The sequence below is a fragment of the Clinocottus analis genome, unplaced genomic scaffold, assembly GCF_023055335.1.
Source record: "Clinocottus analis isolate CAN_PGR_092001 unplaced genomic scaffold, fCliAna1.0.p SCAF_4, whole genome shotgun sequence".
Lineage (NCBI taxonomy): Eukaryota > Metazoa > Chordata > Actinopteri > Perciformes > Cottidae > Clinocottus > Clinocottus analis.
Window position 1 is genome coordinate 21,501,364 of NW_027176153.1, and position 110,089 is coordinate 21,611,452.

The 110,089-nt window shown below is 41.4% G+C and overlaps 12 protein-coding genes across 26 annotated transcripts; 6 read left to right on the top strand and 6 right to left on the bottom strand.

Annotated features, from left to right (window-relative positions):
• Positions 1–1,073: 1,073 nt before the first annotated feature.
• On the top strand, positions 1,074–9,232 carry LOC137800554 (oxysterol-binding protein-related protein 2-like). 4 transcript variants are annotated; one of them, XM_068597792.1, is made up of 14 exons: positions 1,074–1,168; positions 1,453–1,601; positions 1,701–1,809; positions 2,133–2,208; positions 2,640–2,774; positions 2,996–3,093; positions 3,186–3,368; positions 3,835–3,942; positions 4,027–4,116; positions 4,210–4,336; positions 4,809–4,928; positions 5,856–5,979; positions 6,101–6,191; positions 7,015–9,232. In XM_068597792.1, exons 2-14 carry the CDS (start codon positions 1,565–1,567, stop codon positions 7,115–7,117), a joined length of 1,401 nt encoding a protein of 466 aa, XP_068453893.1. In that variant the 5' UTR covers positions 1,074–1,168; positions 1,453–1,564; the 3' UTR covers positions 7,118–9,232. The 4 variants fall into 4 exon arrangements, with proteins under 4 accessions (XP_068453893.1, XP_068453894.1, XP_068453896.1 ...); XM_068597793.1 differs by lacking the exon at positions 1,074–1,168 and adding an exon at positions 1,206–1,361; XM_068597794.1 differs by lacking the exons at positions 1,074–1,168; positions 1,453–1,601; positions 1,701–1,809 and adding an exon at positions 2,433–2,532.
• Positions 9,233–10,045: 813 nt separating this feature from the next.
• LOC137800518 (proteasomal ubiquitin receptor ADRM1-like) lies at positions 10,046–16,078 on the top strand. Its single transcript, XM_068597753.1, has 10 exons — positions 10,046–10,119; positions 10,734–10,961; positions 11,046–11,162; positions 11,817–11,940; positions 12,078–12,164; positions 12,260–12,365; positions 12,559–12,803; positions 14,415–14,572; positions 14,841–14,943; positions 15,732–16,078. The coding sequence occupies exons 2-10, from the start codon at positions 10,752–10,754 to the stop codon at positions 15,833–15,835; spliced, it is 1,254 nt and encodes a 417-aa protein (XP_068453854.1). The 5' UTR covers positions 10,046–10,119; positions 10,734–10,751; the 3' UTR covers positions 15,836–16,078.
• Positions 16,079–16,247: 169 nt separating this feature from the next.
• On the bottom strand, positions 16,248–23,388 carry cables2a (Cdk5 and Abl enzyme substrate 2a). Its single transcript, XM_068596752.1, has 9 exons — positions 22,830–23,388; positions 22,267–22,359; positions 20,838–20,915; positions 20,582–20,681; positions 20,311–20,479; positions 20,109–20,206; positions 18,827–18,933; positions 18,514–18,718; positions 16,248–17,681 (listed from the first exon to the last, which is right to left on the bottom strand). Exons 1-9 carry the CDS (start codon positions 23,384–23,386, stop codon positions 17,535–17,537), a joined length of 1,554 nt encoding a protein of 517 aa, XP_068452853.1. The 5' UTR covers positions 23,387–23,388; the 3' UTR covers positions 16,248–17,534.
• A 556-nt stretch (positions 23,389–23,944) lies between these two features.
• xkr7a (XK related 7a) lies at positions 23,945–30,341 on the bottom strand. The gene is made up of 3 exons (XM_068598602.1): positions 29,756–30,341; positions 27,245–27,444; positions 23,945–27,021 (listed from the first exon to the last, which is right to left on the bottom strand). Exons 1-3 carry the CDS (start codon positions 30,310–30,312, stop codon positions 26,066–26,068), a joined length of 1,713 nt encoding a protein of 570 aa, XP_068454703.1. The 5' UTR covers positions 30,313–30,341; the 3' UTR covers positions 23,945–26,065.
• A 1,440-nt stretch (positions 30,342–31,781) lies between these two features.
• rap1aa (RAP1A, member of RAS oncogene family a) lies at positions 31,782–41,961 on the bottom strand. Its single transcript, XM_068597142.1, has 9 exons — positions 41,919–41,961; positions 40,377–40,535; positions 38,311–38,398; positions 37,805–37,873; positions 37,645–37,701; positions 37,414–37,554; positions 36,002–36,145; positions 34,724–34,842; positions 31,782–32,528 (listed from the first exon to the last, which is right to left on the bottom strand). Exons 3-8 carry the CDS (start codon positions 38,365–38,367, stop codon positions 34,756–34,758), a joined length of 555 nt encoding a protein of 184 aa, XP_068453243.1. The 5' UTR covers positions 38,368–38,398; positions 40,377–40,535; positions 41,919–41,961; the 3' UTR covers positions 31,782–32,528; positions 34,724–34,755.
• A 3,728-nt stretch (positions 41,962–45,689) lies between these two features.
• kdm5bb (lysine demethylase 5Bb) lies at positions 45,690–64,461 on the bottom strand. Of its 3 annotated transcripts, XM_068597953.1 has the most exons (29): positions 61,919–62,337; positions 60,383–60,460; positions 59,855–59,977; positions 59,595–59,765; positions 59,244–59,300; positions 58,558–58,698; positions 58,309–58,402; positions 56,832–56,950; positions 56,451–56,609; positions 56,145–56,264; positions 55,894–56,052; positions 55,246–55,427; positions 54,942–55,104; positions 54,706–54,825; positions 53,828–54,022; positions 53,452–53,633; positions 53,121–53,245; positions 52,827–52,977; positions 52,570–52,684; positions 51,796–52,151; positions 50,915–51,053; positions 50,623–50,802; positions 49,827–49,988; positions 49,257–49,742; positions 49,080–49,164; positions 48,345–48,553; positions 48,006–48,260; positions 47,552–47,574; positions 46,574–46,660 (listed from the first exon to the last, which is right to left on the bottom strand). In XM_068597953.1, exons 1-29 carry the CDS (start codon positions 62,069–62,071, stop codon positions 46,657–46,659), a joined length of 4,506 nt encoding a protein of 1,501 aa, XP_068454054.1. In that variant the 5' UTR covers positions 62,072–62,337; the 3' UTR covers positions 46,574–46,656. The 3 variants fall into 3 exon arrangements, with proteins under 3 accessions (XP_068454053.1, XP_068454052.1, XP_068454054.1); XM_068597952.1 differs by lacking the exons at positions 47,552–47,574; positions 61,919–62,337 and adding an exon at positions 64,309–64,461 and having other exon boundaries at positions 45,690–46,660; XM_068597951.1 differs by lacking the exon at positions 47,552–47,574 and having other exon boundaries at positions 45,690–46,660; positions 61,919–62,336.
• A 1,191-nt stretch (positions 64,462–65,652) lies between these two features.
• On the bottom strand, positions 65,653–72,183 carry klhl12 (kelch-like family member 12). 7 transcript variants are annotated; one of them, XR_011079649.1, is made up of 15 exons: positions 71,861–72,181; positions 71,663–71,773; positions 70,902–71,128; positions 70,501–70,654; positions 69,897–70,114; positions 68,976–69,125; positions 68,746–68,860; positions 68,526–68,632; positions 68,234–68,429; positions 67,966–68,124; positions 67,592–67,690; positions 67,315–67,501; positions 66,497–66,733; positions 66,307–66,404; positions 65,682–65,712 (listed from the first exon to the last, which is right to left on the bottom strand). XR_011079649.1 is itself a non-coding variant. In XM_068597954.1 (13 exons), exons 2-13 carry the CDS (start codon positions 71,718–71,720, stop codon positions 66,607–66,609), a joined length of 1,797 nt encoding a protein of 598 aa, XP_068454055.1. In that variant the 5' UTR covers positions 71,721–71,773; positions 71,861–72,181; the 3' UTR covers positions 65,739–66,606. The 7 variants fall into 7 exon arrangements, 3 of the variants coding, with proteins under 3 accessions (XP_068454055.1, XP_068454056.1, XP_068454057.1); XR_011079645.1 differs by having other exon boundaries at positions 65,653–65,712; positions 66,077–66,733; XR_011079647.1 differs by lacking the exon at positions 65,682–65,712 and having other exon boundaries at positions 65,739–66,404.
• A 49-nt stretch (positions 72,184–72,232) lies between these two features.
• ptpn1 (protein tyrosine phosphatase non-receptor type 1) lies at positions 72,233–80,758 on the top strand. Its single transcript, XM_068597957.1, has 9 exons — positions 72,233–72,754; positions 73,734–73,824; positions 74,936–75,036; positions 76,280–76,378; positions 76,502–76,639; positions 76,772–76,981; positions 77,121–77,282; positions 77,397–77,557; positions 78,654–80,758. Exons 1-9 carry the CDS (start codon positions 72,698–72,700, stop codon positions 78,988–78,990), a joined length of 1,356 nt encoding a protein of 451 aa, XP_068454058.1. The 5' UTR covers positions 72,233–72,697; the 3' UTR covers positions 78,991–80,758.
• A 9,498-nt stretch (positions 80,759–90,256) lies between these two features.
• cebpb (CCAAT enhancer binding protein beta) lies at positions 90,257–91,697 on the bottom strand. The gene has a single exon (XM_068597834.1). The coding sequence runs from the start codon at positions 91,611–91,613 to the stop codon at positions 90,693–90,695; it is 921 nt and encodes a 306-aa protein (XP_068453935.1). The 5' UTR covers positions 91,614–91,697; the 3' UTR covers positions 90,257–90,692.
• A 2,163-nt stretch (positions 91,698–93,860) lies between these two features.
• Positions 93,861–97,610, top strand: peds1 (plasmanylethanolamine desaturase 1). Its single transcript, XM_068597384.1, has 6 exons — positions 93,861–94,090; positions 95,104–95,223; positions 95,399–95,490; positions 95,579–95,723; positions 95,882–96,094; positions 96,218–97,610. Exons 1-6 carry the CDS (start codon positions 93,955–93,957, stop codon positions 96,337–96,339), a joined length of 828 nt encoding a protein of 275 aa, XP_068453485.1. The 5' UTR covers positions 93,861–93,954; the 3' UTR covers positions 96,340–97,610.
• Positions 97,611–100,508: 2,898 nt separating this feature from the next.
• LOC137800264 (ubiquitin-conjugating enzyme E2 variant 2-like) lies at positions 100,509–103,779 on the top strand. 2 transcript variants are annotated; one of them, XM_068597385.1, is made up of 4 exons: positions 100,509–100,577; positions 101,587–101,735; positions 102,240–102,365; positions 103,097–103,779. In XM_068597385.1, exons 1-4 carry the CDS (start codon positions 100,550–100,552, stop codon positions 103,241–103,243), a joined length of 450 nt encoding a protein of 149 aa, XP_068453486.1. In that variant the 5' UTR covers positions 100,509–100,549; the 3' UTR covers positions 103,244–103,779. The 2 variants fall into 2 exon arrangements, with proteins under 2 accessions (XP_068453486.1, XP_068453487.1); XM_068597386.1 differs by having other exon boundaries at positions 100,533–100,571.
• Positions 103,780–105,947: 2,168 nt separating this feature from the next.
• slc52a3-1 (solute carrier family 52 member 3-1) lies at positions 105,948–109,839 on the top strand. 3 transcript variants are annotated; one of them, XM_068597903.1, is made up of 4 exons: positions 105,948–106,280; positions 107,289–108,322; positions 109,042–109,165; positions 109,416–109,839. In XM_068597903.1, exons 2-4 carry the CDS (start codon positions 107,316–107,318, stop codon positions 109,626–109,628), a joined length of 1,344 nt encoding a protein of 447 aa, XP_068454004.1. In that variant the 5' UTR covers positions 105,948–106,280; positions 107,289–107,315; the 3' UTR covers positions 109,629–109,839. The 3 variants fall into 3 exon arrangements, with proteins under 3 accessions (XP_068454004.1, XP_068454003.1, XP_068454002.1); XM_068597902.1 differs by having other exon boundaries at positions 106,255–106,397; positions 107,230–108,322; XM_068597901.1 differs by lacking the exon at positions 105,948–106,280 and having other exon boundaries at positions 106,986–108,322.
• Positions 109,840–110,089: the final 250 nt, after the last annotated feature.

Genomic DNA, 110,089 nt, shown 5'->3' on the forward strand with positions numbered 1-110,089 from the left:
AATGAAAATATTTAAAAACTCTTTATGAGATTATGTATTTAATCAGATGATTATAAACATATAAATTTCTAATAAATCATACCTAAACGTATTAATTGACCATAACTGCCGAAAAAATGTATTTTGATCCATCTATCATGTAGTTTGAGCTTTTATTTCGAAAATGTCCATGTCCGTCCTATCAAGGCTCTTACTGACTTGACGCCTTTTGTTGATGTCGCTGCCGATAGTTTTTATTGTTTTATATTTTCATATATATATAATTTAAATATACCAAATGTTTCAGATGTTTACCTAAAACTTATTACGTCTGTATTAATTGAAATACTAATTGAAATATAATATAATTAATTGAAATATAAACTGAAAATATCTAAAGCCTGCTGCTGCGCCCATTTTTCTTTTTATAAAGTAATACATTTCGAAATCTCTAAGTTATTATTTTTCCGATAGCAGTAGAAAGCTGCCACCTTGTGGATGAGTTGAGCTGCGTTACAGGCAGCGTCCTGTGTTTTTGTAGCTTTGTCCCAGTTACCTTACCATCAAACATGTATAAGCTTCATTAGTTTAAAAAACACAACCATAATCAAATGTTCATTCAAAGACTTTGGATTTAGTCTACTGATACAAAGTGAAGTATTTTAATGTAACATTGATTTATTCATTCATGATCTGTGTTTGCCCATACAAGCATGAAACGTCTATAAAACCATAAGAATGTATATATTTTTTCAATCCAATATTAAATGGCATGTCTTATCTGTTTTGTTATGTTTGTTGTTTTTATCATTATATAGCGTTATGTTTTAATTGTTTGGTTGTATTTGCCTCATTGCAGTCCTGATATGTTGTGTTCTTGGTTCAATGATGCTAAGCACTTTGAAGCATCGTTTTTGCATTTCAGGGACACACAAAAAGTGCTGCATGAATAAAAACTATAGCTATAACTAGTTAATTTGACCATTGATTTGAGGAGTCGTGTCTGAAGTTTTGTGAACAGTTAAAAACGGCAGAACGTCTATTTCTAGAACGCACACTGCCGCGCTGTGATTGGCTGACGGATCCGTCAGTCACGGTGTCCTTGCCGCCCACTTCTGTCCCGTTTGAGAAGCAGTACACTCTTCGTGTTTTGATGTCACTTGAACATTAATTTGACCTGAAATCACAGGTATATTTAATTGAATTGTGTTTGAATCTTCGTGTCGGTGCCTGCGTTGATAACGTTAACTAATCTCTGCCCCCCAACTTCCGGTTAACGGCGAAGCTTAGCAGCAGGGATGCTAACAGCAAGTTAGCTAGTCCGAGCTAGCTAACAAACAACTAGCTGAAGCTCTTTGGGGGGCAGAGCTGCTGACAGCGAGGTAGAACGCTGTTGTTTGTTAGCCATATCAGGGGTGTTACTGGATAACCTCTGGCTGTCCTGCTTGGTGTAACTAGTCTGTGCTGTTGCAGGTAGTTGTCTTTTGGCTGTCTGTGATGCTTGGAGCGAGGGCGGGCTGCAGGGACAGGCCAATGGTGGAAACATGACTGTTGAGTAACACACGGTTACTTTCTCCGCTCAGTTATGAACAGTGAAGAAGAGTTTTACGACGCTGAGACTGGTGAGACACGCTGGCCAATGTATTATATCGTTAACGTACTTGCTTCTTGTGCTAAGTTGTCTTTAATTTCTTCCCTCGCCCTACTGTTGTCCCTATCAGGGCTGGAGTCTGATGATTCCTGTGAGGTCAGTTATAAAGATGCTCTGGTGTTTGACAGTAAGCGGGTGACTGACGGCAGCAACCAGGAGAATGGAGTGTGGGAGCGCAGGTGAGGAATCATGCAGATGTGTGGTGTGTCTTTCTGTATGCATGTGACCACATTAGTCTTTTAAAAAAGAAATGATGCATGCACTCGCATGTAGATGCAGACAAGGCCAGTGCAACCACAGTTTTATCCTGTTGGCCACTGTGTGGACCTCCTTCTGCAGAACATTTGGTGAAGCTAGTTAATATTTTTTTTTTTTACCGTGAAGATTTTTTGTATTTGAATGCTTGTAAAACAATATTATGCCAGCTATTTTCCAATTCACTGTCAAAAGTTTTGTCTGAGTTCACATTTTTTAAATCTTATTTGGTCCGAATGTGTACCAGGAAAACTCTGCCTGCTGAAATGATCTCCAGACACAATTTCAGTGTGTGGAGTATACTGAAGAAATGCATTGGCATGGTGAGTCCCATCTGCTTCCAATTTAATTTGACTTTCTGAAATCACATTTTGCCATTAAGCTGTTCATCTGGGTCTAGTGCGACATATTTTTGTTAATTTATAACTGAATACTTGCATGCTTCAGTTTTCATTGCACCGCTACAAGACTAATCTTGTCTGAACTCTTTGTGCTTCTTTCTGCCCAGCTGACTATATATTTGGCGTTGAACTATTTTTTTTGCAAGTTCTCCATAGCTTAAACATCAGAAAACCAGGGATAAATAACGCATGTCCAACAGTATTTGTTGCATGAAAGTGGCTTATGTTGCAGAAATAATATGATGCGTAAGTTGTTTAAGTAAGCAATTTTGTACGGCAGTGTCGATCCTATCTGGTAGTTCACATGCGTATTCATGTGCCCTGTTCCTTGATCTTTTCATGTGCTCTTATAGGAGCTGTCCAAAATAGCGATGCCGGTTGTGTTTAACGAGCCGCTGAGCTTCCTTCAGAGAATCTCTGAGTACATGGAGCACACTCACCTCATCCACAAAGCCTGCAGTTTGTCTGCCTCAATAGACCGAATGCAGGTACAAATTTAGATTTTTTTTTTCTTTGAAAACCTAAAGATATTCAGCTTTTTAATCACATAGGGCAAAGGAAATCGTGAAATTATCACATTTGAAAACCTAAAACAAGGAGATTTGTGGTGTTTTGTTTAAAAACGACTTGAAGGGTTCATTTTCTATCGGGCAACAAACCGATTATTCCTTGCCGCTCTTCTCTGATTTGCTTCATGTCTCTGTAACAGGTTGTTGCTGCGTTTGCTGTTTCAGCTGTAGCATCTCAATGGGAAAGGACTGGAAAGCCATTTAATCCTTTACTGGGAGAGACATATGAACTCACAAGGTATTGGAGAAGACACTATTGTCTTGATGATAAGACGGACACCACAAATGTTTCTTATGAATTGATGCAAGTTTCAAAATGTGTTTTTAAAGAGAGGACGAGGGCTACAGATTGATCTCAGAGCAGGTGAGCCACCACCCCCCTGTCAGTGCCTTCCATGCCCAGTCTCTGAAACAAGACTTTGAATTTCACGGCTCCATTTACCCAAAACTCAAATTCTGGGGTAAAAGTGTGGAGGCTGAGCCTAAAGGCGTCATGACGCTGGAGCTATCGAAGTGAGTATTTGTGCTTTTCTTTTATTTGTTAGGAGTAGCTTCACTGTGGTGGTGCTTTTTAGCGCCTGATTGTTTTGATTATTTGTTGTCTTATGCTCACTCTTAAATTTAAATACAAACTGTGGATACTTTTTTTTTTTATCAATGTGACCGTGTCTCCAACTAATCTTTAAAGCATTAATTGAACATTGTAGGAAGCACGTTTATTTGTATTCACCTGAGCGTTCGATGAGAAGATTGATACTACTTTCGTATCATTTGGTTACATTTCGCTACAGCCAGTGGTGGGTTAGCTTAGCATAAATACTGGAAATGGATGGCCTGGCCCTGTCCAACGGTAATAAATTATCTTTTTAACAGACAGGCACAAGAGTGGTGTCATTCTTTTCATCTAATTATTGACAAAGAAAAAGGAATGTGTGTTTTTCCCAAAATATCAAATTATTCCTTTCTGAATTTCTCACAGACATAAAGAAGTGTACACATGGACAAACCCAATGTGTTGTGTGCATAACATCATACTGGGAAAACTCTGGATTGAGCAATATGGAACAGTGGAGATAGTCAACCACAGGTACAGTGACAATTGTTAACTGCAATCTTTAAACTAGTTGTCTGATTGGTTATTGATTTACACATGTACTTTTAAATTCATCAGCACTGGAGATAAGTGTGTGTTGAATTTCAAACCGTGTGGAATGTTTGGAAAAGAGCTGCACAAAGTCGAGGGTCATATTGTAGACAAAAGGTAAGGGCACGGTCACAACAACACTGTTAATATCCATTTGTTGTGATTTAATTTGAACTAAACTGAATTAGATTTCCTTTGCTGTTGAACTAGTAAGAAGAAGCACAGAGTGATCTATGGGAAGTGGACAGAGTGCATGTACAGCATTGACCCCAAGGTTTACGAAGCATTCAAGAAGTCAGACAAGAAGACAGGGGGAGACTCAAAAAAGCCGAAACCGGTGAGTAAGCACAGTCAATCCTGTTTTGACTGATATCTGATCTTCAGCCGAGACAAAATGCTGCTTCTTGAGTCTGTTCTCGCGTTTGTCATTGACGTGTTTTATCTGTCTCACAAAGTGAAGTAATCTGTGACTCATCACTCTAAATTCTTTTCTCAAATGGTATCTTTTCCTTTCACAATAACATGCAGTGGCTTTAGTAGAAGGTAAGGTAAAAGTGTATTTGATATCTGTAATGTGCTACTGCTGTTGTCTAGTTTGAGTTATGTTCAAAGTATAGTGTATAAATAGATCATTGCCAGCACTAATCCATAATGTCTTGCAATGACATGCATTGTTGCTTGAGAGATGTGTTGAATTTGTGGCAACTGTAGTTCTGTGAATCAGCTGTTTGCACATGAGCTGTACGTACCGTCAGCTTCAGCTAGTCCACCACCGATAATAATATTTATCTCTGTGTATGTGTGTGTAGGGACATAGTTGTGAAGCTGAGGAGGAAGATGAGATCCCAGAAGTTCAAGAGACTGTGACTGTGATACCAGGAAGTGCCTTACTGTGGAGGATAACCCCACGGCCTGCTGATTCAGCACAGGTCAGCATCACACACACAGATTACATGATAAACCGTTAAAGCGGTCCTGTAGGCTTTGCCTTTAAACAAATTTAACCAAAGCCTGGTATGTTTATCATTGACGCCGGACCAACATGTGCAGTTCCTTCCCCTCATAAAACATTTAACACCAGCAGGGTAGCGTGAAACCGGCCGCATTGTCACACAAGCAGGAACAAAACAAACAACTGGGGCCCATTTATAGAAACACTTCTCGGGTAGCGTCACCTGCGTTACTCAGGTTACCTTAAAGTGTGGGGGAGTGGATGTTCTTGTGACAATAGATGCCTTTATATTGGAGTGAATGGCTAGGTTTATTTTTAATATATAATGTCTGTAGGCTGATTAATCCGGTTTATATAATAAAACACATATTTCAACTTTCTTGATGTATCTAGCCGTGCAGGTGTTTTGGTCTTATCTTCCCAGATTTTAAGTTATAATTCTCTGAAATATCTGACTCCAGTTAATTTTATGAGAGGTAAAGGAAATGGGTAAGTACACACTTGAGTAGTAAGAGTCTTCACTGAAAAGAACCTTTCTTCTGACAAAGTGGCTGAACAGAAGTAAACGCATTTACATTTTGGAAAGACTTAAAAAAAAATGTAGATCTTAATGTGGACACTACAAACAAAATTCCCCTCCATTCTGTTGGGGTGGAGGCAAATATCTCAAAACTGGGCAGATGCATGTACAACTATTTGCACGGATACCACTAGAGATAAATGAGAATTGTTATTTGTAAATCATTTGAGTGGACCAAGCCCACTGGCGGGGATTTATAAAAGCCCCTTCATAGATCAAGATTTTGTAGCAAAATATATTCAGATTCTATGAATTAGCTGATTTAACAGCCTGCAAAATCACCTAATGAACAAAGATTGTTGTTCTCTGCGTTTCCTTGTGTAGATGTATAACTTCACCAGCTTTGCCATGACACTAAACGAACTGGAGCCCGGCATGGAGAGACTACTGGCGCCGACCGACTGCCGGCTAAGGCCCGACATCAGAGCCATGGAGAATGGAGACATGGGTAACGCAAACCTGACATGAACACACTGAGAGAAGCTGACTCCATCATTCCACACACACACCCAACCAAACCCAAATGATGATGCAATTGCTTTTTCATTCATATTTCTGTGTTTTTATAGAATCATCAAGTACAGAGAAAGAACGGTTAGAAGAGAAACAAAGAGCCTCACGCAGGGAACGCTCCATGGATGAGGAGGAGTGGTCAACCAGGTGTGTGTGAGTGTGTGTGTATGAGCTTGTCACACAGTTAAAGGTGTATTTTTGAAGGTCTTGCAGATATAGCCCATCTCAGACAGGCACACTGTGACATAAATGTGATGGCATTGAAAACTATGCAGAATAACGCCTGATTCATTACATTATAGCCACAAATGTAACATTTCCATCACTACTCTGAATTGGATGCTATCATTTCAAATAAAAAAGGCACCACACTGTTTATTCCACAGAGAAAAATTTAATCCAATGAGTTTAGTAAACCACAAAAGACTGATTCAGCCAATTCAGGAGATTCTGCTCCCTTAAAACGCCTGCTTAGGGACTTACTCCTAATTGAGGTTAGTCGAACATAATAGTGAACATCATAATTCACTCACTGACTGATGCTAAATGAAAAAACGGATGAGAAAATGTATTAGAGAGAAGAACGTCCTTTGTGTTAACAATAGTTGAGGAAGGCTTCAACGGCAAAATCAATTTCTGTTAATGTCTAGTCACCGTTGACTGAATGACAGGAAAAGCACTTAACTACACAAATAAAGACCGAAATGCTCCATATTTCATGATTTCAATGGGCTCTTAATTACTGGATTCCTGCCGCGTTGAATAATTAGAGAGACTACGCTTCTCACTTCATCACAGTCTAACTAGAATAGAAACACTGGAGGCTGTGTCTCTTGATAGTGTAGAAGCTGTTTCTCACACCTCTCCAGCTGAAGAAGCTCCTCGAGGACTGCACATCCCTCATGCAATGTAATATTTCCTTTTAATGCTGTAATTTAAATTAGATTCTGCATGTTTTATGTGTCTGCAGGTGGTTTCAGCTGGGAACAAACCCTCACACTGGAGATGAGGATTGGCTGTACACGGGTGGATATTTTGACAGGAATTACACAGACTGTCCCAGCATTTATTGACCCAGGAGGAGGTGTTCAGTATGAAGATCTCCTCACCGCTCCGATAGGATTCACTTTATTTCTCTACGTCAATCGTTTGTGTCTTTGTGACGTCCAGACACTCACAGGTACTGTGTCTTTGTGCGAGTCCATGAAAAGCTGATATCAAAATGTCAGATTAGTACCGACTGGGGACTTTGTCCACAGGAGAAATGTCATATTAAGAATTTTAGGGTTTTTAGAGTTTACTTACAGTCAATGTTGACAGTCAGTAACATGTGTGTTACTGACTTGTCTGGGTTTTTAAACAAGTCACCCACGTGTGTCACGCGCGCACGTTTGTATGTTGCGTGTGTGTGTGTGTGCGCGTGGTGGTGAACATGCTGCTGCTGCTGCAGGACGCAAAACTCTGACTTCTAGAGAATATATTCTCAGTTTAGTTCAGGTACTCTACCGTAATCTTAGATGTAGACATACCACACACCTGTCCTGTTGTATTCAAATATCAGGGGTTATTTAAAAAAATATATATAACCCATTTAAATATTTGATGGGCATTTTAGTTACCTTTAAACATCCATAAAATGAAATGTCATAAGTGTGACACATTTTCTGTGAATAGAGACTTACAGTAGAGATGAAAGCTGCTTATAACCACGTTTACAGTCACAGTAAACATTGTTGGTACATTATATTGTTGTCCACTGTAACATAGAGGATGTGTATGATAATTGGTGCGTGCATGTTCACCAAGATGATTATTTACACAATGTTAAAAGCCATAAAAACGTTTTTCTGCACTAAGTCTAATACTGTAAATGGATTCACGTAAAACGTTAAAGCAAAAGGATACAGAGGATTTCAAAGTCTGACACTATAAGAAAGATGTTAATGGGATATTCTGAACCATACAGTCAAAACTATTTTAATCAAAAGTTCATGTTTATGTATTTTTAAACGCTTATTAATATTATTTGTCTTACTTAAGACAAACTAACTAAACAAGGAGTATAATGTTGCCCTGGAGTCAGTTAGGTAGTTAGCTGTTTTTTGTTGTTTTATAAAAGTATGTTTGTTTATTTTGGTAAGTTTTACACTATTAAAAGTTTGCCAAATTAGCTATTAGCAATTCCTGTTCCCATAAAATGTACAAACGACTATCACTGGATGACTTTGATACTGAAGAAAAGTTTTTTTTTAAAAACAAGATGATTCTCAGGCAAGTCCTGAAGTTATAAAGATAGTCTTTGATTTTGATTACTTCTAAGAGGATTTTTAAACGTTTTATTTATTTGCGAGATGATTTTCCTGGGAAGTGCAAAGTCAAGCCGAATCTAAAAACGCGTTATATATTTTGTGAGTTGCGGCTGATGTCTCTCCCTCTGCGCTGCCCCGTCAAAGCACAGCTCGAAAACCTCTCGTATACAGAGAACGCTGTCATACGCACTGGTTATTGATTATTATGACCTATTTGTCTTCACACATGGACAAGTAACTGACTTTTTTTAGAGTTTCCATTTTGATGCCCTGAGTCATATTTCCCCCTCAGTGAAAGCTGTGTTTTTAAAGAGAGAGAAAAAAAAAACAGGACCGTGTCGCCATCCTAAATCTATGCAAAAGTGATCCATCCAGTCTGCTCTCCTATAATGTGAAAAATTAAACACTTACTCCTCTTTAGCTTGTAGCCAATGTGTGTTTCAGACGCTTCAGAGGCAGCAGTCGATGAATGTTGTGCGCTGATGATATAATGCTTCCATACATACAGCAGTTGTTAGACGGTATATAGATGTTCCTTTGTGTTTCAAGGCACTAACATTGCATAAACTGCACATTCAAACGCTCACAGTCCAATGCACATGTTGTACAGTGAAAATATATTCTACATCATGTCTTCCCCCAAGCTTCTCAACTTCTCTTTGAATTCAAAGCACTTTGTGACGCCTTCAGACACTCTTAAGGTGCCGGTTCGCTCCAATGGTTCTTCTGATCTCACTCTTTTTGCCTTTTTGTGTCATCTAGCATCTATTTGAAAATGTTTACATTGTATGTTCATTCCCTCCCATACTGTTATCCACATACAACCATATGCAAACATGGCATATTTGAGAAATAAATGATGAACTATTGAAACTACCAGCCCTGCTGTTGTTTGAACACTCACTACCTGCTGCTACATATGTTAACCCTTGACTTACTTTGATTACATTCTCATCTTAGTCTTGTTCCTTTCTATTTTATAATGATGCCATTATTAATGATGGCAATCCTAAGATTTATTACGCATGTACTCATGTACCTAACCTAAGTATGTAAACAAAATAGGAATACCACCAGTTAGAAGTACTGTGACAAGCAAAGTCCTGCATTCAAAATTTTACTCTAGTATAAATACAAAGGTATTAGCAACACAATATATTTACAATATCCAAAGTAAAAGTACTCATTATGCGAATTAGCCATTTCAAAATGATATTATTGGATTATGAATGTTGTTTAATGTTCATCTCACTTTACTGGTAACGGTGGAGATCATTTTAATTGCTTTACTCTGTAATATATAAATACTCGAGTACCCCAAAACTATTGTGCAATCCTGAGTGCACTACTTGAATAAATGTACGTAGTTACTTTCCATGACTGGTTATTAATATCATCAACAGCCTTTCAAACCCATTCAAAAGGATTATTCATCTAGAAAAATTTCAAAAGGGATTTCTCAACTGATTCATAACATATTTGATTTATTAACCATGATTGAAGCCATTAGCTACAATTTAAATATCCATTAAAGGATGTCTAATTCGAAAGTAGTTTTGTCTCTGATCCATGTGTGTATAAAAAAAGGTCCAGTACTCGAAACAGTCTGTGTCCTCTCTACCGAACATGCTCATGGCGATTTAAAGCAACCTCCTCGCTACGCGGTTCGACCAATCACAGTAAAGCCCCGGTGCCAGCCAGCCAATAGCAACCATCTTCAGTGTGTTAGCCTGATCTCCGGCTGAACAACATTTCAGTTAGTAAATGTAAGTATAAACATCTACCTTTCTCGTATGTATTTGTAAATTAGTAACATATAAACCAGATGTGTTTTAATCCTCGTGTGCGAAGTGTTTGACTGAAGCTCCGTCGTGATCTCCGCGAGCTGCAAACAGGCGGCTTGCTAACGTTACAGGATGCAGAGTCATCTGTGGCTGCTGCAGTAACGTTAGCTGGTTTATAATGGGAGCACTGGGGTTAGCTTTGTCCTATGTTTCGTATTAAATTGGCTTCTTACGTATAATATTTGTCGAATTTAGTAATTGTGTATGACAGCCGAGAAGAGCCGTATTATCCCTTTTTAAAGAAAATAACAAAATATTTTTGTTTTATTAAATGGGTTAGAATTATTTTTAGAATGGATGTGCAATCAGGAACTAGCATTTAAAATATACTTTTAAATAAAATAGACAATCTTGTTAATATCTGGGACTACACAGCTCTTTGATTATTGAAAATAAATCATTATTTTATTGTAAATATTTCTCTTTATATTTGTTTCTTGACTTTACAATTTGTATTTAGTATTCCTTGTATATAAAAACCTTAATAACTATATAACCTATATAACTGGCCTTTCTCCTCTCTGTCCTCCCTGCAGCAGTCTGTCCTCTTCATCATGGCGTCTGGAGCTTTGTTCCCCAGCATGGTGTCCGGGTCCCGCGGCTCCTCCAGCAAGTACCTGGTGGAGTTTCGGGCCGGTAAAATGACCATGAAAGGAAGCACGGTGACCCCCGACAAGCGCAAAGGTCAGGTCTACATCCAGCAGACCGACGACTCGCTCATCCACTTCTGCTGGAAGGACCGGACGACCGGGAACGTGGATGATGTACGCGACGCTGTCTGCATGAAACAAAGGCTCCACCTGTGTTTTACTATTCATCAATAACCCTTTTTTCATGTTCTGATTCAGGACCTGATCATCTTCCCCGACGACTGCGAGTTCAAACGGGTGAGCCAGTGCACCACCGGACGAGTCTATGTGCTGAAGTTCAAAGCTGGCTCCAAAAGACTCTTCTTCTGGATTCAGGTATGAAGCACAACATCCTGTTACACTTTGTTAAAAGGACACAACTACAAAGGTAAATGTAGAAGAGACACACTTTTATTATGCAGGCAATGGCACTGTTACAATTACAATCCAAGCATATGGGGGTTAAATGCAGAGGTCAAGTTTCATGAATTGTAATAAGTTGGTATCTCAGACCCGCAGGCTTTATATAAAGGATAAGTCTGTCAATTTTCTATGTTTTTCGTCAACAAATCCCATGAAAAGTCTATTTTTTTTTTTCTTTTCTCTGTGCTGTTTTCCAAAACCTATTAAAAAAACACATCAATGAGCAACACTGTTGTCCTAAATTATATGTCCCACGTCCACCATCCTGCTGTCTTAAATTCTCACTACGGGGGCCAAATGTGTATTAATCCGCAGCTGAAAATAGACCCTAACAACAGCCCTACTTACACCTGTTTGTATAACCTTTTCAAACGTAATACAATGCACATAATGAAGGGAGCGGTTACAGGGCTTCAGTCGTTGGTAAGAAATTGGTTGACTAACAAAAATATAGTATATTGCCATGTGTCAATACTTAAAGTAGTAGCATTTCAGAATGAATTAAGTGTTTAAAAAACATCCTTAGTGAGTCAGTACGTCTGAGCAGTTTAGTTGTTCTCATCTCAGGAGCCAAAGACCGACAAGGACGAGGAGCACTGCCGTAAAGTGAACGAGTATCTCAACAACCCTCCGATGCCCGGCGCGCTCGGTAGCGGCGGCAGCGGAGGACACGATCTGTCCGCTCTGGGAGGTAACGAATGCTCACATTGTAGTTTTCCTGTCATGTGAGAGAAGCTAAAAAATATTGCCCGTTATAAAACACCTAAAAAAAGTTAATTTCATTGCTGGCGCTGGATGTCAACTGTTATTTTTTCCCCCCATGTAAAGGGGAGGGTGGCCTGCAGAGCCTTCTGGGTAACATGAGCCACAACCAGCTCATGCAGCTCATCGGACCCACTGGACTTGGGGGGATCGGTACGTACCTCCATGCTAATGAGACAAAAGAAGGGGGACCACCTTGGTAAATGCAGTGTCGTGCGTTGACGTGTCTGCTTCCCTCTGAACGCCAGGTGGTCTCGGGGCGCTGGCTGGTCCCGGGTTGGCTAACCTCCTGGGCGGCAGCAGCAGCAGTAGCAGCAGCAGCAGTGTTCCCGCAGCCAGTAACTCCTCCACAAGGTGTCTTATACTCTTTAATATTATTATTTCATCTGCTGATTTAATTTTAAATGAATTGATGAATTAAAGTCCAAGGTTGACAGCTTCAGATTCCTCGTTTTGTCGGACCAACATTCAGTTTTCTATCATATGAGACTAAATGTCCCAGATTGATAAGTGTTAGTATCTCGTGTTGACTCGTGATCTCTCTCAGTCCGTCCACAGCCGTCACCCCCACCTCCACCTCTGCCACCAGTCGGCTCGGCTCCACCCAGGTGCCGACCACCCCCATCACCCCCTCTGCCACCTCGGCGGCCTCCCCCACAGCCACCACCCCCTCCACCCCGGCTGTTTCCTCCGCGGCGGCGGCGGGGGCGGCGAGCCCGGCACAGCCCATCCAGCTGAGAGACCTGCAGAGCATCCTGGCCACCATGAATGTGCCCGCCAGCGGACAAGGAGGTGAGCGACCAGCCGAGTGAGAACTACACACTCCTCGGGACGGGAACTACACCCACGCTAAAATAACCACCAGAGGAAAACGCACATAATTAGGCCTAAGACGTGTGGTCTCGCAAGTAATCAAGCAGCAAAGAAATAGCACTGTGGATGCAATCGTCTCTGTAATACTGGGTCATTTTAACATGAAAACTATCATTTGCAAACTGCAGTCTATTGCTGGTTTGATTTAATTTGACTTTCGCTACTCTATATTAGGCTCAACTATCCTGTTTCATGGATACTTTTGATTCACCTCGCCTACAGAGCCACATTAAAAACTGGAAACTACTGAAGGAGCAGAAACGGATGAACCCGCAGTATCCGTCCTGCTCGGCACCAAACGGCAGACAGAAATAGTTCAGACTCGTCGGTGAACACAGTGGAGCATTTTAGCAGTTTAAGGCGACCAAAAACAGAGATAAAGGAGATTGATTATTGGACATCCAGTCCCCTTTTATAGGTTTTGGGAATTATAATTGTCCCTTGTCACTATTTTTTAGAGATTTGTGCTACAAACACATTATAATCTGAGAGAATATGTGTTTACGGAGATTAAACTATATATATATATATATATATATATATATATATATATATATATATATATATATATATATATATATATAGGAGTTAAAATTAGCACCACTTTGAATATCTACAGCTGTAAAATGCAACATACACATTAAAGCAGCAGAAACATCTTGTATAATAGTAAACGGGAGACCGTCTTGTGATGGGATCGGACCAGCTGTGAATCCGAATTGGGGCAGGGGTTTTAAGTGTGGTGGGTGAATGGCCTCCATACTTCTTACCCCCCTACCGATGGCCCTCCTGCTTGGACCACACTCCTCTTCAAGCACGTTCTTTATCTTGATCTCAACAACACGCCTGTAAAGATCTGTGACTGACAGACATAAAAACACCTGGCAAAATACTCAAATCTGCTCCTGTGGTACTTCCCACTACTATGTGTAGCACATTTAGCCATGACGTCACCTCGTGGTGACTCACACACACACACTGACAGACGGTGAAAACATTACCAGCCAAACATTGTCACGGCCGGTAAATTGCAGCGAGGGAATATTTTACTGCACAAAAGTACATTTTTCGAACAATACTACGACTTTTACTTGAGAGCGGTTTTGAATGCAGGACTTGTAGCGGAGTATTTTTCCAAAGTGAGGTATTGCTACTGGGATATTGTTACTTTTACTCAAGTAAATGATCTGAATACTTCATTCTCCACCGTTTATACATTTTCTGACGTCCTAAAGCAAGTTCATTTATTAAATTCCCATGACTTGAGAGGTGGGATTTCCTACTGCAATTGAATATATAACTGGAAGTAACGGATGTCAGACAGGTCGACATTCAGGTGTTTGAATATTTGAACTCTCGCTATCTAAAGGCTATAATCCAGACAGATAGACGAGGATTTGGACAAGAGTATGACCCACAGACTGGCACACATAAATAAGCTAACCAAACTGAAGAAGTAGTGTTTGTCGCTGAGGCCCATCTGGATACTTAGAGAGTAACCAGTCAGTCGGTGGTGTGTGTCACCCGCAGTGGACCTTGCCAGCGTCCTGACTCCTGAGATCATGGCGCCCATCCTTGTGAACCCGGAGGTGCAGCAGAGGTTGACTCCTTATCTGCCCTCTGGAGAGTCCCTGCCTCAGAGCACGGAGGAGCTCCACAACACGCTCAGCTCGCCTCAGTTTCAGCAGGTAACGTGTTCGCTGCTGGACGCCCCTCTGTGGGTTTCTATCGGCTTGGAACTCATTATAACTGAACTTTATTTCTGGGAATGATTTATATTCAAAATCAATACAACATTTTTTATATTGCCCAGAGATTTTGTATTGTATCTCCAGTATATTCTGGTCACCGTGAGGCTCTCTACATATAAATATATCGCTCTCTCTCTTGTTGGTATTTAGTATCTTGTCCTTTTTATATCTTTTCCTTATCTGGGTGTTTATCGTCTCCCTGCAGGCTATGAGCATGTTCAGCAGCGCCCTGGCATCCGGGCAGTTAGGGCCTCTGATGAACCAGTTTGGTTTGCCTGCTGAGGCTGTGGATGCAGCCAACAAAGGAGGTCAGTGTTTTGCCCACACAAAGCAGAGAAAAACTGTAGCCGTTAGTTTCACCGCCAAAAAACACGTCTTCATGTTCACGCCGGAGATTGAAAGACAACGGAGGAAACTGGAATGTTGACAGTGATATTTCTATCTTATTAAATAGTGCTGGAATGTAGCAAAGCACATTTACTCTATTCAGTATTCAGATCCTTTACTTAAGTAGAAGTACTCGTGCGACACTCTGAAAATACTCCACTCCGAGTAAAAGTCATGTATTCAAACTTCAGTAAACGTTCGCCTCGCATCAAAAGTGACAATTAATCCCGGTCAGTGATTTACTTTTATACTGTTATTAACTCGCAAAACAAAAATCATCTTGTGTGTAGTCAGTCCATCATTAGTCCAAATTGAGCTACCTAATACTTCTACTTCACCAAAAAACTTCACTAAATGCTTGTGTTGACTTTAGTTACCGTAAAATTTTACATACCTATGAGGAATTATAGATTAAATGGTATAAAGTGAATAAAATGAGCTCCTCCTTGACTTCAAATGCTTTCATACTAACGCACCAACAATAATTATTGTAATGCCATAATGTAAATTAGTTGTGGTACTTTTCAAACATATTTTATACAGTACTCTACTGTGACCTTTCCATAACATTATGACACTATTCTTTGACACACCATGCAATTACCTTTCATGATTTTATCATACTAATTATATAGCGTGACTTTTTTTCAATGATAGAGTTTTTAAACCAAAATTTCACATGCTATAATAAAACTTTCCATCGTTGTAGATGTCGAGGCTTTTGCCAAAGCCATGGAGACGGAGACGAAGTCGGACCAGGACGGAGACTCCAAAGACAAGAAAGACGACGACGAAGACATGAGTCTGGACTAAGAATTGTCAAAGATAATTATTTAAGGTATTTATTTAGCTGCTTCACTCGTTTTGTAACTTTTAAACATTAAGGATAAAGATTGTGGCTTATATATAGTAGAGAACGTCACTAAGACCCCCTCCCTTGCTGGTAATGCCGTGTTCATCCTCCAACACTGTGTTGTGTTATTAAAACTGATGAAGCCGAGTGATCATGTAACCACCTGCATGTCAGCGACTAGTCTGAGCAGTAAAACTATGAGAAACATGCCGGCTGTCTTGTGTTTATTCTCATAATTCACCTCACCTAGAGAAGATGCACTGCTTCATATGATTGAGAGAGAAAAAAATAATCACAAAACATGAATTTTCAGTTTCTGAAAATATATTTGAAAAACATCAATTTTACAGTATGAAAACAATAAATACACATTTGACATCAACCATACAAATACAACATTTTCTGCAGTTACATATATCTATTTGGACGTTTATCATGATACATTTTTCAGCACTAACATTTTTCCCAGACCAGAACAAGCACAACACTTAAAGATCTCTACAGCAGCGATACTCCGAAATGTCACTCGCGATGAGAAGGTTAACCATTTCACTGCCGCTGTAGTTTTAGGCACTTTTTCGTTTCCGTACATGAACACCTAAATCTGAAGAACGACTACACATTAAGTTGGCAACTGCAGTCGTGTTAATGAAGTGTGGTACGTGTAGTTATGTGGAAGCAATACAATCAGTTACCTTCATTAACTTACAATGGGAGCACAGGTGATGTCAGTGATCACAGCAACAGTAATACATATTAAACATCTCTTTGGATTAGATTTGAGCCATTCAAAGACATGAGAACATAAACTTGAGAACTGAAAGATGATAAATTCCAGTGCAGTGTTTTTTTTAATATATATATACACATATCTCTAATATATATAGAGATTTATATATATAGCTATACAGAAAAACATCCCTGGTTAACATTAAAACATCACATTTACTATAAATAATGTATCCAAATTCCTGTTTTATTACAGTAGAACAGTGGTTATACTGTATGTCGGCACACAGGTGGCCACACAAGTGTGAACTCATTTCTATTCAAAAGATAAATATATGAATGTGGCTGGATTATTATTGGACATAAATATTGAACGAACTTAAACGGAAGGTTACGTCCTTCTCGGATCTTTCCAAACAATCAACAGTGTCAGTCTCATGGCTGGAAATCACTTCAATGTCACAGTGGGTTTAAAAAAGGCATTTACAAAATCAACAGTATGGTTCCTCTGTAATTCATAAGCACTATACAGGACCGCCTGCTAGTCATGAGTAATGTGCAGGAGACGCGTCTTCCACCAACATCACAGCGTGTTTGCTTTAAATAGTTTTGAGAACACTCGGACGTACCAAAATAAAAGCACAATTAACGTGCTCATCGAAAAACATCTCTAACATAGAGTTCATCACCGCGACGTCACACACACGAAAAAGACATTCAGGGAGACACACATGCCGTGAAGTCTGAAATATGAGCGTAAACTCGTTATCCTTCATAAACAATGAGCGACCGACAAAATAAATAGTTTCAGAAGTATTTGTTTCAAACACCGCAGCTTATAAACTGGTCGATTACTCCACGACACACACACACACACACAAGCACACACACACACTCACTCACTGGATGGTGCGACAGCAGCGGTGACGCCTAGCCTTGCTGCTGCTGCACCAGCTTGCGGTAGTGCGGCATGACCTTACTCTCGGGTAGGTAAAGGCCCATCTCCAAGGCAACCAGCACCGGGAACTCCAACGGAATCAACTCCCGTCTGTTGATGCGGAAACGCTCCTCCAGCTTCTGCTCGTCCACACGGAGGAACCAGAGGAAGTTAAAGCACAACGCGGTGAGAGTGTGAACACGTGGAAATGTGTGTGGACGGTCGTAAACACTGAAATATATGAAGTATGTTTGATGCTCATGCAGGTTCATTTTGTCAATAAAGAGATGACTTTTTATTACATGACAATATGACTGAATGAATTTTATGACATACTATTAGAAGTGTGGGTGAGGTATATTAAAAAAATGTATATATATATTTATTTTTTTTAATTTATTTTGTATATATCTGTCATTCCTGTTCTTATACTTTATTTTGTGTGTTTAGTTTATTCCATCTGGTGTCTGTAAAGTGTCAGGTGCTACTTTGATAACAAATTTCACCGTGGGGATTAATAAAGTATATATCTGTTTTTGTAAAGGATAAATTGCGATAACCTTCTGACACTGTTAATTTTTTACATACAATGCTATGAACTGCTTATTACGTTTTTTCAACATGCTATACTAATGCTTTTTGTCGTTTTTTTCAACCCGAATCCTTTTTATCCCATATAAAACTGACTTTACATGCTTAGTCATTAGCTTTTTTTGTATTCAAAAAACTTCCACATTACTTTTTTTTTTCTTTTACACAGTACTTCATGCTTTATTACTTTATAACTTTTTGGCGAGAATTTATACAGCAGCCAATTTAAATTGATATAAGAGAAAATGAAAACATTATTCCACATGGAGTCAAGTTCTGTACGTGGGTTACTGGTTTTTCCACTTGGTTTACTCTAATCAGCAAAAGGACGGTGACAGTAAACAGGTCAACATGTCCGTGTTCTATGGAAACTTTACTCACGTCAATGAGATGTTTGACTTCCGGCTTCCGCAGGTCGCTGCTGATCTTCGCAGCGAGCAGGACGCACGTCGCTGCCACCAGCTTCCGGTTCTGCTTGTTGAGGCAGCCCTGCAGCACCAGCTTCTCAAAGTAAACAAAGGCCATCGCTATCGTCACCGGCTGGAGACCGCAGTCGTCGCTCATGGCCCGCATCTCCCGCTTCAGGCTGGTTGAACACGAGGGAGAAGTCACTAACTAGATTAGTTTTCTGTGTTTGAACCAGATAAATATTGAAAATGATATTTCATTTCAAAGCTCCAAGGGGAATCTGTACCTTCTTATCTTGCTCAGGGTGAGCTTGATGTGAGGAAACTTCTCTCTGAACGTCTCATTCATGTCCTTCTTCAGGTCAGATGGTTTGACATACTCAACAATAGTCGTCTGAAGAGATGAAACAAACAAACCAGCATTTCAGTACAGAAGTGACTCCAGTCAGCATGAAGTACAGATGCTATCAAGTTTTCCTTTTTCTGTTTCCCTGGAGGTAAGGACTGTTTCACACACACTCATGCTTGAGGCTACAGTCTTGTGATAGTCCGCTCTGCAGCAGTAACATCATGTGAACATGACATAATGTTTTACTCTCACAGAGCTAGAAGTTAGTTTACCAAGATCCGCTTCATTTTACAGATTATATCTAACCCTGTACCTGATTTCTATATCAAATCAATACGTCTGGCTTTCTTTATCGAGATCGTCATGTGCACTATATTTTATTTTGTGTTTCATTGCTGTGTGTCTGTCCACGGATAATCTTACATACTGCAGCACCAAACTGCTTAATATTTTGGGTGCTCTTTTATGGCTGAATGCTCTCATGGTTGCAATGACTCACAATTTCTCAAAAAATATTTTTTGAATAATTTGATACTGACTCACTACTCTAAACCGATCATAGGGGCAGCCAGTAAGACATTTGGGGAAACAGCTTGCTCAGTGTTGTTGCTCTGGACGGTGCGTTTGCCAATCAGCGTTTGCCAATCAGCCAAGCGGCAACCTCCAAGATTCCACTATGAAATTTTCACATGCGCAATCCAAATAGTTAACATGTGTGAATGTCTCCTAACAGCCCATGATCAAACTAAAATGACAGCATGTATTTCTCCTACAACAGGCAGGAGAAATACATTTGAATCCTATCTTTTGCCTTTTTTTGAGGAAACTGAATTCAGTCCTTGTTAAATCTGTAGAACTGCAGATACTGTGTCGTTTCAGTTGTAGCCAAATTTTGGATGGAATTATTTTTAATATAAAGACGAATTGCGAGAGGTGATATATCCTCCCTGCTGTGTCCTGTTACTTCCTCTTTCTGCAATCTTTGTCATGCACATACTTGAAAAAGAAAAAGAAAAGTAGAAAATAAACCTATTAACCCATACCTACCAGGAGAATGTTTTTTACTATGTTCTTTTACCCCAAAACGAAAAACTAGAATTATCGTTCACATTATCTTTTGAAAAAATGACTCGACTGAGAGACCGCTAACTGGAGAAATCTGACCTTGTCCTAAATTTGTGACGTGATGTAAATGTACTGAATGAAAAGAACAAACTCACCACGTATGATGCAAATATCAGAACCCTCTTGTGTCTCCCACAAGGCCACTGAGGGTCACTGAGGAGGTTAGGATTGTACTCCACCACCTCCTCTGTAGCTGAAAAACACAAGAAAGACATTGTGCAAAAAAAAACATCTGATTATCAGTTCAACAGTGCAGAAGCAGGCGTGTGTGCCTGTTGGTCCTAATTTGAGACATACATGAGTCTTGTGTTGTGTTGTTGTTCAGACGAGCCGGGGTGAAGTTCCTCTGTTGGTTGCAACGGAAGCGGGACTGGGGGGTCTGAGCTGGGCAGTTCTCTGGAGCGCTGCCGCTCTTCTGTCTCACTAAGGCATTGGTTGGGTAAAGGAACTGAGCATATGACACCGTCTGAGAAGCACAAAGGAAACAGTCAGGAACCTTCTAATCACGCAGGTGTACGAGTAATGAGAGTATTTCAAGTCCTCCTCGTAGCACTGGGAAGACATTTACCTTGCCGTAGTCTCCCAGCTCCACACCTTCAAGGGAAGGAAGCAGGTCAGCAGCCACCACAGAAGACAACCTCTGTCTCTGCGCCTCCAGCTTAGGATCACTGTTGAAAAAGAGTCACATTTGTGTCATTCTCACCCCACGACAAAGTCACACTGCCCCTTCCTGACAATGATGATGACAAATCACACAGGAGGATGATGAAAACATAAAAGCGATGGGTGAGTGCCCTCTGCTTGGGATGATGCTTTCTTTGTACCTGAGGTGAGCACTCTCTCCATATGGCAGCACTGAGAAAGCAGCGTATAGCGACCGCTTGGCACAAATCAGCACGATCCTGCAGGACACAGCAAGTTAAGGCAGACAAAACAGATGGTGTGTCAGTCTACAAGCAACAGCTAGTCACTGCTACTCAACAGCTACTGTCCTCACGAGATTCATCGTCAATTGAGCTACAGTGGCTACGAAATCAGTCACACTTCTGTGTTGCTCTGAATTACTACCAATGCTGAACAGCTACAAAGAACTACATAAAGCTCAAAGTGGAGAAAGAAAACCGAGCTGTAGTCAGTGATTTTGGCTTTAATGCTTGAATCATTATTAAATTATCAAACTACTCAACGATTAATTCTGTCAATCGACTTATTTTGCGTTTTAAAAAATACGTCTAAGTTTCTAAAATTTGCAGGCTATATTTGTTTTGGGAGAGGTAATATGATGCTGATTTCTGTCACTCAAAGGTTATGTAAACACTTGGGGCATAAACTGGGGCTCCACGCTGGACTGACGAACATCAACAAACAGTTTATGTTCACTAGAACTCTTATGTTCTGATAAATATGTAGACAAACCACAAGTTGTCTACTTACAACCACTGACTGAACACAACTTCAGCTTCAGCTTCTCACTAACCACCAATCAGTAACAGTCAGCAGACCCTGGGTCTCAGAGAGAGCTAATAAATCAGCAACACATCAATCTACTTGTGTTAATAGGCTTAGTTCCACAACCTAGATAGCTTTGCTTCAGACTAGTAAGTAACATGCACTGACTGCCTCAAACAGAATCTGAGACCTGTGGGGTTATTTTGCTGCATCATTGTTTTGCACACATCAGCAGAAAACACATGACACGTATTCATGTACGTGGGCATGAAATGTTAGTTAAGTGGAGGAGAAATGTAAAACAATGTTTAAAAAAAACACATAGTATGGCAAGCGGGTAATAAAATGATATGTTGTTTTCAGTGTGTAAGAAAATATTCCAGAAAATAAATCCAAAACAAATACGTCACTCTCCAGTAGTATCAGGCTTTGGAGTTACCTTCGTGTTGCTGTGATATTATTGGGTGTTACAAATCTACACGGCACCTCTTTTGGTTTTGGCAAAGCTTCAAATGGTGATTAAATTTACTGTAGCGGTCGCCACGCAGCAACTACACTGCTGTTAGTCCTCTGCAGGACAAACTAACTCTTTGTGCCAGAGTTAAGGAGCTTATTACAATACTAGCTGGAGTATAACACTACTTGTGAGCTGAATGTATATCCCAGAGTACAAAATAAAGCAGCCTTTGTTTTGTTTTTAACATTATGCTCACAGGCAACTTGCTGTAGCAACAATCCTCATGGGTTCCTCTATTATTTACATATGTATACAAATGTGTTTGTTAATATAAATTGGAGACTCACCTACATCCCCTGGTATCATACTGTCTCATACTTTTGATGAAGTGGACTTTCTTTGGCACCTTGGGTCCAGGAGAACCAGAGACATTCCTCAACCTGAGTACCATTAGAGATCCACAAAAAACACGTATTTAATGCAACAACAAAACATAAGGACCTTCACCAGATATGACTCAATCTGTAATGTAAACATCTTTAGCATCATAGATTCTGAGTTAAAGCAAAAGTATGTTCTCTAAACAACCTTCATCATAAAGCTGACAATTGGCAGAGGAGTTATGTCCCATTTTAAAGCAGGCAAGTGACAATCACTTATATCTAAGACATCATGTAACATTGGAGAATACAGTGAAACCTTATAATGTTCCATCTATACATAATATGTAAAGATCTTTAATAGGTGAAAGCAGAGAATACTGGAACTTCACTAAGGCTACATAAGTAGAAGAGAATGAAAGTGACTTCCTGTCTTTATAACGCTATCTGCTGGTTTCATTTTATGCGGAAGTGAGACACTTGGCCGGTTTAAAGGCCCATGTTGAGACACCGACCACTGATACACTCACCTCTGCCTTGAATCCAGAGCGTTACCGGCCGGAAGCGGGCTGATAGCGGCGGGCGTTGACCTGACACGGGAGCAGGGCTGGTGTCCGCCGGTAACAGGAGACAGAGGTGTGTCTGGGGTAAGCGTCTCGGCCGCACTGCCACCCTCCAAAAATACCTCGTTGGCGCCTACAGCGGGCGCCCCGAAAGGTCCCGGGGACATTACCGCAGAAGGTCTGGTTGGACTGACCACCACCCCGGGAAAACTGGAGGACGAGCCACTTCCGGCAGCGGCGGGTTCTGTCACCTGGGCGGTCGGTTCCTGGCTAACCGCCGGCAAGGGCTCGAGCTTTGCGCCGCTGTCTCTGGTCCCGAGTCGCTGCTCCTCGGCGGTTCTTTGGTCGCCGTTTCCATGTCTCAGCAGACACTGAGGCCGTCCGTCGAGTGAGATATTAGTGAGAAACAACAACGCCGCTTGTCTCCTTCTAGAATCTTTCGCTTTCCTCCGGTGCTCTCGGTGTGTTTTCACTGGTTTACTGTTGTTGCCGGTGGACTGCAGACCGCAGACAGCGGTCGCCATTCTAGTTTGAAATGTGGCCGTTGAACGCAAAGGCAACTGGAGACCGGTAGCACAGCATTAGCCACGCCCCTCTTGGCGCCGATTGGCGCCCATTGAAATTATGTATCTTGCTCGCCGTTGATTGGGTGTAGTAAAGTAGTGGGCGTTGCTCTGGAAACAAAGGAAGTATTTTTTTTTTTTTCTCCAAAATTTGATTGCTGATAAATTTATATCTATATGAAATGATTGAATTACTTGATCTTGGTTGTACAGTTATATACGCTTATGGAAAAAGCAGTTGTTGCAGTAATAGATACCATAATAAGTTATGTTTCCCACCAAAACTATGTTGTGCATTATGGCCATTGTGTAGAATTTACAGTAATTAGAATCAACAGTCAAATTAATAAATGAAATGCCAAATGTTTAGTGATTTATCCAAGCTAGCAGTATGCTCCATGGATGGCAACATGTATGACTTAACTATATATTTGTCTGTCTATACATTGTGTTTTAAAGTGTCTGGTTTCTTTGTAAAACATATTTTTTTAAATAAGCACCAACAGCAAAAATCAGGTAAACACATTGCTCTTTATTTAAGCAACAACAACATAATGAAATTGTCTTCACCTTCTCATTAATCTTTTTTTTTTTCTTCTTGTTTTGAACAGCAACCGTCTGGTATGACCAGTTTAAGGCTTTTTGATTCTAGCTTCGTGTTTGTGTTTTGAGGTACAGCCCCGCCCAAACTCCTGCCTTAACAAGCTCATTTTATGGTACACTGTGTGGTAGTAAGGTGATGGACTCAAACAGTTAGCACCATAATTGAAGCCTCTCTGGCTTTGCTTCTTTCTTCTTTTTTTTTTTTAATCATTTTTTTACTGCAGCAGGGTTGGTAAAGATGCTCAGTGGGCTATTACTTATTTATTTTAGTGTCATCTGGGAAAACTGAGCTGACCGGACAGTGTTTACAACAAAACTGTCTTATCTCAATGACACATTTCAATTTAACTTAAATGTACATGGCAGGACTCCCCTCCCCCACATACACCCATACACATGCTGGTATATGAGCTCACACACACGCAAACACACACAAACACACACAGTTCAGAAATGTCCTTCTTGTGACTACTCTATACAAAAACAACCCTGATAAAATAAAGTACGGTATCGCTTTATTTTACAGGACCACTAATTCTTAATAATTTCATAGGAAGGTTCCTGGAAAACTGATATTTAGCATTCCTATTAAATGCAAAGCTAGTGTGACCTTGACTCTACAGCAGGTCAGATGTGTCATTTGTCGAGTATTGTGAGTATTCAATTAATTATATATGAAGAATTAAGTTTCCAATAATTAGTGGATGATGAATAAATTATGATGGGCTTTAAATAGAGCAGTTCTTTCATGGAAATTCATCTGGAAATGAACTGCTTAAATTCTGTCGCTATTCATTATAAAATTCATATCCGAGTAAAAATGTATTTCTTGGAAGGTTTTCAGAAAATTAAAAGGAAATTACAGATCCCGTAAAATGAAAATGTTACCACAAGTATCACATGCCTGTACCATCAATAATATCAAAGCTATTCCGAGTCTGGATTCTGCAGTTAATTTTTTCTCTCTACATTATTCAGACAACAAAGTATGGATACAGTATTATTACAGACAGTGCTGTCCCTCTGTAACTTCCTCTTCATTATACAGTTTAATTTACATGGAAATTAATGTCTCGTTTCCTTTGCTGCGTAAGACGGATGCAGTATGAAAATACAATTGTTGAGAGTCCTATCGGAATACATCCTGTAAATGTAACTCATAATGTAGCTATTGTTCATTACACATTCTGAATGAAGGTGCATCTTATTGGAATAATAGTGATGGCGTGTCCCAAAAACCACAGATTGCTTGTAAACACACAAATCTCTTTTTTTGTTCTAGCTTTTACCTAAAAGACAAAAACAAATGTTGTACCACAGGAATGTTGTAAAACCCACTAACAGCCTACAAATGCTTGAAGCCTTGTCACAAATAATCACATTTTCAACTGTTTTTACATTCAGCATTTTCAGAGAATCCTTCAACATGAGTGAGTAGTTATGGAAAGAATATGCTCATGATCCATCAGTGCCTGGGATATATTTATTGTAGATTGTGTTTAAAATTACAGTGTCGAGTTCACCGTCTTTTAAATGCCTCTCACCCTTCTACGTCTTCATGGATGTTTAATTTCTAGCTGCCATAAATAATCATGCATGTTGAAGGCTCGTCTCTGTGTTGACCGCCTTGAGAGGATGCGCTGTAGCACTTTCACCGAGGAGGACGTTGGGCCTCTGATTGACAACCAGCTCCACTTCTCTGCCTCCCTGTGCTTCTCTCCTAACTTAACTGGACAGCAGGTTTGCTGCTAACATCAACATCATCCTGTACCACACCCCTGACCTGAGAAATGATACAGAAACCGAAATATGCACCATCGTTACACAACATCACAGCATTTTGCCTTTCGTAAAAAATAAAAGACACCACACCTCTCTCACACCCCCGTTTGGTCTCCGCTGACTGGCAGTACGGAGAGAGCAATCAAGTTGGCGCGGAGCTGAAACAGACTGCTCAGTGAGAGTCATCCACCTGCCATTTCATCTAAGGCAGGGTGTCCACGCGGCTCGAGCTGAGTTACGGCCCCTCTCTGCGCATCACACGGTGGTCTCGTACTCCATCACTTCTTTGGGTGTGCCCAGACAGCGGTACTGAATCCTTGGCGTGACTGGGGCGGCGCTTTCCAGCACCAGGATGGTTTTACGCAGCCGGCGGTCGATGAAGTGAGCGTCCCAGGCGGGGTACTTCTTCCTGGGCAGGTCTATGCGGATGACGGGCCCCTCTGTCCTGGGTGTCAGGTTGGTCACCGGGGCCTGAGCTCCCCGAAGCGGTCGTACCTGAAACACGTCGCCGTCTACCCCGGACCCTTGCTCTCTTTCTAACCCTTTAGTTCTCTGAAGGGTCCTGGGGGGGCTGCTCACCACGTCGGGCGGGAGGCTGGTAGCTGGGGAGGCCAGCGTCTCCAGAGGCTCCTCCTTCTCCACAATGTAACCCCACCCGGAGACCGGGCCGTCAGGGTGCAGCAGACAGTAATACACGAACATGAAGAAGGTGCCCAGAGCGTAGCTGCTGGCCACCACGCACACCATGATGACGGCGTAGAAGTCCGGCGTACGAGGGTCGCGGTACAAATACCAGGCAGTGGTGAGCGCCACGTTCTCAGCGAACACAGTCAGGCTGTAGATGAGCATCCTGCAGCGGGTGCGTCCCTCCCGAACGCTGAACCAGCAGAAAACGTACACGATGCCCACCATCATGTTGTAGATAATCTCCTCCCATTTGGACATGCAGAAGTCCGTCTCGCCTTGAATGATCCAAAACGTCATGATGCACCAATGGGCCATGATGAAGATGCCAAAGTAAAGCTGGAACACGGAGGCGAACAGGGCGAAGGCCAGCGTGCGGGCGCCGATGGCAAACAGGTGCCACAGGATCTGAACTATGACGGCCTTGTAGGTCATGGATAGCTTATCGTCCCGGGAGTCCCTCAGGGCTTTCTGATAGGATGCGACCATCCAAGCGAGGGATACCAGTGAGGCAGAAGCTGAAAGCCCTGGAGAAACAGAGGGAAAAGAGACAGATGAGCAAGAGAAGTTAAACTGGATGAAAACAGCCAGAGGGGTAACTGTCGTAGCGTTTAGCACAGCAGGAATACACACGTCTCTGCTCTGTGGGCGCCCCGATTGAGGCGCATCACAAGTGACTCATCGGACATAGCGTGAGCCGTGAGACGTGTGATTGACTGATGCGGCGATTGGCCATTTCGGGACACTCACCCTGCAGGGGCAGCACCTGGTTGGCCTGGATCATGATGCTGAGCTGCAGCACCAGCTGAGGGGCGCTCTTCAGGAAGGACTCCAGCAGACGCAGCATGCTGATGTCGGCGCTCTCAAACATCATGCGCCAGTAGTAGTGTCGGCGCTCAGGGTCTCGGTGCCAGCGGCTCTGCACACCCAAATACAGGACGTGGACATACCTGTGTATCAGAGGCACACACACACACACAATTCAGACATGTCGGCGTATTAAGGCTGAATTTTAGGTCTGAAAACTGTGCTTCAAAAACTTTTGGACTTCAGACTCTCAGAAGTCATAACTCATTATTCAAAACTCTGGGAGCTGTCAGTAGTTTTTGCCAAAAAAGCTGGCTGCTCCTCTGCGATTCCGACGAGACTGAACCAAACAGCTCTGTGATTTTAATTTTAGTACAGACGTCGGAGGGGGTGAATGCTTGTCTGCAATCTCTCTTCAAATAAAATCAGTCAGAGCGCTGCCAAACATGAGGAAATCCAAATAAATGCACTCAATCTCGTCTTCAGATTCAAGGTTATAGGGAAAAAGAGAGCTCGCTATGAAGCCCCTTGTTGACCTCCTGAGCTTTGCTGGCATGTAGTCCCACGCCCATGTCAGCTCGTTCTATAATGACCTTGTGTGACAAACACACATCGTTCTGTGGACACACAGGTTGACATATGCACTGTGCAAACAAATTCCTGCACAAATGCATTGACACGTGACACCTCTTTGTACCATGCAAATACCCACTGTGTAAATCATTACATTTCAACCTCAACTGTTTAAAAAGAAATATGGTGGTTGTCACAGAGGATTGAGGCTATGAATGTATCAGTAATTGCCTTAAGGAGAAGGGTATGAGGAGCTTTAGTCAACAAGCCCAGTGAACCACAAGAGAGTTTGTGTAACCGTTTTTTTGTTCTGCTTCCCGCTACACAAAGTGCGCCTTGGGATGTAACGCGCTGAGAAAATAGACATGCAATAGTAAGGGTCAAAGACTCAGGAGGACACACAAAGACAGCGTTTCATGCACACGCTCTCAGTCTGTAACACAACCCCTGTTTCCCATCTCTCGTGCGCTGACATTTAATTCTGGTAGCCTGCCCAAATTGATCCCGGTTCACCTGACTAACAGTGTATCAGTGACGGATCATTCCTGAGTTAACAGCTGAGGGTAAAACACTGAGCGGTAATCCTCTTAATGTGCAGACACGCCGGTCTGAGAGCAGCGGCAGCGAACGGAGCACACACAACAGCTTTAATGGCATTACCGGTAATTCTGTGCCGCCACAATGTTTTAATGTGCTCCTGGACACACTCACATACACACACACACACACACACACACACACACAAAGTCCAAGTCTCGAGGAGGAAATAAGAAATCAATATATATTACCCATAGGGCTGTCTAAAGAGGCCGGAAGAGAGCGACCACAAAGATAGACCGACAGGGAGATTACGAACGCCCACAGATAAATCAAACACGTTATTTGCATTTGATTTCCTCTTTACACACAATGTGTCCTTCTTATAACGTTGTATTATGTCAATGAAATACAACTTGTCTTTGAGTATCGTCACATTTTGTCTAACCCTCCTCCCACTACAGTTCAGCTGCATGCCTCCTCCCGGCTGGCAGCAGTTCAAGCCTGTCAAAACCGATCAGATCACTCTAAGCTTGAGCACTGCTACCATCGCTGCCTGAGTAGCTGACCTACAGACCTACTATAGCCCACCATCCATGTGAGGGGAGAGTGTATACGCCGGTTTGTTTTCAGTCTCAGAGTGTGCCGGATAATTAAACATGTTTGGGCTAAACGGAGAGGAACAGACGGAATCTGAAAACAGCTGGGGAGGTTTGAGAATATGGATTTAGCAAACATGAGAGCAGGAGCCTCGAGCTAAGGACTGGAAATACTCGGTGAAAGAGAGGCGGGTACACATTTCACTGCAAATAGGAAGCAACGTGACATTTGAGAATATTCATTTCCTTCAGCACTCAGGCCCCTTCTTGCCAAAACCCCTGAAGACAAAGGGATTTTTATATTTTTCTATAAGGCGATTGGTGTGGATGAGTTGTTGATTTTCCTGGGTGATGATTGACCTAAAAGCGCGATGTGTGTGTGTGTGTGTGTGTGTGTGTGTGTGTGTGTAAAGGGTGGGGGTCTAATTCGCCCACCCTCCACCCCTTGAGGGGGCTGGGTGGAGTCTATTTCGCCCTTTCTAAGCTGGAGACACGTCAAACAATACAGCAAGACATTCTAGCATTTTGGGCAGAGTCCTCTCTGAATGATTACGTTTCATAAGCGTTGAGCATTTACAGGGAGTGATGCCGGGCTGGGGAGAATACATGTGCATGTGTGCACACACACACACACACACACACACACACACACACACACACACACACACACACACACACACACACACAAAGGCAGAATGTGTAGTTTCCACCTCCTCTCGTATCCCCCTTACGTTCAGACTCTTACCTCCAGACCTGTGCCAGCTGAAAGATGTGAATGATGGCCTGGAAGAGCCATATGAAGACTCTGCAGCAGCCCCGGGCTCCTCCCCCGGTGCCCGGCCCCGGCCCCGGCAGCACCCCGGCCTCGGCAGAGCGGCCAGCGCCCCGCTCGCCGCTGTCCTTGGTGCTGAAGTCGCTCTCCTCTTCCTCCGCCGCCGCCGACGCCGCCGCCGACGCCCCCACCACGGCGGCCGCGCCGCTCTCGACGGTTTCCGAGAAATCGTAGGCGAACCATCGGAAGCTCAACACTTGCACGACCACGGACGGAATGATCACGAAGACCAGAGTCAGCGCGAAGCACCAGTAGTACCTCCGAAGGTAGTAGTCCGCGGCCAGCCACAGGTCTGAGGCCCCGTCCGAGAAGAACACCAAAAGGGCGCACAGCGTCCAGCAGCAGTCCGGGAGGGAGTAGCGCTGCTCGGCGGCGCGGCGCTGCGGAGGCCGCGGGTCCGACCTGGAGGGACACTCGGGTGGGATTTCGTTTCGTAGAGAGACGGGTGCACCATCAGATTTCGCGGCCATGTTTGTTGTAGGGAAGAGAGTGAGTAAGAGATGGGAAAATGATGGAAAGGGGGGGAGGGGGGTCGCCGAGCCTGTCGGTCTGCATGCATGCGTGTAGCAGAGAGAGAGGGAGGGGAAAGGAGGGAGGGAGGAGGGCCAGGGGAGGTGAGACAGATTGGGAGTCACCGCCGCTGCTCACTGAGCGGTGGTGATATAGAGAGAGATGGGATTTTAATTGCGACGATAGAACTGTTGCGGATCCATTCCGATGCTTTTCGAGAAGATTTATCAGCCAGCATGTTTAAATGGGTGAAGCAGAAATCATCATATTGCTTAAGTTCCCGTTTCAGCCAGTGTTGGAAGAAGCAACTCAGATCCTTGACTTTAGAAAACGCACAGTGAGTATAAGTACAGCACAAAGACATACTATAAGGAAACACCCGGCAATCAATATCCAGTTCAGTAAAAATACATAAATCACCCAAATCTACTTAGCATAGGTACATAATAAGAATAAGTCAAACGTATTTGTTAAGCAGAAGAATGGTCTGCATATATATTACTCTGTTAATACTGCTGCATCAGTATGAAAGGGTATAGCAGTGTTACTGGAGCTGGTTGAAGTGGAGCTATTTTGACCTAAAGGTCAAGGCCCCATCTAAAGGGTCACAAGAAATAACTCAGAGGTTGTATGACAGTCACGAGGAGAGAAGAAAAAATAAATCCACACATTTGCTTGTGTTTTTCTTTTACACTTTTCTCGTGTGAGATATTGGCAATGTTCCCTCTTTGGGCCTTATAAAAAAATAGTAATGTAAAATGTAAAGAGAAGTTTAGAGGGGTAAACCTCTTTGTAAACTGTCCCCAACTACCAGTTTTATCTTTAATACATTGTACAATAAAATAAAGACATGTATTGATGTATTAATATATTGTTTTATTATCTGTAAGTAACTCGTGACTTCAGCTATCTTAACATCTATCCTCTTAGAGGCCTTCGTGTCTCACCATCATTCTGAGGTGGATCAGCTGATTGATCCGAGTCTCGTCTGCCTTCACTGGCCTCAAGCCCACAATCTGATTAGTTCCTCTTCTTCCCCGTGAGAGTTTCTCTTTCTGGGCTCCTTCCGCTCTTCAACCTCCGCCGCCGCCGCTGGTCAGCTGAGCAAACTTTTCAGCTCAAACGCCGGTGACTTGGGTGGAGGCTGTCACTTCTGCCAACAGGAAACACTAACAGTTGCACTTTAAGCTTGTGGAGACTATCGGCAGTATTGATCCTCTGCGTGTCCTGAGCGGTACTCTGCCGACTTCAGCCGTGGAGAGAACACAATTCATAAAACCATTTTAAAAGTGGTTGTGTTTATAATCCAGCCAAACTATTGAGCAAATAATTTCTATTATCCAGCATTATTTTTTGTTCCAAATGATTAAAAAAAAAACATTTAACACTCTGGAAAACACAAATTAAGGAAAAAAACAAGACAAAAAAATAATGAAAATGTACTAAAATTTAATCATTCATAAAAGCTGGAAAAGCATCTGTGACAGCAATATTAGAGTTGGTTTAGTACAATATATTTTCAGCCTCAAGACACAAATCAGAACACACCATTTCCCCCATCAGTCTATAAAATACTAATTTCCTTAGCTTTATTATGCAAAAATGGAAGTAGAATATATTATGGGAAATATGGAAGGCTTTCAGCTCTCAATAAAAAACAAAGTCACTTAGGAAAGATGTTATCTCATCAATACACATCCTTTAAAGTAGGAGTGAGTAACTTATGGACAATGATGCATCTTTGTTGACACTGTTAGTGCAGAAATGTATGAAATGTATGAAAAAGGTCAACATTTCACAAGGTTTCTTTTTGCAAACTTATTGTCACAATATGCCAAAGATTGATGTTACTTTTAATAAAACATTTTAGTTCCCATATATGGATTCAAACCCTCGGTCTCTTCTTTTACACTAATATTTCAAAGAGAAAGACACCCTGGAGAAGAAAAAACAAATAAAAACAAAAACAGAGTTGTCATCAGGCGGACTATACAAAAAAAAATAAAGAGGTGGATTTCTTCGCTGTTAAAAAGCAGAGAAGAGCATCTTGAGAGTATGTGCCGTCTCCTGCCATTTTGCAATAGGTGAAGTATCTGTCTGCCTTTTTCAAAATGCTCTGGAGAGGACTTGGAATGCTGGCACGATCCACTGGGAAACAGTTAATCATTAAGAGTTTCTGCAAAGCGAGACAAAAAAACATAACGTCAGTAGATATTCAACATTGTGAAGGCCGTGCAGAGAAAGAGGAACCTCGGCCTGGCGGAGACGCCTCAAACTCAAAATGACCTGGCAGCCGCTGGCCAGGTTGAACACTTCAGCTTCGTGTTTATTGAAGCTTGTGAAATGTTAAATACACATTTTAAAAAAGACAATGTTCCTTAAGACAAATTTTACAGAATTGGTAGAAAATTTAAATGACTCTTAAGAAAAAGCTGTGGTTAAAGTCTGTGGACATTAGGAAACCGTGTCGCGGATCTGGACCGCAGGCCCACAGCGTAGTTTGAGGGCTTTAGAGACTACAAAGACAGCCATTAAGAAGACTTCAGTTTACTTCACAGTGGAGAGAATTAACCAGTATTGTATCCCCTTATTTCAACATAATGCTCTTAAAAAAAAGCTTAGCTTCATACTCATTCTGTCTTAAAACATCAGTCAGGTGCAAACATTAAAAGACGGGGTTCCTGCACATTTTTGACCAATGGTAACCATGATTTTTCCAAGACTTTAAACCAAATTTTCATGACCAAACATTTTGTGTAATCTTGTTGTACACATTAAAAGTGATAAAATGTAGTATTTAAACTAACAATGAGAATTCCAAAGCATAAATGATACCTTAAATGATAAATTAATGAGACAGTAGTTTGATTAAAAGAATACACATTTATGGAGATGCCCGTATGTGTGCCTGCTGATATTTTGAGCGTCTTTTAAAAGTATTTTAAGTATTTCAAACTCAGCGTAAATGAACGTCATGAACACATGAATATACCACATTTACAGGACTCTTCCAAAATCTTTGGGATTATATTTTTCTCGAGGACCTTTCCAGGCCTTAAAATAACCTTTCAGAAATGCCATGACTTTTCCAGGTTTCTCATGACCGTAAGAACCGTGAAAGAGGTTTCGTTGCTTTAATTGTTCCTTCTGTTCCAAATTCAGGGTTTGACAGCAGCAGCTACCAGGTGGCTAACCTCTGGCAAACCATTTTAACATAAATAATAGGGACCGCAAACAAGCACCGTATTTTTTAATTTTTTTTATATTTGATGCATTATTAAAATATTGCTGTAAAAAGTCAGAACTGGAGCGAGCCAACGCTGCTGTGTTTCACTAACGTGCAAGCAGACATGCATTTGAGTCGATTTTGTTTGCGACTAATAAAGCTTTCAAATCTCCAGGTCACATTTTATCAACTGATGTAATAATTACTAAAAATGGCAACAATGTTTAAAACCTGGCTACAACTTTTGAAGTGTTGAGCCATGATGCGGGGCATTAAAACATCCCTTTCTAATCCACAGTCCCCTCACTGTGCTAAAACGCAGCGCAAAGTTAATCTGTAGCTAACATGCTACAGATTACATCGGCTTTACAGACAAAGTAGTTAATCTTGAATAACTGTGAACCCGTCATGCAGGTTTCCTTCAAATATAGTAAAGTATCACATGTCTGCTTTTATTGATGCAAAAGTTACATGATCAGTTTAGTTTAATTTCAGAAGTTTAAAGGCCATCACTGCCGCCATAGTGAATTAATATTTCAACCAAGCTTTAAATCTCAAGAGATTGATTTTTATATTAAAGTGAAACGACTGTAAACCAATGATTTACAAACACAAACCTGGGGAAACATCAAAAAAAATAAAAAATAAAAAAACACTGCTTTGATAACGTTCACTATTTGAAGACAACGGGCCAGAACATGAAGTATGGCTGGTTTATTAAGCTACGGTCCAACAGCAGGTGGAGCCACTACATTGATGAAAGACTCAATGAGAAAATGAGATAAAACACTATAAATAATTTGATCAAATTAAAAGATGAAGCCCTAAAACGTTTTTTCTCCACACTATTAGCCTTCAGTAACTTGGTTGACAAGACAAAAAGGGACGAGGGTAAAATTAGTCTTGTTCCCCAAAGGAAGATTTACTTTGAGTTGTTACATCGTCATCAGTGATGCTTTGAACCACATTTACCAAGTTTATCTGTTGACTGCAATATGATACTTGCATGGCGTCAAAATGATTTAAAAAAAACTCTAAAAATTGACTGCAATAAACATCTAAACGTTCTATGAAAAGCCCGAGCTCAGTGTGCTGCGGAAAACCTGCTCAAGTCTGAAGTAAATTTAGCTCCAACACCCACTCACCTGGCCTGGAGCTGCTGTGGGAGGAGGGCCTTTTAGAGCAGTGTGCAATTCGACTTCTTTTTTGTCTTCTTTTCCATCGGCGTTTTCCTGTTGATCTGTCTCACCAGATCATAGAAAATCTAAGAAAAGAAAAACGGGGGGAAAAGTTCATTGGTCTCAACATTTCAGCGGTGACAGAACTAATATCTTCAAGTTGGAGTGTTTCTCGGCACATAAGTCACATCAGAGAATAAATGCTGAAAACATATGAAGAGAGTGAACTACATAGTGCTGAGTTGGAGACAAAGACCATTTAACTGTTTTTGTTATATATTTTTTGGTTGTTTTCTTATGTTGTGCAGGCCTGAAACAATGGCTCAATGACACACTGGAGCATAACCCCCCCAACACCATGAAAACACGAGCACATAGCTTCAGTGGTTCTGCTGCTCGATTGCAAGTTACAACCCGTAACTTACCGCAGCCAACAGTTTGCTCGCTAACAGTATACCGGGACAAACTCTTAGGAGAGGGCGGGGCTTCATCATCCGTGTCAATGTGCTCCGTGTTTTACCCGCCTTCCCTCATTCATGTGTGCATGACAGCGGGCCTGCATGTGTGTGTGTTCCAGTTAAACTTGTGGTCTCCGGCACCAAATCTGTGGCTCTTAAATAATGGATTTATGGTTTTCAGTCCTGGCAAATGTATTTTCGTTTCACCATCAGAATTTAATCAAGTCGGAAAATATTTAGAAAGTTTTTGAAGTTCTCATTTACATTCTGTGTGTGATTGAAATGAAAGGTTGAATTCTGCCTTCGCAAAATATGCCGAGGTTACATTTTTAAGCCGATTGGCGTGGAAGTCAGTTTCACCATGGTGAGCGTGACATTAAAAACAAGAAGATCAACCAGCTGGTTCCTGTTTAGCTACATCAGCAATGAGAGAGAATGAGCTGTGCACAAGACAAGGAGTGTCGGTGTCTCACGCCACTGTCAAGATATTTCAATGGAAATGCATTCAATGCACAAGTTTTTTTTATATTCCATGTATTTTGATACAATCAAAGTGTTTGTGCAGTTTAAGACAGAACTGTTTAAATTGTCCACTAGCTTAATAATGAAAATAGTTGCTGCCCCAATACCCAGCAAGATGATTGAGTGTCTTTTGAACTTTCCGTCTGATCAAAAACAACACATCCTCATGCATGTTTTTTCCCCCCCAGTGTGTCGAACCATTCATGACAAACAAGCGCATCCATATTCTGTGTACCGCTTCACCCCGAAGAGTGGCCGCACTTACCTCATTAACATTGATCTTTGATTTAGCTGAAGACTCTAAAAAGGCACAGTTGTTCCACTGGCGGGCCAGGTTGTGACCCTGCTCCTTTCCAACCACACGCTCGTCCTCCAGGTCACATTTGTTTCCCACCAGGATCATTGGAACCTGATTAACGGAAAATGTTGAAAAGGTTTGAGTTTTCAGGCAATATCATATAGCATTAAAATGTTTACATGGCCAAATATGTATGATTCACTTAGTTTATGATCTTATATACACACAGTAGATGCAGAATAATATTTAGTGAGCCTTGAATCAAGAAACAAGACCATCAAGTAACCTGCTATGAATAAATAAAGCACACACACAGCATGCTGCACGTCCTCTCTCTAAATCAAGACCGGAAGTGGCAGAAAGCATCAAACAGCTCTGACATTTACATCCTGTCACAAAGTTCCTGCCCCCTCCTCCCATTCGCTCTGCCCTCTCTCCCACAGAGCCGACTAATGAGAGAGCGATGAGCCCGAGAGGCGACACGGGACGATTTTACAGAGAAACACCGATAAAGGTCATCACTGAGGAGAACCTGTGCACACACGAGGAGGTGCATTACAGAGGAGCGGCTGAGAAATGAGGTCACCTGTACTACAAGAAGAAACACTAACGCCATCAGAAGAAAAACACGCGGCTCCAAAGTTAAGTTCTTTATTTTGTGTTATTTATTCTCTTGTGTCATCTTGTTTATATTTATGTTCTCAGTTCCATATTTTATTCATCATATTTCTTTTTCTTTTGGCAACACACGAGTATAGAGAGGTGCAGAGAGAGTCCATTACCATAATTGTATGTATATTGTAATTTAAGAGGTGCTGGTTTATTTACATGATAGCATCTATCATTTCAGTTATATAAATATTTCAATTTCAAATATCTATTAACAATAATACTGGTATATGGCAATACCCCTATATGTATAAATACATGTCTCTTTATTTTTCACATGTGTGAACATGCTTGTTCTAATTTCCCCAAGGGGATTAATACAAAGTGTAGGTTTCTTAATCGCAGATCTGTTTCTCAACTTTAGAGAAAACAGGCTCACATTGATTAAACTAAACGTTGGATTATCTAATTACGATGTCACAAAACTGACAATCTTCACCTTTATTGATTAATCATATGCATATTTGTTCAAAAAGGTTGATGGTTTCAGCTTTTCAAATGTGAGATTTTGTTGCTTTTCCACATGTTGCATTATAGCAATTTTATAAAAATAGACAGAAAACAGTAATTTAATGTAACACGACAGTTGCCATGCCATCCCTGTTATTAAAACACAAACACCCACGTCATTGACTAAAATATCTGTGTAAAAGACAACAGTATGGTGAAAAATAAATAAAAGTATCTTTTAAAAAAGGTATAACACTCACGTCCTCAGTGTCCTTTACTCGCAGGATCTGTTCCCGGAGGTCCTGTAGGTCATTAAATGTCGACTGCGCAGTTATGGAGTACACCAAAGCAAAGCCTTGGCCATTCTTCATGTACAGGTCCCTCATGGCCGTGAACTGCTCCTACAGATCAAAACCAGAGGAGGAGCCATCAGCAACGTGTTTATATTTATCTTCCCTCTATATCTGATGCCCGTGTCTGACTTGACTTACTGTTCCAGCCGTGTCAAGGATTTCAAGCATACATTGCTGCCCGTCGACCTCCACTTGCTGTTGGGAGAAAAAACATGCACATTTTTCTTATAAGAAACTTGGAGGCATTTAAACAGCTAACCACACAGTTGCATTGAGACCAGTGTGTTTCTGAGCCTACCTTTCTGTAGGAGTCTTCTATTGTGGGGTCGTACTTCTCCACAAAAATTCCTTGCACAAATTGGACTGTCTGAAATGGACAAATGGAACGGGGGAAAAAGACAGTATATCAATGATAAAAAAAAAACTTGCACCGGCCAATTCATTTCCCAAAACATAAAAACACAATAAAAATATAACAATTCCTTTCCAACAAGAGACCACTTTAATTTCTTAACAAGGATAATTTACACTCTTGTGGCTGCACAAGCCTCGACTCAGGCAAAGTCGTGCATCATAGTCTCTTAAATTTATTGTGGCCTGTTGAAATATTGCATCCCAGAATATACTAACCGCAGAATATTATTATGTACCACAATGCAGTTTTTGTAGCACAAAAGAAGCTTAAAAACAATTGCTCTTCTTTTATATTCTATTGAGCACTACTTTAGTGTAAATTGCATCATAACAATGTCAATAACACCATTTTACTACAAAAATGCATTCACACCAGCAGACATTACTCACTAGTGCTGATTTTCCCACGCCACCTGATCCCAGCACCACAAGCTTGTACTCGCGCATGGTGGGCAACTTCACTGGACAGCACAAGGGTCTGTGGAGGGACATGGCGGATGATAAAGTGAGACAGAGGATTGTGACGTTGTTAGCAACAGAAAAATAACCAGCGCAGCTTGCTGAATGGAACCACGTTTAAGTACATTGAAAGCAACTTAAAACAAATTCCTTGCACAAACAAACAAATAAACTGGCCAAGTAAACATAGATGGCCAGTAAAGAGGATTACGATTCCGTTTGAAATGAAGGACTAAGCTTATATAAGAGTGAACACCGTGTCAGAACAGTGCCTACAACAATACAAAATCACCACTGACATCAGCAGATTAAAATGCATTTGCGCTGCCAAAAAAAAAAGAGAGCTTTCTTTCCCACCCACTACCATGGGACCTCAGCTGTCACAGCGACAGGCGTCGCCTCAAAACAGAAAAGAAAGAAGCAGGAAGAGCCTAAGGAAATCAAAGACATGCTCCTTAACTCCAGAGATCCAGACTGGTGTATCAAGTAGCAACAATGGCATTTAACAACAATCAAGTGGCTTTTTTAGTAAAAACTTGCAACGATTGAACAAAAAGATGTAATTTCGAGCCATGGACTCAAGTGAAAAGTTCAATAGAGCCTAAAAATGTGAGTCAGTGTCAGGAACCTAAGAGCTCCAGTGCCACAAATAACTTCATCTCATAATACAGAGGCGCAAGGGCACAGACAATGACCCATCATCAACTCCATCTGCCTCAAATAGTTCAAAGAAGAAGTGGCCTAGAAAATATGAAGAGTCAGAAGAACTCTCACTGGCATGAAAATGTTTCCGGTGAAGACATTTCTTAAAACAATCCATTACCATCCAGGGGACTTTATGGCTGCTGCCAATTGCATCATAAACCTCTTGAGTAATACAGAAGGCTTGTCTTCTGTTGTGTAATTTTCAGAACTTTTTTTTGTTTTGCGTTTAGTTTTCTTGCGTGACTAAACGCTGGGAGAGTCACAAACCTAACACTGATAATCAAACAGTTCAGAGAAAGCATGAGCAGATCTGCCTAATTTGCGTACTTTGACAGATCTGACTAAAGGGAAGAATTTCCATTTTGAAGTTTATCAAAGAATTCAGATTTTGAAAAGTTAAAGATCAGAGATAATGAGTGGCAAAAAAAAATATATGGGGTAGCTGGAATCTAATAACAATACCGTTCACAAACATGTACAGAGGTAAATATAGTGTAAGTTTTAAATATTGCTTTTTAAATGATATTCTGAAACGCAAATGCCATCTTCATTTGATGTACAAAATGTCAAAGGGGTGATGCACACTAAAATCTCATTTACGAAGCTCTTTGAATCTACTAATCATACTAGGTCTGTTGGACATTTGCCAAACGTTGAGACAAACAATACAAAAAAACACTCTGTGACACTTGACCGACATTTGCAATTCTAACTAGGACGTATGAAGCACCACCAGAAACCCACAGTGAGACCGGCACACGAGACACTCTACAAAGAGCCATTGTAATGATCCTCCTCTGCTCAAGTACACCATACAAACAGAAAATGGAGATCAGAGGGTGCATGCATGACCACTGCAGTGAAATCATTACCATGGCAAGGGGGTGCACAGAGGGCGACGCCATCGTGTGCCTGATGCTTTTGTTCTCCGACATTTTACGTGTTTAAAAATGAAAATGTTTGTCGGTGTCACAACTTGCTTCTTAGCCCTGACATCAGATAAGAAAGCGCAGCCTTCACACGATTAGATATGAGCCTGGACGCAAACATTTCAAGTATTGAACACTTGAGCTGACAACCTTCACCAAACCTACTCGTAGACATTTGCTGGTTTTGTCGACGAAAGCCTCTCATTGGTGCTAACTAAAAATCACTTTACCCCACATTCCTGATCACGAAGTGAAATGTAAACATCCATCCCAGTTTAGAAATGGACACAAAAGACTATTTTGCTCAAAATATATGCAGCAAAGCAAAAAGCAGACTGATGCTGAGAAAACAGCTTAACCTACTGTGTACACGGCTGCTGCAGATGTCAACTGCCTCTACATCTGGGGAGGGGAGGGCACCAGCAGATCCTCAGGTACAAGGATGTCAGCGGGCAGATGCTGAGCGTTGGTTGGGAACCAGGAGACGAGACTACACCGAACTGTTTGGACAGGAACCTGGCCCTGAATTAAACCAAATATTGAAGTGTTTACAGTCAGCCTTGTTGAAACTGGATTAATTCAAAACAAAACTGCATTGTTTGCTATGTGCTTATAAAGTAGGACAAATGAGAAAATGCAATTACAACATTTGACACCAGAGCCAATTGGAAAAAGTTAAATTAGAAGAATTATTAAAATCATCTGCTGTGCAGTGTTTGCTCATTCATCCAGCGTTATGATGCTACTGCTGTTCTGGGATGACTTCAAGTGTTGCATGGGTCTACTTTATCACCAGGAGGCGAGTTGTCACATGTTACATAAACGAGAAACCTGTTGCTGATCAACATAGTTAAAAAACAACAACATGATCGTCTAAAACATTCATTACAAGGCTGGTGGACATGTGTAACTGGGCGACTCTTAAATTCAGTGTGTCAGAGTCCAGAGGGTCCATAGATTTTAACAAACACGCTTTTGATGTAACTATTTAATCAAACTTTTTAAAAAAAATAGTATTTAGTGAAAAAAAACGACGCCTTCATTTGATAATCGAGAAACGAAAGTGCTATATCGTCAATGAAAACAGTTAACTAATAGGACATTACTTATGTGACAACTTAAAGCGAAACGTTGGTTGGTTTCCAGAGGAAGGGTGTGGCTGAGAGGCTCAACGCAGCAGACCGACACCGTTTAAAAACGACCAGCCAAAGCTTAAAATCACGTATTGATGGATCAACACATCGCAAATAAGAATTTAACTTCGAGTGAAAGAAGTCGTTTTAAGAAGTATCCTTATTACCAAATATTAGCACTCAGCTAGCAACGCTTGGTAAACGCGAGCTAACATCCCTATTAGCTTAGAGAGAGGAAAGACGAGCTGTGCACCACAACACACACTTAACTAATGCTGACTGGGGACAGAAATAACACGCGACGTCTCGGTTTGACGTTGGTCCAGTCTGACAAACAATAAACTCAACTTAAAGACCTAACGGGTCAATATACATGTTTAGCTAACACTGTTAGCTAGTCAATTAGCATTCAACTGAACTCTCAAAACTTGCCTTTACATTAATCTGGCTAATTGTTTTGTTGAGCTTTTGTTAACGGGTGGATACACCACTCGATATCTGAACGCTAGTGAGATACAACCGGGCATTAAGATACTTGCATTATAAACAGTTCGTCCCGATAGCTCGTCAGCTAGCGTTAACTCGTCGTTAGCTGGTGTTAGCCTGGAAGCTAAAGCTACTTCACGTTTAGCTGTATTGGGGCATGTTAGTGTCTCATCGAAGACGATGACATTTTAGAAACGGATCAATAAACCAAACGAGTCACATAACTTGATAACTAGCAACACAATTAGCTAATGAAGGTACGGGTGGAGCTTCATGATAGACTCACCGTGTTCCGCCGTGTGTGCGCACTCTCACGGTGTGAATGTGCCAAAGTACGGAAGCATCGGAGCAGAGGCTGCTGATTGGACGAGGATCAGCCAATCACAGCTGTCCAGGTTAAGGCACAATTTAATTAAACCTCTTCAGTTCAAGTCGTGTTTTTATTTATAGCACATTTCATAGACATAAAGTGTAGACTTAATGTGCTTCAAAATTATGAGGAAAGAGCAAATACATATGATATGAACATAATGAAAATAAAAGGGAATGAGATATGATTGTTACTTTTAAAAAAAAATGGTATTACTAATATTACTGATTCTAAAATAACAATTTTACCCTTCAACCACACATTCTAAACTTTACTGAAAGTTTTCAAATAAGATGGGGTTTAGTCTGTTTAATAAAAAAAAGGACCATGTGGCCACTTACTTCATGTGGTTCAGAATTCCAGGGAGTCGGACCATAAGGACACCATACGCAGATTAAGCATTTATACCAGTTATAATGAAGAGATGCTGTAAATTCTTTTGTTCCTAAGTTCACTTCAAGAAGAAGTATTGTAACAATCCTACCAAAGATGATTCACATGAAGCAAAGCATGGGGACTGTTAAGCAGTGAGTTTCAGCTATATTAGTTTTTCCATTATAGGCAACTATTGTTTGTTGTTTTTAGAGTCATTTCATTATCTGGTCCTTACATCTGGCTTGCTTTGCTTTTCTTGTTTGTTTTTTGTTTTTTTGTCGGAGCTAATGAAGATCAATATAAAGAATAAATGAAAATATAAATTAATGATAATCCTTTTAACACTGATCAGGAAATAAAACTTTTCAAAGTAAAAGCCATTTTCTGTATTGATTACTTGACACTTCAAGGACATTTAGATAATAGTGTGGTATATACTTTCAAAGACACCTTATATACTATAATACTTCCCCCACCACTGGTAAACCTCGTCACGTCCATCCAACACAACCGCTTACATTATCTTAACACTGCGAAAGAGGAAAAAAAACACACACATGTTTAAAAAAAAAAAAAAAAAAAGGGGATGGACCAGAAGTGTGTGTGCTGGTATTCTATCGAGGAAGGAACAAACAAATATGATACTACTTTTGAATCTTAAGCCCTCCCAGAAGAAGATAATCAGCAGGAAGAGAACGTATACCTTGTTTGTAAAAAAAAGTAGCACAGCTGCAATGAGAGCTGTTGTTTGGCAGGTGATTTTTGAGGCTGCGTTTGAAGTATAAGCCAATAATAACTGCTTTTATGAACCCCATGGGACTTAGATAAGCCATTCAAGTTCTCATGTTTGTTCACTTTTGGCATCTTAGACTTATAATGAAATAGGATTTTATTTTTCAATCTATAACACAAACAAACAAGGTTTGTTGAGTTTCACCATCTAATCTGAAGTCAATTCTTTTTTGTCAGATATCTTGTTCAAAGTATCAGCCTGAGTTGCTTCTGTTCCTGTTTCTTTGCATGTGTTTGATAACCTGGCTGCACCTTACAGCTGTGATCATCACATGTCTGGCTCGCCAATGTTTTGTTAGCAGCTGATAAGGAACAGAATGCAGAGGGAGAGTTGAGTCACCTGCAACAATGAGGAGGAATTATAATATCTACTCAGTCATTTCAGGGCCCCTTGTTTAGGGATGTAGGGGACTTTTTAATAAATGTGGACACCTGAGAAAAGTGAGTCGACCCTTTCAATATTGAGCAATCAGTTATATTACAGATTGCAAGCAGTCCGTTTATTGAACACCACTGTATGTTATGACTTTTTCTTGGTCAAAACTGAACGATCTTAAAATCAAATGAATGGATTACACTGAAGTTCTGTACAGACATGTGTTGTACTCCGGAGGATGAATCCTGCTGACTTTGTCGATCATCTTGTCCCACTAGCGGGTCAAAGTTTTCAATTGTCTGGTGAAACACAATATCTTTAAGTACTGTGTGGAATGTATGGAAGCGCATGTCCGCCACACAAAAAAATAAGTCACAATTAGTAGTTTAAAAGTCATAATTATGAGATAGTAAAGTCGAAATTATGAGATAAAAAGTCATGAGATAAAAAGCCAAAATGATGAGATAAAAAGTCATTATTACGAGATAAAAATTACTTTTAATTAATGTAGGTGTGTCACATTATTGGTTGAGTCCAAATGTATTCTTCAGTTGATTAGCCACTTATCATTTCCATATGCTATTGTGTGTCTGTTTTGTTTCTGTCTCCGTTGGCATGACAAAGACCCACATGAAAGCGCGAGACAGCCAGCTGGTCACAGCCCAGTGAGTGCATGGATTAGATGCGTTACTCTCACTGCATATCTTCCTCATTACGCTGGCTAAATGTGGACTTTGTGACTTGCTGTGCATCCTCAGATGATTTCTGACTGCAAACATAATTAGATTCCCTGTGACCTGGGGACGGTGCTGCCATGTTACTCGAACAAAAGGTTCCCGCCCTTGTTGAAAACAAACAAATTAAAGAGCTGTTACCACAGCGTCGTCATAAACGGCAGATATGGATGTTATAAATGGCCGTAAGTCATTTAAAAAGTAAAGTACACAGCATCTATTTCCGTGCTGCGCTCTGTGGACATACAAGCACGCTCCATGAACACCGATATGCCGTCCTTCGACCCCATTATACAAACTGCAGATTACCTTAAAATGGAATTATCCCCCACCCTGGTGCCTGGAGATGAACATGTGTTGCATTGTCTTTGTAGAAGTAATCTTCCTGTTATTGAATTTGTCCTAACATGAGCCGTTTCATTCCCAGAGCTTCACTTGGAAAAGGAAACGTATGGACTGCATTATTAATGTTGCTTCATCCATTTTTTAACACTGGGTTAATTAATTACAGCTTTGTTTCGATTTCCATGAAAAAAATACTTTACATAAACTGGACCTCATTGTTTGTTTGGTGGCTGCTTTGATGAAAGGGGAAACCATCATCTGTTGTGTCAGGATGTATTTGACTCACTTAAACCTCACTGACACGCCACTTTCTTTGCTCGGTGTGTTTCTCAGCACCGGCTGAAGTTGCACAATGTTTGTCTTTGTGTTATGAAATCTTAACACTTATCTTATTAAACAAGAAAAACACATACACACTTGTGACCTGTGACACAGCAGGATAATACTTTTACAATGACTTGGACTATTACTGATGTCATTCTGCAGCTCTTCAGCACTCAGCTGCTCTATTACAGGCAGCCTGGAGGAAGCAGTTCATGGATGTATTTTTAGCAACACATATACTTTATGGTCACAGATTTATGGATCTCCTGTTGTCCTCACGTTCAAATTTAAAGAGCAGGATGACTGAGGTCTTAAAAACTTGTCCTCACAGCATGCGGAGCTTCTGATATTTTGATTCATTTTTGTATTAAAATTTTAAGTCTAGCGAAGTAAGGAAGACACATTTTAAAGTCAATAATTCTTTTTGAGCGTCTCACCAACTTATTTTTTTTTTTAAATGATCATTGCTGTTACATTTATCTCTGGATACCGTCAGTATCCAGTACAGATCTGTTGACACCCAAAGGAAGAAATCAAAGTCTTTGCATGCAAGTGACCCCTCCCCTTTATGCATTTTTATTTGTGTATTTTAACACTTGATTACCAACATTTTAACGTACACTAAATAGAATAAACAATAAACGAGCTAAACTTTGATATGGAACGGTGTTCCATATCAAATCATGTTTACGAGGACATCTAGTGGTTTCTTTCTTCCGTGTGCAAGTGAAATGATGGGACTTCTCCATAGAACAAAAGGGCTTTATTCCACAATATAAACTTGTAACATCTTCAGCTACCGCCAAATCCTTCCCCTCAGCCACCCGCATCTCACGCTGTCATCGGCGATCACAACAGATGTAATCCATCCATCCATCCGCCCGTCCGCGTAGCTCTCTGTACATCACACCATCGCTAAAAGCACCAACACAACTCAGCGGAGATCAAGCCATTTAAGTCGATTCGGACAAAAATTATTGCTCAGATAAATAAACCTATTCTACAAAAAAAAAAAAAAAATTTGGAATAATTATATTAAGATGCATGTACTAAACACTGTATTTCAAAGAAACATATAGTCATTTTTTGGGAAGGGAATAGGGGATGAAAACCGTGACTCCCTTCCCCTTAGCTCTGGTTTAACATGCAAGGAGTTCCAGAGAAGATAATATTAACCCTTGATTTACCCTCTTCACTGTTCTAAAGACTCCTTTGCGCTGATGATATGGAATCCCATGCAGCACACTTTACATCCTGTGTATTTTTTTTTTCATTGAGACAACCACAAACAATTCATAAGAAGAAAGAAATACATATATATACTGTATATATGCATATATATACTGTATATATACATATATAGACTGATATATATATATATATATAAGTAAAAATACAAAAAATAACTAAACATTATAGTTCTGGACAACAAGTCAAAGAGGAGATAGCACCGTTGTTACAAAAGGGTTGGACAGACGGAGGTGGGGTGAGGGGAGGGTTTAGGATCAGTGACATATCCAGACTGGTGGCTCGAATAAACGGACTGATGACAAACAGACCTCTTTACGTTCTCTTCATTTTCTCATGTGTCCATCATTCCGTGTACACCTGACACAAATGTAGTCCTCCTTCTCTGCCATCTCTGCTGTAACACCGACACAGACCTGGTGGAACCACTGGTTACAGCTGCCGTCACACTGGACCCAGTTCACCTGCGGGGCAAACACACAGCGGCCGCTTTAACCGAGATGGAATATGACGCAACGTTAAAGCCTGCATTCAGTCATTGTACACGGCATTTCATCACGTTACATGTTGACATTGGGAACTTTTGGGAACCAGTTGAATCATTTCCAGCAATTACAAAGTAGCGTAATTCATTTGGAGTCGTTTTTTTCTGTCCATCTGATGAATGTAATGTACATTTTCAGGAATTATCAGTCTCTTTAGCTGCAAAATGCTGCATTGTGTTCAGCAGCTGATCATCAGCTGACTGCCTGTCAGCTGTTTGGTGCTGAGCAGGAAGTATACAGATGTTTCACTAAAAACAGCTGCGACTGAGAGGTATGCTATTAGTGCCGCGAGAGTGACCCAAAACAGTGAAGTTACAGAGCCAGAAACCCAAAACAACAAACGGCAACGCACTGAAACGAGCTGAGGGGAACTGCAGCCAGGTGTGTTCAGTGTGAGCAACACCTTTCTCTCTCCCCCTCACACACACACACACACACACACACACACACACACACACACACACACACACACACACACACACACACACAGACACACACACACACACACACACACACACACACACAAGTAGTCATGGGATCCATCAAATACATTTAAACTATTGATTATAACTGTGTTATATAATGAAATAAGTGTGCTCTAGTTTTTTATTTGGATTAAGCACCACATATTCTATTTAACATTACTAACACATGTACACTGAGAATATTGTTATCATTAGTTTTGTTCATACTAGCCATTCACATTATACATACTATCAGGCTATGGGAAGAAATGGAGAACATCTACAGTCCTAAGAAGGCTTCAGTGGCTAATCCTCCAAAGTTAATACCCTTTTAGTATAAAGTTACCTCTTTTTGTGACCATCCTTCTCCTGCAGCTCAAGAAGCAAACACAAAGGGAGTTTTATACTAAGCATGGGTCAGTTCAGGCTCGTCTCCTAAAAAATTACATTACGAAACTAAATTGTCAATACATTGAGGGAAACACATTTTCTCCTGATTCCATTTGTTGTTGACACATCACAAATACGTTTCGAATCAAAAAAGGAGGTCAGGGTGGATGGACACTGTAACCAAAAGATGTTTTCCTAAACCCAACAAAGTCATTTTGTTGCGTTTCTGTCTTGTTTCGTTTAAATTTTACAGCATTGACCACGTCATTCATAACATCACCATCACCGGCTGTGACCTACATTCACGGAGTCCGATTGCAAAAGTCTTTCTCTGCAGCTAAACTCAATTTGGTTACGTGATACTACTTATATACATCAGAGGAAAGAATCTATTGATTGTTTTTCCTCACCTCATCTCCCTCTGGCAGCGCGCACCTCTCTGCCGGACACACGGCCATTTCCTCATCGGAGTCATCGGACTGGGAGAAATCAGAGCGCGGGGAGGACGAGGTCGAGGCCGGCCTCTTTTTATTCATCTTCTGTCTTTTATGAGAGGGCTTTTTGTCCTTCACTCTGCGCTCTGCATTCAACCCTTCCCTCTCCAGATGCCGCTTTGCTTTCTTTTCCGAGTCGATGGTGGTTTCCCTCACACCATTGACGCCCTCCTGAAAATAACAATTAAAACTTGTAATTGAGGCAGTTTTTTAGGAGTGATTTAATCAATTCATTTGTTGGGGAAGATTTTGTACCTGGTTCAGTGGCAGACTTTTTCCCTGAGAGTTAAACTGTGTGTGTTTGTCGCAGTCTGTGGATTCGTCCTGCGGCGGGGACATGCATCTGTTTGTGTGCTGGCTGCTGGCTCTGTCCAATAAAACGTGGAAGAGGCTCTGAACCTCTGGCAGAGACACCTGCAGCAGGAGTCCCTCCACCATCAGCTCCTCCAGATCGTGACTCAGGCCTGTCGCACAGAAACACAGCCAGAACATAAACAATAATAATCTAGAACAACCCATGACTCTGAAGTTTAACCTTTTGGAAACCATGCGAAAATCCTCCTGCGCCCATTTTAAGTCCCAGCATGCCCCATTCAGATAATCTTTTGGCATAAAATACATAATCTTTTCCATTTCTGAACCGAACGACACTTTTTTGACTGAAACACCTTCGTAACACGCTTTGTTTTAATGTGATTTTTGTTGCAGATTATAATTCTTTAGGTCCTAATCTTTCCAGAAAGGTGTCTTATTGACGCTCCAGGAGGCATTTTTGGGGAATCCAGCTCATATTATGCTGGATGTTCATAGTTACGATCAAAGATTTTCTTTTTTGCAGGTACACATTTTTTTGCCGAAACTTTGCTGAATAAACACAAGTATTGGAATTAATTTGGGGTTCCTACGGCGACTCAAACACAGGGGAAAAGGAGGTCTGGAGCCAAAACTGCTTCCACAGTTTTCAACGGGTTGAAATGAGATGGCACTGACCCTGCAGCGGGATGCATCTCTGCTCGGTGTAGAAGACAGTCTGAGTATGGCTTGACCGATTCCACTCTGGAGTCAAACACGGAGCCTGTATCCAAAACACATCAAACCCCCCAAAATTAACATTTGACCACATAATACTTTTTTTCTTTACAGATGAAGAGTGAGATGAAAAGTGACCTGAGTGTTGTTGTGAGCATCATGGCTGGCCGATGCCCAGCGGGTTAAGGTGGGAGGAGTTCCAGGTCTCTCTTCCAGTTCTGGGAGGTTAAAATACTGCGAGATCTCCTGCGCTCGGCGCTGCCAGTTCACCGTCCTCTCGACCAGATAGTGCAGCGCGTCGCCCTCCGGCAGGCGCACCCCGATGCGCCGCAGAGACGCTAGCAGAGAGACGGCTTTGTTCAAGGGGGGCTTTTCCGATCGCTGGCACTGCGGACAAAGCCACGGCTGTGTTTCGCAGGAGTCCGACGGGTCTCTGACGCAGACGCTGTGGAAAGCATTTCTGCAGAGTTCACACTGTGACATCGCACCCATGGGCGCCTTCTGACAGACGCACACCTTCAGGTCCATGCAGTCGGCTGTAGGAAGAAGCTTTGACTCATTTGCGGCCCTAAGGTTAGAGAAAGACTCCATCTCCCTCACCCGCAGCTCCTCCAAAGTTGCCATCTGGTGAATAAAATAAAATACAGTCAGAACATCTGTATAGTCCCATAATCTCTTATACGTTTATCTTAGAATGGCGACACCTACTGCGGAGGTAGAATCTCTGGTTTCTGAAAGAGCTTGTTCCACGTCACTGAGAGTGTTTAGCCGTGGCGATTTCTTTTTGTTGCTTTTCGGCGATTCTTTTCCTTTCTTGGCCTTCCTCTTTGGAGAACCTACATTGCCAACTTCACATCTTGGACACAGGACCTGTAATGTACAAAATAGTGTTTGTTAAAACAACAGCAGAGAAGGGAAAAGGAGAGCGGTACTACTGACTCACAGATTAAAAGCATATCTATATAGGTGGGTTATGCTTGAGGTTTTGAAAGAGAGGAGTGAGGAATAATGTCCAAGGTGTCTTGGAAAAAGTTCCAGAGGACGGGGGCAGCTGTGGAGAAGGCTCTGTACACCGGCAGTGCAGGAGGAGGTTAGAGAGGTAGGAGAGGACTACGTTATGAAGTGCTTTGCAGGTGATAAAATGTATATGAGCGCCTGTATTAGCATGCCATTTAATGATGCATTTAATTTCTTACTGAATTTGTCTTAACACAAAAAAAATAGTGAGAGGGAAAAAAAGAAGAAAAGCAAGAGAATGAAGGAGGAAGGCAGTCTTTTAAACAACCATTTTGTCCTCTGCGTTGATAAATACTTAACTCCTATACTGTCTAATTCATGAATTTGTTGTTTTCTATTAAATATTCACATATACATATTCTGTTTCTTGTTAAAAAGGAAGAAATGGATTTCGTCATGGTTCCTCACTATTATATGTTAACCAGGCAGTCTGGAGCTTCTGCGCTGCTAATTGGTTATATCGACATTTAAAAATAAGCAATTTTACCTCCAGTAAGGTAAAGGTCGTGTCTCTCTGAAGGAATGTTGTCGATGCAGATTCTCTCCATTTTTGCACTTCTATCATTAAAGACTCCAGCCGTTCTAAAGGCTCGAGGTGGACTTGAATGGCTTGTCCTCGTAGTACCACGTCAGAGAGGTGGTCCATCATCGGTGTGCTGTCACCGAGCTGGAAAAAAAGCAATTTCAGTATTATGATCAGACTCAAAACCAACAACAGAGATAATAGTTATCCATTAAATCCCCCACTAAAAGTCATGCAACGTTGAGTGCATCCTAACCTGAAGCTCCTCAGCTTCGTGAAGCCACTCTCTGGCTTTTCTGACGGTGTCTTTTAGGAGGCGACAGTTTGGGAGGTGAGCGGGGATGCCAGACGTCTTCTCAGCTGCAGCACTTAGAGTCTCTATGGAGTGTGGTGGTCTGATAGGCGGAAAAACACAAATAACATAATGTAGGTGAAAAAAAAACCTGCATAATCTCCCGAGTGAATTACGCTCTATGACAACAACTGCCTTGGCCTTTTCTTCCGACATCTTCGCAAGAGGCGCTCTGAAATATTTTTCCAACCGACACTTTTAAAACATCCTTAAAAAACACAATGTTATCAGACTTGTTGATGTTGGAATACAACATCCATAAGAGGTGTCAAACATCTTGGGCAACACTTGAGACAACTTTATTAAGCAATATTTTCAATGCTGTGAAATCCAAAACTCCAAGCTGCAGTAAACTAAGCATGGTGAGGGAACATAACACTCGACTACACCTGACTTGAAATTAGTTTTTTTCTGATAATGGGGAGATGCACATTGCTGACAGCCATGCCATTAAAGCCTTTGAAAAGCACTTGTGACAGTTAATACTGAACAGCAATGAGTACCAATGGAATGAGGGCAGAACTAAATGTGTGCTCACTTTTTGTTGGTCTTGTTGAATATTCTAGCGGCAGCATTTTGCACTAGCTGTAATTAAAATGAAGCAAAATCAGGAGCACCGATGTAATGTTACATAATTCACGTACAATCAGTGCAAAACACCTGGACAGAAGGCGACAGGTATTAAGAGAGCAACCTATCACATCTTCTTTTGGATGTTTTTTTTTTCCACCCTGTGTGCTGAGACGCTAACATAGTCATGATGGATCCGTCTGTGCCGTCCTCACCTGGCTTTGAGGAGACTGCTCGCCTTGTCCTCCCAGTGCTCGGATACAGTGAGCAGCTCCTGCAGGCGTGCCATGGCTTTCTCCACAGACGGATGAGGCACCAGGCCGACTCCCTGGTCGATGAGCTTCCTCATGGTCTCCAGGGTCCGGGTGGTGGGCTGAGTGCTGGCCTGCCGCGCGCCCTCCAGCCAGCGGGCCTGCTCCAGCCTCACTCTCAGGCGGGGCAGCTCAGGCAACTCCACGTCGAAGTCGAAGCTGACGTCCAACAGGCTCTGGATCTCAGCGACGCTGGGAACTTCGTCTGCCAGGACCTTCTCACTGTGCTGTTGGAAGTCTTCGATGCGATTCAAGAGTTCCTAAAGAAAGACACGCATTGATTCAAACGTACAGGAAGTCAAATCACAATCGATAACGTCGGTTTGACATTGAAACAGGGTTTCTCATTCCTCCTGTTTAAACTGGAGAGATCCGTTCCTAATGTGCTTTCAGTGACAGAGACATCCTCTGCAGTCGTTGTTCTGTCTAGAACGTATTCCAGAAGTTAATCTTAAGGTAAATTGAGACTTCAGTCGTCGTCCCTCTATAACATTCACTGTCGGCGGCCATGTTGTGGTCGGTCGAGTCGTACAGCGGGCACATAAAAGTTGCAGTTTCTGGCCGTGCAGATTTAAATGTGTAATGCAAGTTGTCAGACCACGCAAGATTAATCAAAAAGCACAGTGTCTGCCCAGATTAAATGTTAATTAATGTTATTAATGGATTAATTTATCCTACCTTCAACATGGGAGCTTGAGGGAGGCTGCAGGAGAGATTATACAGCTGCCTCACAAATGAACTCAGCTCCTCCACACTCAGCTGGCTGAATGATTTTCCACTTCCAAACCGATACCTAGGAAAGAGTATGCAATCAGGTAAAGAAATGAACCCCATTAAAAGCACTAATTCTACTTCCTGACATAAATAAACAAGAAGAGAAATGTAAAGACAGCTAATCCATGAATCTGATGTTGTGTAGAGTGTATTAGCCCTACCTAGTCTGCCTCTTGCCATTCAATAGCTGCTGTGCCACCGAGGAGCACTTCTCTGCGTCTTGTGTGACCAGACGTAGCCGACGCAGCAGGTCGTTGTCGGGGAACACCTTGGACTCCGATTGAGCCATAAGGGAGCGAAAGATTGGCAGGCCTGAGGAGAGAACATCCGGTCAATCACAGTCTTACACATGCTTGAATATGCCATATGGAGTATCTACTTGGCTTCGACACGCAAAATCACTGGTATGCTCCTTCAATGTTTTTGTTTTCTCATTTGCTCTATTTGCTGCTTACCTTTCTTCTTTTCTAGTTTAGCCTCGAGAGTCTCTGCGACAAGTAAGGCCCATTCATCATACAGCTCAGCTCGCTGCTTCACTGCATTCATCATCGGGAACAGCTCATCCAGTGTGTACCTGAGACTGCATAAGAAAACCAAACACTTCCTTTATGAGCTAGAGATAATAACAAGACACCAACATCTACTTCAAGAGGTAGTCTGTGATGAAATACATGTCTTCACTGACATGAAGCAATAATTACATTTACACAACTAACAGATGTGCTCCGATCTCTGTGTCCAAAGCCAGTTGACTGCTACCTCTTGCTCAGCTCCAGAGGGACTTACTTCAGTGTGTAGTTGGTGACGGGGCAGGAGCAGAGTTCTTCGATGTGGTGCAGACAGACCAGTACTCCTGGGCTGCAGGAACAGGTGACAGCAGACAGGTAGCAGGTGGTCCGGCACCTGACACACTGCCGCTCGTCGTCTTGGAGATGATCGAATTTTGCCTCCTTGGTGAGTACCATCCCCTGAACGGAGACGTTCAAAATAGATACACAGTGAGCTTGTTGGTTTGAGTGAATATATCGCTTAAAATTGTATTTAACACGTAATTTAGCTCTGTACATATACAATATTTAACAGAGAGCATACACTCATGAAGACATGATCTTGTCAGTATAACAGAATATTGGTAATTTTTAAAAAAAAGAGTCTGTCTTACCATTTTCTTTACGTTCTCTCTTTGTTTCTGCTCCTCACAGATCATGGCGGCCATGTCCTTGTGCACAGCTGATGCCAGGACGACGTCGAGCGTGCTTGCTTTTGAGGCCATGTTGCACACCATCTCATCGTGGGAGAACACGTTGTACCGGCGCAGCATACGATAGTGGTCAACACACTGCCTGCCCAGAGGCATCTAGTGGTATAGAGAGGAATAAAAAGGGTTGTAAGGACAGTTCATACACGTGTCAAATCCACAGGAAACATCATCACGCGAGTCGTCCATCGTTAAGCCTGCAGCTTTACAGAACCGAATCAACGTCTGTGTGTAAAAGGGACGTGCGGCATGGCAGGACTACACATACACTAGACGCCAACCCTGTTGTGCTGCTTATCATCCCGGTGTGACATCTCAAATCACAACTGGGGAACAATAATGCCAGTATAGTTTGGTTCAGTGTAAGCCGGTGTAGTGAGGTGTTTACTTTGCAGCAGTATTGCAGCATCTCTTCATGAAAGAAGCTTACGAGTCGAATATGTTGCAGATGTTGCCTGCCAATAAATAAACTTTTGTCAACTCATGATACTTATCGTCTCCTTTTAATAGTTAATAATACAATGTTGTTAATAAGTTAATAATGCAACAACGATAAATTGAAGTCTTCAAATGGGCCGTGTGATCTGAATCGGCCGAAGCGACCCCAAAAATCCGGACGGGAACACCCTTAAAGTCAATCGTTAAAATGTGTGAAATAAAACCTTACAGGGCCAGTCCTTGTTGCTCGCTGGTTCATATTGATGGCGACATATTATGCAATTATACTTGAGGAAGTATTTTGATTACTTTTACAAACAAGCGTGGTATGAAGTGACACCTACCCAGTCCACGGTGCAGAAGTTGACGGCCTCGGCGAAATTGAAGCCCTGATTGAAGCCGCTGTGGTAGGCTCTGGGAAACGTGACGACAAACTCACCGGCACACTGGTTTGTTCTGTAAATCTGAAGGAAAGCGGAGACGAAAGGTCAATTAGCTTGTTTGTGAAAATGCCATCCATCCATCCATCCATCTCTGTCTCTATCTCTCTATCATGTCAAGATGCTACATATATACGTACTGGAACTCCGTGGGCCATCAGAGTGTTGGGGTTCATGATGGTGACCAGCTGGTGCAGGAGGTCAGGCTGGGACTCAAACAGCTCTGGGGCCAGTTTCTTCATCACCTCCTCAAGCTGTTCTGCAGCAAAACCTGGAGCTCCGTACCAGGTTTTGGGTTCCCCCCTGGTAGTAAACAAGATAAACAGAAGATTAAGCTTAAAATTAAACAAAATGAACAAAGTCTAGACCAGATTTTAAACCATTACAAGCGACAAAGAATACTCTCTTTGCTCTCATCAAGAAAATCCCTACAGTCTTTAGTACCAGTGCAAGTAGTTGATGGAGTAGCTCCAGTGATCCTCAATGTGCCAGCAGAAGGAGGAGAAGCACATGCCGACATAAAGCCACGGCAGCGTCATCCCACAGATGTCAGCTGTCACGTGAGTCAGTACAGAGGGGTTCATCATTGCCAGGTTGTTGAGGTTCCAGCCACACTTCAGGTATTTCTGAAAGACAGACAACATACAGAGTTTAATAATACACAAATATACTGTTCACAACACTTCATCTTACATTAGACTGATACTAGGCTATACAGTCAGACACAAGTGCAGGTTGAGTCTTACTGAGTATTATTTGATCATACTGTCAGGATAATATAGAATATAATTATTGAGAAAGAAGAAGACATTATCCTTTATTAATAATCCCCTTTGTGAAATTGGTCTCTGCATTTAAACCCATTCTTAGAAGATAAGGAGAAGTGAGTTTGCTATCTCCCCATGAGCTACCCTATATTAATTATCATATCACTTTTCTAAATACTTACTTCCCATTTGTATAGAACAACAATTTCTGAATGATATAATCAATTGTGACTTGGACCCAGATAAACATCCCAGATAATTAATTATTTCAGTTCATTTAAGTTTTAGCTCAAGCTTTGACTGGCTTGCTTCTTTACTGGTTTACCTCATCAGCTGGGGAAACTTTAAATTTTCCGTTCGGAATGGGGAATCCGCTCCCAAACTCCTTTGAGGCAATATCTGCTCCATATTCTACAGTAACATCCTCCTCGATGGCTCCCACCAAACGCCAGAACTCTTTCTCAACCAGCTCTGTGGGTACCATCTGTGATGAATACATAAAGCAACATTAAAAGATTAAAATATAAATACTTACTGAGAGACTGACAGATTTACTCTGAAACGGTTTGTACTTACATGAACTGGCATGTTGAAGTAATCAGATTTGAATGCGTCAGCCATTTGTCCAAATGCACGGAGGGAATAGTCTCTGTATGCTTGTTCAAAGCCGAATGCCTCGTGAGGTTTGTTGCATTCCTGTGGGCAATGGAAAATAATAAAAGAAAGGGAACAAATAAGTTAAATGTGTTTGGGGGACTACTAGCATGGTATAAATGTTCGTAAAACTCCCCTTTAGGAGTAGACAGGTTGGGGTCGATTAGCTTGGACAGCTCATTATTCAAGAGTCAATTTGAGTCACTTTAATAAAGATTTTATCGTCACCTGAGCGAGGCACTTGGGGCACCTCCAGTCTCCTTTGGGGATTTCTGGTAGAGGAGGGATGAGGCAGAAGGTGTGGTAGCTGTCGTCACAGCCGTCACACAGCAACAGGCGTTCTTCATCTCCCCCGCTACCACACACCAGACACACAACCAGATCCACCTGAAACCAAAAGGACTTTGTAATGAATCCCTTTCAGAGCCATGACAACTAGATGAAAACAATTGCTCCATTATTAACACAACCAATTTGGTTTCTATACACAGACTATAGATAAACAAAAGGCAAAGTGATTTATTTTGACTTATGATGATGCAATACACATTGACATCACACGCAGGTACATCTCATTTAAAAGAAGACACGAAAGACATCTCTACTTACTGGACTCGGAAGAACAGGAGGGATGATTTTCTTGTACCGCGACTTGTATTTGTCCGCTTCAATTATTGGTTCTTTACTTTCAACTGGCTCCTGTTTCACTGGAATGGGAATCTCTTTTTCTGCGGCACAACAGGAACATTACTAACACCATCGCAAGGGCATTTCTAAGTGTTTATTAATGTAGGATAGGTGTGGACATGTCTTGATTCTAAGACGCAGATGTGAACAGTTCTGCATCGATGGACTGACAGAACACAACAAAGTGTTTAGTTTCATTCCGGCTCAGTGTGAATCGCTACTACGTTTTGCTTTCATTTAGTGACGCACTTTTTTTTTCTCCTCTCCTTTGATCTCTATGTTTCAAGGTGGGCGAAATGCACGCATGCACATGCACACATGCACATGCACACATGCACACGCACACACACCTTGTTCGTGAAGCAGAGAGATGGCATTCAGGAGTCCACTAGTGAGTTGCTCTTCCTACCAATATTAGCTACTCTGTTGTCAATAATGTAGGACTATAAAAACATGTATTCAGGCTGAAAGTCAACCGTGGTGTTGTAACCATGTTGGGGGAAGCAGTGCCTCGAAACAAGTAAGAGTAGAAGAGCTATGAATAAGGCAAAGCCTGCTCGACAATAGGCTAACTCATGCAGTGTAAATTGCCTTCGGCATTCAGAGCACTATCTTAGAGCTGCTATGTGCAAACATTAGTTTTGTACAAGACACTTGTAATATACTGCAGAACGATGTTTTGCTTTGGGGATGCTTATGTACTGAAGTGGCTCACACAGATGGTGGTATTGAAGAAGAAAAAAACAGCTTTTTATATATTATAGACTGTAATGGACTGATTTTTCAGATTGGTCTGTATTAATTGATGAAAAAGTAGATCTGTGTAATAATATTTAAACTTCAGGATGCGATACATCGAGAAATTATGTGCATTTAAATTGAATTGCGAGGCAAGTAAAGATTTATACCTCTAATGAACCGATATATTAGAAACAAGTGAACTAATTAGATGCCATCTGGCAAGTTATGTCTTTAAAGAGAAGAGTGTTAGTTTTGTACATCCACTAATTATCTTTAAATTGCATTTGCATATTGACCAATCATTCCTTTATCTGTATACTCGGTTCATTCTTTTTTTTAAAAAACATTATTATTGAGAATCGAGTCGGTAAGATTATAGTACGTCAACAAATATAACTTCTATGAAGAAGTATTTTATATTTTTATGCCTGTGTTTTACTACATTGTCATGCATCTGTTTAAAAGCCAGCCCACAGGACTCAAAGCTGTTGAAAAATACATGACTGAAAGCTCTCGTCTGCTTATAAATAAACTTTACTGCGCAATAAACTATTTGTGAAATGTTCATATAGCTAAATAGGGATAGTTTTAACTGATGTGCATTAATATAGTAAATGTCATTAGGGTAGAAATTCCCTGCTGGGACGTGGAGCCTGACCTGGTTCTTGCTTGGCGACAAACGAACCCATCCTCCGCCTCAAGTTCGGCTTGTTGTCACCGGGCTCACCTGGTTCCGTCTTCACACAGACGCCCTGCAGAAAGAGTGAGAAGTTAAACGGCTGGCAACTTAGAAATACTAAAATCATGACGTGGAAATATGAGGAGAATAGTGAGGAGCACAGTCTGCGCTGCTCGTTTCAGGACATTTTAAATCAGGTGATTGTGGCTCTCTAAAAACAACACCCACCTCACACTTCATGCGCTTTGCTCTGCGAGCAGTGGGGCCGGTGTCGGGCGACTGGGCCGTCGTCCTCTGAGCCTGCAGCTTGGTGTCCTTGGTGTCCATGCTCTCTATGCTTTCTGTGCTCTCAACTGGCTGGACTGGCTTCTGAACACACCAAAGGAAATAGCATGCTAGTTAAAACCACAGCTCACTGGACAAAAAAAAAAAAACATGCCGGTGTCTAACTGGAATCATCTGTAGGTTATAAATGGAATATTAAATGCAGTTTGATATAGCTACCAAAACACAGAAATTATAGAATTAATCGTCTAAAACTAGAAGTGTGAGTGAGTGTGTGAATACCGCAGCTTGCACTTTAAAATAGATCTATTTGCATAACTATTACTTCTGTTTACCAACTGTGATACATTTCCTTTAGGGGATCAATAAAGTAACTATCTATCCATCGACCTAGATATTAGGAAGATATCAGCAGCTACCAGATGTGGTTCAAAGAGTGGTATATACAACTTAAAAGATGGCAGTATTTGAACTTAGCTTTAGTATTTGGATTTAATTTCAACACATTAGCGTGCCTGGAAAATATGACAACAATAAGCTGGACATACAGTCTACTGTCCAGCCATAGATGAACATGAATTCTTCTTAATTGTGAGGCCAAGTGACATTTAACCATGACACAAACATACCTTTTCAAGCTCAGGATCAGCATTCAAACGCATCTGTTTGGAAGCGGGATCTGATGCCTGACGAAAGAGAGAGAGCTTGAGTAATTAATTTTTTTTTTAGAAGAGACCACCAAATACTAATCTAATGACATCAGAAGAGTTAACCTCTTCAAAGAAAAATACTGTAAAAAAACAAAAAAAAACAGCATCTCTAATTAACATCAAATCTGCTTATAACTTGCATATCCTAATATGCATCCGTTTATATTGTGTTTGCAGATGAGCCACACAGTTGTATGTACAACAGCTTCTCTTAGTGAGTATCAGCAGGAACAATATATGCCGCCATATTGATGCATGTGTCCAACTCACCAGCAGGTTTGCTCCAGTCTGAAACAGATTGTAGGGATAGAGAATTTTCTCATAATGCCCTCGCAGGTGTGAGCCAACAGCTTTGCCGGGGGCAAAACCCATTTGTATTGCAATCTTGGTCCATTGCCTCTCCTGACAGACAATGTCGAATCCACCTTCATCTGCTACCAGCTGAAACGACAATGAGTTACATGAATAAGGCAAGCTGTTTAATTGCAATGTATATTTACAAATAATTGGCAATGATGTCAATTATTAACCTTATTTAGCTTGTATAAATCCAAAATCTTTCGCTCCACATGAGGAATCTTCAGGGCACATCCCTGCAAATCCCAGAATTTGGCAATCTGGTCCAAGAAATTGAGCTTGACTCTGGTCTGTGCCTGGATAAAATATAAGAAACGACGATAATAGTCAGTCACAAATTAATTAAGCTCAAGTAAATCATCCAAGACACGGAAGTCAAGGCTTTCAAACCAAGGCAAATATTCTGGAAAACAAAATGTATATTGTAAAATGTATATTGAAGAACGTTCTACCGTTTACTTTTGGCGTGATTGTAAAGTTTGGGTTAAATAACAACTAGGAATTGTAATTCCATTGTTACAATATCTTTACAAGACATTCATAACATTCTCTTTGTTATCATCAGTGTAGCGCCCTGTATAGGCCGATTTAATACATGAAAAAAAGTTAAAACTTGCCATTAAAATTTACAATTTTTAGGTGCTGACACAAACAATGTGGTTAGATAATCACTGGTATATAATCTGATCAACAAAACTCACCTCCAGTTCATTGAGCCTCTGGATCCGAGGAACAAAGTGAAGTTTGTCAACATCACAAGCAAACGGAGGTTGCCAACCCTAAACAACAGAAATACATACAACAGCATTTAAAGGTCATGATAAAACATAGTCTTGATATTTATGCAGTGCTGATTATTATTCTTGTATTGATATGCTAAATTCATAAGTCTGTTATTACTTTGCAAATGGTCCTCGTACAACAATTGTTTTTCATAGGATAGGATCAAAATTCAAGACATTTATATTTCATTTACTTATGGTCACTTTAATTAGGCAAATAAAAGCAGCGGTTTAATAATCTGCCACACCGCTGCAGATTATTAAACTAAAGTTGAAATCCAGTTTGGCTGAAAAGCAAGGCCCTGCTCAAACATAAAGAACACATTGATCTTTCTCAGTTTATAACTTACAACACTGATCAATATTTGTGTCAATACAACCTTGCACACCCAACAAAAACATAGTATTGGTTAAGCAGGGACCCAAGTTATTGTTTCAAGTCAAGAGCCAACATCCCCCACTGGCACACAAAATGGCCAGATGGAAGACTCACTCCCCAGCCCAGCTTACCACAAAGCCAACATGGAGGACAACACCCTACAACACAGGCTCATACATGAACAGTGGTTATCTGACACTGATAATACACCAACATGCAACACCACTGCCCAGTTGTATAATATGACACATTGAACAACAACTTCATGAAGTCAAAACTTGTTATTTAACAATGGCAGTGGACGTTTATATTTATGCATCCCAGTGTACCTCTTGTCCCATCATGTAGCAAATAATATGACAACCAAACCATTAAAGGGATCATTTATTTAACCTGACCCGTGACATGAATACACACTGCTACAGAAATTCATTAGAAACAGAGACTGAGGTCGAGAAGTGATGGATGGAAACGACCCAACTGCATCATGATGATCTTCAACAAATAATCCATAATTAACCTCAACTGCATGGATGCGAGGACATTAAAATGGACAGCGGGTAATAACAAGTGCTTAACATCCACGTGTATTTTATCACCATCACCATCTTCTACGAAGAAGAAGGAGGAATGGCTTCCGCATCGGCACATAACGTCAAAGCCGTGAGCTAAATTATGACAGGTTGGCTGTTGAGCTAACCTACTAGCTAGCGTTAGCCGACCTAGCTAAGTGGCTCATGAGCAGAGCAGCGAGGCTTTGTTGACACACGGCGAACCAGGAATAACATACACGTTTATTACACCGACACGTCATTATTAAAGCCAGCGAGCTTCAAACCAACCCCCACAAAACGACGTTGTTAGTGGCGTTAATAACCCAGAAATGAGAGCTGGCTAGCTGCGAGCGGCACAAAGAATGAGCGCAGCCGTTAACGTTGTAGCCGCCATGTTGAACAGTCCCTTTAAATCCCATCGGCTCGGTCCATCTACTCAACGGCTTCACGGTTAAACGAACCGAGCATCCGTAAAAAACGTTCGACCGGTTTTTAATTTAATTTATTGTAAATCGCACTCACCGGAGGCGGGCGGACTTTGCAGATGCCCGTTTTTTCGGCGATGGGACGGATCTTATTGATGAAGGAATACGGATCTCTGAATTCTTCCCAGCTTGGCTCGAAGACCGGGCACTCCGGAGGAGGCTTGAACTCGTCCGGCCGAGGCTGGCTCATCGTTTTTGGACCGACCCGCCGGTTAGCGCGTACTGGACGAGTCTCACGAGAAGTATCGCCGCGTTACGGATCGCCCGGAGTGTTTTTTTAATTCCCGTTTGCTCACGGTCAGACTCGGTGGCAGTCGTCGTCAACAGCACGAGAGGAGGCAGCTTACACACTCGCTCTCTCACACACACACACACACACACACACACACACACACACAGACACACACACACACACACGTAGCATACACACAGAAACATACACACACATCCATGCACAGTGAGGAGAATGTTCCAAGGCAGTGAGCACGTCCGCTGAAAAAACTAGACACCACACAGTTCTAAGTGATGTGGGAATGATTTTTCAGTTTGATGTTTAAACCTACGTCTCAGTTTTTTGTCACTCTCGTAGTGAAATACATATTTACTCACACCCTCTTTATATAAAGACATCATGTTGTTACAATTTAATTAATAGTGTCATAGCCTCAAACTTTAGTAACCTCACACAATATGGATTCAGCCTAATTTAGCAGTTAAGAGATTGAGCTTCCTTTAATAAAGCACGAAGTTATCTTGGATGACCATGGAATAATTAGATCCATCATTGGAGTTTACAATTAAAAGAAATACATAACCATATCAACGTAATATCAACATCTGGTGGAAAAAGTAGAAAATACAATACTTGGAGAGAACATTGTTGGAAGAATGTAAATACATCTTTGTTACCCCCCGCCCCCCAAATTACAAGAAAATCGGTCTATGATGAAAAGTAAATATTCAAGAAATAATTATATTTAAGGCTGTATTAGCAAGTTGAAATTGGCACATTCCAACCCAAAACCACATTAATGGTGCAATAACTGAGGTCAGTAAGGTAAGGTAAGTAGTAATACCACAGTGTAAAAAAAAGAAGTAAAAGTCCTGCATTTAAAATACGACTCACGTAAAAGTACAAAAGTGTTTGAATCAATACACACTTTACCAAAAAGGGCTCATTTCATAATTATATGTTATATAATCTGATCATAACTATGGATGCACGTAAGCATCACTTTAATGTTGCAGCTGGTAAAGGTGGAGCTAATTATCAAAAATGTATCCTGCCGGGTGTTTGAATTCATAATAATAGACTACATCTTAATTAATCTGTTAATTAGATTTTAAATTGATTATCTAAATTCCCAGCATAGTTTACAGCTGTTCAATAGATATTGGGCATCATATTTAATACATAATCACTGTTGTGTAAAATTTGAAAAATAACTATTATTAATGTAGGAAAGTACACAGTACACTATTTACCACATAGATGTAATAGAATAAGTATAAAGTACATGAAATAGAAATAAAACACACAAATGTGTTCATCTTATAGGCGACGTCAGCTCTACATGCTGCAGCCATAACATCTTCATCTAGTGAAGATTACATTCTAGATTCTTGATATTTTCCACTTTACCACCGCAGAAAGATTCATTGCACATCATTTTTGAAAATATGACAAACAATTTCGCGCGCCGTACTGTTAAGGAATAGTAAATTATAGTCCGTGGAAACAAATCTTTTCTTGGTAGAATGTCTACTGTTTACACTTTACACGCGGATGAATATGTTCAGGTGACACCTTCACGGCTGCCGGGACTCGTTGTTTAAATAGGCGGTCTGTGCGGTTTGATTGGACGCTTCTCTCGGTTCTATAACGTCTGCTGCTGCACAACCTCGGGCACTCTGCCAGCTGATGTCATGCACAAAAAACGTCGTCAAACATAAATATTTTTTTATATAGTTCAGGGTTATAAAACTACGTATGGGAGACTTGGAACCAAGAGCTTATCATTTTAGTAAATATTTATATTTGATGCATACAATGTAGCAAATTACCTATTAGTAAGTGAAGTTAAAAAAAAATAGCAATATCCCACAGCAAAAACACTTTCTCACAAGTAAAATTCCTTCTTCCGTAATTTGACTTATGTGTTTTGGCAACAGAATGTACAAAGTAAAAGTACTCAACATGCAGAACGGCCTCTGCCAGTGTAAATGTCGTATTATTTATGAATATGTAAGAAAATTATGTTGTATTTTAGTTATCACCTCATACAGGATCAAATATTTGTCACAGCGGCCCTTCCTACTTTCATGAGGTCCCAATATCCCAATTGGGCACCAATCAACAAACTAAATAGAACGTCTGGATTTTACATCTGCGATGGTAGCGTTTTACATCGTCAGGGACGACATCACCTCGGTGCAGCATGCAGCGCGCCGGCCATGACGAGGCTGCAGGACTGTGTAGGAAGACGCCATCAGGGCCGACGCCATGCTTGAGGCATGAAGAGCTCCCAGCAGGTGTTTCCTGTCTGGACTCCTCGCCCACGTGGACTGAGACTCTGCACTCTCTCTGGACATAAAGAAACACAACAAGGTGGAAGTTACGTTTTTTTTTTTAACATAAAACATACTGTAAAACAATCATTGTGGTACTTTTTCCTCAACATTTTGACTAACAAAAACCTGAATGATTTGTCAGCACACAAACATATACCTGAATGAATCAGAATAATAATGATGATTGAATAAGAAACTTTTTTTTCCTTCATATTTTTAAAGTTAGAAACTTTGTTTACATCTTAAATTGTAAAATGCTGTTAAAAATAAAGATCATGGTTGTGTAGATATGTGCAGTGGAAAGTTCATACCAACAAGATTACAAAAATGCACATGGAAGCGAAGAAAGGCTCCAATGATGTGAATATAAACACTGAGCGATAACTAGAAACGAGGATCACCTTTTTCAAATAAATTACAAAAAAACAACATCCATAACAAAGAAAATATGTCTCATGACACTATCAGCCGTAATAATACATACGTTTTTTTTAATTACTAGGATTTTTATTGACGTTAGTTCTTGAGCACGTTTAGATAAGTAGCTTTGCTAATTGTATTCTTAATTTAATTTGACCATTTGGCAGTATCTCCGTTGCCCACTAGGTGGCGCTCTGATGCCAACCAAGTGGTTGAGAAGTGATGACGTAAAGCCTCTTAGTCTGTGGGTGTGCTGTTACACAGTAACAGCTGAGGTTGATGGGAATGACGTTAGTTTTGCAGGTATTTATACATTATTGATATATTGACATAATCAATACATTGACATTTTGACCTGATGATGGTGCTAAAGGAGAACCAAAGTCTTTAGGAGGGGTTCTTGTGAAACCATGAATACATGGAATTTAGGTCAATTTTGTGCCAATCAAGTCAAATCAAAGTTGTGATGGCTTATGATGGAACCCATTTCCGCCACTAAAAAAAAAAAAAGTCAAAATTATGAGAAAAAAAGTCATTAGTATGGAAAAAAGTCATTTTTATGAGATAAAGTCATTATGAAATACACTTACTATCTCATAATTTCGACTTTATCTCATAATTTTAAATCGGGATTCAAGTATCGTGATAAAATCGAATTGTGGGACCTCTGGTGATTCCCATACCGAGTAATTAGGTGGCAGTTTTCACGGTTTCTTGAAATGGAAAAGTCTACCTTGTTAAGTTTGTTGAATCTGCTGCTCGTCTCGTGGCGACGGCGATGCCGCTGACTCAGCTGACGACGTGTGAAGCGAACATCCAGCGTTTTGTCTCTCTGCATCACTTATCAGGCGTTTACAGACCGAGAGGATGAAACGAGTCAGTTCTTAGTGTGTTTATTCACTTCCCAGGCAACAATGATGTGAGGACTGTGTGTCCTACTTGTACATTTCCAGATGTATAAGTGGAGGAAGAAAATGATTGAATGAAAATCACATGCACCTCATACTTATTACATTGTGATTTTTTTTAGGGACAAAATAATCAGTCAACTGGTACAATTCAGTCATTTTCTAAAACAATATTGATCTCTAAATATATATATTTTGAGAACAACAATACGTATTAAACCTTCTGTATGAAAGTAATTTGAATCTAAAAGCACTGTTTACAGAAGGAATTACAAAAAAAGGGTTGAACTACTGACCCATTAAAGACCTCGCAGATGCCAAAACGAGTACACTCGATAAGAAGCCAATGCACTGGAACTGTCATCAAAGTCAAATGGGAGGCAACACGGATGTCCACTGTTTGATGTAGGCCAAAGTCATAAGGCATATAGCAGCAACCGGAGTCAACATCAACTCCATCTTTTTCTCTTTCATGATGAGTAGAAATATATTGCACTTTGAAGACAAACTGAAAAAATAATCTCACAGGTAACGACAGCAACAAGTATCACCGAAGAGTCATGCAAGTGGTGATGGGCTCGTCGGAGGTGAACTCTATCCCGCGACCTCTGTGGCACAGTCCGACTGTCGAAAAAAAGGGGGTCGTTCGTCCATTAGATAAGGCGGCCGAAACAGCTGCACCGATTCTTTTTTGTTGAGAGTAACCGTTTGCATACTGGCGAACAAACATCTCGATTTGTTTGGCTCTGTTTTAGTGGTATTTTAGCAAAGTCTTAGCTGCCCTGTCCTCCCGTCTGCTTGTCCCTCTTGTGGTTCTTGGCGGGGATCACTTTTCTCGGAGAACGCAGACGCCGGCGTCGCATCGCTGCGTCGCCATCGAAGTGACGACCTCCCAGGAGTCGATGACCGGGTCGTAACATTCGATGCTGCTGAGGAGAGAGTTCCCATCATATCTGGAGACAAAGAGAGAGACAAGGGATGAAGTGAGAGTTTGTACCGCGATATTCAGCATTGCAGAATGACTCAATTAGAATTATCTAGAAAAGAGAAATCCGTCTCTAAAGAGCTTTCAATGCAAGCGATATGGGACAAAATCCTGAATCCAAAAGTGGATCTAAAGCTGATGTGAGTTACAAGTCAAGTGAGGATCTTTCAAATTGTTTCGTTCGATTGTTTTGTCAAGCAAAAATTCCCTTGCTGTGTTCCCCCTGGACCGTGGTGTAAAGATCCTCCTGCCAGTTGATTTGCCGTAGCAAAAACAACGTCAATAAAGCTGCACTTGTTATGGCTTCACATTAGCTTTGGTCGAACTCAGGATATATTTTGGCACGTGGATTTCATTCCTGATTCGCTACAGTGCAGTCACGTCGCTCCGAGGGTATCGTTTGTTCAGAGCCAGTATGGAGAGGAGGAATGATTGCCAAGAAGTCTCTCAACATCCCTGAGATGTATATCTTATATCTCATATGCTGAGATTAACTTGAAAACTTTTAAACCCCTCCCCCGTCACAGGAAGAAGGACATTCTTTCTTACCCGGCGATGGCGTAGAGGCGTCCTCTGAGGACGGTCGCGCCGACGTAACATCGAGGCGTCGTCATACTGGCTACGGTGGTCCAATAGTCTGTTCTGATGTTGTAGACCTCGACGGAGTCGAGGTGTGAAACACCATCAAAGCCTCCCACGACGTAGATGTGGTCGTTGAGTAAAGCCACACCAGCGCCTGAAAGCAGGAGGAAGGTCTCAGATTTTTTTAAAAAGCAACACACACAGTGAGATGGGATATTTGGCTGCATTCTGTTTTCTTACCTACCTGACCGCTTGGTGGCCATAGGTGTAACACTTGTCCAGTGGCCCGTGTGCGGGTCATACCGCTCCACTGAATTCAGGATATTTAGTCCATCATATCCACCTGTGAGGAAAAACAAGGAAGTGAAATCGACACGTCTATTGACTCAATTTGTGAAGCAAAAAGGGCGAAACATTCTCACGACTTCTCATTAGTTTGTATTTTCTGCTTTTCTTTATCCAATGCAATGGCTTATGGAGTATTGGTAAGACCATGTTGAGCATATTATAGACAAAATGAATGCTAGGTTAGTTTAGAAAATGTATTGATTGATAACAATAATAATCATAAATATGAGCAAATATGTGTCAAAGTTAGAAAAGATTATCTGTACATACCTAGACAGTATATAAGTCCACTCGCCACCACTAGACCTGCTCCTTCTCTAGCTGTCTGCATATCTCCCAGCATGCTCCACTGGTCAATGTTTGGGTCGTATCGCTCCATGCTGGTGTGACGCCGGCTGCCATCGAAGCCACCGGCAACATAGATCATGTCTGACAACAAGATCCAAGCAATAAATTATGCACCTTTTTGAGACATTAGAAATCATTCACGGGCAGGAAACATCGTTGAAGGCGCGAGTCGTACAGACAACACGCTCACCTCCGAGCGTCGTGGCTCCAGCGAGGCCACGCCGCACGTTCATGGTGGCGACGGTGTACCAAACCCCGTCCTCGTCCGCCGTGTAGTCCAGGCACTCCACGGAGCTGAGCCTCGACCGACCGTCGTAGCCTCCGATCACGTACACTCGGTCGTGGAGCGACACCGTGGCGACGTAACGCCTTTTCCGCGCAATGTTCTACGGAAGAGACACCCGTCTGTATTAAGCCAAACCCGCTGGGATGAAACAACAAAACAACATCGCAACTCTCTCTTTGGAAGATTCAATACTTACAGGAAGGGAGCTCCATTCCTGTGTTTTCGGATCATATTTCTCAACTATGTCTATCGGCGATTGCTGGCTGCCAAATCCGCCGATAACCAACAGGACTTCTTTGGCACCTGAAAGAACCCATACATCACTTTTACCATCAGTGTCAGTTACAGAGCAGTTATACTGTATAGGAGACAAGCTTATAGCCAAATTGATATGAGAAAAAAAAAAGGATTCCCACCTAATCGAGTTTGTGTGCGTGGGCCCTGCATCTCACTCCTCAGCTCCGGTCTTAAGTGGAATTTCTTGGCTTCATCAACAAGGTCTCGACATGGCAGGCTACACCGAATGAGGGGCTACAACAAGTCAAAACTTGCATAATTATGGTGGTAGCTGTGATAAACACGTCAACACATGATCCAAGCTCGGCGTGCGATTACACAACAACCCGACGCGTGTCGCCTGGCTCACCTCGGCATCAATGACATCTGTGATGTAGCGGGGGGTCAGGAGCGGCATTCGGACAAACTCCAGCAAGTCTGACAGGGAGAGCTCTCTCTCTTTTCGGTTGTGCTTGACCCAGTTTAGCACGGCCTCGAAGACGGGCTCCTCCGAGTCCACCTACAAACAGACAGCACATAAAGTACAGTCGGAGGAGTTACAGCTACGTTTAAGTCTGTAAATCCACACCTCGCTGACAACTCTCACGGATGTTGCGCAATATTTATTTGTGATGCAACCACTTTTATCATTAATTGATCAGCAATTGCAATTATTTGTGTAATTGCAAAGGCACGACGTGCAACGCCGCCGTGCGCTGAAGGTGAAACGAGCCATGAATTCCTCACACGAGAAAGACGACACAAAGTTTTACAGAGGGCAAATTGTGCATGACAGCGATTTACATGTTTGGTCTAGTTTTATTCTAAAAACAATGAAAATGTCTTTTAGATGAGACGTGATGAGCTATAAATCATTTGTATGATAATAACTATGTCTTCACACAGCAAGGGCTGTGGTTGGAAACAGGAATTTCCTGAGCACAAGGGCAAACTTAAATCAGGTTTTCTTCACTGCAATTTGTTTGTCAGCTCAATCCGTTAAAGTGAATGGAATTAACGAGGAGGGGACTGAGATTACAGCAGGTTGGTGCTTGCTTTTCTCTTTTCGCACTGTTTGAAAGACAATACGAAAGCTGTGAAAGTCAGTTAACACAAAATTATTTTAGTCAAGTTGCTTTTCAGGCATGTTAACACCATTTCTAAGCTTTACAGTTAACGCATTTGTCATTATGGAGTCAGGCATTTCAAATAACATGTAGTTATCTATCGTACTCATTGACGGTACACAGACTGTACAGGTTTCAAACTTCACAAGATCCAGTTTTCATACCTGGATTTCATCACATTTTATGAGCTTTTCAACTTCTGTCTGGCTGAGCAGCATGAACTCCTCGTGCTGAACCACCTCGGAGAAATGCTTCTGGGAAAAGAGCTCGGCTGCTTGCATCAGGTCGAGGCAGTTGTGAGTTTCGGCAAAGTCTCGAATACCCAGGCAGTTGGTGGGATCAAGCTGGCTCTCCAAAAAGTCACAACATGCTCTTTTCACCCCTGAGGAAAACAAAGACACATTTGTATATGTATACACGCACGCACGCGCACACACACACACACTTCAAATTCAGCCAAATCTTGATAGACAAGACTCTGATGTCATTCAACAACTCTTAATTTGAAAATGACGACGCCATTTAATTTGAAAAGTGGGTTTCTGCAGGATTAATCTATCTAGTTTGTGATTTTTTAAGACCTTTTTTAAATAACACATGGATGCAATGTATTACCTGATTTATGATACTATCCCTCAAAGTGGTGAAAATCATTTATTACATATACTTTTTAATACTTATAAAATAGATAGAAATATCTACCAATTTTTAATAATTCATTAATTTAAGTTTTTGATAAAAGCTTATATTTGGAACTTCTCAACCTACCTTTGAGCTGCAGTAGGCACGCTGCAGGCAGCAGTTCTTGTACGTTCTCCACTGTGACTAGCACCGTCTCTGTGTACACGAAGTCCAACAAGATCTCCATAGTCGTGGCAGTGAGCCCCTGAATGTCCACAAAAGATTTCCCCTTCTCTGCAAGCTGCAGAGCCACAAAAACAGAGACAGGTACGATGAGAAGAAAGATCTCATTCAGGGATGAGTCATCTGCATTGGGTATTATCTAGAATTCTCTCGTTAACTGTGTAGTTTAAGTAAAGAGAAAACACTGCGAAAAAGATATTATACTACATATAAATGTGATCCATTCTTATGTAACATTCCCTGGAGAGGTAAATAATAGTAACAACTCAACATATTTCTCGGCACTCAAACTGTTTTAGTATTACCTCACTGGTGAACATGGCACAGAAGTAGTCACTGCAGGCGGCCAAGACGATCCGGTGAGCGGGAAAATCTGTGTTCTCCACCCTCAGAGTAATATCACAGAGTGTGTTGCTCTTGCGAAGTGAGTTCATGGCATTGAGGATGGATTTGGCATGGGAGTTGGTCATGATGTCTTTGGGAGCCATGTTGCCCTGAGAATCTCTCAAGGATCTCAAACTACTCCAAGAATCTAAAATAGATAGATTAGCTTTGTTGAGGATGATGTTCACAAGACATTTTTGTTATTCATCATAGTAACACTTCCTTTTATCGTTTGAACATGCAGCACTTACAGTATTTGTCATCCTTTAGTGAGTGTTTGCATAGGTGTTCATTAAATAGGTGTCTATCGGGTGTGGGATTCAAGCTTGTGTTGCATGCGGACAGAAACAAGTTAGAAAGCCCGAGAAACAAAGATGCAAAGTATATTTAAGTACTGAACTTCAATACTGTTTTAAACTGTTTATGAGTATTTCCAATTTGTGAGATTTCCAATTGATTTTAGAGGATAACATTATACTTGATCACAATTGATGGCAGACGAATTTCATATGGAAAACTAATTTTAAAAAACAATTTCATTAACATGTTTTTCAATTTAGATGTACATAAATACATGTTTTTATGCTAAAAATTGACTGTTTACTTCACTTACATTTTTGAATGCAGGACTTTAACTTTGAATTGAGTGATTCGGCATTGTGGTATTGCTAATGCAACTTACCGTTAAAAGATTTGAATACTTTTTCCACCACTGGGAGGCAATAACTATAGCTACACATTAGCAAGCAGCAGCCAGCGACAGCTGAGGGCTAACGCCAACGCTTGACAACAACTAGGAAAACACAGGCATGTAAAATGAGCCGATGACAACAGACAAAGGGACACACACAGAAGAACTTGTCAAGAACGTGTATAATACCTGTCGCAGCAGTAAAGCTGATTCAAAACGCCTAGCTAAGTTGCGTTGCTAGCTAACGTTAGTAGCAACAAAGTCCCGTGTCCCAGTTGCTGTCAGTCACACTGTCTGGAGAAAAGCCACTGAACTACAGCTAATCCATGATGACCTTTGATAGGTCACGCCACGCGCCGCCTGCTCGAAGACATTTATGTCTAAAATGCCCCCAAAATAATATCACATTATCCCCAGGCACGAGTTTTAACCAGCTAGAACATTTCGTTGACTAAACTGCAGCAGGTCACAGCAGCAGAGACTCCACAGATTGGACGTAAACAGACTATTACGTGAGTGTGCGTGCGCGCTCCCGGAGCCGAACGCGTCACGTAACGTTCCCCTGCGTAAGATGCCTTCCGCTCGTCATCGCGCTGGTTCTGCCCGTTAACGCTGCCGTGGGACTTGGTAAAGTGACTATTTCCTACAAATAAAGTTACATAATTATGGGTTCATGCGGACATTCAAATCCAGAGCTACACCCGGAAAACCCGGTACGGGTTATAACCTTTTAAACACAAACAGGCACGCGCGCGCACACACACACACTGCTCTCGGCCCCGGCGGCTCCACTGTGGAGGAGGAGCCAGCGGCGTGTTTCCGCTAACACCAGGCCGACAGAGGTAGCTCGGTAATCTACGCCGTCGTACTGAGAATTACAGGATATTGACGGAACAATCGGCAGCTACTGCGGGACTGTGTTCGGGTACAATTTGTTCGATCGGCGGGGAGCTGCGGTTGTCCGTTGCTGAGGAGGAAGAAGAAGAAGAAGCAGAAGAAGAAGGAGTGGCAGCTGGACTGTCAGCAATGGAAGCCGAGTTTCGGGAAATCGATGAAAACGGGAGTTGGAACGCCATCTACCAGGTAGGTAGGACGTCTCCGGCGAGATCAAGGTGGAAATGGTCTGCGTGGAGAAGCGGCCGCTGTTAGGCCGGATAAAAGCCCCGGTGCACACAAGTTTGCAGCGGGCGTAGCTCCCGTTTTAATGTTTGTTTTAAAACCTCTAGTTTTTAGTTCGTGTTCCGCCTGCACAGATCAATCCGATGATTGATGTGTCTGCCTGGGTAACACCGGCGAACAGCACCCCCCCACCGCGTCAACCTCCATCACCAAACTGTTATATTATTGTACATTTATATACATTGTACATCGAGTCCGTGTTGGGGGAAAAAAAAAGTATCCAGATATTTTACTTGAGTAAAAGCAGCAATTCCACAGTTATACAGTATTATGTTGTAAGTAAAAGTCCTACATTCAAAAAGCGTACACAAGTAAAATTACGAAAGTAGTATCATTACAAGATACTTCATCATGTAGAATAACATATAACCGGATTATGATTATTGATGCATTAATGTGTAAGCATCAACACTTGCAGCTCGTAAATGTGGAGCCAATTTCAACTACTGTTGAATACTCAATACTGTACCAAAGTACTAAAGTACATACTTAAGTACATCTTTTTTTATTCTTTATGTTTTTTTCACAGTTTCTTGCACACAATATCCAATCATTATGACTCAGTGTGGAGCAGGTGTTTTTATGATATTTTCACAGTTGATTCAGTCGTGTGGGTGCACTAAAATGTTCAACACATCACCCTGCACACACACCCACACACATGAGTATGACCCTTTTAAGGGAGTTGAACGTTTTTTTGTTGTTTTGTTTTTAGAATTCATAGAATTGTTTTCAATAAAGGAAGGAACAACCCGTCTGAAGATCCTTTACAGTATTCAGCTTTAAAGCATCCATCAGCCACAGAGACACAGCCTGCACTGTGTTACATCAGACCTTTTGATGCAAATGTTAATGTTGTTCTTTTTTGTTTATTTTGCCACAGGAGATTCGCCAGCAGTCATGTGAACTCCCATGCAAAGTTGCCAAATTGCCTGAAAACAAGAATCGGAATCGTTACAGAGATGTTAGCCCATGTAAGTAGCTCTAAATTTAAATGGAGGACGGCTTTGTAATCTGCTATTTCATGTCCAAACATCAGCCAGAGGTGACTTATTGTTCGAAGTTCCAGCAGTCGAGTCTTCCCCAGTTGAATGTTATACAAACGGCTTACTGCTGTTTGACCTCAGTCATTTGAAATAACACAATGTCAGTATTACACAATAGGCAGAGGGTTGCGTCACTGGATCGACATCATAAAGGATGTAACTAACAGTTCATAACTTTTGACCTCTTTACTGTGAATTTACTAAGGTTAATAATCATATTTACCTAAATCTAATTTGTATCGTCTGTTTGTTTTTTTACACAATCGTTCATGACATTTAACAACATCAGTGTAATTGTGCTGTGTTGTTTCAACTCAATATTTGCTCCCATATTCCCAACACAACTAGACACTGACAAATAATAAAAGAAGTTGTAATAAAAACTGGAGACAAAAGAAACCGTAGGAAATTAATCGCACTAATTTGTCCCTATAATCTTTGACCAACAATACAGTCGCACAAGTTTATAACAAGTTTGATCCATCGATGCATATCTCAGTAGATTTCATTCACATTTTAAGCATGATTTGAAATAAATAGTACTTGTTGTCTTCTCTCTAATCATACATTGTATTCTTTCCAGCTCTTTGTAAACATAAGAAGCACATAATTTAGTACATTTTAATTGTTATTATACACAGACACACTGCTTTTTACTATTCCTTGCTCAGCGTGATCCAGTGTTTTAAAATTAATTATTATTCACCAAAATGTTTTTTTCTATAATATCACAATGCAACAGCTGAACTGTGTTGTTTCCTGTTCTTCACGCTAAATAATAAATGCAAATACTTACTCTCAATGTGCAATCGAGTGTGTAAAAATGTGAAAATGTGTAGCCTGAAACTTGTTCACGCTGTTGACGTCATCCACCTCGGTATTAAACAGCCGACACCTGCGTTTTGTTCTAAGACAGATGTGTCGGGACGTTTATTCCCAGCAGCTGAGTCGGTTGGATGTGTCGTCCCTCGAGGGTTGTGCGACATGTTACAAACATCCAGGCTTATTTAAATATTTCTTCTTTTCATCCTCTCCTAAGTTGACCACAGCAGAATATGTCTGCAGCTGGGAACGAACGACTACATTAATGCCAGCCTAATAACCGTAGAAGAGGCACAGAGGAAATATATCCTCACTCAGGTAAGCAGGATTCAGGACACTCCGCCCTCATTCAGAAATCATACCTGTTATTACGTGATGTTGGACGATATTTAATTATACTTGTGAACAACCATGATGTCAGTATTGGGTCATGCAGAAGGAAGTGGGCGGTAGTAGTGCCCGTGCTTTGAAGCATACAAGGGAAGACTTTATTATGAAGTCAGAGAGAAAGGGAGGGATTTAGCCTGCCTTCATTGATGCATACGTGTTGGACAAATTAATAGGAACACCTGTCAGTATGACGCGCACAAACTACAACCTTAAAAAATGTTCATAAAGTTGACATCACTTTACCAGTTTCAACAAAACCGGAACATCAGAACGTTCATGAAGGTGAGAAGTCTTGCAGCTGTACTTGTACTTAATAAACTGGCAACTGATTGAAAACATTTAACAAATGTTTGACAACATAGGATAATTATGAATGCGTTTGTCAGGGACCAAATCCTCCTGTGGGAACGCACAAGTGGAGGCTGGAAGATAAAACATGACAGTATAGTAAGAAACAAATGTAATAAAGTTAGTAAATAATACAATGTTTACAGGAGGAATTACAATTTCTGACATAGTTTTATATTGATATAAAGATTACAAAAAAAACAAGTAATGTAAATAAACAGTAGAACGGTTATAAAACAAAATACAAAATGAATAAGAAGAAGAATATTAAATGTACAAATAAAAGAAAAATGTCCATAAAAGTAATTAAATCTACTTAAAAGTAATGGATATGAAGGAGATGAATTAAAGTGATCTATTATACAATTTAAATAAACAGCCGATGTTATATATATATATATATATATATATATATATATATAAATATATATATAAATATATATATATATATATATATAAATATATATATAAATATATATATATATATAAATATATAAATATATATATATATATATATATATATATAGAAATATATATATAAATATATATATATATATATATATATATATATATATATATAAATATAAATATATATATATATATATATATATATATATATATATATATATATATATATATATATATATATATATATATATATATATATATATATATTATGAATAATCATAAATTTGATAATAGTCCGCTCAGCAATCTCAAATGCTTTGCTGAGGTCTTTAAATAGATGCACTGGTTTGTTTTTAGTTTTACTGAGAATCAAAGCCGCTCTTCAGACACAACATTCGTCCGTTGTTTTTTTTAGGGACCTCTTCCAAACACATGCGGCAACTTCTGGGAGATGGTGTGGGAGCAGAGGACCTACGGCGTCGTGATGCTGAACCGAGTCATCGAGAAAGGATCCGTAAGCGGCGGCTTCTTCCCTTACATCCTCACTCCATCGTTTGCCCCATAACCGCGTTGCTTTTTTCTCTTTCCGGCAATGCGTAATGTGAACTCTTTTTTTTTTTTTCTTCTCTCGTTTTAGGTCAAATGTGCTCAATATTGGCCGATCAGAGAGGAGGGAGATGTTGTCTTTGAAGATGCCAATTTCAAGCTCTCCCTCGTTTCAGAAGAGGTCAAGTCTTACTACACAGTCCGTGAGCTGGAGCTGATCAATCTTTCGGTAATTTTTTACTTCTTTTCACAGTTATTTTTCAGTGTGTGTGTAAGAGTACACATGGTTTGACCCTTTTTATACTCCGTGCCTCCATCTTGATCTCTCCTATCTTTGAATTGTCTTACCATCCTGTTACAGACTGATGAAACTCGTGAGGTTTTACATTTTCACTACACCACCTGGCCTGACTTTGGGGTACCAGAGTCTCCGGCCTCCTTCCTCAACTTCCTGTTCAAGGTGCAGAAGTCGGGCTGTCTGAATTCGGACCAGGGACCGGTGGTGGTGCACTGCAGCGCCGGCATCGGACGCTCTGGGACCTTTTGTCTCGTGGACACGTGTCTGTTATTGGTCTGTACGAGAGCTCCGCTACTGAGAAATAATGATGTCATATCTCTCTGTCTGCAACACTAAATCCCTTGGTTATTATCTGTTATTCAAATAGTCCCGAGACGCCTGTGCACTCAGTGTTTTTTGCCGTCTTGTGTAGATGTCGAGCCGTAAGGACCCGTCTTCGGTGCGTATTCGCGACGTGCTGCTGGAGATGCGACGCTATCGCATGGGCTTGATTCAGACAGCGGATCAACTTCGGTTCTCCTACCTCGCCGTCATCGAAGGTGCCAAGTATATCAAGGGAGAAACGTCTCTGCAGGCAAGGCCTCCATCTATTCTGCTGCTTATCTTCTTTTCAATTTGAAGACAGTCATTAATTAAGTTTTATCTTATTTCTTGTGCAAATAAAAAGACTTTGTTTCCCCCCCTTAAGGAGTCCTTGAAAGAGCTGTCAAACGAAGAAGATGATCCTCCAGAGTTCACCCCTCCGCCTCCTCTTCCTCCTCCCAGAGATCCTCACAATGGGAACGTTGAGCCGTCCTTCTTTCCCAAAAACGATGAGATCATCCAACAGATAGAGATCCGCACTATGGGGTAACTATCCAAATAATGTTATTGAAAGATTTTGTCTCTCATCATTTAAAGACAGGACAGGATTAGGTTGCAACGGCTATTTATAAGACCATCATGCCGGCACAGTGGCAAGCATGGTGAAACGCGCCTAAACGGAGCGCAGGAGGCATCTGAGGCAGCGAGTATGACTTTGAGTTTCTCGTCGCTGATAAGCAGACGGCACCAGGTGGTACCGCGCGGGGCCAAACTCTAATTTCATCACAGCTTTTAGGTGTTTGCAGAGATGCTGGAATGGTTTCTATTTGGATTCAGCCACTACAGGCCAGGTTAAAACGTGTTTAATTGTCTATTCTGACGACAAAGCTGTGGAAACACCTTTTGTTCTCAACCAGTCGCACCATTTAAACATTAATGTCTGAACTCTTGAAGAGTTTTAGTTACGTGTACAGCAGTTGCTAGGAAACATCTGTATTGCCGTCCAATCAAGATGTAAACAGTTGTAATGTAAATATACTGGAATGTAAATTATTATAATCCCTGTTTACATCCTCTTTAAGCAGCATTTTATCACGGGTTGAATGTGTCGGCTATATTTTCATATTACCTTTAAGAATATTGAGTGTTTGATCGTTGGGAAAATTGTTTAGATAGATGGATAGATATATACTTTATTAATCCAAAGGGGAAATTTGTTGTCAGAGTAGCGTCTCACACTTTACAGACACCAAATGGAATAAACTAAATAAACTAAACACACAAAATGAAATATAAGAACAAGGATGAAAGATGTATACAACATAAAATGTATTCCATATAAAATGTATATACACAATAGAATACAAATCACTGTGCAGTGTGTATAAAGGAAATTCAATTAAATGTAAACCGAGTGTGCAAAATATGTCAAATGTATACACACAATAGAATATTTCGTTAAATTTTAATAGAGTTTACTAACAACTAATCTACCAGTTTGTACGTTTCAACCCATTTCAATTTAGTAATCACGTTATAACTCGGCTATGTTGAACTCTGAAGAAAATACTTCATCTCCCAACTCTTATACGTCCACTTACTTGTGGAGATTAAAGCTTTGGCTGCGCTCTCGTCTGCTCAGGTCCTCACAAGAGCCGGAGCTGCGAAAGAGGACCATGGCTCCGCCCGCGCCTCCTTTTCCCGATGGCGGCGATAAGCTGCACGGCCACGTCGGAACTGCAGATCACGACTCCAAAGCGCCGACGAAACCCCAGCAGCAGCAGCAGCAGCAGCAGCAGCAGCAGCAGCAGCAGCAGCAGCAGCAGCAGACGGAGGAGCGGGAGTTGCCCGAGGCGGTGGATCCGCCGAAGGAAAGCTCTCCTGCGCCGGGGAGCTGGTCCCCTCTCCTCACCAACGTGTGCCTGTGCACGGCACTGGCCCTCAGCGCTTACGTCTGTTATCGAGCCTGTTTCCACTGATGTCTGTCCCTCCTCCTCCTCCTCTTCCTCCTCCTTTCTTCGTTGCTCTCTGTCTCTCCGCTGATGTTGCAAAGTGGACTAGGCTGGCCAGTCAGCCTGCTTTTTTTGACTTTGGGTTTACTCGACGAGTGATTGGATTATTTGGACATCGGCAGATTCAGGTTCACTCGTTTATTTTACAAATGCAGTGCGAAAGGGTCGGCTTGTTGGGAACAGCAGGCCGCCGATCCTCATCACCCACCCAAACGTTGTTTCAATACGTCATCGTGAACGCTCAGGGCCTTTTTTAGTTCTTTCAGGTGTCACATCCCAAATAGACTTAAACACACACTCAACGGGCAATACGTGTCCGTTCAGGGGGGAAAAAAGGGGTTTGAATGGTCTTGTCGGCCCATTTTCACTCGTGTCTCCTCTCTTATTTACCAAATGACACTTGTATGCGTTCTTCCATTTTAAGCAGTGCTACGGTGTCCGTTAGGATTTCACATTCATTTTCCACTCTCTTTTTTTCTTCTTTTGTGTTCACAAATGATCAGAAATAATAACAGATTGTGACTAGAAACCTTTTTTTTTTTTAAAGTTTGTTTGTTGCGGTTCATTATTAAACCCGACAGTTAAGGTGAAGGATGTGAAAGTAAGAGGGGGAAGCAACCCTGTGCTACGAGATAAGAGACGCATGCTGGGCTGGGCATTGGATTATCTGTCCTCACTGGTGTCTGCAGGACATGCTGATTGACTACACAGAGTATGTGTGTGTGTTTGTTTATAGACATGTGCGCGAGTGGTCGTTGGTGGAGCTTTCTACTGACGCTGGAGTCAAATCCACTCGGTTGAGAAATATTAATATAACAATGTTCAGTATGTCAGATGTAGACTGAGTCGCCTCCCGCTGTGTTTTCTTTCTCCCTGTTTTTAAAAAAAAAATAACATAATGGTGCAGGCACAGGGTGGCTTGTCTCTTTCTCCATTTGCTTAGCATTCCCAAAACTGACAGTGATGATGAGGTAACAACACCTGGCTTTTGCCAGTCCGTGTTTTGTTTTCAGTTTTCAGTCACAGTGGTTTTAAATTGTGTGTTCATGCCAGGAGAATGTGGAACACAAACCTGAAGGACACCGTTGTGTCTTTACACACAAGAAAATGCCAGCTTATTGAGGACACACAGAGGAGCTAACACCCAACTCTTTTTTTTTTTTCGCCAGCAATAACAAATACTCACTAACGTGTCGCCCTCCGCTCGGTCGAACTCTCGAGAGTTTGAACGGGGAAACCAGGGTCTTATGAACAAACCAAAAAACAAACAAACACCAGCACAGGGATGAAAACAATACACTGTAGCAATGAAGCGTTGGATCATGGCGCGGCCCTGAGCTGGCAATATTGTTTTGTATGATTCAATTTTAGTTTTTTTTTAAGTTTTTTTTTTTTTTTTAAAGCATGCTGCATTTGTGAATCGACAGGTCTGTCCTAAAAAGAGATTAGCTAAACTGCTAGCATTCAGTTTACCTTTGTGACTCGACAAAGTTCAGTTGACTGTCGGTCCGACAGCTGTACTTTTCTTTAGAATGTATAAACGTCCTCAACAAGGACACAACCTTATTAGATATAAATATATATATAAATATATTTTTCAAATCAGGTTTCAATGTTTTGAGTTTGGTTTTTTTTGTTCTGCTTTAGCAAGGGATTCAATCTCAGCGCCCGTGCAGCCATCGCACCAGGTTTTCCTGTTTTTCTACTTATGCTGAGCTCAAAAACATGTATTTTTTTATTTACATTTGTTGTTTTACTTTTTAAATAAAAGAACTAAAAACTAACTGTTGATTCGTGCAGGTTTTTCCAACACATTTGCATCTATAGCTGCGGTCATGACTATGCTAATACAATGTTACACACGACCGCGTGTGATGGTTTATAACTGGTGTGTAAAACATTAGTACATTATTTATTAATAATAATTAGAGCCAACATTGTATTCAACTTAAAAATTCTTTACAAGGGTGGCAAAATATTTCTGAGGATGTCAGGAAATCTTCCAGTCAACCGTTTTGACTCTTTATGATGCACTTTACATTTAATTTATTATATTGAAGATATTTAACAATATAAGGAAAGTGATGGAAAGTAGTGTGTGTGTGTGTGTGTGTGTGTGTGTGTGTGTGTGTGTGTATTGTATAGTATATATTTGTATATTATATATCATTAATGTAGAATATGTATTATATTATAATATTGTATATTACATTATATATAGCTAAAAAGCTACGATATATTAGCTACAATATATATTGTGTGTGTGTATATATACAGTATATAAATAGTAGCTTTTTAGGTATATCTTGTAGGAAGAACACAGCTACAATATTAAAGTCCTCAATCAAATGATATTATACACTGTATATAAATTCTATAACTTGATCTTTAAGGTTTTGAATGCAGGATATTTACTTGTCGCAGTATTTTTACACTGTGCTATTGCAACTTTTATGTAAAAGATCTGAGTACTTGTTCCAGTTTTGAGTTTAATTATTTACTTTCAGAGTCTGAGTGAATTGTTTTGAAACCACCAGGTGGCGCTGTGGGATGTAAAACGAGCTGGTTCCTGACCTCTAATATGGAGCCTTGACTTTTATTGCAGCCCACTCTTTTCTAGTTTGCTGTATCAAACCTGGGTTTGCTCATCAATTACTTTTAATTGCCTCCATACTTTCATTTAGTCATGAGTTACATGGAAGAACACAAACTGCCTTTTAAGGGGATTCTGATGTTGCATGCCACAAATATTGCTCTCATTTGTTCATATTTTGTTGGCTTCCAACTGCAGTAAGATGATTGTAAATGAAAAATACTACTACAGAGCATAATAATACTCAATTATATTTATTCTGACAGTTTGTGGTGATAAAATCCAGACAATGTCAAGCTTGATGTCCATCTGCTCTCGCTAACAACACGTTGAGGTTTAATTTTAGTGTTAAAAGACCAAAACAATAATGGTCAGTGAACACTAAACAGCGTGGAAGAACGTGTCTTGACACATGCACGGCTTGAGTAAACTCCACCACACTGATATAGTACAGATGATTTGGCAACAGTCTTGGCGAGAACTTCCTGTTTGGGAAAGAAGAGGCTTGTACGCGCTGTACAAGAATGCAACTTCAACAGAGTGAGTAATAGAGCTCCCGACCACGGCTCTCTGCTGACGTCAAGAGCTGGCAAGATGGAACACGCCGCACTCATCGAGGAAAACTACAATCAAGGTGTGACCGAGGACCGGAAGTCTCCTTAAAGCCGCAGCCGTGTCTGTCGAAACGACCGACGGTGATCTGACAGCGTTGTACATGTCACTTATTTTGAATCTACATCATATGTCATCCATTTAATCTGTTAATTAGATTAGAAACACTGACAGAGGTCTTCAGAATATGACGGTTTTGAAAAATGTCACTTGATCAAAATGTCAAAAGTGCACTCCAGTGCCTCCTCGCTCCGCCTAATTGTGTATAACGCTGACTCCGCATTCACGATCGACCGAAGAGGATATCTGCCCTGCCCTGCTGACTCTTCCAGCGTCTGTCCTCAGCTTAGTTATTAACTTGGAACTTCCCAATAGCTGGCCAGCTGTACGGGTGGGTGGGACGATCTTTGACTGTACGTCTCTTTTTAGCATTGCCTGTAGATCCTTTTTGCCCGAGGAGCCCGAGCACAGGCATCAGGAAATTCCTGAATGTGTGGGGAGTCAGATTTTTTTCCAACTGTGACTCTGCAAAGTCTGAGTCACCATGCACACCACAGTTCATTGGAAGTGTGATATGAGGAAGTGTGAATACGCTGTCAGGTGTATCCGTGTCTCTTCATGCCCTTATCATTTCAAATCGTACAAAAGACGTGGGGAGTGTGTGAAAACAGAGTCGGCCTCTCAGTATCGATCGGTGGTGGAATGCAACTCAATGCATTATCTGAAGTAGCATCATTTTGAGGTAGTAGCGTTATATTTTAGTAACGCATACTTACAATACTACGCTAAATGCGAGGCTACAGCTAGCAGCCGGTTAGCAGACTGTGGCTGTCGACTAGAAACAGGGGAAAACAGCGAGCGTGGCTCTGCTCAAAGGTGACAAAATCCCTGTTTCCCAGTGTCTCCAGTCTGTGTGCGGAGGTATGCTAACTGGTTGTTCATATTTAGCATACAGACGTGAGATTGGTGCTGCTCGTTGAAAAGCTGGGTCTACTTGTGGCTCCTGAAAAGCTCTCTCAACTTCTAAAATGGCGTCAACTGTTCATACCCCAAAAACCGGTTCGAGTATCAAATGTGTGGCCCTTCAAATTTATCTTGTGACCCCGTTAGTGGGGCCTAAACCCTAGGTTAGGAATCAATAGATTTAACTATCCAACTGTATATAAGTTCGCTAACAGAGGCTCCATCTCAACACTATGGTAGAATGCTACATAGGTATTAACAATCTAATATATCAGTCGCAGAGGACATTTTTCTGCAGCACAAGTACTTTCACTTTGATGATATCAGTGCATTCTGCTTGTAATACCTCTGTGCAGGACTTCTACTTATAATGCAGTCCTTTAAATTGTCGTATTGGTACTTCAGTAAAATATCTGTGTGACCCTTGGCCATTTATTCCTCTCTTATGGTTCTATTATAAAATGAGTGGTGAAAAAACCCCACCAATGTGTTGTTGATCTACTGCAGCCTCTCTTTTAGAGGCTCTGTAGAGACGCTCACCCGTGAGCAGTTCCTTTTCCTGTTCCTGTCCCCCCCCCCCTTCCTCCACCTTACTGCTGCGGCTGTGGACGCACAGACGCCGATAGGACATGCATATAGGTCATATCGATAAATACCAAGAGGTTGGAGCTGGTGCTTCCCCTTGGTTCGAGGCTTCCTCTCGCTGAACGAAGTAAGGAGCGATGACGTCGACGTTGACATGTGGTCCACATGTAAACAAAGCCGCCTCACCGCAGATGTCACCATGGTGTTCTTTTGGGTGATTGTTGACGTTTTCGTCACTGCAACTATGGAAATAAAAACAACTTTTTTTAGGGGTATTTTGATGCAGCACTGAATCCGTGACAGAAGCACACACACACACACACACACACACACAGACACGCACGCACACACATGACGATGACTGTCTGTTTGTGTTTTGGGAATGAGGTGAAAGGTAAGTGTTATACGTGAGGATGGTCACATAGTTAAGCTGTCGTGGGTGGAATGTTTCATAGCTGCCAACGTCTTCAACACACCCTACTTCCTGTTGAGTAATTTTTACATGTCAAAGCCTACACATGCACTATTATGTCGAGGTATCTGTGATTTTTTTTACGAGCGTACAGCTGAGGATTTACTGTACATTTTATCATCTTATCTTACTTTGCAGCAACTTGTCAACAAAACATTGTTGTTTCATTTTTTTTTTTTTATTCTCCGTCAGGCTTTCTGACATGCAGTCACAAGATCAGAGGGGAACAATCTTCCCACAGTTAAATCCACTGTATATCCTCTCTAAATAGATACAGATTTGTATTCTTCCTCTCTCGGGTTGAGCTACCTTTTGGTTTAAATGGGAATACTAAAGTTGAATATAACCCTTTAACTGCATAATTATGAATACCATTTCTCTCAAAGCAATAGCAGTCAATAGCTGTTATACCAATTAAATATTAAACTTCTTGCAAAGCTGGTTCGATCAAATCAAGTTCATCTTTAATTCACATGTACAATTTGCAGTAAGTGCCCTCATCTTGCTCTATGTTTGCACAACTTGTGGTGGCATTTCTTGGATGTGTTAGAGGATAAATTTTCACTTCCATATAGCTCACAACGTTGTCAAAGTAAAACAGGATGTCATGCTAATGGAGCTGCGTGTCAGGGTGTCTGGTAATCTAGGAAAGTTTTGGAGGAGAGCTTTAAGGAATCGTGCAATGGGTTTAACTTTCATTATTAATAGAAACTGCATCATTGTGAAAGATAAGTTGGATGTCTTCTTTTCTTTTCTTAAAGTCCTGCAATGATGAGCTACATAACAAATGACCGAGGTGTTCTTATGTGTGCGAGTATGATAACATACTAAATCATTGTTGGCTCATCACTGTTGAGAAGTGATTTCTTCACTGTGAATGATTTCCATCATGTGAGGAGACCCTGCAATATGTAAAGTATAATATATAATATAATAAAGCGTATCAAATGCCATCTTTTGTCCAGTGGTGGAACATAAATAAGTAAAAACTGTTGAACTTTACACTTTTGAGGTACTTTTAATGCATTTTACTTGAGTATTCATTCATTCTTAAAAAAAATACTTCAATAAGGAACTTTTGCATCTACTTCCGTACGTTTTACTGTCACTATAAATGCATTTTTCTTAGCCCTTGTATGGTGTTCAGGTCTGTGGGACCCGTTTTCATTTTTCATCAAAACAAAAATAATATTATTTAACTCAGACTTATTGGCCTTTTGACACAGTCATTACGCGTCTTTCTATCGGGCCTCGACCTCACACTTACGGACATATTGTTGAATTTGGTGCATTGGGGAGACATTCAAAATGTATAAACTTTCAATAAACTAGCATCTAGTCCTGTGTGGGCGGAGCTTCAGGGCTCCAGCAAGTCGTCTGCAGCAGCAACAACACAACAGGCCGAACATTCGGCCTGTTCTGAGCAGGCATAATTACTACGCTTACTACGAGCTCCGCACTAATAGATTAAAAGGACAGATACACTTGTAGTCTAGACGGGTGTGCGCTAATTGTGGGGCGTGTTCATTCAATCCCACAATACAGCAGTAAGTATTGCACACACACCTGGCGGAGAGCTGCACTCGACTGAGCGCACCTTGCTAGTTTGGTCATATGCTAACATTTTGCTTGTCACATTTGACATGATGTGTGCTAAATATACTTTTAAAGGAATTTAAAAGTATTTTTGCAGGATGATCCTCAGAAGTTGTTTTTGCTCATGTATAGCTTATTTATCCATTTTGAAATTCTGATAAAATCCCTAAGTGTTTCAGTATTTTAACATGATAGTCAGCTGAACCCTCATTAACGCAATTTCGTCCCAAATGGCACAAAACATTTTTCCTACTGTTTCCATTTAAAACCTTCCTGTCAGATTCCAACATTTCCAGCGAAAAGGAAAAGTTTTATCTCACTGTTACATTTTTAATCTATAAATTAATAATTGCAGTTTTGTAAGAACACACCTGTTGATCACTCGGCATATACCCTCAATTAACCCTTTATACACTGCGCGTGTATTGAAATGAACTCTACTTACACACTAGTGTTTCTCTAAGAATTAACGGTCATTTTGCAAGGACGGGCTGGTGTTACACAAGATCTGGGCAGTGGTACATGATCCTGTGTAGTCACCGCAAGTCACTTCTGCACGTCGGTTCAGTGTTTTCACAGTCATCTACGGTGAAAATAGCAGAAGTGAACTAAGATGTTGAAATCTTGGTGCACTTCAAGACAGATCATGTTCTGGTCCGTTTACCGTAGCTCAGGCGGTCTGGCTTCCCGTTACAACCCATGGTCCGGATATCCGGTGTTCCTTTCACTTAGAGGAGGAACTGCAATTAAACAAGACAAATCAGAGAGTTTAAATCACCATTCTCACCGTCTTATTTGAAATTGTGGCTGGAAAGACGACAAAAGGTTTGGCGACTTTTGAAAGAGCATTTCGTAGGTTTTCAGAGGGTCCACACACCTTGAATACATCGCGCCTTTGATCAGACTTGTGCGAATCATTGGAAAGTTTGACTTGACTTGACTTTATTTATTTGATGTGGACATCACAATGGCATTAGCATTCCTAGCAGCGAATGCTAATTTCCAACACCCGTCCACAGGAGGCTTTTTTTTTCAATAAAAAATAAAATCTACAGTATATATGTATAATAAAATGTGATAAAATGGAATAAAAAAGATAATAAATATACATACATAGATACATACATAAAGTATGACGGCGTTAAATGTGTGAACAATGTTGTTTTTCTCTTAACCATAATTGAAAACCTTTATTAAGTTTACGTTGGCTATCATCATTTGCTTTAAAAGTCTTCAATACTTTGACTCTAAGCAAACAGTGTTTATATGAAATAGATACATGGAATGATGTGACACTGCAGCAACAAAAAGGTACAAAACAGAAAATGTCTGAAAACGTTCCCCCAGCTTCTCGACATGAACCGCATCAAAGTTCTATTTTTAATGAAAGATAATTTGATTAAAGAAAGGAAGAAATGTGCTACAAGGACATAAAAAGAGAAAACTAAACAGGACCCATGATAGAACTGTGAGGTACTCCACCGAGCATGTGGATTTATAATAACAAACATCAAAAATATAAAACAGAAACAAGCTGACTAGTGTCTGTCAGAAACAGATTACATGTAAAGGATGACTTTGATAATATACTATAGCTCTTATTGTCAACAAATCCTATAATAGTATTAATTTATTAGTGCATCAACCTTCATTTGTGTCCAACCATCATTAAAAACACACTAATGAGCCACACGGTTGCACTGGGTGACACGTTCATTCACTCTTATGAACCTGGGTCATTTATTGTAAGTCCATTCCACTTACAATATCCAAATACTCACTGGAGCACCACATATGAACTTGTACACTCTTTTCCTTTTTTTTTAATTTATCGTTTTGTCCGAAAACATGTCCTGTTTTTTTCTGATCAATACTCCCAAATCTAAAGATCCTCAGTTCATTTGCAACAAAGAAAAGCATTCAATACTTTTATTTGAGAAACGTGAATATGTGCCTTTAACAATTTGCGGTGATTTGATGATATTTGAGTTTTGCTCCTTGTTCAACATGCAACTCCAACACGCAGGTTGTGATACTTATGATGTAAAACAGCGACAAATGTTGTGTTAGCTTTAACATTGTGAAACTAAACAAGCAAGAACAACTGGACCAAAGCCACATTTAAAAAAAAACAACGTGTCATGTAATAGATAGCTGAATTTTCATCATCCAACATTTTTTGTATCAATTGGAAAAACACAATTTAATGCTAAGTTGTAGAAAAGTGATTTGTGGAAGAATCAACTTTCACTAAGCATTAAAAAAAACATACCAACATGATTCATGGATAAAACAAAAAAAAAATCTTCTATTTCTCAACAACTGGACATTAGAATGATGGGTGTGTGTGTGTGTGTGTGTGTGTGTGTGTGTGTGTGTGTGTGTGTGTGTGTGTGTGTGTGTGTGTTTGTATTGCCTTATCAGAGGACTTTTTTAGGAGGCCAGTTAGCCTGTGGAGGGGCTGTGATGCAATAAGGAGTTTACGGACAGACACTGCCCATTGACGGTAAAATGTGGAAAGGGGGCAGGGCTAAACTTTTAAGAAAAGAGGTCATCCTGTGTGGGAATTTCCCTCTCTTCTGTCAGCCTGTGAGCCAGGAGCAGGGAACGACTGCATCGGGGGCTCCAATCGGAAACGAGGGGGTCATCGAAGGAAAAAATGCAGAGAATGTTTAAATGCATCTTTTGCCAACACTGACGGCTCAGCGAGTTCGGGAAGAGCAGGAAATATACTGGGAAAAAAAAGTCACAACAATGGAGTACTGGGTGTTAAATCATTAACTTGTTATATGGCACATGAATTGTTTCTGCGGTTGTGTCGATTGTGTATTAAAACATCGACAACTTTTCTTGAAAGATGTAAAAAAAGAAGTCATTGTGAGTGGCACGGTTCTGTACCCAGCGAGGCTGAAAACTAAACCACAACTATTTACAGCTATTGTGATGTTCATGGAGGATAACAATGTCTTATTCAATTGTGGGTGCAGCATTCTTCAAGTAGTGATGCGTTGGAAAGGGAGGATATTGCACAACAGTTAAAAGCTAAACTGTTCCATCATTTAGTGTGTTGAAACATCCACTCTGCTCAAAATGTCATCTTTCAAAGCCCAAAACCAGCAACAGTTTTTACACTTTATTCCAGAGAATATAAAGTGACTTTTTTTTTAATAACCATAAAGCACATGCGTGTTCTCTCTTGAACAGCTAAACGAGGTGTTGTCATTTGCCTTTTTCTTTCTGCTGAGTTAGAAAAACATTCCCCACCCTGAATTGTCATGGATCATTTACAAATCCCACCGTGCCTCTTTCTTTATCCTCTCTGTCTGGGGTTTGCTTGTTTGAGACAGATACGTTTCTTATTGTGCGGTGAAATGCAGTCTAACTGCTCGGCAAATTCCACTGCAAACAAGTAGTCGACTTATCTACTATGTCTGGTGTAACCAACGTCGTCACTCCCATTTTTTAACTTCTTCATTTTCTGCTGAGTGTTCCCCACTTCAGGCTAAAACAAGGTTTGCTAAGGATTATTGGTATCTGGCCTCCCAGCTATGGTCTTTTGGCTTTTTGAAGCGTGACCTGAAGTGGTGTGAGGAGGTTAGTTGCTGATTAATCTCTAAGCAACCTTGAACCCCTCGCTAGGCCAGTGGACCCAGCAGACTATTGACAGAGTTGTGCGCTAAAGATAAAGCTAACATTTCGGTGCTACGTGCAGTGTGTCTTTCTTTCTTCTTTTTTTTTTTTTCCGCTGCTCTCAGCAGTATCGTTTCAGTGTAAATTGGTTGGATGTATTTTAGAATCTGATGACTTGTGGGACAATACATGAGTAAACACAGGAATGCATTGCGTTGACATTAAGTGTTACCACGTAATAGTATGGACAGTCTGGTACTATGAGGAATCCCACCATGTTTCTATTGTATAACGGCAATAGAAAGACACGGTTTTGCATATCAATCCTTATTATGTATTCAGGAACAGAGGATCTGTCACTGTATAACGGCACTGAGCGAATCACTGAATGACATTTGCTGCTTTGTGTAAATAATAATGTATTGTGATGTTGATTTGAGGCATTATTAAAATGTCTTTAGCCTCATTGATGAAGACTAGATATATACAATTGTCCAGAAAACCTTTAGCTTGTAGATGTCTCTTTCAATTGTTTGCCATGATGACCTGAATTAAAAGATTGCAAATCAGCCTTAATGTCGAACCATCATTCATCTGCAGTATAATGTTGTAAGTGAAACACACTGTGACACACAATCTGACGAGGAGTGTGTGAATATGTAAGGCGAGCACAACACCCCTGTCTGCACCTACTTCAAAAATGACAGAAAAAAAGAAGTTGCAAATGTATTTGTTTAGACAAAGTATAAATCTGTTTAATTCAATAAAATATCAAGTACATTTAAAGCATTTAACCATTCAATATTAAATAATTTGACTTATTTCATTCATTGCCAATACTATTACAAAGAGTTGCATCATTTCACTGCAGCACAACTCTTCCCTTAACAACCATTGCTCCAGATACACAAAAATGTAGAAATCCACTCGCGTGTATGTAAAATATGCACCGAAATACTGCATATACACAAAATTACATCTGAGAATAAAGCTACGGCGACATGTGAAGAATCGTGAATGATTGCGCAATCCATGCAACCCACTCCTTCAGTCCCATTTCAACTGTCCCTGTAAACTGGTGGCCGCTGTCTTCACCTGTGAAGCGTACCGTTTCCAACACTTGTTCAGTGGATCACCTCCAGCTCTAAAGTCCATCGATGATGAAGACGAGCAGCAAAGTGGCCCGCTTTGGGAGTCTCTGGTGGAGGCTTTTTCTCTCTAACATTGTCCGGTGGCAGAGAGCAGGTTGCGCAGGGTGGACAGCTCTCTGGACAGCTGCTCTACGCGCTTTTGTAAACGATCGTTCTCTGCAGCCAGTTCCAGCACTTTATGTTGAGTCTCCATGTTGCGCACTTTGGCTTTGTCCCTGCTCTTCCTCACCGCGAGGTTGTTCCTCTCCCGCCTCACCCGGTACTCTTCGCTGTCCTTGTCCAGGCGTTTCTTGGCTTTCCCGGAGGACATTTTGCCACTGTGTGATGGGGACCTGCTTTTACCTGACGGGCCAGGTGTGCCGGGCTGGCTGGAGCAGGTCGAGGACGCGGAGGAGATGTTCCCAAGGCTGCCGCTGGTGGACTGGTAATGGATGTAGAAACCAGACGAGCCGTTCTCCATATTTGCGTCTCTCTGACTGTCGTCTCTCTCAGCCGCGGCGGCGGCGGCTCTGTAGCGGCTCCCGGTGAGTTCAGGGCTCAGCACGCTATCCACGCGGGTTTCCTGCAGCTCGGTGTAACCCAGCGCGTAGGGCTCCCTGGGGTCCCTCAAGTTGTCGCACTGGCTGCTCTCCAGCTCGTTCAACAGCGAGTAGTTCTTGTAGTTCTGTAAAGCCGCAACTCTCTTGAGCTTATTCTCCGCCAGGAAATCGGAGAAAACGTCCCCCTGGTGCTGCTGTTGGTGCTGCTGTTGGTGCTGCTGGTGCTGCTGCTGGTGCTGGTGGTGCGTCTGCGCCGCCAGTTGCGGACAGTTGTGCAAAGCTGAGTCCAGGTAAACGCTGAAGTCTATCGCTCTCTCGCGCTCCTCAATGCCAAGCTCCGTCATCGAGTCGCCGACCCTCCAGTATGAGCCGTTGCTGACGGGACTGATAATGCTGTCTCGACTGTGAATAGCAAAGGCGCCGTCGTCGTAGAAGCCGGCCACTTCCATGGATCTTAACACCCGCCGGATTGAAGGAGCATGGAGGGCTGAGATGAGACGCCCAGATTGTTCTTCTTTTTTTTTGTGTGTGGATTCAGTTGCCTCAGTTGTGAAATGGCTGAAGTGTCTGACTGCAGCGAGTTTAAATCTCCCCGTGTCACTGACTGTGACAACACGCAGAGAAACAACTTTGAAGAAGCTGTGATCTTGTATTGGGAGGGATTGACAAGTCTTCCTGTCTCGGGGGGGTTTTATTAGACGCGCGGGGCGGGGTTTTCAGCTGAGCAGGTGTGTGACGCGCAGCGAAGAGCCAACCGGACAATATGTGCTGATTTTGGAGGACCCTTCCTGTATGTAACTATGTATTTGTGTTCATCTGTTTAGTTTTTTTTTGTGTGTGGAATTTTTGACATTCACTTGTGACTAGACTTTGAGTGCAGCAGCAAAATATAGAGTGGAAATGGACATAAATTGGTTTTCAGTATTAGGATTATATAATGAAACTGAGACAACACAAATAAAAAGTGAAAATACAGACTAACACCGACAACATAATGTTTTTTTATATCAGCATTTGATGACAACACGTCCCCCACGCCCTCTACAGCCGCATCTCATCCACTCGACAATCATGGAAAACAAATCCGACTCGCAACCAAGTTCATGCGTAATTACGCCGGAACGTCGAGGCTCACGAAAGCAGCTCGAGACATATCTCCAGACAGCTGTTTCCCCACAACACAAACACAGACTTGTTTATACCAGATTGCTTGTTGTGTGGTCAAACTGTACAACATGACACATCCACTCCAACACTGCATGAGGGTCAGGGTGGGTGTTAGGCGTTTAGTCCGCCTGATGTATGACTCAAACTCTGAAAGGTGTTTTTGTTTTCATCAATGTGTCGCTGGGCTTCACGATGTTAATCTCAGGACATTAACATTTAACAATGAGGAGCTCACACACACGATGTATGAACAAATGTATTGGTGTGTCACACACACATGCTCAGTTCGCCTCATGAGCTCAAGTGCACACTAGCTGCTCGTACCTTGACGATCAAGTCTTTTGACGTAGACTGCCATCAGGAGTCAGAGCTGAAGTGCTGTCGTTTTATTGTAAGGCCTTACTGCCATCTTGTGGTGAGCTTTGGGAATGCACACAAGCGGTATTACAGCAACAGAGGTAATATAAATATTTAGGACATGCGTATCTCTGCATAAACTGTTTCACTGGTGCGCAGCCAAAAACACTTGGGTCTTAAAAACATGGCTTGCATTTCCCAGAATTATAAGAGAGTTAGTGACTTTATTCCAGTTTGTCTTTTTTCCCACCTACATGAATTTCCTTAATACACACTTCACACTTATTTGTATTCTATTGTGTGTGTGTGTGTGTGTGTGTGTGTGTGTGTGTGTGTGTGTGTGTGTGTGTGTGTGTATATATATATATATATATATATATATATATATATATATATATATATATATATATATATATATATATATATATATATATATATCCCCTTGAGGATTAATAAAGTATCTATCTATCTTTTTGTACAACTGGTATCTGCTGTTACTAAAAATGGTGCCCCCCCCCCTCTCCCATCCCATAGCCATACTAACATGGAAGCTTAGAGCAAAAGTCAATACTGAAAGCTGTCTCTAATGCACTCTCCCCCAACAATGCATGTGATAGTATAAGCTTCAGTTTGTATGCAACATATTGATCTGATAACTCTACTCCAGCTGTCTCGTATACATGGTCAGGAGTAAAACATGTAATATTTCCCTCTGAACACGAGTAATCATATGGATCATAATCCCCACTGTATTGTAATTGAGTTTTTAAAGTTTGTGAATAAAACTTTTAATTTTGATTGAAGTCCAAAGTCTCAAGAATTCGTCCACTATTGCTTCGCCGTGAATGCCTCACCTGCCGAAATGTTTTTTTCCAGAACTTGGTTGGAGCTGTAGAGTCACAGAATGTGACGGGTGACAGGTGTCGCTGTAACACCTCCTGTTGTTTGACAGCATGTATATTGTTGCAGAGAGAGAGAGAGCTCGATCTACTGTACACCCAGCAGAGGGCTGTGAGCAGAGCAGGCACCAGGCAGGACGGGTGGAGTCAGGAAATGCGGTCTTTGCCCTCGCAAGCCCCCCCATTGGTCAATCGAGTGTTCGTGGAACATTTTCCTTGACGGTGATTGGCTGCTGCGCTCAACGACTTTTCCCCCGATTGGCTGAAAACGTTACGCTGTCTGTGGGCTGAGAACTAGATGATACCGTTGGTTACTGACGGCGAGCAGAGAGAGACTCGTTGAAGGGGCTGGGCCCACAGTGGAGAAATGGCGAGTATGGTTACCGACAGCCGGTGTGGAGTGGAAACACGGAGCACAGAGACCGAGACACCGGGCCGGGGCTCGGCCAGATGGGGTCCACAACACGCCGGGGCCCGAGAACTAGCTAATTTGTACTCACCAGGTGAGTGAATCGACCGCAGCGGCTCCGTCTCACCGACTTGTCCCCCCCCCCTCCCTGGTTTAAGTGGCCACGAGCGACAGGCTTTACATAGCGCTGTCACCAAGTAACGTTTACGAACTGAGAAAGAAAAAAAGAAACTTGTAAATTCGCATCAAGAGGACCCTTTTTATCTTTAACTGCTAACATGAACTAGCCCGGTAACAACGAGCGACAGCTGTGTGTGTGTGTGTGTGTGTGTGTGTGTGTGTGTGTGTGTGTGTGTGTGTGTGTGTGTGTGTGTGTGTGCGCGCGTGTGCGTGCCACAGTCAGACTTTTATTGTTATTCAACAGGAATCACGAGCTTGAGGTTGCATTTGTGTTTGAGTCGCTGTTGTCCTCTTTGACATGTCGGGCAGCGGGTGAAGGATCTCTTGCTTCTGCCTCTGTGGAGCTGCTGTGACCTTTTCATAACAGTGTTGGTTTCTCAGCACAGCTCACAGACTGTCACTCTGAGAGCAATGCATGAGCATTATTGATTAGTTTTATAGATGCTAGAGCCAGTCCTGTGTTCAGGTTACTTTATTCATACCCCTAGATTTTGTTATTCATACCATCTTAACTCAATGCATGAAGTGAAAGGCCTTCACTGCCCAAGTGTACAAACACTTCATGTCTTTTGAGCTCCTCGTATCAGTTGAGGACCTTATCTGACCACTATGACAAGAGTTGGTGATCAGACTTTCTTTTATTTGTTTTGCCGCTAAAACTGGAGCCTCAGTTTGAGTTATATGACCTGGACAGGTATTTCAGGTCATGTAACAAGCAAAATGCAGAGGATTGTGTCCTCGCTGATGTAAGGAAGCAATTGATAGTTAATCATGTGGCCTTGTTTACTAACCTCTGGATGTTTAGTGTAGATCATGTCACATCATGTTTAGGAGCTGTAGACATAATGTGCCTGATAATGTTTTATCGGGAATTGCTGCTCATGTGTTGAATCACACTAATACGTCAGCTCGTGTTTTTTCTTTTAGGCAAAAGATGTCAAGAGTGGTTATGTGTCGTCCTCTGCTTCTCTCTCATGGCCTTCAATTTCATTCACCTTCTTGCCAATTTCCACCTGGGACATCTGTGGTACATCGTGTTGAGCATTGGTGAGTGCTGACTGAAACTATCTATCTAATGATCTGTTGGTGTGATGACTTCTGTTGTTTTAAAGAGCTGCAGTCCAAACAAAGTGTTGTTTGTTCTCCCTTCAGCCTGTTTGAATGTTTTTCGTCATCCTTTTTTTCTGGGCTTTTCCCCCCTCTTCCTCAAACTCATTTTTAGTGGCGGGAATACTCACCGCCGACTTTGCATCAGGACTCGTCCACTGGGGGGCTGATACATGGGGATCAGTGGATTTGCCCATCTTTGGAAAGGTAAGATATCCATTGTTTATACTGTAAATAATGTTCTTTTTTTAAAGGACATTTCCTGCATTCACAATGGGTATTTCATGTCTTTCAGGCCTTTATACGGCCATTTCGAGAGCACCACATCGACCCCACAGCCATTACCCGTCACGACTTCATTGAGACCAATGGTGACAACTGCATGCTGACCATAGTCCCCCTGGCAAACATGGCCTTCAGCTTCCTCACCCTCTCCCCTGGTGAGTTTTGTATCAACAAACAGAATCTGACATTTCCTTCCGTCCGCCTTTTCTAAACCGTTCCTTCCATGCAATATTCATGCGATTTCAATGACGAGGAAAAAGAAATGCACTGAACAAATGAGTTTCTGTCTCCTTTTCTTTCTTTTTTTTCGCAGTGGAGATTTACAGTAACTACCCCTGGTACTGCTACTTGTTCGCACTAGCCATCTTTGTGACCCTAACCAACCAGATTCACAAGTGGTCGCACACGTACTTTGGCCTGCCTCGTTGGGTTGTCTTCCTCCAGGACTGCCAGGTCATCCTCCCCCGCAAGCACCACCGCGTCCATCACGTCTCGCCTCACGAGACGTACTTCTGCATCACGACAGGTTTGTCTTCATTATAATTGCACGGGTTCAAATGGGCGTGTAAATCGTGTTTTGAGGCTGGGATGCTCGCAGTTCATGGGATGCGAGTCGGGGCAGATTTGTCATTGAGCTTTGTCTCTCCAGGTTGGTTGAACTACCCTCTGGAGAAGCTGGGTTTCTGGAAGAACCTGGAAGATCTTATCCAGAGTGTCACTGGAGAGAAGCCGAGGGCGGACGACCTGAACTGGGCTCAAAAAGTCAAGTAACGCCGCAGGCTGACTGCACCCTACCTCAGAAGACCCTGGCTCTGTCTGGGCTCCTCACCCCCCCCCCTTTTTTCACCTCACAAAAACTGTAATCCATAGAAAGAAAAACTAACAAACACTTTCTGATGCCATAGCTTTAAGTCTTGCACATTTTGTCTGTTTTACAAGAGGAGGGCTCTGTTGATGGAATTTTTTCTTTACTCACTTGTGAAGATCCTTATTTCAAAACGCAATATATCCTCAACTCTTTGTGTGTCTGAAACAACTCATCACTTTTTTTGAGGTGGTTTGCAAAATGCATTTGTTCAGAAGGTATATTCAGATGCTCTAAAGTCAGATAAAGATGATTTGAAATGATTTCCAAGGAGATTAAAAAATATTTCCTGTCGAATAATCCCCCCAAAAAAGAATACTTGAAAGAGTGAACACTCACTTTTTTCTCCTCCAGAGACAGAACTGTTCAAAAGTTTAGTCATATTTGGCTCTGCTTTTTAATATCTCTGGATAAGTCACGGACCAACTTGTGCAAGTAACACCATTGGATTTAGGCCATGGCAAGTAGTCCGGCTGGGGGGAGATATTGGATTTTTGGATGCCTTCCTAATGTTGTTGACTAAAGAACAAAATAGTTAATTACTGTTACATTGGTTGATCTCTTGATATTTGGGTTCAGCTGCACGCTTTTGGGCTGTTTTTGTGAAAGAGAGGTGATGAGACTGTTTGATCGTTTAGTCATGGATTTGTCACTTCGAGTCAATGACAACAGTTGCAATAGAAGACTCAGTGCTCCTCCTAAATCATCCATCCAGGATGCTAAATGACAGATCTGACAGCTCAGAAAACGGGTTTTTAATTCAAACAAACCAAAAACAAACAACCAAATTGCTACTATTGCTGTCAGATTCAAAGCTGGCATTTTAATTGAAATGTGGTACGTTATCTGGAACCATTGGAACAGTTTGCAGTTCTGTCTTTTATGATGGCGGAAACAAAGAAGATGAGTAATTGGATCTGAAAAGGTGGCTTTTGAAATATATGTAACTGTCGTCCGCATTGATGGTAAGCCATTCAGAAATTTGGGCAAACACTCATGTGTCATGTTGTTCTGCCGAGTCAGCCGGCCCTCCAAGTCCATGATCATGTGTCCTCTGATAAACCTTTTTAGTTTGTATTTGACTCCTGACAAAAAAAACGGATCGCAGGAAAGAGACAGACAATTTTGTTACGCTGCCTTACGCACCGCAGATGCAGTACTTGTGTCTTTTTTTTTTTTTAATCTTTGTTTTGTTTCATTTCCTGTCTTTTTTGATGTTGTTGCAACCGCTTATCTGTCTTTCTGGGGATTCGTGTCTTACTTAGTCGGACACAGTTTCTCCAAAGCTACGTGCCAACAGTGTGTGACATTGTTTTCACTCCTCGCGTCTTGCTATTCTTGTGTAATGCGGTAAGGAGCTGTCACTTTCAGAGCGCAACATTCCCTGTGAGTAATGCTGCCGCCGCGTACCGTCCGGGTAACTGTGCCAAGCAGATTTTGGGGGATGTTACAAGGGCTTCGGTGGCCGCTTACCATCCAGGAATTTCTTTCACGCCTTGATTATGTTGAAGATTGTTTTGAATGCTTAAGTCAGTAATTTGTAAATGTTTAGTGCAGCGAATAACTATGCAGTGTATTACAAGGCCCTTAACCATATGTCTTAACTCATCTGATTAGGTTAAAACGCCTTTCTTTTTCTACTAGTTAACACATATTTGCTATTTCAGTTGGACAACGTGAGCTTAAAAAATGTGCTACTTCACCAGCATGACACAAATACATGTACTATAAGCGACACAGATGTAAGAATGCGTGCATGCGTGCAACATGTACTATACCGGGTCGCCAGCTCCCCTTTGAGTTGGTGCTCCTTCCATATGAAGACAATTGTGCTGCTTTTAAAAGAAACTTTTGACCAAGTGGTCCCAGGTTTTAGAATTATCAGAATGTTATGTAATAAATCCTTTTTAGGTCTAAATTAAAGGAGCCTTTCTCTAGTTGGGTTGCACAAGTGAAAAAACCCTGAATTTGTGAACTTGATATTGTACTTATAGTAGATGGTTATAATTATTTTTTAAGCCAACATTTTGTTTTATATAATGTAATATTCTATATTCTCTTTATTATATACAATTATTCCCCATAGATCAACAGCAGACATACACAACAGATTGTCTAGTAGAAGGCCTGCGTAGAAGTTCTACTGTTGTAGCATTTTTTTAGATAAGTATTAAGTAAAATATAGTTTTGGACACTCGACCCATTTGCATCAAGGTGGACAGACAACTTGTTTTATGGAGAGAAGTTTTTTTGCCAGTGGCTCTCCTGGATGTTTTAGAACGTCATTAAATTGCTTTTTGTGATAATATAAAAGTAATAACAACTTTAACGACATTTTGTGTTTTTGTAATATACAATATTAAAGGATAATGGTTATAAATACTAGACATGCCATAATAAGTATGGAGATTGCTACAACTGACAAACATTGCAATAAATATATAGGGTGAGCTCAGAAGCTGCACATAACAATCTTAACTTGGTCACAGACTCGCCATCATCGCTTTTTGTCATAGTTTGAGAGTCTGGTTGTGAGTATAGATTGAACGTGCATTAACTTATTCTTCATTCATATTCTCCAGATGATCTAAGGATTGTGGTTAAGTAGGTTATTATACAATTGTGAAAAACAACAGGTCAAGGCCTTTAACAGATAAAAGTTGTTTCAGTCACACTTTTCCTTCTTCTGTTGGCCAAGGTAGTCGAATGATGTAAATGCATTATAGGTTCTACAGCAGTACAGTTAACTCGGCCTCTTGTCGAGGTTTGTGATGAAGCTGCGTTTGTTTTGTCTCGTTTAGAGACAGATGCCAGTGTATTTGAAGGGTATTTTGTGACTGAATATTTTCTTATTGGAAATTGTGCTGGCAAATTAAATTATTGGTAAATGGGGTGGGCAGTCGCTGTTGGTACGTTCAACACACTGCGTTTGAAATCAATTTTGAATTGATCCCTGGACTTCTTATTGAATGGCCTTATCCTCTCTCTGATTGTTTCTTTACTTATTGCCAGTGAAATAGGAAAACTATTCATTGAGTTTAATTTGCCCTTCTCTTGCCTTCTGAGGTAAGACCCATCTGGTGGATGTTGTCGTTGGTTATGTTTGCTGGTGGTGATGGAGTTTTTCGATATCAGAATAATGCCTTGATGCCTTTTTGGTTGTCTTCCTTTTCAGGAGACTGACAATGTATATGTTAAACTGTATTTATAAATAAACTAAATAAAAGGTTGATTATTACTACTGCCATAGTTGATTTCTTAATGTTGCTCTATGTACTCTCTGGAAAACTGTCTCATTGCTTGAATTTCTTTTAATCACTACAACTCAACTCCTTACAACTTACAGGACGTAATGTGCAATATAATAGTATTATCATTCCATGTGCTCTTATACTTCAAAGGTAATTTCATACTGTGTATGTATGTGTGTATGTGCCTGTTTATATTGTACTGTCCATACTGATTTGGGATTTGCATCTTATTGTTAATTTAGTATTTTACTTTGTATTACAACTGCTGCACAGTAATTTCCCGCTTGATAAATAGTGTTATCTTCCCTTCTCTTAAGTAATATGATTAATTTAATCGTTCTTTATATTGTTAAATTGTTACTTTCCTCTTGTCCGGCTTGCACAATCTCTCTTTTAGGAGCCGACAGCTGCAGCAGAGGGCCACAGGAGTTTAAGGACACTTTGACATGTCAAAGTCAGAAATGCACAGTCATAAAACAGATTATTTACATACTATTGTACCTGTTATTGGAGGCTCTTTCCCAACTATGACAAGTTAAAATATATGCAATGAAAAGGGCCTATGCATTATTAATGTGCTGCCTATTGGGAAGTCCTTCTTTCAGGCCTATTTATTCCAGCATGTTTGTTTTGATTGAGCCTGCTAATAGTTTGTGCATTTCAAATGAAATATGAAGACTTTTCCTCACACACTTTGATTTGTTTAAGCACAATACTTAACAGTTTCGTCCTCGTATCGGATTCAATTCATTTCCTAATTCGCCACCAGGACAACAAAGGAAGCCATGCTCTGCGTTTGTTCCGCGCGCACGCACATGGCCACAAGCAAAACGACGTGCGCGCTTCCGCTGTGTTTAGCGACAAGATGGCGGTCGCCGCCGGATCAGGTAAATGTACGAGAGAAATATATCACAAACATAAACCAAATAATCGGACAAATTAAATATCACGACGTGTCTTTTAAGCTTCGCAATGAGGTTGAATGTCCACCGACGCGTCAGAGGCGTGAAAAAACCCCAGCTAACGCGAAGTTTGAGCTTCTGGACGCAATGAATAGGAAGCGATGCTACGAGCTAAGCTAACGTAACTTTAGTTACAACGGCAACGAGCTGCACCCAGACTGCCGACGACGGGGGTTTGCTGTCGTTTCAGAGCTGCTCAACGCCGGCCATCTGCGTCTGTTGTAGCTGTGTACCGTGTCGGCTTTGGTTTCACACCGTAAGTCACCGCGGTCATGGTGTTCAGCGCCGATGCTAGTGAAGCACAGCTAACGGCAACTGTCTTAGTCTGGTTTAGTCTTATTTAAGGTTTAAGATTAGCCACCGTGGCTTCTGAACAACGAAGTGCCACAGCCACACCGTGACATGCTATCTATAGATGGCGACGCAGCCTCAGTCTTGGTGCACGCGTTCACCTGTCATGTCAACAATGACGGCACATTTTTCTTCTTCTATATTTGTCTTAGAAAATGCGATGCATACAGAGTTTCATCAATGGGGCTCGGGAGATGCATGTGATCCGAGCTGGGTTGCGGCACCGTGACTGTTTGTTTGCATGGCTCCGTTGACGTTGCAGCACTTCATAATAATCTCACTGCAGAGGCCAAATGATGCAGCATCGTCGAAGCCAGATGCCAAATTTGGGCACACGAGTGCAGTCAAAAGGCGGATGAAAGCCCGTCAAACCAAGGCGTTCCTACCCCCCCCCCCCTCTCATTGTGGTTTGAATGAGTCATGAACTCTGCAGGCTTTATAACTAGCAAGTTCTGTACAAGCTCTCTGTTCTCAAGTTCTCTCTGTACAAGCTCTTGCACACATACAGTTTTGGTTGCTTGCTCGACGGAGTGCATGTGTGAGCACAGTCTGACTTTGTTGTGTTTTTTTTTTGTGTCCCCACAAACAGTTGTCAAAGTCCCTCGCAATTTCCGGCTCCTGGAGGAGCTGGAGGAAGGCCAGAAAGGTGTGGGAGATGGCACCGTGAGCTGGGGTCTGGAGGATGACGATGACATGACCTTAACACATTGGAGAGGCGTGATCCTCGGCCCCACAAGGGTGAGTGCTGCCACTTTTTAACACTGCCGTGAGGATGGTGCAATATGTGTTTTAAAGTGGCTGAAAGGGGAACAAATTGTCAAGAGTGTGACGCAAATAACGCTACATTAGTTTGAGACAGTGGCACACTAACACATTGATGTAACGATAAGACATCACAACAGGAAGCAACAGTTTGCACACCATAAAACACAGTCCTCAGTCACAAGTCACACATTTATTTCTGAAAATCAAGTGATTTTTCAGATGGTAACGGTAATATTTACTTATATGTATGCTAGGAAGACTCTCTTGGAAAATGTTATCAGAACTAATGTATAGAACTAGATAATACCTCCGACATGGACGTACGTCAGACTGCAGCTGGCTCATGAAACACATTTACTGTTTTTTTTCCTTTTTTCTTGACGTAACCAAAATTTGGGGTTGAACACTGTGTGCGTGTGTTGACATTGTGTGCGTGTGTTGACTTGCCTCTCTCTCTCTACCCGTCTCTGTCCACAGACAAGCTTCGAAAACAGGATGTACAATCTGAAAGTTGTGTGTGGGCCAGAATACCCGGACTCACCACCGTTTGTCAAATTTGTGACGAAGATAAACTTAAATGGCGTGCACACCTCCAGCGGTGAGGTAGGTAAATCTTCTATTTCGAAAGTGATACCGCTCTTGATCCGGTTCCTGCTACACTGATGAATAGATTGGGAGAATGAACACAATCTGGTTTAGAGTATGTGTATGCAGCAAAAAAAGCTTGTTCACACAATAGACTGGCATGTATTGAGTAAAGGTGTATACAAGGAAAGGAAGACGGTCATGCCTGCTCTGTAGACCGGTTAGTGCACATGAGAGAGTTCCTGTTCTCAGTTTATTCTTGAATCCACTCACAGCTAATGCTAACCATTGCATTCATGCTAATACAAAAAATAAAAAATTGGAAACATGACCCGACAGAGAAACCGTTTAGCGTCTGCCAGAAGGAGCAAGTCTAGATTAGTTTCACTTGAACTTTAGTATGTATATTGCTTTTAATTTAGCATCACAGAAAGATAAACATCACGTGAGGCCGACATGATTTTCCCCAGGAGAGCAGAGAGAACACACACTTCTTTTTTTGCGAGTGGTCGCGCTACCTTAAGTTGTTCATATGTGTCTCCATTTTCCCACTTTACGTCAACGCAGGCTTAATCAAACTTAGGTTTGGACTGTCATTAAGGAAGACCCAAGTGAGAAAATGCTATAAAATACCGTAAACGTCCAACATTTTGTTCATTGAGAACGGTCGCATTCTAGGTGAGATATATATTTAGTTGTTTGTAATGCAGAAGACATCCACGCATCCTTACCTGTTCTGTGTCCTGCAGGTTGACACGAACGCAGTGACTGCACTGGCCAAGTGGCAGAACTCCTACAGTATCCGGATGGTGCTGCTGGAGCTGCGACGGCTCATGACCTGCAAGGAAAACATGAAGCTTCCTCAGCCGCCCGAGGGCCAGATCTACAACAATTGAGCCCCTGCTACTTTTGCCTCCATTGCTCCTCAACTCTTTTTTTATTTTGCTTTCATCTCTTTATCCTCAACCTCTCCCCCATGTGACATCCCACCTCATGCCAACACCTGAAAACACACATGCACACAGCTACAGACATATACAATAACACATACATGCACTCACATATATGTATACACAGTCTATAGTAATTGATACATCCAAACGTAAGCACATACACATTTTTATGTACAAAAGCGCACACACTCGCACACACACAACCAGCAGACATATACAATAACAGGTACAGGTAAATATGCGTACACATCTATATGTAAACACACACTTGTTGAGCATTCATGAGTCATTCCAGCCCCCCCCCCCACCCCCTCCTCCCCATCACTGGAGCTCTGGGTGGACTCGATGTGACGAGGCAGGCGGAGTCCTCAGTCCACTCCAGATATGATCATTTGAATACTGTACATGTTACTAATCTTTTTTTTTTATTATTATTTGTTAAAAATGCAGATTGTACAATAACATAAATAATCTTATTGAGTGTACCTCTTTTGTGTGTTGTCTTTTTGTAACAAAAAAAATCCACGTCACACATTTACATGCAACAGGCTGATAATCTTCTTTCAAGGTCTACAAATTACCAATTCCCCACCTCCCCCCCCCCACACACACACACACCCATGTACATTTTGACTTAAATCTTAATTCATTTTCATCCATTTGTGTTGTTCACGGTGTTAGTCATGAAAGTTTATATGGATATTTTTACACAATGACCTCGCTTATGTACAGTGTTTATTCATATAACTTCTGCTCTTTAATTACCCTCACAGGTTCAGCAGAAGTGTTGTGTTAGCACTTAGAAACCACAACGTTTAGTCGCTTCTCTAAAGTTAAATGAGACAATTTACATGAAGCTAACTTGGCTTCACATAAACGGAGAACCAGCTGGCCCGGCTCTGCCTGAAGGGAAATAAAATCCACCTAAACTCTTGAATTAACATGTTGTATCTTGTTTAATTGTACTGAGCCAAGATACAGATAACAAGTTATAACAAAAACATACTTTGCTGCAAGTAAAAGTTCTCCCTGCAAAGTCTTACTTAGGTTAAATACTCTGAATCTGTAAAGCAACAAGTAAATAATGTCAGAATATACAACAGCTTTAAAAGGTGGTGGAGTAGAAGTAGTAAGAAGCATCACATTCTCCTTAAAAAGGACAAAATAAAATGTCTAAATTATAATAATCATAATATTCAATGCACATACATACATATATATATATATTTGTGTATTTTACATTTTCTATGATTATATTGCCCCGTGCCAGATCTTTCTTTGTCAATCGCTTTGTAAACATATTTTCCGATCTAATCATTGTATAAGTAATCTTTATTAGTAGTATAATCTTGCAGTTCTACATGTCTCTGTGGTTGTGCTGAGATCATATTTTGGGAACCCTCCTGTAGATAAGTCTTATTTGAGTTGTACAAGTCCACAGGCAAGAAAACTAGTTTGTTGGTTTCAGGATAATACAAATGTGTACCAATAGCAAACATGTGTGTGTGTTATGGAAAACACTGTAGCCTGAAGTGAAAGTGAAAAGCAGAACTGAGAACATGTGAGAAAAAGTTAAAAAAAAGACATTAAAAACGGTACCTCAGGCTCAACAGTAGAGTCCCACTTTATTATAGGCACCATAGCTCAGTGCTGAGAAATCAGCACTGAAAATACCTTAAATATTCCTTAAGTGTGTTTCATTGTAGCATATATGCAATATTATAGTTATGTATAATTTGATTTGTATTGGTAACTGCATCAAAACTCAATATACATATATGTACAAACTGTGGAAATGTTTGTCTTATGTGTATTTAATGAAACACATACAACAATACATTTGAAGTGTGATACATTAACATATACTAATATATATACTAAAACTAAAGTATACATATTTTTAAGGTGCAATGATCGTGCCATGCAGCTGCAGAAGTAGAGTACTGAGCCATTTTTGGGTCCAATTCAACAACAGTATATAGTTTTATAATTAGACCTTTTTCAGGAAAAGCACATGTTACTAATACCATTCATATGGCTCCGTGTCTCCAACTGAAATATTGACTGGATGAATTGCCATGAATTAGTTTTTAGACATCCATGTTCAGCAGAGGATGATTCCTCCTGACTTTTGTGACTTTTTGCTCTGACGTTTCCTGTTTCCTGTGAAAAGTGCCGTGAGATTGCTTACACACTTTTTACGTTCATTTTCTGGAAACAGGGATCCTTTTGTCCAGGACCCTGACACTGAAGCAGTGACGTGAAATTCAGCCATCATTCATTTTTATGACATTTTTAGACCCTGTGACATGTCAAATCGTCCACTGGGAAAAAGTCTGTAAAATCAGTTATAAGAAACAAACCAATGGCCGAAAATGTACTAAACTATAAATCTGGATTTTACTTGGTGACAATGAAACTCTATCAGCTCGATTCACCCACTCAACACGGGGCAGATGGTGTGGGCTTTTCCACGAGGACAGAGGTCTCTTTGGATTGCCGAGAAGGAATGAGGAAGTGTTGACTTCCCTGGAACAATTTGGCAACTTTTGGAGCGAGAGCATTGGAGTCTTGTGCAACAAATGCTGTGTGCAAGTTGAACCTCCTCGAGATCTCAGTGCCAGATCCATCCGGGGCCAGTGTGAGGCACTGCAGGCTTGGGCAGTCTGAAATAAACAGCGACTACAGCACATTGTGTTTTCCTTCTGGGGACAGGCAAAAAGTATGCCAGAAAAAAATGGCAATTGAACCTTGGAGTGTTTCGGCAATGGACTTGACCTCATTAAGAGGTAGGTGCAGTAAAGATCAGTGGATGTAGACACTGAATCCCTCTGTTATCCAGTGGAGCCGATCAACATGGAGTGGACTTTGACCTACCCAGAAGCCCCACGTGTTTCTCATCAGTGTGTGTACATAAGAACAGGTCTTATAAAAGATGACAGCAAGTCGTCTTCGACGCCTCCAGGGACTGAAGGAACTTGTAAGTACATGTCGAAAAGGCAGATTGTTAGTTTAGTTTGGCAAACGCTGTACTTTCTGTTCTTCTAAAGTCCTTCATAATCTGTAGGAAGACCACGCGTTCTTTCCATTATCTCAAGTGAGTACATTATTAAAATCCATACTACTGTTTATGGTAGATGCCTTTGAGACAGTTTCTGGAACCAACATGCAAAACAGTTTCTGTATTGTTGTTACACATCACCACGACAGCGTGGAAGCTACGATCGCGCCAAGAGACGGAGCGTAGAAGTCCATATTGTCAGTCGGCTTCCTTGTGAAGTGTGAAAAGGGATGTGAAAATTGTATCAGCTGCTTCAGACATGTGGGGCGCTCCGTGGGTGTGAACTCAAATTACATTGCTGTTAGTTTCTGTCAGGAGGGACTTGATCTCCCACTGGCTTCATCTACGAAAAAACAAACTTGTCCTTAACTTGCTTTTGATACATGGATGCACGGGAGATTTTTTACATCTGCTCACATGAATAATTAGGAATTCACTGCCTCGGCCAACAAGCAAGGCTTTTCCAACACGTGATTTTTTTTTTTTTTAAATTTCCTGTTATTTTAGAAGAGGGAACTATTGTTTTACTAAAGAACTATACATGCATTTGACATTGGTTGACATTTAATTGGTTCTTAGTTGCTCTGGCCCACCTCAGTAGGCATTCGGATGACGGTGGAGGGTTGTCAACAGATTAAACTCGGCTATTGGGCGATCCAAAGTGGCCTACGTGGTTCCTCCTGCTTCTCCAGCTGACATACATCCTGGATCATTTTCTTTTGCACCCTCCACACCCCCACAGCCCACATCCTGTCACGGCTAGAAACTCTGATTTCCATACCCAATTGCTCATTTGTGGTAACTTTAGTTGAACTAAATCACAGATAGTCTGACAGTTTATTTGTAATGCTATGACTTTATGTTCTAGGTATAACACACATCTTCGGTGTAACCATTTGGGGAGGCTTCTTCTTTTTCTTCTCCAAGCGTTCTTCATACTGATCCGGCCGCACCATGGCTCTGCTGGTCCACGTGCTGGCCTGTGCCTTCGGCCTGGGCTCTTGGGTGGCGGTGAATGGTCTGTGGGTGGAGCTGCCGGTCATCGTCAACACTCTGCCGGAGGCCTGGACGCTCCCGTCCTACCTGACAGTCATCATCCAGCTGGCCAACCTGGGGCCTCTGCTGGTCACCCTCATGCACAAACTGTACCCGGGTCGTCTGAAAGAGCGCGTCGTCATCTACTGCCTCCTCTCCGTCGGCATCGTCTCCTGCGTCTTGCTCGTCTTCTTCTGGGACAAGACCACGATAGTGGCGGGGGAATCGCACAGCACCGCCTTCTTCATCATCACCTTCTTCCTCTCTCTGGTGGACTGCACCTCCTCAGTGACCTTTCTGCCCTTCATGATGCAGCTTCCAGCGAAATACATCACCACATTCTTCATCGGGGAGGGGCTAAGCGGATTCATTCCTGGCGTACTCGCTCTGGCACAAAGTGTTGGCTTCGGGAAATGTGTTAACTCGTCTCAGACGGCGGGAAACCACACGGACGGGGGCTCGTGGTCATCGCACACAGAGTATCTTCCGCCCAATTTTTCCACAGAGGTGTTCTTCGTCCTCCTAGCGGTCATGATGTGCGTGAGCCTGGCTGCTTTTGTCGCGCTGAACAGGCTTCCTCGGACTTTTGAGTTTTCAACCGAAAACCTCGTGGCGGACCCCGTGGCGGCCGTCCGCTCCGGTCTGGAGAACCCCGGAGCAGAGACCGACGAAAAGGGCGTGAAAAGCCAGAGTGAGGGGGCGGCGCTGAGCAAGCCTCTGTTGGCTCGCTCAGAACTCTCTGCGTACCAGCTGACCTTCATCTACTTCATGGTGGTGTGGATTAACTGCGGCACCAACGGCTTGCTGCCCTCTGTGCAGACGTACTCCTGTAAGTCCTACGGGAACCTGGCCTACCACCTCTCTGCTGCGCTGTCCTCAGTGGCCAACCCGTTGGCTTGCACCATTGCAATGTTCTTCCAAAACAGGTAAAGGTTATTGTATAGATTTAGATTAGAGAAGGTTAGGTTTACTCGTCTTAAAACAATAGCTATTTGAACATTTAACCAGGTTTTACTTGCAGTTGTGGGTCCTCATGTCCATACTGGTCTGGAAGAGATCCCTTTCCAATGCTTTTCCAGTATAAGTGATGGGGGATTGGAGGGGGGGGGGCAAAATCCACAGTCGTCATTGAACTTCCGAGTTCTGTTACAGAGCAATACCTCGTTCAAAAACCATTCAACATTTGAAACAAAACTCATAACCAAAAGAGAGGGACGATCATTTTTTAAAATATAAAGTCTTACAATTCATATTTCTGATACCGTTAATCCAAATTTCCAGACCTGTACTGGACAGAAAGGACTTGTAGCTAAGAAATTGGGAAAATAATTTTAAAAAAAGAGACTTGGTAAATTTTATGGATATTGACAGTAAGTGCCCGTGCTAATTTGCTAATTGGCTAATTTGTCTTAATAAAAGTAAACCTCAGGAACACGCTTTATTTTGTCCGAAAGACATGAAAGAAATGCTGATTGTACAGAGTCATTGAAGCTTGTGCAGAAGCACATTAAATGAACATCATGGCACATTGTTTATGTGGGAAAATACGACTCAATTAAACTATCCTTTTGAAAGATAACTTATCTTTTGTCTCTTATCTCTAAGTAGAATGAGGAAACTGATAACACACCGCTGTTGTTTTCAGGTCGCTGGTGTTTCTTGGCGGGCTGACGGCACTGGGGACGGGATTCGGCAGCTATAACATGGCTATGGCGGCTATGAGTCCATGTCCTCTGCTTCAAGGGTCCGTGGCGGGAGAGACCATCATTGTACGTGAGACTCGAAACATGCGTAACACCACGAGTGGCGGAGAAAGAAAATACACAGAAAACATTTCTCAGTGGCAAAGTTCAAGTTAAAGAGTATTGAGCAACTCTTTCTACTCTCATAACTGATGACATGGAACATGTTTGGGGTGTGAATATAAAATCCTTTGATTTACTTCGGCACAAATGATGTAAAATAAATGTCTCAGATCATCATTCAGATGAGTCCTCTATGTTCTTTTGCCCTCACCAGGTGCTCTCATGGCTCTTCTTCGTTGGGACGATGTCTTATGTCAAAGTCATGGTGGGTATTATCCTGAGGGACCGGAGCCACAGCGCCCTGGTCTGGTGCGGCGCTGCAACACAGATGGGCTCGCTGGTTGGCTCGCTCACCATGTTCCCGCTGGTTAGTGTCTACCAGCTGTTCAAGTCAGGGGACATCTGCAACACCCAATGTCCTTTGTGACAGTGAATCTGAGAGCCACATTCCTGAGGAGGCCGGAGACGCTCTCGTGGGAAAGAAGAAGTTTGAGCTCATCCAGTTCTTCCCAACGGTTGAGGAAAAGATCAACACCACAAAGCATAAAGACTCGGCTCTGTTAAAAGTACAACATCTACCTACGAGCCCTTCTACTGATCGCTAATCATCAGATCATCAACCGGTTGACCTTTTATGATTCATGCTCAATCAACACATGGAGATGTTGTGGTCCTGAAGTTGTGTACTCTATGAGTGCTTCTTGATGACCATCACAGTTGGAGTGTGTTTTTTAAACTCCTGCTGGTAAAATTTTCTCTTTAACTTGATTGAGGCAGGCTAGTTGTGGCCATGTTTTTAGTCTTAATGCTACGCTAACCAGCTGTTGACTCGAGCTTTATATTTAGGATATAAACAAAGGAGTGGAATCAATTGTTTCTTTGAACTAT

Excerpts from the sequence above, each read along its gene's own strand:
- LOC137800554 (XM_068597792.1), top strand. The coding sequence starts at position 1,565 with ATGAACAGTGAAGAAGAGTTTTACGACGCTGAGACTG. Across the intron at positions 2,209-2,639 it reads TGAAGAAATGCATTGGCATG|GAGCTGTCCAAAATAGCGAT; the intron begins GTGAGTCCCATC and ends GTGCTCTTATAG. Across the intron at positions 2,775-2,995 it reads CCTCAATAGACCGAATGCAG|GTTGTTGCTGCGTTTGCTGT; the intron begins GTACAAATTTAG and ends TCTCTGTAACAG.
- LOC137800518 (XM_068597753.1), top strand. The coding sequence starts at position 10,752 with ATGGCGTCTGGAGCTTTGTTCCCCAGCATGGTGTCCGGGTCCCGCGGC. Across the intron at positions 11,941-12,077 it reads CGATCTGTCCGCTCTGGGAG|GGGAGGGTGGCCTGCAGAGC; the intron begins GTAACGAATGCT and ends CCCCATGTAAAG. Across the intron at positions 14,573-14,840 it reads GCTCGCCTCAGTTTCAGCAG|GCTATGAGCATGTTCAGCAG; the intron begins GTAACGTGTTCG and ends GTCTCCCTGCAG.
- cables2a (XM_068596752.1), bottom strand. The coding sequence starts at position 23,386 with ATGGCGACCGCTGTCTGCGGTCTGCAGTCCACCGGCAACAACAGTAAA. Across the intron at positions 20,916-22,266 it reads TATGATACCAGGGGATGTAG|GATCGTGCTGATTTGTGCCA; the intron begins GTGAGTCTCCAA and ends TGTGTCCTGCAG. Across the intron at positions 20,207-20,310 it reads CAACACAACACAAGACTCAT|CTACAGAGGAGGTGGTGGAG; the intron begins GTATGTCTCAAA and ends TGTGTTTTTCAG.
- xkr7a (XM_068598602.1), bottom strand. The coding sequence starts at position 30,312 with ATGGCCGCGAAATCTGATGGTGCACCCGTCTCTCTACGAAACGAAATC. Across the intron at positions 27,445-29,755 it reads CAGCTGGCACAGGTCTGGAG|GTATGTCCACGTCCTGTATT; the intron begins GTAAGAGTCTGA and ends TCTGATACACAG. Across the intron at positions 27,022-27,244 it reads CCAGGTGCTGCCCCTGCAGG|GGCTTTCAGCTTCTGCCTCA; the intron begins GTGAGTGTCCCG and ends CTGTTTCTCCAG.
- rap1aa (XM_068597142.1), bottom strand. The coding sequence starts at position 38,367 with ATGCGCGAGTACAAGCTTGTGGTGCTGGGATCAGGTGGCGTGGGAAAA. Across the intron at positions 37,874-38,310 it reads GCGTGGGAAAATCAGCACTA|ACAGTCCAATTTGTGCAAGG; the intron begins GTGAGTAATGTC and ends TGTCCATTTCAG. Across the intron at positions 34,843-36,001 it reads CAAAGATCAATGTTAATGAG|ATTTTCTATGATCTGGTGAG; the intron begins GTAAGTGCGGCC and ends TTCTTTTCTTAG.
- kdm5bb (XM_068597951.1), bottom strand. The coding sequence starts at position 62,071 with ATGAGCCAGCCTCGGCCGGACGAGTTCAAGCCTCCTCCGGAGTGCCCG. Across the intron at positions 52,978-53,120 it reads TAAACTAGAAAAGAAGAAAG|GCCTGCCAATCTTTCGCTCC; the intron begins GTAAGCAGCAAA and ends TTCTCTCCTCAG. Across the intron at positions 49,165-49,256 it reads ATGCTCACAACAACACTCAG|GCTCCGTGTTTGACTCCAGA; the intron begins GTCACTTTTCAT and ends TTTTGGATACAG.
- klhl12 (XM_068597954.1), bottom strand. The coding sequence starts at position 71,720 with ATGTGTAGCTATAGTTATTGCCTCCCAGTGGTGGAAAAAGTATTCAAA. Across the intron at positions 68,633-68,745 it reads ACGCACACAAACTCGATTAG|GTGCCAAAGAAGTCCTGTTG; the intron begins GTGGGAATCCTT and ends GGGTTCTTTCAG. Across the intron at positions 67,691-67,965 it reads TGGACTTATATACTGTCTAG|GTGGATATGATGGACTAAAT; the intron begins GTATGTACAGAT and ends TTTTCCTCACAG.
- ptpn1 (XM_068597957.1), top strand. The coding sequence starts at position 72,698 with ATGGAAGCCGAGTTTCGGGAAATCGATGAAAACGGGAGTTGGAACGCC. Across the intron at positions 75,037-76,279 it reads GGAAATATATCCTCACTCAG|GGACCTCTTCCAAACACATG; the intron begins GTAAGCAGGATT and ends TGTTTTTTTTAG. Across the intron at positions 77,283-77,396 it reads AGGGAGAAACGTCTCTGCAG|GAGTCCTTGAAAGAGCTGTC; the intron begins GCAAGGCCTCCA and ends CCCCCCCTTAAG.
- cebpb (XM_068597834.1), bottom strand. The coding sequence starts at position 91,613 with ATGGAAGTGGCCGGCTTCTACGACGACGGCGCCTTTGCTATTCACAGT.
- peds1 (XM_068597384.1), top strand. The coding sequence starts at position 93,955 with ATGGCGAGTATGGTTACCGACAGCCGGTGTGGAGTGGAAACACGGAGC. Across the intron at positions 94,091-95,103 it reads AGCTAATTTGTACTCACCAG|GCAAAAGATGTCAAGAGTGG; the intron begins GTGAGTGAATCG and ends TTTTTCTTTTAG. Across the intron at positions 96,095-96,217 it reads GTACTTCTGCATCACGACAG|GTTGGTTGAACTACCCTCTG; the intron begins GTTTGTCTTCAT and ends TTGTCTCTCCAG.
- LOC137800264 (XM_068597385.1), top strand. The coding sequence starts at position 100,550 with ATGGCGGTCGCCGCCGGATCAGGTAAAT. Across the intron at positions 100,578-101,586 it reads CGCCGCCGGATCAGGTAAAT|TTGTCAAAGTCCCTCGCAAT; the intron begins GTACGAGAGAAA and ends CCCCACAAACAG. Across the intron at positions 102,366-103,096 it reads TGCACACCTCCAGCGGTGAG|GTTGACACGAACGCAGTGAC; the intron begins GTAGGTAAATCT and ends TGTGTCCTGCAG.
- slc52a3-1 (XM_068597903.1), top strand. The coding sequence starts at position 107,316 with ATGGCTCTGCTGGTCCACGTGCTGGCCTGTGCCTTCGGCCTGGGCTCT. Across the intron at positions 108,323-109,041 it reads GCAATGTTCTTCCAAAACAG|GTCGCTGGTGTTTCTTGGCG; the intron begins GTAAAGGTTATT and ends TGTTGTTTTCAG. Across the intron at positions 109,166-109,415 it reads TGGCGGGAGAGACCATCATT|GTGCTCTCATGGCTCTTCTT; the intron begins GTACGTGAGACT and ends TGCCCTCACCAG.